This window comes from Chinchilla lanigera, unplaced genomic scaffold (genome assembly GCF_000276665.1).
Source record: "Chinchilla lanigera isolate Chin_1 unplaced genomic scaffold, ChiLan1.0 scaffold00080, whole genome shotgun sequence".
In the NCBI taxonomy this organism is placed as follows: domain Eukaryota; kingdom Metazoa; phylum Chordata; class Mammalia; order Rodentia; family Chinchillidae; genus Chinchilla; species Chinchilla lanigera.
This window is the reverse complement of record NW_004955481.1, coordinates 9,239,645-9,382,359: the sequence shown is the minus strand read 5'-3', so window position 1 is coordinate 9,382,359 and position 142,715 is coordinate 9,239,645. Positions and strand designations below refer to the sequence as shown.

At 50.7% G+C, this 142,715-nt stretch overlaps 1 protein-coding gene across 1 annotated transcript; it reads right to left on the bottom strand.

Moving 5' to 3' along the window:
* Window positions 1–45,321: 45,321 nt before the first annotated feature.
* On the bottom strand, window positions 45,322–97,907 carry Tmem132e (transmembrane protein 132E). Its single transcript, XM_005402843.2, has 9 exons — window positions 96,294–97,907; window positions 56,526–57,456; window positions 55,027–55,173; window positions 54,603–54,795; window positions 53,795–53,938; window positions 51,434–51,639; window positions 49,319–49,607; window positions 48,285–48,476; window positions 45,322–47,420 (listed from the first exon to the last, which is right to left on the bottom strand). The coding sequence occupies exons 1-9, from the start codon at window positions 96,358–96,360 to the stop codon at window positions 46,365–46,367; spliced, it is 3,225 nt and encodes a 1,074-aa protein (XP_005402900.1). The 5' UTR covers window positions 96,361–97,907; the 3' UTR covers window positions 45,322–46,364.
* Between the last annotated feature and the right edge of the window lie 44,808 nt (window positions 97,908–142,715).

Here is a 142,715-nt window from a genome sequence, read left to right as displayed (position 1 = left end):
TATGGATACAAGGATCTGTTATCCTTCATTCCATTTGTTGATGTCTTTGCTTCTTCCACTGATTCCACAAAGTCCTTGAGGGCAGAAACAACGTCTCTTCAAGTTTAAATTCTAAGTATTTGTGCACTGTAAGTGCTCAGGATGTTTGCTGACTGAATGCATACCATCTCCACTTAATGAAGACCAGAGTTTCTCTGTGAAACTTCTCAACTCTTCTTCAGTCAGTCTCTTCTTCTACTGTTCCTCCTTCTCTAAAAGCATGGAGTCACTGATGGTTTCCCACCCTTCTCTGTAGTTGCCAACTTCTCTGCCAGGTCTTCCATAAGGTTGCCTGCATTTCTTTTTCTTCAGCCTCCACTGCCTTTACTACATTATTTGTTTGTTTTGAGACAGGGTCTCATTATGTGGCCCAGGCTTCAGCCTCCTGCATGGTGGGATTACAGGTGTGCACTAACATACCTGGTGACAGTACTAAATTTTGAAGCAGGTTGCCTAACGCATGAGTCACTATCTCTAAAGTGATTTCTTGTCCCTTCTCCTTGTCGTACTCCAATTCATCCTTTCTACCTTTCAGTGACTCATTTCCCTGAAATATATCAAGAAAAAGCTTCCCTGGGCTGTTCACTGCTCACAGACAGATGATAGCTGCCATGTATTCAGTATCTACTACATGCCAGGTTCTACATCAACCTTAGCTGATAGTTATGTTTTTGGTTTTTAAAATTAAGTTTACTGGTACATTTTATGTATACATAATGATCACATTCATCATAGGGAATTTGTACTTGTACATGGTACAACTTGATCTTTTTTTCCATTCCCCTCCCGTCCCTTCAATCCCTCTACCCCTCCTTATTTACAAAAGCTTTGTTTCTGTTGCTTCTTTTTCTCTTTTCCTCCCTTCTCCCCCTCCCTAGGTCCCCTTCCATTTAAGCATTTTCTTTCTATTTCACAAGATCTCTTGTACATTTTAGTCCTTGTTTACACTTTTGGTTTCTCATGCCAAAGGAACAATGTGGTATTTACACATGTGTGTCTGCTCTGATCTTTATAATTTCCTTCCTCATATGAGCTTTGGGCTTGACTTGCTCTTCTTTTTCAAGGAATTTGATGTTCAGCATTAAGTTGTTTATTTGAGCTTGCTTTGTTTTTCTGATATGGGAACTCACCTCTATAAATTTCCCTTGTAGGACTGCTTTCACTGAATCCCTGAAATTCTGGTATGTTGTGATGACATTGTTTAATTGTTGAGACTGTCTAATTTATTCTTTAATTTCATCTGTGATTCATTGGTTGTTCAGGAGGGTGCTATTTAATGTCACATGTTTATGAAGTTCTTGTGGTTTCTCTTGTCATTGATTTCCAATTTCATTGAACTATGGTCTGATAATATGCATGGGATAATGTCAATTCTTTTGCATTTATTTAAGCAAAATATTGTGTATTCTGGTGTTGTAGATACCTACTAATTCCATTTGTTCAAAAGTTTGGTTCAGTTCTAATATTTTATTCTTGATTTTTGGTCTAGTTGATCTATTTGTGTCAGTGGAGTATTGAGGTTCCCCATTACAATTGTATTTGTAATACAATTTGATTTGAACTTACTTGATTTTTCATATCTGTTAATATTTGTTTTATATAGTTGTATGCACTGATATTTGGTGTATACATATTTATGATTGTCATCTCTTCCTCTTGGATTGTTCCCTTTACAAGGATGTAGTGATCTTCTTTGTCTCTCTTAATCAAGCTTGGCTTGAAATCCCCTTTGTCTGCAAATATGATAACTACCTTTGCTTTTTTCCTGTTGCATGGAGTTTTCCATACTTTGACTTTAAGTCTATAAGTTTCTTTTTCAATTAAATGTGTTTCTTGTATGTAGCATATTGTTGGATCTTGCTTTTTGATCCATTCTATCAGTCTGTTTCTTTTGACTGGTGAATTGAGACCATTAACATTGATGGTTATAATTAATGTGTATTGACATATACTTGCCATGATATTTTGCTGTTGGTTTCATTTTCCCCCCTCCGTTTAATTGTTTGCCTTGCCTGATGGATTCATTCTGTTGAGGTTTCTGGAGTGGTAATCCTTGTTATCTTTTCCTAGAATGTCCTTCAGAACATTTTGGAGTGCTGGCTTGGTGTTCATGAATTTCTTCAGCTATTCTTTGTCATGGAAGTATCTTATTTTTCCATCAATTTTGAAAGATAGTTTTGTGGGGTACCTCAATCTGGGTTAGAGATTGTTTACTTTTAGAGCTTAAAATACATCACTCCAAGCTCTCCTTGACTTGAATGTTTGTGTTGAAAAGTCTACTGTGATTCTGATGGGCTTTCCTTTATAGGTGATTTGTTTCTTTTCTCTAACAGTTTTCTGTTCTTGTGCTGAATTTCTGGAATCTTTGCTATTATGTGCCTTGCTGTAGATCTTTTTTTGCTCATGGATAATTGGAATTCTATATGCCTCACTTATGCGCATGTGTCACATTCTTTTTCCCTGACAGGGAAGTTTTCTGCCATGATATCTGTGAACAGACATGCAAAAGTATGTCATTTGTGCTATCTCCTGATTTTTCACTGACTCTGATCAATCTTATGTTATTCTTCTTTGAATCATCTAACAGCCTCTGGATTGATTTTTCATGGTCTCTTGCTATTTTAAAGAAATCTCTCTTTTTCATAATTGCTAACTACAATTCTGTCTTCTATATCTGATATTCTATCCTCCTCTAGCTCTCTTGGTCCCTTTCATCAGGGCACTAATCCTGCTTTTAGGGTTCCATTTTCATGACATAATTACCATCCCAAAGCCCTAGCTCTTAACACCGTAACATAGAGGGCTCATTCTTTTGCATATACTTTCAGTGGAATTTTTAGTCTTCTGGATATCTGTTTAAATCTCCTTCATGGATTCCTTTTCCTTCCTATGTTAGGCATTCACGATTTCCATCATTTTTGTAAGCTTCTCCATTTTTAAAAAATCCATTTCTGCTCTAGATTCACTAAGTATGTCTTTTGTTATGATCACCATCTCTGTACTTATTTGGGAAATTATTTCTGGCTTGATTTTTTTCTAGAGCCTTGTTAATTTGCTTTGTTACTTCTGCTTTTACCACTTCAAAGAGAAAAGGTGAGTGGCTTTCAGGTTATTTCACCTCACTGGCCCCAGGTTTATATCAGCCACTGCTCCATTCCAGTGATGCATCTTTCCATGGAGGCTTCTGAGGTTGCCAGTAGTCACCACGTATCTGCAGGTTCAAGCCACACCTCCTATGTGGTGAGTCTTGGCTCTGGGAGAAAGTTCCCCTTGCCACCTCCTTCTTCTTCATTGAAGTTCTGCTCTTCCTTTTTCCTGAGGGCTTTAATTCTTGCTTCAGATCCTTCTTGGGTCCTGGTGACCCACTTTCCTCTTTCTTCTCTTCCTCATTTTGTTACAGTCTAGTATCTGGACACCAAATCCCTGAGAGGCTCTTTCCCTGCTGTTAATCACTCAAACATCTTCCTGAAAGTTTATAATCATATTTTTATGGGGGCGTATACTCACTACCTTATAAGAGTAAGGAAACTGAAGCTGAAATATTAAGTAACTTGTTCTGAGTCACTCAATTAAGAGGTAGAAATAGAATCCAAATCTCTATCATCTATATGAAGCTCTCCACCTTGTTTTCTAATGCCCTTCTCACCCCATATGCAGGTACATCTGTCATGATAGGGGACCATCTTCATCCTCCCACAAGACCATGCGCACTGCTACCCTGGGTCTCCTCCTCAATATTCACTTATGTAGTATACTACCTATCTTTCCTTTCCATGCCTGACACTCGCCAACCCCACCCTTCCTTCAAGCCTTCTGCAACTCTCCTTTCTTCTAGGAAGTCTATCTGGTTGTGTGACCAGGGACACAAGAACTTGTCTTTGATGCTTTGTACAACTTATTGCTATTTGTGTTTCTCACTGAAGTTGCTAGTTGCTTGAACTCAGCGCAAGCTTCTTCACCTGCTGTGGGCTAGGCCAGAGCTACAAGCACAGCAGAACTTCTCCATTGTTTATTGTTGATGCGTTTCCCATTCATTTCATATGTGGCTCATTTGTTTGCTTGATTTTTGAAGATATCCTAACAGCTACCAGGCACTGGAGGTGTGACCCAAAGATGAGGATGGGGATGATGACAGCAGTGTGATAAAAAAGAAGAAGCTGCCTGTCTTTGTCACTTCTGATTCCTATAACAAAGTACTACTGAATGAGTGACTTATTGTGACAGTTAAACTGGCTTGTCAATTTAATTGGCTGTGAGCCACCTTGGAGGTTAGTAAAGCACACTTTTAAGTATGTCTAGGTAGGTCTGAAGAGGTGACCTGAGACGTTGTATCTGTGCCCTGGCCCCTTTCTTTTAGGTGCTATTTATCTGCTCTATTACCTGGTGGTTTTGAACTAAACAGCTTTGGTCCACCACATCCTTCCACCATGATGTTCCTGTCTTTCAGCCTTGAACCATGGACTGAATTCAATGAAAGGGTGAACCAAATTAAACCTTTCTCCTTTAAATTATAAGTATTGGATATTGTGTCCCAGAAACAGGAAAGGTAACTAACATTAATCAAAAGTGGACATTTTTTTAATTTTTAGGGTTTTAAAAAAAATTTATTTAACATGGTACTGGTGGCTGGAATTTGAAGATCTGGATTCCAGTGTGGTAGACTCTGGTGAAGGTCCTTTCATTGTACATCCTCACATGGTGAAAAGAGAGCAAGAGAGCTCTCTTTGTCCTTTTCATCAGGGCACTAATCCTGTTTTTAGGGTTCCATCTTCATGACATAATTACCATCCCAAAGCCCTAGCTCTTAATACCTTAACATGGAGGAGGGTAAAAATATCAAGATATGAAATTGAGGGCATTAAACATTCAGCTAATTGCAAAAGCACACAGCTATTGGGTGCTAGGTTGTATTCTTTGAATAGATTATAGGATATCATCCTTGAAATAACCCTATGAGGTAAACACTATTACTGTCCTTGTTTTACAGAGGAGGAAACTGAGGCACAGAGAAACTGAAAAAATTAACAAGGTCACACAATAAATGGCAGATCACTTAGAGAGCTCCTATTCCTGTGTGTGTTTTACTAATTACAAGGTAATAATAACCACCACTTATTGAGTATTTAATACCTACAAATTTCTGTGCCAAGCACTTGAGATACACTGTTTCACTTTCTAAAAAATCTTTATATAGCTAGCATTATGATTCACTTTTTACAAATGAAGAAATAGAGGCTCAGAATAAGTTAACTTACCCAAGGTCAAGAGCAAGTCACATGTAGAGCTGGGACCTGTGCCTAGGTCTAACTCAAAAGTGTCTACTAATTACCACTGCATTCTACTGTCTCTGCCATCACAAGAGCTCAGATCAGTGGCACCATCTTTAGAGCTTTCCAGGCTCAATCCCAGGCTTGATCAATGTCAGGGTCGATGGCAAAAGCCATTCTGAGAATCTCTGATAGAAGATACTTCCCATCCAGCATGAATCCTTCTGGGAATGAGGTGCTTACTCCTTCCCGGGGTAGCCTGCCTGTGGTTGGACTCTTTCCTAATGAGCCCAAGAAATCTGTCCCCAGCAAGTCTAGAGATGCATATATCCCCTCCTGAAGAACTCCAGCTTTGCCTGGGGGAGAGTTAAGTCACAGTGGAAAGCAGGTTGACCAGCCCAAGGTTGTACAGTGGAGGTAGGGAGCTGGGAAGTTGCAGGCAGTCCCAGGGAGACATGCACAAATGTTCCAGGCCTTTCGTTTTAAGTGGTTTCTGATCTGTCTGGCTGAATGATTGCTTGGAGCCACCCCTGTTTAACATTCATGTAGATTCCAGGCTGGGCTATTGCAGAAGTAAATCACTCTGCTTGCTTTTACCCCCACCCAATCTTCAGCCCCCAGGACAAGTAGCTCTTCTGTACCCATGGCAACAGAGCCATCTGTTTCACATGGCATTCCAAGCCAGGAGAAGTTCATGCTGTCCCAACTCTGCTAAGTTGGGGGGAAAGCAGGGAAAAGTATGAGGAGGGTGATGGGAGAGGAGGTGGGCCAGTGTACTTTCTTCTGATTCCACTGCTGACTGAGTAAGACAGCCGGTCAGAGTCAGGTCTGCAGATCCAACACCCTCACTTTTTGCATGAAGAATTGGGTTCCAAGAGGGAAAATGGATGCACACAGCACATTAGCATCAGAGCTGGGTCTAGCGGGCAGCTGATAAACATTCACTGGATGAATCATAAAGAGTTAGAGGCAGCCAACACATTATGCAAAATTGCCACGTAGAGCAGGAAAGTGTCCAAAAATTGTACTCTATAACAGATGGTCATCCAAAGTATGCTTGGATGCTTCTGGTGACAGGGAGATCACTATCTCAATTGCTTCCATTGCATACAGAAACTTCTTTTGCATACTTCTACATCTTTCCCAGCCTGCCTCCCTGCAATATTATCAATCAGTCCTGTTCCTGCCCTTTGTAGCCACAAAGGTTCAAGCTCTTTATGGGTGTTGTCTTGCTGAGTGCCCCTGGGGGAAGTCTGAGAAGAGAAGATTCCCTGTCTTATAGGTGTCTTTAGAGGTGATGTGATTGACCAGAGGTCCAGAGCTAAGTTAAGAGCCCAGCTCCCCAGAGATCCTGACTTTACTTGAGACTGGGGAGGGGCGATGTCCTGTAGCTCATCTGGATACTTTCCTCTCTCTTTCCATCAGTCATGCTCCTCTGGACTGGCCAAGGCCCCTTCTTGCTTGATGCCATCTGGGCAGGTAGTCCCCGAGTGGCCACTTTCACCTGTCCACCTCCCCCACCTCGTCTTATGGGAGGGAGGGAAAGTTCCCAGCCCCTCCCACACACCATCATTGCCTCTCAGCTTCTCCATCCTTGTGGAAACAGCCTCCATGTGCCAGCGTGGTGTGAAGCCTGGAGGAATGAAGAAGGTGAAACCTGAGATACCGGCTGGCAGAAACTTGGTGCTACAAATTCTGGGAAAGTACTAAGCTTCTACAAAACATTTCCCCTGTCTTTCTTCCCAGTAGTGCCTTGAATTTCTGCAAGAAGTCCCAAGCAGGAAAGGGTTTATAGAGGAGGGATGTGGCACAGGAGCTAAAGTGTGGCTGTGTTGGGGTACAGGGGTGGGATACAGGGGGAAAGGAGTAAGAAGTGCTCAGCCAGGGAGCAGAGTTAGGGCTAAGAAGGGTCAGTAGACGGTGGGCTTTGGCAAAACTTTCTTCTGTTCTTTTCCTGTGTTTCTTGCTGTTCCTTGCTCCTGCTCTAGTTAGGTTGAGAAGCTCAGAATCATTTTGCTCCACTCTGTATACCATACTTCTTAGCCCTCCAAAGGAGTCATCCATTGCATGGATGGCCATCTGGTTTCCTCTCCCCTAACTGGGAGCTTGCTTTGTACCACAGGGGTCAGTGATGCAGCCAATCAGTGCTGGCATGCAAATGAGAACCATGAGTTATCTTTCCCTGGTCACAGTCATCAGCAGTTATAATCTTGACTCCCTAATTGGTCTATCAGAAGACAGCTTGGGAGTTTAGGCTCAGTTATCTTCTTTAATAGGCCAGTTTGCAGGGGAAGGAACAGGAGCAGGTAATTAGGAGGAAACAACAACATACTTTTCATTTGCTTTGGAATGCATTGTGTCAGAATTTTACATTAGACTTCAACTTATATAACGATTAAGTTGCGTTGAATCAGGTGGTAAGGAGAGTGGAAGAGATAAAAGGTGGATACATAGGGTAGCTCCCACCTTTCCATCCGACATGTTCCTGCCTTATAGTTTGTCTCCATGTTGATTAGTGTCAGAGCCCTCTCTGTTGCTCCCTGCCTCAGTATGTTTACCAAGACCTTTCCAACATTTAGCAGCAAGACCCTTGGGTGTGCCCAGAGCATAGTTCTGTGTGCACAGACCAGACATGAAGATGGATTGTTCCCTGCAATAACTATCGACTGATTCATAAATCTGGTTGCCAGATTTGATCAAAGTTGCTGCCTGCATAATCCAAGAGCAGGAAGACGCCAGCTAATTCTGTGCTGGGCCAGCTGATTCCCAGTGGAGCATGTATAAATATCAGTGTCTCAGTTTCCTGCAATTTGGGGGCTGTGTGATGAGTTTCAGGGAAAGCAAACTCTCCCAGCCCCAGGGCTGGGTCTCCAAAAGGTGCAGACCAGTAGGAGCCAGGGAGAGAAGATTCTACAGGGCAGACTGCTGCCCCTTCTCTCTCTCTATCCCTTAGCTTCCTCAGTTTGAACCCCAGCTTCCCAGCCCTCAGCTGTCAGCAATCCCATTCAACCTGACTCTAGACAATGCTGAACATCTGGAGGGAAAGCAGAATGAGCCCCCACCTCCCAGATGTTTCCAAGTATATAGAGCTTTGTACAGGGAAAAAATCCTGACAGTGATGATTCTCATTTTTCATCCAGATGTTGGGAGTCAGGTAAATATAGCTTTGGGGGCCCTTAATTGCTCTTCCCCAGAACACCATCTTATTTATTCAAGGTCCCACAAGCTCCTGTTGAAGAAGCTTCATAGAAGGGAGAAGGCAGTTGTCCTCCCTGTCATATCAGCATTGAATGCTTCGGGAAGGAATCATCTTACATGTGGCTGGAGCATTTAGGGTTTTGTTTAAGGCAGAAGGGCCCCTCTTGCTTTTCCCATTTTCTCCCTTCTGTCTTTACAGCATTTCTATTCACCCTCTCTCTCACTCACACAACCCTCCTTCCATTTACCTAAGGAGGAAGAGGCAGATGAGAACCCACTAAGGATCTACCTTGGACAGCACCCTCTCCCTGACTTGTAGGCGTCTTTCCTAGGCCAGGCTCAAGATCAACCATCCACATTACCCACTTCTGTGAGCCTCACCCCAGGAAACCAGCCCTGCCCATCCCAACCCTGGACAAGGGCTAGTCTCCTTGTGCATCTTGTCTGAAGATAAGTAGGGCTTGGGGTGCCCAGGAGCCAAGCATGGACAAGCAGGGGTATCGGGAAGGTTCTCGGGACTTGTAGGAGTGGAAGGCGTGGCTCTGACGGCTGCTGGGTTGTCTATTGTGCTGCTACGAGCTCTGTTGCATTGGGCAGGTCCTCAGGCCTCAGTATCCTTGTCTGTACCATTGGGGTGGGAAGAAACAGTACCTGCCTCATTGGAATGTTGGGGAATGAAATAAATTAACGCCCATAACAGCTTGATGAGTTTTGCCTGCAGCTAACCAAATCCTTGATTTTCTGACACCAATTGAGTATCCCATAATGCAGTATCAATCTGATCTTTACCCTAGGCTAGATCAGATGGCATGGGTTTAAGGGCTCAGTCCTATGCATCTGCCCTCACTTCAGATGCCACTCACAAGTTTTGAGTCCCTGGTTTCTCTGCACTTCTCGTTTATGTGACAAAGTTTGGGATTCCTACAGCCCCTTATCCAAGACTTGATCATTTGCTACAGGGACTCATAGAACTCAGGAAATGCTCTGCTTACTCTGACAGGTTATTCTAAGGGCGCAAATGCACAGCTAGATGCAGAGGTAGGTAGGGTGAAGCCCCGAGCATAGGAGCCTCTGTTCCATGGAACTGGGGTGCACTGACTTCCTAACCACCTAGATGTTCACTCATTTGAATGCTGCAAGGACCCTGCCTGTTATTTAGGAGATTTTATGGAGGTTTCATTTCATGGACATGACTGTGGCCTTTGGTGATTGATTCACTCCCTCTCCCCAGAGGGTTAGATGTGGGACTGGAAGTTCCCAAACCCTCTAATCACTTGATTGGTTCCTTGACTCCCAGTCCCTTTCCTGAAGCTCCTAGGGTTAGAGGGAGGTGTTATAGTTTGGGGTTCTTGCAAGGAAAACCACAATATAATACAGGACACATATTTTATAAAATTATTTATAATAGTCACCCAAAGAATCATATACAAGAGAGTGCAGGAAATCTGTCCACACACTAAGGACCAAAGAATCCAGCTGAGGCCCTGGATCCCACAATAATGTCCTGCATGAGTTCAGCTGAAGACCTAGAGCGCATAGCAGTGCCTCTCATGAATCCAGCTGGAAGCCTAGAGCCCATGACAATATCTCATGCAGGCCTGTTTCATGGATCTGTGCTGGGAAGGCCCAAAGGTCAGTGGTGGAATCTGGAAATTCTGTGCCAGGGGGATGAAGGATCTGTGCTAGCAGGCTGAGGGATCTGCACTGGAGCCAGGAAGTGATGCTCAAAGCAAGAACCAGAGTTTCCCTGAAAAGTACCACAGCCATCCTCAGCACAGTGAGGCCCCTCCGATGATGAGAAAAACCAAGTTCCATCAGGAAAGCCAATGTAACAAGCTTCTCTAGGAGACTGACCAGTGCAACATCTTCCCCTTCAGAGCCGGGAATTGATGCTCAAAGTGAGGACCAGAGCTCCCTGAAAGCGAACTATAGTCATTCTTAGTGACAACAAGGTCTGGAGCTCCTTGGACGATGGGAATAGCTGAGTTCATCAGGAAACCCAGCATGACAAGGTCCTCCAAGAGAACCAACAGCTCCTTACAGCTTCTTTCAGCTTCCAACAGGCTCCCAACAGCTTCTACCAGCTTCCCAACAGCCTTTTATCTTCTTCTCCCCCAGTTCTGCCTCTTACGCTGTTGGCAACAATTCCCAGGTGGGCCTCCTACATCCAGCACCACACTCACTCAGTTCGGCTGGGTGTTATAAGTTGACCACCAGTTGTCAATCTAACACAGGAGAGTACCACCAAGAGTCTCCTCCTTAGTAAGAACTCAGGGGTGATTGAAAGGGGTTCATTATAAGTAACAAATATCCTGTCACTCAGGAACTTTCAACGATTCTAAGAACTCTGTGCCAGAGATGGGGGACAGAGACCAGATATAATTTTTATTATACCATGAAGGAGAACGGTGTCGGGCATAGGGCTCTCCCTCCAGTGTTGGTGGTTATTTCCACCTTGGCTTGGCATCCTTGACATCTTATTCTGACAAGTATGGAAAGCATTTAGAATGTGTGGGTCCCTGGCTCATATGGGAGGGGTACACAGGTCAGCCAGAGGGAGTCCCTGACATACTGCTACAGTTGCCCACAACAAATCCAGAGGGCAGGGGCAGGGCTGGGTCAAGTGCTCCACTGTCAGGTAAGGCCTAGTGTGGGGTTGGGTGGCTCTGACTGGGCATTTGCAGAAGAATTGCTCCTGGACTGGGAAGGCTTCCCAGGAGGGGGCACTGTCCTGAGCCAAGGCACAGAGGTGAGAGAGCACAGGGTAAAGAGAAGAATGATGAGAAGGGAGAGGGAAGTTGATGGCATGTTGAAGAGGGCCTTGAATGCCGGGTGAGACTGTGCCCTGTCTTGTAGCCCATGGGGGCCATTAAAGAACCTGCAGGAGGAGAGGCACAATCAAACTTGAGCTCTACTGTGGTCTCCCTGGTGGCAGTATGACTGAAGAATGTGACTGGGGCAGGAGAGTCTTGGACGAATGGACAATGAGGTAAAGGGTGGATCCCAGGAAGCTGGGTACTATACCAGGAGCAAGGGGCTGACCCTGGTGTATGAAATGAAACTGGAGAATCCTATAGCTCTGCTGGCCCCTCAGTTTCCCTCTGGGCAAGGGCAGCAAATGCCTCCACTGGGGACGTAGTTCATGGAACTTGGAACATTAGTGTCAGAAACATTGTGAATGCTCCTCTAGTAAAATGGCTTATTTCACAGGTGCCAAGAGGAGTGCAAAGAGCACAGGACCAGTGCCATGTCTGGGGAGGGGCAGAGCTCAGGCAGCCTGCTATGGTCCCTGAGGGACCTCCCGGGTCAGCCTCACCAGTGCAGTTCGAGGCACCTGCGCATCACAGATGTACTAAACACCTGCCACACCCAGTTAGACACCCAGCTAATCAAATGAGGAACATTGCTCATACCCTCAAAGAGCCAGTACTGTAGGAGGGGAAGGAGTGAGGGGAGAGAGACAGAGCAAGACACAGACAGACAGAGAGGACACACCCATAACCACATCCCTATGACAGTGCAGGGGGACTCTCAGCAGCACGAGGTACCATGGTCATGCAGCTTTGCAAGATATTCCGGGCAGCTCTTGCTGCCCCCATCTCACTTTCTGTCTGTTTGTTAGCTCTGATGATCTTTTTCTAATTTTTTCCTACACACACACATGCACATGCAGTGTGAGCCTGGACCCACCTGCTTGAGTAGAAGCATATGCTGCTGTGGAGAGAAATGTGGGACTGTAATTACCATCATAATCGAGTAATCGCAATTTCCTCCCCGGCCTGGCCTTGCGTGCCAGCTCTCACTGCCCTCGCTCACATACTCATTCACAGTTGGGTGATTTTTCAGGTGCCTCTATGTGACATCTTCTAGCTGCTTCCAGCCACCAACCCGGACTCTGGCCCAGGTGGTGCTGGCTCTTGCCTGCTGAAAACCAAAGGATGGTGATGCGCTTGCATGCTAGGAACTGTCAGGCGCTCAGGGCAGAGCAGTGAACACCACAGACAAACTCTCCACGCGTGTGCAGCTTATGTGCAGACAAGTGAGAGCAACATACGTTAGGACAGGATCGGTCAGGCTGATGGCTAAGACACATGGCAGAGAAAAAGCAAGGCAGTAGAGACTGTAAAATGGTGCAGTGGATTAGCAAGTCCAGGTAGAGTTGCTGGGTCATCTTGGAAGAAAGGGAGCCAATCTCGTGTTATCGGGGGGAAGTGCAGGCACAGGGAGCTGCAGCTGCAGAAGTCTGGGATGGGGGTTTTGAGAAGCAGCAAAGTGGATATTGTGACTGGAGGGGCTTGTGCATCGGGGAAAAAGGCCAGTGAGATCCCGGGGCCTGGGAATTGCAGGGCCCTGACAGTCACTGCAGAAGTGCCGTGCTCTCTCTGGGTGGGCTCGAATCTCTCCTTCTGAGATCCAAGCTAAAAGGAAAGAGCCATTTCATTTGTCTCCAGTCAGAGCTGCCACTACCTCTTCCTGCTTGACTTCTCTCTCCTCCCCTCACTCATGATCACGTCTGGGATCAGAGCAAGTTTTCCCAATGGCCTTGGCACAGTCTGCTTCTGTGTAGTTCTACTTTGATGTTCCACGAGGGGCAGAGCCACGCCCTCTGTTCTGGGGCTTCTCTGCAGGGGCAGGGGCAGCCTGGGCCCGGATGGTGAGGAAAGACCTGACCCCTGCTGAGCATCTGACTTCTGCCACCGGGCTGGCAGCGAGAAGGCAGGCTACCTGCTGACTTGCATGGTCCTGGTACTCATGACAAGCTCAGCTTTTTCAGTGTATGGAATGGCTCCTACGTCCTACTTGGTCTCCCTCATCCTGGCTCCTTCCCAGCCTCTGGATTTAAAAATATCAGATCTGAAGACAGTATTGGGAAGAGCTTGGGCTCTAGAGCTACACAGCTTCCAATCCTAGATCTACCAAATTCCTGCTGTGCAATTGGGGCAAGTAGCCTAGCTCTCTGAGCCTCAGTCTCCTCATCCATAGAGTAGGCAGAGTGATCCTGATGCTTAACTCACAGAGTTAGAGAAGGCCAGATGTGACACATGCCTGGCATGGAGCAAGCCCTGCATGGACCTGGTTTTCTGCTAGGGAGCAGCCAGAATCATGGGTGAATCCCTCTGCCCTACTCTAAGCGTCAGCGGGGACAGAAGCCCCAGAGCCACCACTTCTAAAGGCTTAAGACTCTGCCCAGGGCCCAGGGGGCTCTGCATAATTATGCCATCTGTGTCTGAACCACTTAGGCCTCAATCCTTTCCAAGGCGATGCTAGTTGGTTCAATCACTTCCTCGTTTTCTCTCTGTCTCTCTGTCTCTGTCTCTGTCTCTGTCTCTGTTTGCAGTGCAGGAGATGGAAGCCAGGGCCTCACACAAGGAAGCACTGTACCACGGAGCCACATCCTAGCCCTGCTTTTTCTCTTTAAGTGTATAGTTTCTGCAAATTATAAAAAAAGATCATGAAACAGAGTGAGAAGAATCCAAGCAAGGGGAGGCAGGATATCTGTCTGGGTCTTTATCCTGTAGAGCCCAGGGACCTTGGGCAGGTCACCTTTCCTTCTGGGTTGGAGCAATCATTGCGGTCAGAACTCAAGCTTGGCTGGGAGGATCAGTGGGTCCCTCTGGCCAAGAAAAATATATTCTAAGGATCAAAAAATAAATAAAAGCCAAGTTCTGGTATTAAAGTTGAAAGCTTTTCATCTGTGAAAATAGGGTTTAAATTGCCCTGTGTTTAAAAAGGAAGAGGGAAAATATTCACAGGGCTTAGAATGGGAAGGCCAGGTGAGCTCTAGCTCCTCATACCAAGCGAGTGAGAGCGTCATCTTCAGCTGCTAAATGTTTTTTTTCTCTGTAATTGCAAATTTAAAAGGTTTGCAGATGTGAGAGGAAGTGACGAATACACATATAACCCTGTGCTCTACAAAGATGTGGGATATTTCCATCACCCAGAAAGTCTGTTCCTGCCCCGTTCCAATCACCCCACTCATGGTGCAAAATCATCGTAGTTCTCAATAAAAAAATAAAAACCAAACCCTCAACTCATCTCTCAAATACAAACTTTTCTGGTATTTCTCACAAACGGGATCATACAGTACATACTCCTCGCAGTTTTGAGATTCTTACAAGTTATTTCACATCTCAATTCTTCATTCTTTTTGTAACCTTGAACAGTGGTCATAATTCATTTATCTACCCTCTCGTTCATAGACAGATTGCTTTGGGTTGTTTGCAGTTGGGCGCTACTGTGAAGAAGGCAGCTGTGAACATTCTCATAGAAGTCTTTTTGTGGACATATGTTTTCCATTTGTGTTGGGTAAACATCTAGAAGTGGGACTGCTGGGCCGTAGGGCAGGGTGAGTGTGAGTCTAGCGCATTTGCCCTTGCCTTACGGTGAAATGTCTGTTGAAATATTTTCTCTTTTTCTTTATTGGGTTATGTTTTCATGATTGTGTTGTAGGAGTTCTTTCATATAGTCTCAATTCCAGTCCTTTAACAGATATATTTTGCAAATATTTCCTCCTCAATTCTGACTTGCCATTTTTTAACTGTGGTTCTTAACTTAGATTGGGTGCCAGGAAGGGAAGGAAATGAGTTCTTGAGTAGGGATGTGGGGAAGATGGAGAAGAGCCTGGGGACATGGCCAAGCGTGGATCTGGCTAAGTAGTCTGTGCTGGTGGTGGTGCTGCAGTTTTCTTGGCTGGGGAAGAGTCAGAAGGAACAGGAGGAATGTTCTCAACCTATGGAAGGAGTCAGCTTGGTCCTACAAAAGCCTGGCAAATGTTTTTTTCTTCCCCAACATGATGGCATTTGGTTTCCCATAGTTTTGCATTTGATTTGTTGGATTACCAGTGTTGGCCATGGGATGGGGGTTGAGGAGTGAAGTATAGTGTGCCAGTGCCAACTGGGGTGGGGCAGGAGCTGGTCAGGGTGTGTAAGGAAAGAGCCTGGGCAGGGGAGTGTGTCGCTGAATGTGGTCATGGAGCAGGAAGTGGGGAGGGGTATAAACGTGTTTGTTGTGGGGGGATTTGAGAAATCAAATAGTTTGGACCACAGAGGCCAGAGAATTGTGGGTAGGTGCTTCAGGCAGAGGAAACAGCACAAATCCAAGCCCAGAGACTTACAGGTACCAATCTGCTTGAAGACCGGTAGGTGGGCAAGTCTCAACTGCTGCTTCTGGGCCGCTGCCCATTTTTAGAGACCCAGGCCACTTAGCAAGGGAAGCCCTATGTCCAAGAGATGCCATTCCTCAAGGGAAGAGCTGAGGGAGCATAGGAGGACCTATGACATGTACTGAGCCCAGCAGAACCCTGCATCTTGGAATTTAAAGTGTGAATCCCGAGAACAAGTCAGATGGGTAGTGGTGAGCCGGTGAGCGGACAGGAAGCATGGGGTGGGGTGATCATTAGTGCCAGACAAAGCAGAGCCACATGCCAGCCTTGGTGATGGGGCTGTACACAGGAAAACCTGGCAGGAGCAGGAGAAGGAAGCAGGGCACAGACGGGAGGAGCGAATACAGCTCTTGGGAACCACATGTGCTGGATCCTGTCGGGTCTTTTGTTGCCACCAAAGGCCCCCAGGCAAAGAGGTCTGGTTGCTGGAGGGGGATCTTGAAGCAAGGCAGCTGTGGGGTGTTAAAGAATGAACCTGAGGAACTTGGGGCCAGACTGGGCCCCAAGTGTAAATGAGTAGTAGGGGTTGGGTCACTGAAACCCAGCCAGCCCTGGAAACCCCAGTGCAGTGGAGAGAAAAGGGTGCCACTCTGAAGCTGAGGCCCTGTGAGTCCCCAGCAAGAGTCCTGAGGGCTGGGAGACCATGGCTGCATGCCCTGCTCGAGGTGTGACCTCAATTCCTGTGGGTGAAGGAGGCACCTCTTTCAGATTCCCATACACCCCTCTAGTCTTACCAGCCTTGGTTGGTGTTCCCCACCTTGTACCCCTCTCCACACCCGGTAACCCCAGTCATCCACAGGTTCATCTCTGCCCAGCCCAGGAGATCAAGACCTCTCTTTAGCTCCCAGTATGGGCGCTGAAGAGCCCAGGATCTGGATTCTGGAAGATCTGGGATCAAATTCTGGCTCCCACTGATACCTGTGTGACTTTGAACAAATCCCTCAGCCTTTCCATGTCCCAGACCCTCGCCTCTAAACCAGGGATAATAGTCCTTCCCCAGAGCTGTTGTGAGGATTAACGTCACGGGCAACGTCAGACTCAGCACAGGCCCACATAGTGTGCAGCTCTGACAAGTTACTTACTTCCCCATGGAGGTAGATCTGCTCAACTCTACACTGTTCTAAGGCCCAGGGGGGCCAGATCCAAGTCCGTCATGGTCACTCTTCCATTCCCAGTGATTAGGACATTGATGGGACTTTGCCGTTGTTTATTACACGCTCACTGAATAGATGAATGACTGCATACGGGTTTCTGAGTGGTATGGTTCTTGGATTCCAGAGGCTGTAGTTTCTACCTAATTCTTCCCCTCCAGGTGACATGTGTGGAAAGTGGAGGGTCTGCCTTGCATCACACAGACCTGATTTCTGTCTCCCAGCATGCTGGCTCTGTGGCCAAGGGCAAGTTCCCTGAGAGCTTCTGTTACCTCAGCTGAAATATCAACGGCTCCCACTTACAGGGTGCTGAGAGTGTGGATGTTGTGTTCAGGGCCCTGCTCAGCTGGCCCCGGGCATGAGCTCCACAGAACAGGCCTTTAATGGCCTGTGTCCCCAAATAGGCCTGGGACCTATACGTCAGGAGACTCTGCTCCCCACCCATCTTCCTCCTCTGTATGGTGACAGGTGGGAAGGCGACCCCAGGGTCTAGGTGGGAAGCTAGACAGCCCTGAGCAATCAGCCTGGCCCACTCTTCAGCACTCACCCCTTTTCTGAGAAAGAAAAGAACAAAAATAAACCTCACTGTCATCAAGCAATTAAGTGGAAATCAAATAATCCCAAGGACAGAAAAGCCAATTAATAAAAGAGCAATGAAAACTAACAGAACCACAGGGTGGTGAGTCAGTGCTAAGCAAAGGCACATAGGGAGCAGCGCTGGAGGCCATGCGGTGAGGGCTGGCCTTAGGGCTACAGGCTCAGCCTGGGCTGAGGGGCATTCCAAGGGAGCCCCTAGCTGGACTGCAGAGACCTGGCTTCTGCCCTGGAGCATTTGGGATTTAAATGGATTAAGCCACTGCTCTGTGTCAGACCTCGTGCTTGGTGGTTTTTTTTTTTTTTTTTAAACCTACATTAACGTTCAAGAAGTCATTTTCAACTTGAACATTTCACTGGATATAACTCCCAAGTCCTTCCATGGCTCACAAGGCCCTACGGAATGCTGGCTTTCTTCCACCACCTCTCTCTCTTCTGCCTCTCAAACACTCCAAGCATACTCTTGCCTCAGGACCTTTGCACTTACTGGTTGTGCCTGCCTGCAGGATCCTTCCCCTATCTATTCACAGACTTTGATCCTCTGCTTCATTTGGCTCAATGTTCCCTCCTCAGACCGGCTTTTCTTGTCCTAAACATCAACTTACCCTGCCTGCTTGGTCCCCCTACCTTTCCTTTGCTTATTTTTCTCCATGACAATTATCCCCACTACCTGACATTTCATACGTTGATTTGTTTTTTCCATCTCCTTCCTAATGCCCATGAGAAAAAGAATCTTTTGCTTTATGCCCATACTTAGCATATGAGCACCTAGCAGGTTTGTTGAAAGAATGAAACAACTGAGCACAGAGAAGTTAAGTCACTTGCTTAAAATAATCCCAGCTTTCAACCTCATCTCCCCACTTCTCTGGTATCTGAGGTCTCTGCCAAAATGTGCCAGTAGCACAATGGTCTCCCAAAGATATGCAAGTCCCAATGTCTGGGACCTATGAATATGCTAAATTACCTGGAAAAGGCAAATTAAGGTTGCAGACTATAATAACTACATGTGTTAGTCGACTGACCATAACCTAGGGAGATTGGCCTCTCCTTCCTAACGGACCCAAGGTAATCAGGTCCTTAAATACAAGCAAGAGAGACAGAAGCGTCACAAAAGATGTGACAGCAGAAACAGGGTTGGAAGGCTGCACCATGAGGACTGGAGGCCTTCCTGGCTTGGAAGATGGAGTGGAAAGGGACCACAAGCCAAGGAGCACGGGCGACTTCCAGGAGCAGGGAAATGTAAGGACAGATTGTCCCCTGAGCCTCCAGGAGAAACACAGCCCTGCTGAGACCTCAACTTCAGCCCTCTGACACCCTCCCCTGGTTCCGCTCTTCAGAACTGAAGGGTTGATAATTTGGATTGTTAGCCACTGGGTTTGTGATAATTTTATTACAGCAGCAACAGGAAACTAAAACCCATCATGCTTGGGGGTTGCCTGGCCTTGGAGTGGAAACCCTGGCCTGGGACATCCTCAGAGCACATGATTATTAATTTGGGGACAGTACAGTTGAGGCCTCCGGTACATGTAGCTCAGACTCCTGACACTCAGAGGAGGCAGCTGGGGGAGAGAGACCTGTGCAGGGGAAGGACAAGTGTGAGGCACACAGCAGGAGGTCCCAAAATGCACTGGGAGATGTTTCCCCTACAGAGGTGGTGGCTCCCTTCTAGGGAGGGATGGGGAGATTTCTCCAGAGCACCATGGAGCTATACCTCTGACCCCCAGTGCCTTGCTCGCTACAGACCCTCACTACACTTCCATCTTGCCTAAGGCTCACGGCTAAGCTCCTCCCCACGCTGGGTACCCAAGTGCTCCCTCTCAGCTCCAACTGCAGTGCATCGTGGGTGAGGCTGGGGTGGGGGATGAACAGTGTCCATGAGAAGGACCTGGCTTGACAGAGGCTAGCAGGAAGCAAGGTGAGGAATCCTGAGGCTTCGTTCTTGTGCCCAGAGGAAGTCACTCTTCCAGCTGGGACTGGGGACCTCCTATGCACAGGTTCTACCTACTGAGTTTGCCCCTCAGTGTACAAGGACAGAAGCTGGAACTGGACAGGATGCAGTGGATAGAAGGCAAAGTCCCATACTGAATTTTTTGAACAGAAGATGGTCAGGGATGGGCTCAGCCCTGGATGCAGACAGCCAGGCAGGCAGGCAGGCATGCCAGCAGGCAGACCCACCTTGGTCCCTGCTCTGGCCTGCTGGAACTTGCTGAGGGCACTTGGCTGGTGGCATACGCTCTGTTGGCTCCCACGACCTCATCTATAGTACGGGAACAGCAGCACAGGTCCACGTCTCTCATCTGCCATCCAGAAAACCAATGATCCCTAAAACCACAACTTTTTTTCCAAAACTCATTTGGCAACAGAAGACAGACCTCCCGTGAATGGACGCAAGGGTGTAAACATGTAGTAGTCTGCAGTTGATTGCATGTTTCACTGAGCTATGTTCATGCCTTCAGTGACAGGGTGCAGCCCCAGAGGAGCTGTGAAATCAACTTAGTTATCTTTCCAGAGTCTGGATACCAGGGCTTTTGAAAATGGATTTGGGTCCCTAACACCTACTCTATGGGGCTGAAATGAAGCGGTCTTCCATGCTCCCTACTCATGGTGGATGCTCAATACATGTCCAAAAGACCTTGGGAGGAAGCAGTAGTGTTTCCATTCTACCCATCTGAAAATGGAGATTCAGAAAGGTTGAGTAAGTGTCCCAGTATCACTCAGCAGCTAAGTGGCAGTGCTGCATTCAGCCAAGTCCCAGTCTTAGGTACTATCAGCTCACTAAATTGAAACATCCATTGTCAGGCATTTCTTTTTTCCAGAACCAATCCAGGACGAATTCTGCCCAGTGACGTCTGCCCTTCTCACTCTGCCTTGACCCTCAACACTGCTCAACTCAGGATCCAGGGAAAGCCTGGCTGCAGTCCTAGCTCTTTCTTTCTGTGCAGGGATACAATACAGGTAGAGTTTGGGAAGCCACAACTAGCTCATCTTTGGGCAACTGTGGCTTTGTGCAGAGAGCTGGGAAAGGGAACCTCTACACTCTTCCCTCCCATGACCTCTTGGTATAGAGAGCAGCTCCTGCTTAATCCCACTGGAAGTAGGCTGGGGGTGCAGCCCCCTTTCTACTACCTGGGGCCTGTGCAATTGGATTTAGCACAAGTTCATAGATTCAGGGAATGTCTCAGGCCAGAGAGGGTTGGAGGGGGCTCCAGCATTCTTGCACCACCTGGAGCCATGTAGGGTCATGGCAGTGAGGTTGGGGGCTGGGCTGGGACTCTCTGGCAGGGTTGGGCAGCTGTGCACAGCATGAAGGAAAGTTTGATGTCAGCCGCAGTTCAGAAACCAGGGCAGCCCAAGGAAAGGGGAACAGACTCTCCTGTCCCTAGTCACATCAGAGTGTTCCCACAAATAATCTGGAGGCTAGCCCTCAGAGGCTGCAGGAAGCCCTCAGATATTGTGACTGGCTGGGTGACAGAACCAGGGTCTGAGAGGATCTCTCAGATAGATCTCTCTGATAGATCCAAGTCCACAACAGGACTGAATGCAGTTTCACAGAGACACAGGGCAAGTCTTGCTCTGGGGGTCCTGAGGAGTCAGAAGCGGGGCCAGCAGGAAGGACATGTAACTAGGGACTCTGGCAAATGGTCACACAGCTGTACCCAGGCAGTGATTCCATCTTGGGGGGGTATAGCTGCCCACACAGCCAATATCTGGGGCTCTGGGAAGGCAGACGCCCAAATCAGGAGCAAGATGCTTCTTTTCTGGGCAAGCCCAGTGCCTAATGTAAGGTTTAGGAGGAAACTGACCAAACAGAATGCGTCCAGGGAGGCCTGGAGGGACCCTGAATCCTACCACACTGCACACTGGGGCCTAGACTCAGGGCCGGGAAAGCCTTACTTGGAAGGTTTCTCTGTCTTTACACAGCTAAGACCATGAAATGCCAGGTCTAAAGGCTGGAGGGCTTGGAAAAGTGCGAGCAACTCAGGCTAGACACAAAGAAGTTCTCGAATCCTTAGGCTACCGCTTCCCTTGGGTGTGGGCTAAGAAGCTCCCCTCCATGCGTGGCTGAACTGATCAGGGTAGGGCAGTGGCTGAGAAACCCACAATGTGTGCCTGCCAGGGCCATTAGCCCCAGAAGAGAGGAATAAAGTGGGAGTGGGTGAAGAGCCAGGGGACCTGCCCCGTCTGACCAGCCCCGCCCCGAAGCCTCAGCTGGCTCTTCTGCCCCGGAGGGAGGAGGCAGGTGTGTGGACTGGGGCCACTGGCATGCAATCCTTTTAATTACCCCCTCAGTCTAATTGGTCGTCCATCCCCTCTCTCGGCAGGGAGAGGCCTTTGTTTGCTGCCCGCATGTTTACCAAGCAAATGGGTTTTAAAAGCTTTCATAGACACAGAGAACCCATTTAGGAGGCTAGGCGGATAAAATTATTTATAGAGATTAATGGTTATCGTCCTCATGCCTTTAGGAAATCAGAAGCCATATGCCACTGCGCAGTGACGGGCGGGGGTGCCGGGAAGAGGTCGGGCTGCCTCTGCTTGCTCCTCTGAGCCTTCAGTTCCTCCTGCCTCTGCCTCCTCTGTCCTTTCTCTTTCGCACCTGGGTTCTGCCTTTATCCTGGAATTTGGCTTTACTGTCTCCCTGCCATACCCTTCCCTCCTTCTTCCCTTTTCCTGTCTGCCCTCCTCAAGGAAGGCATAATCCCTATGAGGATTATAGATTTGTCTGTCTCTGTGTTGAGCTTCACCTCTGTGACTCTCCCTGATGCATTCTTTGTACCTGTGTCTCTGATTTGACCTTGATAAGTCTCCAGCTCTCAGCCTTTCCCTCTGTGGTTGTCTCACTGTTACCTTCTTTTCTGCCTCTCGGCCATTTGTCTCTCCACTGTCTCTGCATCTCTGTTCCTCTCTACTGCCCCTGTGCCTGCCCCATGTGCGGTGTCCAGATGGCACAATGGGTTATGGTGGTGGGGGTTGGGTGAGAGGAGGAGATGGAGGCTCTTCCTCTTCTGGGCTATGACCTCTCTCTGCTGAAGTGCCAGGCCATGTGGATGGCCATGAGGTGGGTTCCCGGATGTCTGGATGGGCTCTTGCTCTCCTGACCTCTTGTGTGTGTAGGTGGGAGGTGGCCGGAGGCTTGAGGAGGGGATCCTCTGCTTCTGCACAAAAGCTGGGCCGGGTGGAAGAGCCTGCTGCCTGGGCTTCCCAGAGTTGGAACATGGGAGCCGGGGAGGAGGCTAGAAGTCCCTGTCCCCCAGGCTTGCTTGTCCCAGACTGAGAGCCCCAGGCAGAGGTAGATCCCAAGGGGCCAGTGTGGCCTCAGCAGTCTGGACCTCCAGAGAGACTCTTAGGAGCTGGGTAGAATTTAAACTTTCTCTGAGATCAGGTGACCCACAGCCACTCAGAAACAGGCCCTTCCCAGCAGCCGATGTGTTGTGCATTCCCTCCCGGTCCAGGGCTTGCAGTCTCTGATACAGACTTTTACTACCTGCATGTGTTCTGAGATAGCTGTGCCCCAGAAGCACCCTTTCTGGGCTGAGCAGAGCCTCCAGACTGAAGTGCTGGAAGGAAGAGCTGCATCTTGGAGTGCTCAGGATGTGCTGATGGGGAGGAGGAGCCTCCAGGGTGTGGGAGTGAGTTCACCAGGTGGAACTTCTGTCCTGGTTGAGGCAGCCCTGATTATGAGCCACGAGTGCTATTGGAGCCTTGGTTTTTTCCCTCTGGAAAATGGATTGGTGATTATGCACCTTCATTTCAGGGTTGATGGTAATGTGACATGGTGGTCATGAGCCCAGGCTTGGGGTAGGGTAGCTGAACACTCCTGTGTTCTAATTTATGCTGCCCTCTTCCTAGCTATGTGGCCTTGTGCAAGTTCCTTAATTTCTTTGAGCTTCAATTTATCTATAAAACTGTGATAAAATAGTTTCTTTCACCACTGAACTGTTGAGAGAATAATTCAGTGAGATTTTGTAGGCACGGCACTCAGCTTGGACAAGTCACAACCTCTCTGTCCTTCAGTTTCTTGTTCCATAAACTGGGGAGCATAACAGTGCTTCCCTACAGGGGTGGTTGTGGGGACAAATAGCACATGGAAAGCACCTGGTCCAGTACCTGTACAAAGTAAGCATCACAGGAAGGTCATCTGTTATGATTGGCCATGATAGGATGTGATTCTAAGTCTCTCCCCAGATTTCTGACCTCTTCTTTCCTTTGTGAGTCTTTTTACCTCAGTCCCTGCTGTGTCTACCATGCCACAATAAATGTCTTGGTTGTGATCAGAGATGCTGTTATTGTTTGTGTCTGTCTGTCCCCCCAAAGCCTCATGCAGTCATGGGGCAGGCTTCTAGAGTTTATGATTGACTCATGGTCCAATGCTGGGATTATGGGTGTGAGTGCTACACCTACCTTGGGGTGGGAAGCCTGCATACAATATAAGGGAGGGCAAGAGGCTTGTTCTCCCTTGCTCCTCCCTTTTGCTTTTGTTGCTTTTGTTGTTTTCCATGGCCATGAACAGTTGCCTGAGCCATGTGCCACTCTGCCTTGAAGCCAGCCAAGTATGCACTGAAACCTCCACAACTGTGAGCTAAATAAACCTTTCCTTCCTTAATTTTGGGCATTGGGTATTTTGTCTTAGCAAAGAGAGAAAAGTAACCAAGACAGCTGCCTTGTGGCTCTTTCTCTTTTCCAAAACTAACTGGGGAGAGGTGAAGGGAGAGAGTGGGCCACGGTAGGGAGATGGGCTCTGAGCTCACTTGCTCATGAATCCATCTTCAGGTTGTATCTTCAGGGAGTCTCAGTCACTATTTAATGAGCTTCCATGGAACTTTCCAGTTCACCCACTTCCTGGGGGATCTGCTTGCTGCTTCCTCTTGGCAGGTGCAGCCCAGAGATGGTGGGGTGGGGCTGGGGCAGAGCATCCTGGATGGTAGGTCTTGGGTGCAGGGCTCTCTCACACCTGTTCATCACTCCCCCTAGAGGCCTGGATCTCCAGCCACAGTTCTAGGAGCACTGTGCTGCCTCTATATTCCCTTCACCACTCTAAGGTAGACACAGCAAACTGGCCCAGGTCTCTCAGGTTTCAGAGAGCAGAGGCCTTTGAGGCCAGCCTTATCCTTCTGCCCCATCTGCTTATTACGTGACCCTGCCCTTTTACCTTCCTAGGAATTAGTGAGGGGAATTCAAATCATAGGGGGGTGATGGGGATCCCTTGGTTCTTGTTTTCTGGCTTTGTACTTGACCTTACATTTACACACATTTTGAATCTCCTTATCACCAAGACCTCAATTTGCCAGTTGATAGGATGAAATTAACAACCCTGACCTCACTTAGCCTTTGTGAGGGGGCAGATTATTAATTAATAACCACATTAATAACAGCCAATATTTATTCAGTGCTTATGGTGTGCTGAGCTGTGTTAAGGCTTTGTCCATGCTCCCGTTTGACACCTCATGGGTAGGGGCTGTTATGGTCCCCATCTTCCAGGTGAGTGAAAATGGACAGGCAAAGTTCCTGCTGTGAGGTCCTCCAGTGCATGACTGGTGCAAGAGCCAGGATTCCAACTTGGCTCTGACTCGCTACCCAGTGTTCCTTCCTTGAATCACAGTGGGAGCAAGGGGGTGGTTCTGAGGACCCAGGAGCTTTGGTGTGGAAAAGGTGATAATTTCTCCCCAGGAAAGGAGCTTCCACAGAAGTTCCTATGCCAGGCAAGCCTCTAGCCTGGAGTTCTATGGGAACCATGTTCCCATTGGAGGACTTTCAGCCAGGTTTGCTGGAAGGGCTGGGTGTTGGAACAGAGGACCTCTCTGGATCCTTAAGGCTCCGCTCAAAACAAGGTTGAACAAAGATGTGAGTGACTGCAGGGTGAAAGTCAAGGGACAGTGAGGGACACCAGAGGGGGAGCATTTCTGGTTGCTCTCTATTCTTCCAGAACCTGACACATAGTAGGTGTTATGTTAATCTTGCTGAGGAAACTGCAGAAAACCCTGAGCTTCCACTTCCGGCCCCCAGAGCCCTCCCTTTGCTCTGAATGAATGTGTGGAATAGGTCCCTTCAAGAGAAAACCATAAATTTTTTTACATGTTATAAGAAAAATTCACACAAATGTTGGGAGGGACCAGCAGGGTCCCACACTGCCTTAGTCATGCATGATGGCAAGAGAACAGTTGTCCAGGGGCAGCAGTGCCAGGGCCAGTCAGATACTGGGATATAGCCCCTGCCCCTGGGTGTCCTGCCCCTAGATCCACTATCTTAGTTTCCAGATTAAAGCTGGCCACCACCTAGGGAATGTTAAAGATAATTTAATTTGAAGAAGTACAATCATGCCTCTTATACAGATATAAAATGAACATGTGTCAAAGATTGTATTTCACTCATTAATTAGTGAGGGATCCCCGTGAGATGTCACAACATGTTTGAAGGAGAATTCCAAGCACCTCGCATGTACCGGCAAATACGATTTCCTGAAATGAGATGGGAGAAGGTGCAAATGGTGGCCATCTGGTCGGTAGCCATAGGACGCTGACAATTGCCTTCCTCTGAGATCATGCTGCGTTTCTAGGGACAGGGTTCTGTGGATGAGTGTTAGTTGGGATATAAATAACAGCAGAGTAAGGGTCTAGGAAAAGAAGAGAGGGCAGGAGGGACCTTGTCCTTTCATCCATGCACTGGGCATCATCTGTCCATCTATGCAGCAGTGGCCTGCCCACTCCCAGTGACTGCCTGTGCTGTCTGCTTACTGCCCACCTGGGCTCAAGCTTGGAGCAAGTGGCACTGAGCGGCCGAGCCAATCCCTGTGTTGTAGGGGCTGGGTCTTGTGCTTTTCACACAGAAAAGCCCTCACTCTGGTGAAGACGGATCGTCTGTGAACTGACAAAGTGCCCACTAGAGGTGGGGGCTGTGAGTGGAAGGCAGATGCAGGAACCTAGGGGCTCCAGTGCCAGGTGAGAAAGCGATAAGGGAGGTTAAGATTCACATGAAGAGGAGAGATGGGAGGAAAGGAGGAAGTGAAAGAGAGACTTGTCAGAAGAACAAAAGTCCCAGCATGGGGACCCTGGGGCTGGGGTCTGAGACGAGTGCTGGCTGCCCGGCCTGGGTGGGCAGAGCCCTTCTGGGCTTGGCGTCTGTCTTGTAGAGGGGGTAACACAGAAGATCTGCGCAGTCTTCGTGAGGTTTGTATGTCAACCCAGGCTGAGGGGCTCACGGTACCTGGAACCCACCAGTTACTCCCATACCCTTTGCCTTTGCATGTGCCGTTCTCTGGTTCAGAGCACCTTTCTTTCCTGCGCATCCATAAAAGCCCATCTGTGTCCCAAAGTCACCTCCCCTTAGTATCCCCGGCCTCCTGGCCACCACTGAGGGCTCCCACCACTCCGTGGTGGTCATGGTACAATGTAACAGGTGAAGGCAGATTGGGATCAAACTACCCATGCCACCACCTGCATCCCTGTCCCTAACATGATGCGCTTATTCTACTAATGGTGCCCCACTCACACAGTGCCATGTTGATTCTAAGAGATGGGGCCGTAACCGCCACCAGCAATCCCTGCCCCTAGAGCTGGTGGGCACTTGATGAATGTTAGCTCTTCTTACGCACCTCCTAGGGTGCTGCATCCAGAGGTCGGTTCTGCCCTTTAAGCCTTGTGGTGCAAGACTGGCTCCCTCAAACCTTAGCAGTCTCAAAGGGGGTGCTAATTAGAGGTAATTCTTCTGGAAAGAAGAGGACAGGAGTAGAAGAACAGCAAAGGGATGGTTAGAGAATTGACTCATCTGGGTAAGGTGCAGAGGGCTGGGCTGCTGGGAGGAGCTGCCAGAGCAGCAGTGATCAGCTTGGAAGGAGGCGAGGGGCCCAGCCAACCTGGCTGCGGGAGCAGAGGTGGCACCTGGCTGGAGACTTACTTTCAGCACAGGAGCCCTCTGGACTCCCTCCAGACATGGGAACTCTCTCTGGACACCCCTGGTAACGGATGGAGGTGAGGGGAAGAATCGGTGGTGGGGCACTTGCTCGAAGGGGAAACAGGAATCTTGGTGCTGCCCCGAGAAGCTCCTGCTGGGGATGCGGCCTCTGTCTCTCTGAGACGCGGATAGGCCGGGGAGAGGTGGGTGCTGTATTATCACCTGTCCTTATGCTTCATCGTCTTCCTGGGCACAGAGAAGGACAACAACTTGGCTGAGGTCTCACAATAATTTGGCTTGTGTGTCAACTGCATTCCTTTGTGTGGCCTCATTTTACAGTCACGGGGTTGTGGGAGATAGGAGGATGAAGTTTATTATTTTCATTTTATAAATGAGAAAGAAGATCCTTTGGGAAAGGAAGCACCGGTCCGGGTGGAAGCACAAGGCAGGGGTGAAGCAGTGGTTCAACATTAATACTCCTTGTGACGGCCTTCTCGGGTCAGGCCGGATGGGGGATGCTGCCCAGGTCTTGGGCTGAGGATTTTGTTCCAGGACAGGTTGTAAGTAAACTTCAGAGCCCAGCATGTAGCGATGGTATGGATAAGGGGCCTTGCTCCCTGGGCTCACGCAGGGGCACCTCAGCCTGTCCCCGGCTGGCTGGGCAATGACCCAGCTCTGGAAATGGAGGGCCCAGATGCCGCCAGACTTGTTGGCAGTGTGGCAGCCCCCGTTTGAGAATGAGGAGAGGATAGGATTTGGGAAGCAGCACAGGGCACTGATCCAGTATCCTGGGTCTGTTCTGGCAGTGCTCACCTGGTTCTGCCACCACATAGTGTCCACCCTGGCAGCTGACTCCAAGGCTGGATGCTATCTAGAGTGGCCACCTCTTTCTCACCCTTAGCCACACTGCAGATGGGAGCCATTCTCCCTGCAGCTCTGCCTACCAGGGAACTCAGGGTCCCATGCCCCCCAGCTGGCCTCTACCTCTCTCGCTCCCTGTCCCAGCTGCGTGTCAGTGCTGAGCCCTGGAGCAGAGGCCATAAGGCCGGAGGTAGGGTGGCCAGCTCCTCTTTCAAGGAGGGAAGGACAAGAGTGAGGGCTAACCTTCACTCCATGTCTCTGTGTGACCACAGGCATCATTAAAACCCTCACAAAAATTATGGGAAGTGACTGTCATTGTTCCCATGTGCAGAACACAAAGTGGAGACACAGACATGGTAACTCACCTGCACAAAGCCAGGACATTTTGTGTGATTGAGCCAGGACTCCATCGCAGACCCAAGCACCTCAGCCCTTTCTTCACTGTCCCCCTCCTACTGTCCTCACTAAAGACCTCCCCAGAGGAAGGTGCAATACAGAGGCAAAGCTGTCCACCCAGCATGATGCAGATGGGAACCACGAAGCAGGTGGGAGCAGAAGTGAGAGAAGTAGCCACAGGGATTCAGGGGAACAGGCAGCAGGTCCAGATGTGAGACACCAGGGAAGGACTGGCAAAGGTGGGGGAATTCACGAACAAGTAGGAACCCCTATAGATAAAAGAGTGAGCCAGAAAGGATTCTGCAGCAGAGAGGGCAGAGAAAAGACTGGAGATCCATCAAGAACATTTTGGACTGGATCCTGTAGATCTTATCCCTTGTGGGTTGGCTGTTGATTAGTACTGCTCCTATCTATCAATTAGGAAGCTCCATGAGGCCAGGGAGGATATCTTTTTATTTACTTTTTCCCATTATAAGTAGAACTTAGTATACCACTGTTGAATACTAGGTACTCAATAAGAATTTGTCAGTCAAGCAGCCAGTGCCTGCCTCAGTCAGCTTTGCCCCTCCCTTTCCACCCAGCCCTCCTTGACCGTTCCATCTTTACTTCCTCAGTAAGGGTTTTTCTCAGCTGGTTGGAAGATCCCAGGCGCAACTGCTGGGCTGGGAGGTGGAGGCTCTTGTGTGGCTCCAGGCTCTGTTTTCTTGCCCTCCCTGGCCAACTCACGACTACCTGCCATCTGTGGGACCCAGGGCAAGAGTGCAAAAGGGAGACTCACATACCATATGTCTAAATACCTAAAAGACATTCATCCAACAAACAGGCTGGTAAACAAAATATGTTGTATCATATGCCCTTGGCAAGTATACTTTCATCATGACAAAACTGAAAGGGATGTATAAAGCTACGGCAGCAAAATGGAAGACAATTGAATTGCATTTTTACTGTGTGTATCTTAGTGTTCTGGCATGAGCTGTTGATGTGTAGATGAGTTGTATTGTAAAGACTGTGAGAGAAGACAGACCCTAAAGAGGACCAAATGTACAAAGCTGTTTATATAGAGTCCAAGAACCCACCAAATCAATCTGTAGTGATTGACATCAGAAAAGTAGTTGCTTCTGGGAGGTAGGTTTGACTGCAAAGAGGTACAAGGACCTTTCCAGGATGATGGGTTATCAAATTTAGATGAAGATGTTGTAGAATGGGGGTTTAGGTGGATCCAAGCTCCTCCAGTTGTATACATAAAAAGAGGGTATTTTGTTTTATGTAAATTATACCATAAATACAGTAACTAGAACCTTACTAACATCAAAAGCACAAGAAATTTAGAACAAATTAGTATTAAAAATGATACAATAGATGTACATAAATTAAATTACTACATACTTTCTCCATCAAATTTATTTTTCTTGCCATTACGCTAGCAATATTACCAGTTTTGGTGCTAACCTTGTGATTTTCACATAATTCAGATTCACTGATAGTCATGAGCTGAAGCAGACCTGTTCAATAGAAATCTGACTCACAAATGTGGCTAGTCACCACATTAAAAAAATAAGTAAAAAGAAATATGTAAACTTAAGTTTAATAATATATTTTATTCAACTGAAGGCATCCAAAATGTTATTTTGAGAGTAACGACTGTAAAAATTATTAATGAGCCATTTTATGTCCCCTTTTTGATAAGTCTCTGGAATTTGATGTGCATTTTATACATACAGCACATCTTGGTACAAACAACTGTATTTCAGGTGCTCAGCAGCCACATGTAGACAATGACTACCATACTGAATCCCTCAGATAATAAAGGATTATCAGTGTCCAAAATTGGAATGTATTTTTATTAAACACTTAAGTTCAAGTAATGATAAAAAAATGGAAAGATTATGCGTGTGTTCAAAAAAATATTCAAATGATACATTAAAATGAAAAGGTGTAATTTACATTACAATGAATATCAGAAAATTTAAATAACTTAAAGATAGCTGATATTTTATTTAAAATTTTTGAGAGATATTTAAATATTCAGTTTTTTATAAAGATAAAACTGTTCATTTCCAATTTTTGTTTAATGTAATGAATGTGTTACATTTTGCTCTTATTTTTCCAGTGTTGGGATTAAACCCAAGGCCAGTGAGCTGCACCTACAGCCCAATGTGTCATACGCTTTACGTCTAGACCATATGATTATGTGAGATGCTAATGCCGCCAAAGTGTTCCTTAGCTGCCATGCCAACCGTAGCAAATGCTACAAATAATTCATTTGATAACCTGTGGATACTTCCAGAACCGTTAATTGGGATAGTAAGACAGCTAGAAAAGGGGCACTTGGCATGACTTGGAAACAATACTTTATTTTTCAAGAATCTGTTACATTCACGCTATTGGTGAGTTAAAATTTGAAAAGCTAATTAATTCATCTTCTTTCTTACCTAAGGGCTTCTTCTGTTCAGGTCCTCTCCATTTCCTCAAGTGGAGCCAATGTCATCAGCGACATATCCCAGCAACCTTCCTGGCATTTGGGCTCTGCTGTCTTTCATTTTGAGAACCTAGAGCACAGGACATGGAGTAGCTTTTCCCTGGGGCTGAACAGTGCTAATCACAAGAGCAGACACAGGATTCTGGGCTACACCATGACAGTGCTGAACCTAATAATCTTGAGTGACAAGAGGGCCCATGTGGTCTTCAGGGGTGTGCGTGAGCTCCGCCAGATGGCTGCTTGTGTTTATAATGAAGTTGTGTTGGAGTACAGCCATGCCTGCTTGTTCAGATAGTGCCTGTGGCTGCTTTGGAGCTGCACGGACAGTTGTTTGAACAGAGACTGTGTGTCCCATAAGCCTCACATTATCAGCTGGTCCTTTAAGCGTCTGGTGACCCTGACCTGGAGTCTTTTTGCCTGGGTCTGGGTGGCTGTCCTCCTTGGGGTCCCTTGAGCTGAGACCTCATATGCAGTGAGGACTCCGTGGAGCTTCTGCTAAGATTGCTGGGAAGGTCTGGGAAGGGTGCTGGGAAGCTGTCCTGAGGCTAGTCCTCCAAATTCAGTTCTGAGGACTTCAGGCACTCTCTGTGATACATTTGCTATCCCCATGGCATTTGCAACAGTACTCTCTCATCAGTGAAACCGAAGTGAGCCAGTGATCAGGATAGACCAAGAGAATGGTTCTTTCCATTTCTAGCTTTTTGCAAGCTCCTCCCCTTCCTCACAAGAACAGCTAAGAGGGAATTTCCATCAGTCCTCCACTCGCCTCTCAGGAAACTGAGTTAACACTGAGCTTTCTCTTTCTTCTGGCCCTATTGTTCTGGAGAGTGTGGTAATGGCCAAAGATCTAGATGAACTGAGCCCCTTGTGGGTCCTGGGGAAGCTGATCCTTGTGCCCAAGGTGGGGTAAGGAGCACAGTGTTGGGAAGGGATGGTCGTGCTACTGTGGCAATGGTCAGGGTAGGATTTTGTCTGCGTCTACATCTATCTTCTCCCCTAGATGCATCTTTCTTGGTCAGCTCTTTTGTGCTTGAGCCACAGCTTTTACTTGCAATCAGATTTCTTTGGCGCATGCTATATGCCAGGTCCAGGTAGGGGCTACACAAGGGAATTCAAAGGTCAGTGCCCTCAAGTAGCTTATAGCCCAGGGGGAGAGACAGAGACCAGTGGCTGACCCTATCCTTGAGCATAGGAGCCTCAAGGAAACAGGGCACCATAATTCAGCTCGGAGGGACCCAAAGGTTTCAGCGAAGAGGTGACAAATTGAACTACTTGTTGAAAAGAAGTGTGAACAAATATGTCTAATGCAAGGGCTGTGAGCTTTAAAAATGTGGAAAGTGATTGCCTCTGAAGCTTTCAACTGAATTCGTGTAAAAAATATATTTGGGCTGGATGTGGGTAAGGAGAGGGCTGGAGAGAGGGACTAAGCAGGGAGGGGCTGCTGAGAGCATGAGGACCAAGGCCAATGCCCTGGGCTGGTCCTGGGGCTCCCGTCCTGGCTCTAACCTGCAGTCCCTGTCTAGAGAGCTGGAGTCACCAGCCTAGGAAAGTAGCTGCCACTGCAGCAGGGGAGACGAGCTGTTGCTGCTGGAGGACAAATCTGTTTTAATTTTGTTTGCAGGAGGAAGGGGTGGAGTTGGGCAGGCATCAGAGCGAGAGATTGGCTCAGTGAGCAATGGCCTGCCAGCTCCGCTAACACCCTAAGTGAGGGATGAGGGGAGAAACGCCTGCTCCTCTTGCTGCTTCCAGGGCTGCTCTCTGGCTTGCCTGGCCGGGGATGCAGAAGCTGGAAAGGCTCTTAGGAACCACCCCACGAGGAGAAAGTGGTCTCCATGGAGTTTTAAGGGGAGTTCCTGTGGGGGTCCTCAGTGGGCCAACCACCGCTACTAAGTAGTATGTAAAATGTGATATAAATCTGAATTTTTAAAGAAAGTAGTATGCATGGTAGGGTGGTTTTGTGGTTTTCCTCACCTTCTCCAAAAGGTCCATGACCCTGCCCAAGTTCAGATCTCCTGGACTCTTTCCTCTTGCTTTACAGATGGAGAGGGGAGGGAGCCTACCCAGTATCACATAGGGTAGGGCTGGGTCCTGGGGGGTGGGCTGGGTATGGTCATCTTCATTCATCCTGCTACAGTCTCTGCAGACTCTGGCTGAAAAGGAGCACTAAATAAAGGGACTAGAACCCGAGGCTCCTGATTATCCCCTGCATGCCTATTTTCCTTGTGAACAAAGGGACAGAAGATGAAAGGTGAAGATGAAGCGAGGAGTTCAGGCAAAGTCTGATATATGTGGTCATGTGGCTGAGCTGTCCTTTCCACTCCCCCAGGGGGTGGAGAGGTGCCCTGGTATTCAAGGAGGCAGAGCAGTAACACCTGTAGGGACCGCTGGGCTGGCATGAACCAGAAGACACTTGGAAAGTCGAGAGTGTGGGAAGGCAGCCCCTCACTAAGGGTGACAGCCTCAGACACAGGTACAAAGGCTCAGTGGGGAGGACCAGGGAGGAAGGCCAGGTGGTAGTGTGTCATGGCCGTCTTGGGGAGTGTCAGGGGTGAGGAGACAGAATATCCAAGTGGGTCTTGTTCTTGCTGGTGACAAAGGAACCCCCGGCAGCCTCATGCAGGTGTTGAGAACTCTAACACTGTGGAAAGACTGTTCCCAAAGTTTTGGGGTGAAGCCAGCCCTAGTTTCTTCTTTTACTTCTTGTCTCTCTGGGCAGATTCGTCTGTGCATTGGCCACACTTTCCCCCTCTGTTAAATGGGAAGGCATCATAGTAGCAACTGCTTGAGCACATGGAGCCTGAAGACAAGGAAGAGGACATGAAAGCACTTGGATCCTCCTAGAGAGCAGGCGGAAGGATTGTTGGCAAGGACTGGAGAGAGGTTCTAGAAGGCAGAAGTGGTATTGGGAACAGGGAGGAAGTGAAGGGAGGGCCATAAGAAGGAGAAATCAGGTAAATAAAATTTGTAGGAGGCCACTGATTTGGACTATGCTCCTGTATTGGGTTCAACCAATGGAACAAATATGGAGCCGCTCATGCTAAATCAAACTAATAAATTTAGGAGTACACTCATGCAACTAATGGCTGAGACTGTCAATGGGAGCAGCTGAGCGTTAGTCAGTGGGAAGTAGCCAACTCAAATAAAGCAAATGTCAACCAATTAAGGTCTCTACCTCACCGTGTCTCCACTGTCATTTCCATTTTCTATCCACAGATACTGCCTGACTGCTGCAGCCTCACAGTTCTTTGAACTATCTCTGGTTTGAGGGCTGCTCAATTCCGGAATCATGAAAAAAAAAAAAAGACAATTAAGATTGTTAAACTAAATTTGTTGTCATTTCAACTTTTGACAAGTCAAACCACATTGGACATGTCCACCGCCCACAACTTAACACAGTTCGACATATAATTTTCATTTTTACAATGATTCAAAAGTGATATGCATTCAGTAGAAGCTGTACTTTGAACTGAGTTTGCTCTTCTGGATCAGTGGTGTGCAATAACATACACTCGTAAGAGGCTGGGCAGCTTCAGCAAGCAGTGGCTCCCAGAGAGTGACACGATCACTAGGGAAAACAAGCAACACTGCAGTGTGCTGGGTCCCTAAGCTATGGTGTTTGGCGGGCTAGGTGTATTACATGCATTTTCAACTCAAGTGTTCAACTTGGGATGGGTTTATCAGGATAGAACCCCATTATGGTGGAGAAACATCTGTTGCTAGGTGCTTTTTTGGAGGCACAAAGTACTCGACAAGAGTATTCAGAGCTAGGCATTGGGTCACAGACCTGAAGTTCCAGCAATCTAGGAGGCTGAGGCAAGAGGATCCAAAGTACAAGCCCATTCTGAGCGCTATAGCAACTCAAAATAAATAATAAGAAATGGAGCTGAGGGTGTAGCTCAGTGTGGAGGCCCCGGGTTTAATCCCCAGTAAGCACCCTCTCCCCGAGAATATTTTACAGAGCCTTCTGCAATTGGCCTCTGATTTGGGAAGGAAATGGTAAATTTTTGTTTTATGCATGATCCATCCAGTCCTGACAGCACAGATTTTGCAAATAATTCCCCACAGGTGAGGTTGGGAGATGTAGAAGTGATACGACTGTGGGGTTGGACATGGGATAACAACAGTTATTCAGCTATCTAAAGCTGAATCGATGGGAGGATAACTACAAGAGCACTGGGAGGGTCTGGGCAGCCTCCTTGGAGGAAGTGACTTGTGTGCTGGACATGGGTAAGAGTCCAGGAGTGACCCGGAGAGAGGAACAGCCTGTGGAGGGAACAGCAGCTGCAGGGGACAGCAGGGGCAAAGCAGGGCTTCAGGGACATCAGGGGAGGGCAGCCATTTTTCCCTCTGAGGTGAGAATCACTGTGACACGGGATCATGTTCCATCTGATTTTGTAATGCTTGCTGCTCAAAGCTGCAAGTCGCTGCCCCAAGGATCCCATCCAGGGGGCCTGCCCTAGGAGTCCTGCAGTTGCAGACAGCCAAGAAAACGAGTCCTGGTGCTGCTTCCCCGCCCATGGTAAGATTGCTGAACTGGGCCGGCTCAGGCTGCTCTCTGCAAGGCTTGCCTGTTTGCCACTTCGCTGCAGAGCAGATGGATGACACGAAGGCCCCATTTTTCTCCCCTAGCAGCAGGAAAATGAATCTCGCCAAGTGTTGCCGACACCATTCTACCAGGTTCCGCATCCATCGTGGACTGGGGCTGCTGACAGAGCACAGGCCATCCCTCAGCCTGTGCCAGGGCCCAAGGGAGAGAGTGACGAACATTTAGCATTTCTTCCTGTGTTGCTTCAGCCACTCTCTCCCCAGAGCTACTCACTGCTCTGGTAACCCTGGGCCACTGCTGCATGCTGGCTTTGGAAGAATAGATGCTTCTCCATAAGAAGCAGGCAGAGCTGGGGTGTGGGGACCGGGGGAGGCACTGAACACAGACAGCCCAGCTCACTCAGTCTTAACGCATGTGTCAGGACAATGTTCTGCTGAAATTCCTGAAGGCTGAGTCCACTTGGGAGTGAGACAGTTGGGAAGATGGAACCTGAGGCTGAATCTCAGCCCCTTCACCGATGAAATGCTAGACAAGTCACTTTATTGCTCTGGGCCTTGGTTTCTTCCAAAATTGGAATGATTCCTTCCAGGGCTAGGAATTGGTAATTCTAGGCAAATAAATATATTCTTGGACTCAAAGATATGGTACTATTGTTCACCACTTATTGAGCATCTACCGTGTACCATGGAGTGTATGAAAAAGATCACTGGTCTCCACAACCACCTTGGAGAAAAGCCAACTTCAGCCTCATTTTACATAAGAAGTACCTTATGTGCCTCTTATGTGGTTTATATCTAGATGTCCCCACAAAGCCTCACACACTGACACAGCAGGTGGGGCTTTTGGTAGGTGATTGGATCATAGGGGTGGTACACTCATCAGTGAATTAGTGCACTGTTTATAGCTAAATGTGATGCTGGGAAGTGAAGCCAGTTCAAGGAGGTGGGTCACTGGGGGCATGGCCTCTCTGTTCTCTCGATCTCTCTCTGTTTCCTGCTATCATACCATGAACTCTTTCTCCATTGTGTGTCCCTCTGCCATGCCACCCTGCCTTGGATTCAGCCAGCTATACACTGAAACCCCTGCAAACTGTGAGCCAAAATAAACCTTTTCTCTTTAGAGCTGTGGGTGTTGAGCATTATGCCTAAGCAACAAGAAAGTAACTAAGGCACTGAGATATTGATTTGAATTGACAGGCAAGAAGAAAGCAGCATAACCAAGATTCCAACCCAACCCTGATGAACTCCTAAGTCCTTTCTTCTTGATGTCACTATCCCAGGGCACAAAGGTTTGAGGGGGAATGGGCCTAAAGGGAGCCTTATAAAAGAGTGTATTTGCCGGGTTTTCCATTGCTGGTACAAAATACCTGGCATCTACAATTTAAAGGAGGAGATTTATATTTTGGCTCACAGTTTTGGTGGGTTCAGTCCAAGGTCATATGGCTCTGAGGCAGAAGCTGCATGGTAGAAGGGTCTGGCAGTAGAAAGTTGCTCACCTCATGGCAGCCAGGAAGCAGAGAGAGAAGGGAGCAGGCAGAGAGGTAGACCCTCCAAAGGCACACACTCAGTGGCATACCTCTTCCAACCAGGCCCCACTTCTTTACAGTACTTTCAGCCATGAACTCATCCATGGATAAACCCATGTCTAAGTATAGGGCTATCCATAATCCAATCATCCCCCAAAGCCCCACCACTGAATACATGAGACTTTTGGAGGACATTCTAGATGTAAACCATAACAGGGAGTAAATAATCAAAATGAAGGGTTTGAGAGATTGAGAGCACCATTTGGGAAGATGTTCCATTCCCAGATTCACTAAACATCCTGTGCGGTTTCATCTATTGTTCATGCCCCTCCCCTCTCTTGCATCTATCAGTCTAAACTACTTGGCCACTGTCTCCTTAAAAGTCTCTACTGTTTCACACTGGGTCAGGATACGATCAAAAGTCTTGGTACTGCCTTGCTGACCTGTCCTATCATGCTGTTCCTGCCTATCCCAGCTGATACACCCAACTGAATGGGAAAGCCCTTGGGAGTTTCCAAAAATTTCCAGGTCCTTTCTTGCTCCTGGGTCCTTTCTTGCTTCTGTCCCAAAGAAAGTTGTGGGATTTTTGTGATACTGGGGATTGAACCCAGGGATACTCTGCACTAACTATATTCCCAGCCCTTTTATTTTTTTATTTTGGGACAGGGTCTCACAAAGTTGCACAAGCTGGCCTCAAACTTGTTATCCTCTTGCCTCTGCCTCCTGAGTAGCTAGGATTATATTGCGCACTACTACACCTACCTGAAGAAAACTTTTAACCTCACAAATGACTTCCCTATGTACTTGGCCATCGGATCCCCCTATCCTTAGCTCTGAAAGCTGTCCAGGTGAGAAGGATGAGCCTCTTTCCAGGAGGAGGTGAGCCTGAGCAACCAAGGGGAAGGATCCCCCTAATCTGCTCTTTGCACTCAGCTGCTGTTATGCCTGCCTGGTGGCTATAAGCCATGAGTAGGGCTAGGAGAGCAGAAGTCCTCACTGGCCAGCAGGATGGGACGGCTGTAAGAGCCCCTCTCAGGCCCCAGGGAACTTAGGGGAGGAGAAATAGAGTAGGTGCACTTTCATTCCCTGCTCTGGTCCATAGCCATCTTGATTGGAAATATGTTATGTGACTTCTACTCTTGGCTGAGATGAGTGAGTAGCCTTGTTTACTGGAGCCCTCTTCAGGTGAGGCCCAGAGCCCTACAAGGTGAGGGGGACAAGAAGACACTGGGTGGGGCTGAAACACTCCCAGACTTCTTGTAGTCTCAAAACCACTTTTTACACCATTTCAGGAGGCTATGGACTCTCTGAAGCCCTATAAACCAGGAGTGAAGCTGGGGTGCTGGGCAGGTGATGGTGTGGGCCTCTGGAACTTGCTACATTGGGTTCCTTTTCCACTTGGTGAGGGAGATGTTCCCTGGTGGTGAACATCAGCCTGAGACAGGGCTCACTAACCATCACCCTGGCTGTGTGTGAAGGAGAAAAAGGAAACTCCTGCCCTGCCATGCTCACCCCAGCCAACCCAGGTGGCTCTCATTACTAACATTAGTAGAAGTCCCTGTGTACCAGCCCCTGAGCCAGTGTGAGGGTACAGAACTGAATAAAACAAGGTCCCTACCCTCACTGGGGCTTCATCCTAGTGACAAGATCCAGGACACTAGCTAAATATAAGGTCAGGAGCTGGCAGGTGCCCTGAAGGACAAGGGGGCCAGCTGGAGGATGGAGAGGGTCCCAGGGCTGCTGCTTTGAGTAGGAGGGCCAAGGAGGGATTTCCAAAGAGGGGAAGCTGGGTGAAGGTCCCATCTTGGCTTTTCCCACCGGTTCTCAGGTCGTCGGACAACTCTTTAGGAATAGGACTCTCACAAAACTGACTTTATTGGCCAGTAGCCTTTTCTGGATCTGGGAGGAGAGAAATAGCGGATAGCTTTCTGGACTGGGTTTGCAGACCTGGAGGACTGGAACAAAATCTGTACATCTTCCTGGACATGTGAGTGGATACTGGAGGACCAGGGGGCCACCACTCACCAGGATACTCAGGCCTAGGAGAGAGCATTTATAGATGAAACCTAACCCTGGTCACATCCTGCCTTGGAAATGGTATCTTTGCCATCAGAAACCAAATAGCTACTGAAGGTTGCTGATTCTTCACCCAACTGCCCTGACTGCAGAAACCCCTCCATCTAGAAGGGGCCAGGCGGGTGTACTAGAAGCCCTGTCCCAGTGTGCAGACCCACCGGGGGTCTGTAATGCAAGCCTTGGATGAGGAAATGGAAGGGTGGAGTGGGGAGAGGTGGCAGTTGGCCAGTTGGCTGTGTCCTCACCAGCCTGGAAGCAGAGACCAGAGAAAGGCCAGTGTGAGATAAGCTCTCTGCTGCAGGCTGGACCTTATCTGCACCCTGCAGATAGACATCTCCACCTGGCTGGATGTGGACACCTGGGATGGCCCTTGGAGCTCTGTGCCAGGCCGAGGAGTAGGAGGGGGCTGCCAGAGGCCTGATCTGGTAAATAGCTTCTCGGCCTTTCTTAGTTGAGGGTCTAGGGACCTGCCCTCTATAAGAATTACTGTCCCCCATGATGTCACCTGGATGGAGAAGATCAACTGACTGCCCCAAACCACAAGCACGAGATATTCAGTTAAGACGTCTCATTTTAGAGTAATTCCAGGGAATAGAGGCCATCAGCAAAGAGAAGGTCTTGAAGAATGCTTTAAAAATAGCTATCTTGACAGCAGCTCACTGTCAGACCTCCTCTGAGTTGACACACTAAGTGTTCCAACTCCTGCTCCAACTTAGCAAATCATCAGTATCCTTCATTTGGGGATTTCCCGCGTCTCCTTGAAATTGTTGAAGTCCCCCTGAGAGATGACTCGGTTCCAGAGGAAGCCTTATATCTAAACACCAAGCCCAAACAAACCAACAAGAAAATTGAGTATCAGAGTGAAGATTGGATCAGATCTCCACACCACATCACTTTAGGAAATTTATCTTTCTCTTGGAAAATGATAAAATAATAGCTTGCCTTTGCTGAGGCAAGCTGTGGGTTAGACATTTCCTGTTATTCATGTGCAATAACTCATTTAATCCCCACAAGCACCCAGGAGTTAGGTGATGCTTTATCCACATTTTGTAGACAGGGAACTAAAGCTCAGAGGAATCAATTGTGCTTCTTTCATGGCCTGAGCCAGAGTCCCGTGGTGCCCCTTCCTCCCAACCAGCCGGAGGTAGCACTCTCTCCACCCACAGAATCTCTGCCCCTTTCCTCTAGAAGCTTTCCTGGCTGCCACGCACAGAATACCCACCCAGGCTACCCCCTGCATAAGGGCTTCTGGCTCCACCTCATCAGACACCAGCCCCAAATAAATCATTTCATAGTCTTTTTTGCTGCAAAGTATGTCCAAATAGAGGGCCCTCTAGCCTGCTTTAATTAACTCAGTGATGGCTTGCATGTAAGTGGGCATTCTTCTGCAGGCTGTGAGAGTATTGTTTTAAGGATGGGATAGCTTTGCTCCTGGCCACACTTCCCTCTGACAAGCTCCTGTGTACACAAAGACCCTTGAAAGTTATTTATGCAGTTGGGCAGCAGTCCCCCTCTGCAGAGACCCCTTGGATACGTGAGAGCTTAGGGGGCGGCCTGGCCTTTCTGGGACCCTCTCCATGGGACCCACCCCTCCTTTACTCAGTGTTGTCCGGGTCAAGCTGCTGCCCCGTGACCTGTGCCTTCCCATCAGCTCTGCCCTGGTAATGTGGTTCAGCATCAGCTGCTTGAGGTTGTTACTGCACTGGAGCTGGAGTTCCCACGGAGGGCTGCATTCCTGGGATGATCTTCTTTCCTCTCCTCTCCCACCCACCCAGGGGATGCTGGCTAACCACAGTCCATCCTGCTCTCTGGGCAGCGAGCTCCCCAGAGGCCCTTCCAGGCCACCCCAATCCTCCTCCAGGCTGCCCTCCCGGATGAACTACCTGCCCTCCACATTTGCTTTGTCCTCCACTCTGTGCCCTCACAGATCACTGGGCACATGCGTGGGTTCTTCTCTGCACGCATGATGTCATTTCTCCTGGGTGGTCCGTTCCCCCTTTCAGACTGAGTACTGCAGGCAGGGGTCTGATTTCCCCTGAAGAGTGGCAGACTCTGGAGGAAGGGGCCTGTTCCTCTCCCATCAGGAACCCCAGCTCCCCAGCTTGGTGTCTGCCCAAGAAACCTGCCTGCCTGACACATACAGGGGGACAGTCCCCATCCCCATCCCTCTTTGCGCCTTCGTGGTGTCCCTTTCAGCACTGTGACCTCAAACCCAAGGCGGCACTGAGTAGAGACTGGCACAGCTGATGGAGCCCAGGGACAGCAGAGGGCCACTGAAGCCTGTTTCCTCACCTGTGTCCTCCCCACAGCAGCTGCCCAGCCAGATGGAGGAGGGACAGAGCAGGGTGGGCAGCAGCAGGACGGATGGGATGAGAGCTTTACACCTGAGGCTGGAAGCCTGTCAAGCTAGAAGGCACTAGAAGGATCATCAGGCCCTGGGTCCTAGTGGAGGATCATTATCCCTCTGCATACATGGGCTTACAGCCACTCAGCCAGTCACTGAAAGAGTAGGAGCTCCCACCAAGTCCCCAAAGTCCCAGATGGGTGCTCCTGCCCCTAGATCAGAGTGAGTTTCTGAGCTCCTGGTCACCCTGAGGAGGGCAGTGTGGGGCAGTGGGAAGATGTGGAACTTGGAGCCCAGGAACTTTGAATCCTGACTCTGCTATGTAGCATGACGCAAATCACACAACTCTCCTGAAACTTGGTTTTGCCATCTGTAAAATGGGTACAATAGTAGTACTCACCTTACTTGGGTGTTATGATTGTCACTGAAATGATGGCCATAAAGTGCTTGGTAGTTAGTGAGCTCTCAGTAAGTAAACGTGAGTGATCATTAAATACTACTTGGTCTGTGCTTGGCACTCTGCTGGATCTGTGCCAAGGTGTAATAAGTGCTCATGGATCCATTGTAGCAAGGATAAGGATGTTCCCTGCTTCCCAGTTTCTCTGGCTTGGCCCCAGAGGCTGAGGGCACAGCCAGAGCTTAGGACAAGGGAAGCCTCACTGCTAGCTCCACGCACGAGGCATCTCCACTTGAGCCACCAGCTCCCGAAGCAGGCCAGCTTGGCACATGGTTAGGAAAGACTGCTGCTTCTATGCTCTGGTCAGGGGATGGCTGTCTCCTACTGCAGTTGCCTGGGGATGAAGAGCACGGTGGAGAGGGGGGTCCTCAGCCATGTGGCCCCCCAGCCATGATGGCGAGCTCATGTATCTACGGTGAAGTCACAGTCCTCCATCTACCCCAACAGCATCCACGATTGCTGCCTTCAGTGAGGACTGCAGCCTTGCCCCCAGCACAGCGACCCTTAGGACACTCTTCCCTACTCCCTGCCAGTGTCCATCTCTCCAGCCTTGTCCCCCTCCCCCTGGCCAATGTCATCAGTTGCCTCTGGACACAGCAAAGAGTGGCTGGGATTGGGGCTGCCTCCAGGTCACTTCTAAACTTGAGAAGTGAGGCAATTCCTTGCCTTCTCTGTGCACGTATCTTCGTATACAACATGGGAGTAGGAGTTCTTACCTCCAAAACTCTTGGTAGAAATACAAGTGGTGAGCTAGGGGCCTCTTTGGGGGACCAGCAGATATTACCTAGTCATGGTAATTTCCATAGTGTTTACCAATGGGGAGCTGAGGGCTCAGAGCTCATGCTATACCGGCTGAAGGTCACCCAGCAAACACACTATCAGACCCTGTAAGTCCCTGCCAAGTTGTCTTGGGGTGCTCAGTTCCTTCAAGTAAGTGTCCTTCTCCAGCACATTGACTGTATTTGTGATTTTCTCGGTTTGGTTCCAAACTGCCCTTGCCCCAGGAGCTTTCTCTTTCAGGGAGCGCCGTACGTGGTGCATAGTAAGTGCTCAGTCAGTATCTGTTGAAGACCAGCGTTGGGGAGCAGCCAGGTCTGGTGTGGGGAGGGATGTACAGCGTAGAGCTGGCCCAGGTGAGGACAAGCTGCAGCGGGTTCTCCACGGCTTCCCATATCTCTGCCCTGCCTTCCCTGGGTGGCTGTCTGAGAAAACTCATTTTGCTCACGAGCTGATTCATGGGCCCAGTTCCCCGGGGCTCCCTGAGCAGCTCTCTTCAATAACTATTCTTTACAAGGTCCTGCGATTCATTTTCAGGGTTGAAGACAAATTTTTAAAGAGGAGTTCAGTGCCAGGGCCATTCCAGAAGGGCTGTCAGCTTCATCCGCCTAGTTCCTGCAAAGCCTGCTCCTGCTGGCTTGGACTCTGAGAGGGTCAGGCATTGCTGCTGTAGCAACTGCTTCTGGGCTGTTGTGAGCGGACAGAGTTGTGAGAGCTGGGGACAAAGGGGCACAGCCCAGGGCAGCTCATGTGGCTCTGGCTTTGTTCTGAGGTCTGTCGTGTGACTTTCAGCCAACGGTGCCTCTTCTCTGGGTCTTCATCTCTAGGTTGGTGAAAGCAGACAGGGCCAATGCCATTCCCGTGGTGTCCACTTTCCTCCGTGCAAGGCAGGTCCCTGCAGGTCTCAGCAGTGAAGCAGCAGCTCATGTCCCCTCCTATAGCCTCCACAGGGGATGAGGCAGTTGGCGAATCTGGCACTGAACCACTGCGTGCACTAGCTCTGTGCAGACTGCCCCTCAGTCAGCCTCTCTGCTGCTGCATCCTCCCAATCCTTCTCCCAGCCCCTTCCCTCCTATCTTCCACCTGGGGACAGGGGATGAGTTGGACCTCAAATATGAACCTGAGCCCACCACACTCGCTGTCCTCCCCACCTTTGTATGGATGCCATTTGTCTTTCTCTATTGCCAAAGATTCACGCTCTGCTCTGCACACCCACTCTCTACCTTCCTTGACCATTCTTGGCCATGTTCTCAACAAACATAGCCCAAGTATTTCTTCCCGTCTTCTGTGCCCCAGCAAGGGCAAAGCTGTATGGCCATCTCAGATGGCGGGAAATTGGCCTGTCTGATCTTCCCTGGGGGCTCTGGAGGCTCCTGGAAGACAGGCTCGTAATGTTTGTCAGGAACCCGCCAACTCCAGGCACCATGTTAGGCACAATGGGTTATGAGTCACCGAGACCTCCGTGCCCCTCTGGGGTCCTCCAGGAGCTCAGGGTGAGGGCGGACTCATAGCATGTGTTTGTTGCACTAGGAGCCCAGTGGCTGGGCACTGTGCACAGCTTTTCAGCAGCTGACCCCTTGCAGCTCAGCTAACGCATGGTGGGCAGAGATGGCCAGCCTCTGGTGTCTCAGAACTCACCTAACTCGCAAACTAATCCACGGTGGGGCAAAGTCCATTTACTGAGACCCTCTTTGAGCAGTAGTCTATGCCAGGTTCCCTGTCTGCTACCGGCCACTGCGTTGTGTATTTTACACACATGATCTCATTTAAATCTCAGGACACCCACAGAGCTGCTGAGATGGGTGGATCAGATAGTCTCAGAAACCAGGCTTCTTTCAGTTCAGGCAGTGGCGTGTTCTAGTGGTGCCAGAACAGCTCCTACATGCCGTAGATCTCTTCCCAGAGAGATGAGCTGCAATTTCTCCACTCCAAGATGGTTGCTGTCCAGAGCCCTGAAGGCTGACTAGACATCCTGGCAGCTCCTGCCTGCTCTGGTCTGGAGCTCCTGAGCCTGCCACTTTCCCTGTGTTGTTGCTTGTGCTGAGACCACTGAGGCCCAGTGTATGCTTCGTACAGCCTCTCTCAGCTGTGGGAGGGGCACTACACCCAACCATCTTCTCCGCCATGGAACCCCAGGCTCTCCCCTCGAGACTTAGGGGAGAGAAGAAGGCTTCCTTCAGAGTGTGGGAGGCAGGTTATAGTGCAGGAAATGAGCATGCTCAGACTGACACAGTAAGCCTCTCCCCACATTTTGGCGCCCTCCCATCCTTGCAGCTTCTCTGCAGGTCCCAGGGTTTGACCTTCCCTCTCTCCTCTGAGCCAAGCACACCAGACTCCCAGAGGAGCCACATCTTCTCAAGGGCATGTTTCCAGGTTGCTGCATTCGTCATCCCTGGATGTGGGCATCCCCATGGCTCCAGAAAGTCTCACTGGGCCTGCTTGTAGGGGAAGGAGTGCAGGACCAGTGTCTGTGCGTGCGTGTGTGTATGCACACGTGCATGCATATACGTGCATGTGTGTGTACATGCTCATGCACACAAGGAAGAGACAGAGCCAGCCACGTGTACTGTCTGTTTGCTGGGAGCTGCTGCCCCCACCCCCAGTCTGATGGCCTCCCTTTATTTATGAAAAAATCTGACACAGTGGTGGGTAGAACCCAGAGAAAGTGGCCAGGGGATGGGGAAGAGGAGGTGCCAGCTCCCTCCGGCCTTAGTGCTCCCCAGGTCCCTCACACCCTCCCAGGTGCCCTCTCCTCCCAGCCAAGGACTCTGCGCTGGGGAGATGGTGGCTGCCCACCTTGTGGCACAGAGGGAAGCAGAGTGAGCACAGCCAGGCGGTTAAGGCGTGCTAGTGTCGATCTTGCTGTGGAGGAGGGGCACCCAGTTTCCTTGGGCCCTGAGGACCACAGTGTGGGGGTGAGGTGTGATCAGAGAGAGATGAGGACTCTTTCTGCCTGAGGCCCTGTCACAGCCCTGGAAGAACCCAGGAAGGTGCCTAGACACCTCTGTAGAGTCAGCCCCAGGGCCTGGGAGGCATCTGGATGCTGGCAGTTCCCACAACTGTCCCCAAACCCCCAAACGTTTTGTCCAAAGTAAGATCCTTGGCAAGGTGGGCAGCTGCCACCTCCCCACCCTGCAGGATGGAAATCCCTGAATATTGGTTTGAGAAAAGTCTTTGTGCAGCCTGTGACACAACACCCCCCAGGTCGCCCCGCATAGTGGGGAAAGACAGGGTGCTTGGGAGGCAGGGCCGGGCACAGTGTGGGCTCCCCTCGCGCAGGAGCCAGTGGCCTCCAAGCCTCACTCTTGGGGCTGGCGATGCTGGAGACAGGGCAGAGGTTTGGAAAGGGTAGAGCTAGGCTGAGATCACTTTCCTCCTGCAAGCCTGGGAGGAAGGAGACCTCCACCTGCAGGGGGCAGGAGAGGGCAGAGGTGGGCGACTGGCAGGGCCACACAGGGAGGTGGCTGCTGGCTCAGAGCAAAGCTGCAAGGGCAAGGGCTAGAAAACCAATCAGCTGGCCCTGCATCAGTGTGAGCTGGGGGTCCTGGCTGAGTCCCACCCGGAGCAGACCGCACGGAGGATGTCCCAGCCACCCCGGGTGGTGCTTTTATGCAATCTCTTTGATTCTGCGCATGTAATTGTGCAGGTCTGGAGGTGGAGTAGGCCTTGTGGTGCCCGCCACATCCGGGCAGCTCCAACCCAGTTCCTCTTCATCCTCCTCCTCCTCCTCACCCGCGGGCACTGAGTCATAGGCCAGCTCCTCCGAGGGCAGTGTGGTGAAGGTGGTAAACTTCACCCTCTTGCGCTTGGACGTGGGAGAGCTGGCAGGGTCCTCGGCCTGGTCCCGCGCTGAACCACCAGAGGAGCCATCGCCCCGGCCATGCACCTGGCTCTGGACGCTGGTCTGCGAGCTGCCGCTGCTGTGGTGGTCACCGTGGCAGCAGGCGGGCACAGTCTCCAGTGCATTGCCCGCCGGCGGGGAGAGCTCGCCCTGTACCCTCAGGGGCTGCCCGTTGCCCAGGAACACCCAGTGGTGGGAGTGGTCCATGCTGGTCTGGCCCTCAGGCGGGATGCGCTTGTGCCGGTATCGCAACACAAAGACGATGCAGTTGATGAGGAAGACGAGGATGGCGAGGCAGAAGACACCCAGCAGTGCGTACATGCCAATCTCCAGGTCGGTCAGACCCCGCGGCATCTGCAGGAAGCCAGTGGGCAGCGGCAGGAAGTCTTCTGTGGGTGGCACGGCTGGGTTGGATGTGCCTAGGCCCGGACCCTCCAGGGCAGGGACTGCCGTGCCTGGTGGACCAGCTCCTCGAGCTTCCTCCTCACCTCCACCAGGTCCCGGATGGCTGGGGCCCGGGTAGTCGTAAGTGGGGTCCTCCTCGTCACGCCCGAAGTGTACCCGCAGGCCCACAGGGGTTGTGGCCAGCACACTCTTGCGCTTGGTTTTCTGGCAGCTCTCAGCAATGGTGAGCTCGGCACGGAGCAACTCCCCTGACCCCTCAGCCTCGGCCACCACCAGCGGAAAGGCCCGGTCCTGGGTCACTGTGGCCACCCGCTCATCCAGGCTGCTCACCAGCAGCCCATAGTCCCGGGGGCTGTAGAGGGAGAGTGGGGCTGTGGTGCCATCACTGTAGGAGAGCCACAGGCTCAGAAGGGCTTCCTGGAGGAAGAGGAGGAGGGGACAGGAGTCAGAGCCTGCTCTGGGGCTGTCTGGCTAGATCCCACCCTGAGCTTTCGAGGCCAAGGCCCAAGGGCTTCTGGCCCCTGCTGTGCCCCCGTGATGAAATGGAACCTGGCATGGGGCAGGCACTAAGGAACCCTCCCATGGATAGAAGTGCTCCCTTCCCACAGGTATGCAGAGGGTGAAGAGCAGGTTGTGGGTGGCATCTGGACCTCACACAATCCTGAAATTCTCCTTTTTTGATAAACTGAAGATAAGTTCTGCAGAGGCAGCCCCATATGTCCGTGCTTGACTTTGGAAACTCAACCAGCCTCAAGCTAATGAGAGAACCTGTCCCCAGCCTCCTCCTCCTTCAGCCAAGATCATCTGGGGCTCACTCTCCCTGCAGATTTGGGGGCTGAGCCCAGAGAGAAATGATGGCCTGGGCACACAGTGTTAGGGCAGAGACTTCTGTGTCCTGGCTCCTGGCCCACTGCTGACACCCACTTCCTCACTCCTTTGTCCTCTCACCTGCCACCTCCCCACCTTGATCTTGTAGCCAGTGCCCATGGTGTGTGGCTGGGTGGGTTTGGGGACTTCCTGGGGGGTGAGGCAGAGATGATTGCTTTCTGGGAATCCAGGATGGACCCTCTGGAGAACTGTCTCAGGGTGGCAAGTGGAGCAAGTGAGACCACACCCAGATTCTGCAGGGAGCAGTGGCTGGGGCAGGTGAGTAGGGAGCTGAGGGCAGACAGATCACCCATTACCTGAAGTCCTAAGGCAGCGAGTCATGGCGCAAGAGTAAGACAGAGTCCCCCAATGTACACTCCATATTATCCGGCTGGTTACCTGGGAACCAGTTACCTGCTTGAGGAAGCTGAGGGTCTGTTGTGCAGCTGTGGTGGCCAGGATGGTGTGGCTGCTCCCAGGACTGGGCCGCAGGGAGAGGGCCAGGCTGGTTACCACTTGGGCCTGCAGCTGCGTGATGCTGACCTTCTCTTCTGTCACTGTCAGCAGCGTCTCTCCCAGCACAGCCTCTGTCAGCGGGGACACCACCTGAGGCAGACAGGGTAGGGGTGGGACAGAGTCCTGGGTGGGGGGACAGCAGCATCCCCTACCCAGGGCTCCTGCCTCGGGTCTCCAGCACTCCTGGAAGAGAGCCCCATGTGGTGGGTGTGGCAGGGAGGCAGGACTCCAAGTCCTGCAAGTGGGAACAGGAGAGTCAGAGGCTCAGGTGGGAACACAAGTAAGATAGGTGAGCTGATTTTAAGGAAAGAAGCCACCCCCAGTGATAAATGACAACTGATGTTCACCCTCATATCAGGGGGACAAAAGGGAGTGGTGGGGACTGTGGCGAATGGGAGACCCCATGCTCAATTAAAGGGGGCACTCAGGATGGGGCTAGCTAATTTACTGGCTGAGACTGCAAGTCTGATGTTGCCAGATTCACTTTCTAGTAAACCCAAAAATCTAGATCATCTTTTATAATGAGAAATCTCTCAATTTTGAAATGTTGGATCACTGTTTTTGATACCAAATATGTCTGCAGGCAGACTATTTACAATCTCTTAGGTAAAAGACTTCTACCCAGATACCCAATTGTGTGAAAGGAAAGTCGAAGTTAGGTTCCTATGTCCCCAAACTTGCCTTCCTGTTGTTTCCTCACCTCCCCATACCTGTTCTAGGGGCCAGGTACATGGAGAGTGCTCAGCGAGGAAAGGTGGATACACGGTGCTATAGCTTGGAGTGAGAACCTGGCCAAGAGGACACTAAAAGAGTTTGATCTTGGTTGCTGCCATTTTGGGTAGAGGACAGGTGGGAAGGAACTGAACCTGGGGCCAGCTGGGGTTGGTGAGAGGCTGAGGCCCTTGACAGTGTTCAGACACACCCAAGCCTACCTTAAAAGGGGTGGTGCCTGGCTCCAGGCCAGCCAGGGTGCTGCTGTCCACCATGTGTGCCACACGGGGGTCGCCCACCCGCATGAAGTCACTGACCAGGTCCGTGACCTCCACCAGCCAGTCTGGGCCCAGCATGGTGACCACCTGGTCGGTGCCCTCGGATGACGTCGTGTGGAACTGGGTGAAGACCTGCAGGGTGGAGTGCTGGTACTGCAGGGTGCAGCCCCTGCTGGCACTCTGGCGCCGCTCCTCCTCCTCTTCATCCTCGTCCTCGCTCTCCCGGGCTGACCTGGGGCGGGCATGTGCCAACGTCAAGGCTGGTGGGGTGAAGGGCCCCCTGCCTGGCTGTGACCCCTGCCCTGCTGGCTCCTCTCCAGCTCCCTGTGGGGTGGAGAAGCTCTACAAAGAGCAAGCCAATTCCCCAGCTCGTGCCTTTCCTCTCTGTGTGCGCCAGGAGTCCCAGCTCTCTCCTTCTGGAAAGCGGGCTTCTCTGAGTTTGTTTTCAGTGCTGGGAATGAAATCCAGGGCCTTGCACACGCTAAGCACACTTTCTGTCATTGAGTCCCATCTCCAGCTCCTTTGACCCCTGTCATCCGTGTCTGGGAATAGCTGCCGAATAATCCCAACAGTAACTGCTTCTCTCCTGTGTGCCTGGCATTGTGTGGACACTAAACTGGAGTGGGTAAGCAGCTCCTTGCCATGCAGTGCCACAGACTTAGCTGAATTGGGTCCCGGAGATGTATGGGAAGTAGAATTTGTAAGTGACAAACTTGGATGTCACTTAACAAACTTGGATGACAAACTTAGGAGATTTCCAAGCCCAGCATGGAAGGTTCCAGTAAAATGTGAGAGGAAGAGAAAAACTGTCATGCAAAAAGGAAACCTGGACTTGAGTAGGGAAATCCTTAACCCAGGAAAACTGGCAAAGATGCTAAAATCAGACTTGTGGCCACGAAGGCATGTTTTGGAGATAAACCATCTGGTGCTTGGTTAGTATCAACCAAGCAGAATATTCATCCACACAGGGGGCTCTTTTCCTCGTGTTAACCAATTCAATCCTCACAAAAATCTTAGGAGGTATTGCCTTGCCCATTATACAGGTAAGAAAATAAGACACAGAGAAGTTCTGTAAGTAGCTCAAGATCACGCAGCTGGTAAATAATAGGATTTAAAGGACGCTGTTGGCTTCAGAGTTCACTACATCCTTACTACTTAGAGTGGCATCCCCATCATCACAGGGGTCCACACTGCAGACTCACAGGCTTTACTCCAAACCAGCAGGCTCTAAAGCTGCATTCTACCAGGATGCCCAGGTGGCTGTGAGCACATTTGAGCTAGAGTGGCTGTGGCTGACACTGGCTTGCTCTTGCAAATCACCATGGAACTGCACTCAACCCAGCACCCCATGGCTGCCTGTTTCTCTCTCCCGCCCTGTCTCCCAGCTGCCCGACTCTTTCCTTTGCTTCTGTCTTCTGCTGGGCTTTCGCTCTGCAGCACAGAGTGGGTGAGTGGAGCATGCGAGGCACACAGGAACATGCCCCCAAGATAAGCCACAGGTGTGTGAACTGCACTTCAGCCGGGCAGTAGGGTGCATCACGGTGTGCCAGTGTTTATGGACTTAGGATCTGGCCGCTGGTGTGCTCAGGCTGGGGTGCACGCAGACAGGTGTCTGTGCCCGTCCTGTGACTGCTAGGTTTTGTCAGCCTGATTGTTTTCTTTCTCTGTCCCCCTGGCCTCTCCTTCCACCTGTCCATGAAGACATAGCTCAAGAGTGAACTCTTCCAAGATGCCTCCCTTGATTTCTGCTGGGGAGAGTGGAGGTCTTCTTTTTGTGCATTTGACTCTGCACACAAGGCATCCTATCACCAGTGTGCCCTGTGGCATGTGCATGACTGGGTTCCCTCCTGGGGAGAGCTGGGCTGAGTCAGGCACTTGGCCACGGTCACCCTGCATCTCAAATACCTGTCAGTGCCCCGTGCCTAGTAGCTGTTCAGTCAAAGTTTGTTGCATGCACAACTGACTCATAGACTGTGTGCCTAGGGCCTTATACACATATACAGATCAGACTATGCTGAGGCTGTGTCCCCCCGAGGGTGTCCTGAGAGGGCACTGTACCTCCGGTCGGGGAGGATAGGTACCCTCCAGCCTTTCACTTGGCTGAGGCGGGCATCTGAGAGCTCAATGTGCAGAGGCAGCTTTGGGACCCAGACGGTCATTTCCAGGGGGGCACTGAGGACATCGTAGCGGAAGGTGACCCTCGCGTTCATGGACCCCCGAGACTCCTTTCCACTCACAAATACATAGTCGCAGCTGCTGGATACCTAGGGAGAAGGAGGAGCAAGATGACCATCTTACCCTGCAGGTCTTCCAAGCATGGGAAGGAGGCTGTGAGAGGGAGGATGAGAGAGCGAAAGCAAGAAAGGAAAAGAGAGGGAGAGAGAGAGAGGGAGACAAGGACAGGCAGAGACAGAGACAGAGATAGAGACAGAGACGGAGACAGAGACAGACAGTCAAGACTGCAGGGGAGGGGCCAAGTAGAGAAGGCACTGACACCTGTATCTCTGTCTCTCCTTGCTCTCCAGAGATCATTCCTCTGGGTCCAAGGCAGGAGATGTTTTGCCCCTGCCAAGGGGTCAACGGGCAAACATGTTTACTAGGGGCTGTTTCTGACTTGTGGGAGCTACAAGTGGAGGGTGGTCAGTGTCAGATGGGAGGCTGCTTAGCCAGGGGTGGAGCTGAAGAATTGGGGAGGAAAGCCTCGATCTAAGAGCATGGATTTGGCCTGGGGGAAGCTTCCAGCATGTTCCCACTTGGGTAGCAAGCTGCATTCCTCGAGGTTCTCTGGGTGGAACCACATGTCACTGGGCACATGTTGGTGGAGACCAGTGCCTACTCACAGAGGGGCACTGCCAGAGCTCCAGGGCAAGTGTAGATGGCTGTGTGTGAAAGCGTGCCCACGCATACACCTGGCACCCTGGAGCAGATCCTGCACGCACATGTGTCTTGGGTGCTTGCCTATAAATGCTCATGGACCAGGGCCTTCAGACTGTGGGAAGATCCTTCATGCAGCCAGTGGGCTGGTAGCACCTGGAAGGCCCTGTGGGGGTGGGTGCTAGGATGGTGGCTTATCATGAGATGAGCCCCTGGACCACCCCAACTCCTGCCAGCTCCCTGAAGCATCTCACAGGTAGGTAGAAGGAAGTGTGGACAGCAGCCCTGCCAACAATGTTCATTTCCCACCTGGGAAGGCAGAGAGTTCCATCTGCAGGCTGGTGAGTTCCATTTAGAATGCTGACAAACCCTGCACAGAACCTGAGTGTGTTTCATTGAGTTTCATAACAAATTCCATTTAGAATCCTCCTTAATTCCCTTCTGTAGGTGAGCCATCACTGGGCTGGGACAGTCTGGGTAGAGAGGAGGCGCTGGATGAGGGCTCGTGGGAGCAGGTGCATTTGGTGTTGTCCCAGCCTGCAGCAGCAGATGGCCCCATGGTCTGGAGCAGCAAAACCCCCATGCCAATGGAGGGGTGCCGTGTGCTGAGCCTCTGCTCTGACTCACTGGAGGTCAGAAGTGGACGTGGAGCCCCAAGCTCCCAGACCTAGAGGGCCCCAGAGGCAGTGCACGGAGAAAGAGTATGTGAGAAAGTCCAGAGATGTCCTGCTGGAGCCTGGCACAGCACACAGCTCACCCACCCTGTGGGGATTGGGGCTGGGCGCACTCTCCCATGGCTGCCTTCTCCGCTAACTCCAGCCCCATCTCACCTCTGACCACCATCCAAAGCTAGAGTAGAAGCAAGTCTAGAGGCCTTCTGGGGAGCTGGCAAACTGTCATCCCGTTGGATAAATGTCCTGTGTACTGGGCTGTGGAGGACCTGGGGGAGGGCAGGAGCTGTGGGCAGGAGCTGCTGGAGGAGGGAGCTGTGGCCTGGGAGTTGGAAGATCTGGGGTGTGCGGTGGGAGCGGAGCCTCAGTTCACAGCCTTCAGTCCTGGCCTGACTCACAGGAGGCTTCCTCCCTGAGCTCCATCTCCCCCACCGGTTTCCATCACCCTGTGTTCAGACCAAGTCTCTGAGGGTTCCTCTCCCTCTCTGATCCCCCTTATCCAGGGTCTGTCACATATCAGGGCTCAGTAATGACTTTTGGGGCTGAGTTCAAGTTGTCACCACTGCCTTCCCCGAGACCTACCATGTGCCTACTAGAAGCCCACCAGGAGTGGCTGTAGGGCTGGGAGGCAGAACCCATGCGGTCAGAAGACATGAAAGAGGCTGATTGTGCTAAGTGCAGTGAGCTTTGGATTTGTAAACTTGGTACAGGGTGGGGGAGAGGAGATCTGCTGCATGAGGGGAGTCCAGGGCAGGTAGGTGAGTGTCATCTTTAAGGGTAGGTGACAGGAGCCACCTGGACTCTGATTGGGATTCCGCTTCCCTGAAAGGCCTGAGGTCTTCCTCCCCAGAAGCCCCACAGCTAGCAGGCTTACCTTGATGATGTCCTCATTGTCGGACTCGCATTCCACTAAGGCAGAGACATCAAGGACCAGGCCGGTCACTTCGATGGCAATGACCTTGACAGGGATGGCCACAGTCCGGCCTGTCAGGATGGCTGTATTGATGATCTCTGTGTCCTACATGGAGGAGAGAGGAAGGAGCCTCTGCTTCTTGTCCCCTTCTCTCCTGGAACAAGTCCACGAAGGCCAGGGTTCCTGGCTGCTGCCACTCCTCAGATGCGTGTTTTTCTCATGGGGACAGCGTGTGAAGGGATAGGCATCCACCTGACCTCAGGCCCTTCCTCAGATGGTCTGCTTCCTTGGACTGCTGCGGCGGCCTCAGGGTCCCGTACTCTGCTGCCAATAAGTACGTCTTTCCAGCCCCTACCTCTTCTTCACAGCATCTTCCAGCCTCCTTGGCTTGGGCAGTGACACCGAGCACATACCCCTGGCCACTCCAGGTGCCCAGGAATGGTCCCAGCAGCACTGCAGCCTGTCAGCCCCACACTCTTTCTAAACCCATTGCTCCTTTGTGCAAACCACACACATCCTTACTGCTGCTCCTTTGCCCCTGAGACCCCCTCTACCTGCAACATCCTCCTCATCTCTGACAATTAGGAGTCTTTCCTCCAACATGGCCTTCGACACTCAAGTGCATGGCCCTCCACAAGGACTTCTCTCACTGCTGTCCTCAGCGTGGGCACAGATACAGAGTACACCCCCCCTCCCGAAGTACACACACGCACCTTCCCACAGGCACACGGACACAGACATCCGCCGGCCTGCTCACCCTCCTGCTCACCATGGCCAGGGGCAGAATGGCCTGCACGTCCCGCTGGATGACTGTCAGCTCTGTCACTGCCCTCTCCAGGTCAGGCAGGGCGCCGTGGCCGCGGTAGTCAATGTGCCACATGATCCTGCGCTTTACTGACTGGCTGGTGAAGTTCTCCATCTCAAAGTCCAGCTGTAGGATCTCCAGGGGACCCTGGCCTTCCCTGCCAGAAGGGGCAGGAGAAGGACAGAGGATGAGGGCAGTGAGCATCCCAGAGGCTCCAGCACCCTTAATGGGGACCCTTTCCCTCCTTGGTGGGTGTCCTCTGAGCCCTGTGAGCCTGTCCCAGTCCATTCAGGTGCCCCGGCCTCAGGCCTGGACCTCAGATCACACACAAGACTGCCTTCTCCACTGAGGATCCCCCTAGATACCTGCTGCATAGAAGCAGACTCACCATGGGGGCAGGGGTGTGCCCTGGGCCCAAGCCACGTCCACAGTAGCTGTGGAGTGCTTTGCCCCAGTCAGCAGCTCCGACGTCACGTGCCATTGGCCACTCCGAGATTTGGTGCCTAGAAGGGTCACACCCTTCTTGGCCTTCACTCTGCAACAAACAGGAGGAAGTGGAGACAGTGGGTCAGGGTGGGAGTCACAGGCTGCCTGCCTGCTCACTACCCGTAGCTGCAGTTGGGGTAGAGGGAGCAGGTGAGTTATCTTAGACTTAATGCTTGGGGAGTCTGGTATCACATGGCTGAGCACGCTGCTGCTCAGTGCGGCAGCAATCACTTCTCCCACGCACTTGGCGTGCTCTTGTGGCACTACTTCTACACATACCCCGGGCCTTTTTCAGAAAGCCCATAAGGACTAGGAGTCTCTTCCTTCTATAGAGCTGAGCTATAACAGCTGCGGGGTTAGAAGAAAAGAACAACTCCCCTCCGTCTCAGTGGTGATAGCTTTTCAAACAGCTAAAGAAAGGAGGAAGCATTCTCTGAGTCTTATTTCCTTTTCCTCCAGCTGTTGCTTTTTGACAATTTTGAGTGACCTCATCACCTAGTCACCCTTCTCCAGACACACTGAACACATTCGAGTAGTGCCCTATTGCAAATGCAGCACTTTAGCTGTGCTATGACTAATGTATAGTTGTTGCCTTCTCCCTTATTCTCTCTGTTCTACTATTAATGTAGTCTGAGACCTTTGATGACTAATCTAACTCATTCATATTTAGATATCAGTCACTGACTCGGAGAAGCCTCTTTCCAGGAATATGTGGTTCTTAATGTAGCGTGCTCAGAAGACAAGGCAACACTCAGAGAAGCTGGAGGCCAGCGCTGCTTGTTTGGGGCAGCATTTTTATGGGGCCTTTTTATGTCTTCAGAACCCCCTAACATGATTCAGACCATGGATCCCCACCGTGAAACATCGTTACATGTTGTGGAGAAGGCACAGGACTTAAGACATCTTTGAATTCATGAACTGTGTTAGTCTCAAGATCTAGAAAGAACTAGGATTCCTGGAAAATTTTCTCCCAACTCTAGAATCAGGGCCAGAGGCCAACAGGAGCATATTCCTGCTCATTTTTGAGGAGCACTGCTCTCTGGTCTCTAAGCCATCTCCTGGGCCCCTGTCCCATCTCTACAAGGGGAGAAGTGCACCAGCTGAGATCTAAGTGCCCTTGCAGCCCCAATCCCATCATTCTGCATATTAGACACATGAAAACCGACTTCCCTTTACCTTGAGTCCATTTCCACAACAGCAACCCCACAGGTATGAACACAGGCAGAGCCTCAAGAAAGCGCAGTGTCTCCTGAGGTTTCTCCAGTGATACACAGAAGAGCTGGGATTAGGCTGTTGGACGGGGATCCAGTTGGGAGCCAGGGAAGGGGTCAGGGACGCCTCTGACTTTGGAAGGAAAGCCAGCCGCGCTCCCGGCCGCTGACCCACAGAGTCCCCCCCTACCTGAGTGTGAAGTGCTCCACGCTGGGGGTGGAGGGCGAGGAGGAGTTGGGGGCCAGGTAGAGGAGGATGCTGAGCACCTCCCCGGGCTTGAGCGGACGGTCGGGTAGGCGGATCATCAGGTTGCCGTCCAGCCGATGCTCCTGCAGCGTCCTCTGCGGCGGCGGGCGGAACAGACTGATGCTGCCTATGCGCAGCAGCGGATGCTGTGTGGGGCTTTCCGCGCGCGCCCCCACTCCCTGTCCGGGGCCCCGCCTCGAGCCCCCACAACCGCCTGCGGCGTCTGGGGCGTGCAGGGTGTAATACAGCTCAGCCTGCTGGGCCTCCCCTGCCACCTCCGGCTCCAGCCCGTCGGGGGACTTGCGGCGAGCGCTGGGCGGCACGGCGGGCGCCGGGGGCCCGAACCAAGCCAGGGGCAGCTCGGCGCGAACGAGGCAGGTGGCCAGGCCCCCGCTGAGACGGCAGGAGCTCTTGACTTCGCGGGCATCGCGGAAGGCATGCAGGCGGACGCAGGGTAGCCGCTCAGTGACGCCGAAGTCGTCCCAGTCTCGGCCGGCCACGTAGAACAGCACCTGTGCCACGGGCTGCGAGGCGGGCACGCGTGCGCGCACGATGAAGGCCCGCACCTTCCAGTTGACTGTCAGGCGCTCTGGGATGTCCAGGGTGCTGGATGGCTGCAGGAGCTCACGCGCCACCACCTGGCTGGTGCTGAAGGGTCCCAGGGACACGTTGAGGACGGGCAGCTCCTTGGTCTGGAACACTACGAAGGGCTCAGAGCGTTGGAGGGAGCCATTGGTGACCGCTGGAGACGGGGGCCGCACCTCCCGCAGGAAGAAGGCCAGCCGCGTGTGCGACAGGCGGTAGCTGACCGGCAGCACCGGGCTGGGGTGCGGCCCCCTCGGGGTGGGGCTGGCTGTGTGGGAGCGGCTGGAAGCTGGAGACAAAGAAGCTTGCAGTTAGGAGAGGCTGAGCTATGCCTGCAGAGCCCCCAGCCACCATGACTCCCACCCCAACAGACAGCATCTGCTCCCCAAGCCCGGCAGGTTGCCTATGACTCTGGGTACCAAGCTTAGTAGGTACCAAGCCTAGTACTTCTTCTTGCCGTGTTAATTACCCTCTTGCCTTTCCATCACTTCTGCTCTGCAACCTGGGGGTGAAGCTTTACTGAGATTCTGTACGCTGGTGTCCACAGGCTCACCTAAGGAGTATGAAGACTGTTTTTGCCTCCTGCTGCCCTTGGGAGAGCTTTCTGAAGTCTCCTGCATAATGGGCTGAGCGGGACTCCAACACAAGAAAGCGATAACTCTCACTGTGACCTGCACCTGCTGTGTGATGTGCGCAGGGCTTGATCAATGCCTGCTGGTGTGAGCCTGTGGTCCATCCTTGGAGTTAGGACTGTTATGGTCTCCATCAATGCATTTGCTCTCCTATCAAGAGCTTTGTTTTTGAGTATCCATTGTTACACTTTACAGATAAAAGCACTAAGGTGTAAGGCACATACACAAGGAGTGTACCCAAAACACCTGGGCAAAAGGGCCAGCAGCATGATTTGAACCTGGGGCCATTCAATTCTCAAATCCTATCCCTTTACTGTACCTGCTGTCTCAGATGGTGCAGTGATGGTAAATTTCTTAGAGATGAATGCCCAAACTACAACACAAAACCCACTTATTTATGGCAAAGTGCCAACACTGCAATTAAACCTAAATACTGAGGTTTTAGTTTAGAAAAAACAACTCATACATTAACATCTTTTGTTTTAAAAACAAATTATATGCATGCCATAGGTTTGCTACCTCTGATGTAGGGTCTCCAGAGACCCCCACCTCTTCCCCTTCCCTCTCACCACACTCTATGTGAACAGGAAATTTTGTCCTCAGTTTCCTAGATGTAAAAGTGGGGCTTGTATTTGAATCTCCTTCCTTCCGGCCCCTTCCCACCCCCACCTAGGAAGCTGCCAAATCCTAGCAATTCTGCCTTGTGGCTTGCTCCTCCGGCCTCTACCTGCAGGACTGTGTCTCTGTTCTGGCCTTGTTCTTGTTGAGATGACGATGTAACACTGCCTAACTGGGTCTCTCCTGACCCTATCTCACCCTCTGTTTGATATTCCTGTCTCCATGGTGACCACAATGGTCCATCCTGCACACACTTGGTGCTCCTCACTCCGAGCTGAACACCTGGTGGCCCTGTCAAGGACCAGGAAAGATCCACAACCGAGGCCTGAAGCAGGAGATGCTTTTGCAGGTCTTCCCAGGAACTTTCTGAGTCATGTCCCTTGAATTTAAAATGAAAGTGATGATAATATTGGTCTTGCAGTGTGCTGTGTTGCCATTTGCTTTGAGAATCAAATAGGAAAACACTATAAATTGCACAACAAGTGCAAATGTATATAGGTTTCATTAAAGAATTTCTCCTGCCTGTGTATACAATAAAATCCAAACCCAGCTCATGCCTGAGTGTGGATCCTCTACCTCTGGCCCCAGGCTTCTCCTTTCTGTGGGCTCTTCCTGAGGCCCCACTGGCAGAATAACCAGACAGCTCACTGTCATCACCCTCCTTTGTCTTCCCTCCTTTGCTCTCCCCTCTGCATCCAACTCTCTTTGTATGAATCTGAACTTCCTCCAAGGTCCAGCTCCAATGCCACCTTCTCTAGGAAGCCCTTCAGGATATCCCTTCAGCTCCTGGGAATTCTCCTAAACTTTGTTATTCTCAGAGGGTCCTCTCACCTCCTGAGACTGGGAGCTACTTGTCCACCAGGCCTTGCCCCAGGCAACCCTTCAACAGGTCACAGTTGATCCACATGGGTTGAATGGCAGACATCTCAGTCTCAAACAGGAGACCCTGAGTCAGTACTAAATACTGCATGCAGTCCTTGCATAGTCATTGTGCTACCGCTGTCACTTGAACGTTGACAGTTTCCAAACATTCAGTTCCTCACCACAGCAGTGAACTGGGAGTTCCGTTCTCAAGGACCCAGGGTCTCCACCTTGTTTTAAAAATCTGCAGGTTAATTTCCTTATTCAAAAATAAGGCATTTGGTTTGAGGTGCTGCAAAGGGCCGACAGGTCAGCTGTGAGAGAAGTGGTACTCCGTCTCACCGCTTCTCCTTAGGGCTCCTCCTGACCAGCCCAGCCCACTGGACTCACTGAGTCCCTGCTCCTCAGGGTGACCCATCACCCCTGGCAGCCCCCACTGCTGCTCAGGAGGTGCGGCTGCAGCCAGATTCTGCAGCCTGCAAGAAGCCTTGCTGCTGCTGGAGCAGAGGTGGACGATGGAGTGTGAGATGAAGTGAGGAAGATATCTGTAGAGAGGAGAGACTCCTGCCCGGTGCCTGGAATCTCCGCTGCATGGCTAGCTCTGTTCCCTAGGCCGTGTCCCTGCAGCCTGCTGATAGGCCCAAGGCATGCCTGTGGGAATCCAGGTGATGTCCTGAGCCAGGGAGTCAGCAGGAAGCAGGAAGCAGGAAGCAGGAAGAAGACAAACAGAGGCTTCACACTCTAAGTCAAGGCCTCTTTCTGCCACAAGCTCCCTGGGAAAGTTGCTTCCCATTTGGAGCCTCAGTTTCCACCTTTAAAATGACATCAGCTCCACCTACCTTAGAGGGATGTTGACAGTGGCTGACAGACTAAGGGATGGAACATGCTCTATGAGCTGCAGAGCAGCCTGCAGGAGAGGGAGTTCTGCTCACGTCGTGGGGATGTCTGGGGCCTATGGGTGCTGGGTCTGGGCTGACTGGTCATCGTGCTTGTCCCTTGGGCTTGGAGAAGGGCAACTAAGCCTGGGGAAGGCTGTGAGTGCTCAAGATGCAGGGTGGAGCGAAGGAGGTCAGAACACTGACCCTGCCCTCCACAGCCATCCCAAGAGCCCCCAGAGGCTGCTAAGTGGCACTTAGGCCCATTTGCCCCCTCTCACCATTCTAACCTGACAGCTGACCATCTGGACCCCTCGGAGGCACGGTGGGGGTGGAGGCCACCAGATCAGCACTGGACTCAGAGGAGCGTGAAGGAAGGGACTGGGGAAATCTGTTTGCATACCCTCTCTGGTTCCTGGGGTGGAGAGTTGGTCTGGAAAATCCAAAGTCCTAGATCAAACTGATCTTGCTGCTCTCTGAATCTGCTGAGCCAGTGTTTCTGCCTTGGGCCTCAGTTGTCTGCTGTTCCCTTCACCTGGAATTTTCTCCTCTTGATGATCACACATCCCTCTCTGTGTTCTCAGTCCATTCAGGGACATCTACCTTGGTCGTCCTGTCTACAGCGTCATGTCACAGCCCCCTTGATCTCTCTCCAGCCCCTTCCCTGCTTCATTTCCTTCATGGCAATCACGTGTCTGCTGCTTGTGCCCACTGGGAATTGATCTTCCTGCTGACACAATCATTGCTTTGCTCCCTCTTGAACTCTGCTGCTTAGAATATGGCCCAGCGCAAAGTAGGTCCTCTATCAGTGCTTGCTGCAAGAAAGAAATTCTCTGAATGAGCTGCCTGTAAGTGACTGGCACATATGGGAGCGATGAATTCACCAACAAGGCATCCAAGAGGACACTGGATGGCCACTGGGGGAGGGTTCCTGGCCCTGGGCCTAGTGGCTCTTGTCCCCTTTCAACAACCTTGCAGAAGAAGACAATGAGTTTCTGATGGGGAAGTCCTCCTATTAAGAAAACAGCTGCTATTCAGAAAGGGGAGCCAGGGAAGACGGTGGAATATTAGCTTTTGTATTTATGTCACTGGAACACAGCATCATGCTCCTGGCCCCCTTGTGCATCATTCCATCCTTCTGGGGTCCAGAGGTCCCTCTATGGGTGGGGCAGGGTGGGTCCCTGAGGTCCTAGCACTAATTAATCTCTGCTCTCCCACTTGTTTGTTCTGCAGTCAGAAAGAAGGTGCAGGTTTTCAGGGACACTGTGTACCTGTATATCGAAGTGTGTGCCTGGGTTTGTGTTAATTCACACACTGGCCTGCATTTCAGCACTGAGCTCTGGCCGCTGAGCATCAAGGAGCATGCACAAGCTTGGGGAGAAGAAGGTGCCTGAAGCCTTCTTGAAGGCAGACTTGGTGGGTTGGGGGTGGAAGACGAACACGGAGACTGGACAGAGATCAGGCCAGGCCCAGAGGCAGGAGAGAGGACAGAACTGCTTTACAAAGGAGTCAGGTGGAAATGGTTACTTGGACCCACCTTGGATATGCTCAACGCAAAGGAGTTGCCTGTAATCTTACACTGATAGGGGAGTGGGTACATGCAAACACACACATGCACAGGGGCTGGCATGTGTGCCTATTCCTTGGCCAGGCAGGGTGCCCACTGCAATCCTTGGCATGGTTCTGAACCCATCCTGACTCTGCTCGCAGACCTGAGCCCTCCCCCACCCAGCCCTCTGTGCTTCTGTTTGGGCCCCAGCTTGCCCCAAAGCAGTGCAGGCTTGGTCCTGTCTTCTGTGGGTGGCTCTGCTCTGCCTCAGGCTGCAGGAAGCACCTGGGTCCCTCTGGCCCTTGGCCCCTGTTGCCATCTTCTATAGAAAGGACTTCTCTGTGTCGTCTCTGGCTCAGGATCAGGTGTGATGGGCTGAACTTTGTCCCCTCAGTTCATATGTTGAAACTCTAATGCCCAGAGTCTCAGAATGTGACTGTTTGGAGCTAGGGTCTCCACGGGGAGAATGAAGTTAAAATGAGGCTGTAAGGGCCCTTAACCCAGGGTGATTGGTGTCCTTGTATGGAGACAGCAGGGCAGAGATTTGCACAGAGAATGGTGTGAAAAAGAGGAGACAAATAGCAGGAAGGAAGCCCTCCCCAGGAATGACACTGCCATATCAGGACCTTAGGTTTCCGGCCTCCAGAATTGTGAGAGATGCATTTCAACTGCCTAAGCCACCCCACTGCGGCACTCAGCTATGGCAGCTCTCTCAAACTAATACACGGAGATTGGCTATTTTAACCCCTCACTGCCTCAATTCCCGAGGAAGATGTGGGAGTACCATATAAGGGAGATGCAGAGATCATCCAGCTTTTGCAGATGGGATAGTAATGGTGATGGAGGTGTTCCCTGCTCTACCCACACCCCTAACCCCTGCTGAACTATGCCTAGCAAGTGACCCTTCCCACAGGCAAAAGACCAGCTCCATCCATCCTACAAATGAAAGAGATATGAAAGAGACATGAATAGCCTGGGCCCTCAAAAGGGCACCCAAACCACCAGGACCTAAGAGAAGATTTGCATATGAAGGTGGGGCCTAGGGAGTCCCTGTATCCTTTGACACCAACTCAGGCCTTGCCTCATCCCTGCAGCTACTCCAAGAGCACCTCCCCAGACAGGCCCCACTCCAATCCTTTCCTCCCTGCTGCTGCTCTGCTCTGTGCAGCTCTGGTGTTAGTGAGGTACCAATGACCAAAAAGCCCCTCCCACTAGGGCAGGCATGAGCTTGCTTTTTTCCATGCTTGCCTTTTTAAAAGCATCCTGGGCTATGGGTCGACACCAGAGATGGGCCAGCTGTGCATAGTACAAGGTGCAACACACAGAAGGTGCTCAACAATGTCAATTCTACCTCTTTATGAGGCTCAGGTACCTGGTCAGGGCCAGTGGATGGACACAGTCTCATCCTCTTTCATCTCAGGTCAGCCCTAGGTATCTGGAGGCCACCCTCAGATGGCTTTTCCCAGGTTCAGAGGTCACCACCCCATTTTATGGAGTGCATAAATGAATCTCGGGGAGACTAGGGCCAGGTCAGTGTGTGTGTCGGGGGGTGTTTCTAGCTATCTCCCTGGCTCTAATCAAAATCAGATGCCTCCTGCTTATGTCTCTAATTGTCCCCAAATTAAAACTAATCACTTGCAAATCAGAAAAAAAAATGTCATTAGCTTTGGTGCATTTGAGGCTGAGGGGCTCAGCAGGGCATGCCAGCAAGGCTCAAGGGTGCTAGGCTGCGTTGTGAGAGAGCTTAGCCTGCTCACCTGTGTGTGTGTGCACGTGTGCACACATGTGTGTGTATACATGCACATGAACAACAGGTATCAGTGTTTGGGGATCTTTCAACACTTACTCCTGAACTTGCTCGAGCACAAGAATCAGCTGGAACAAACAAAACAACAGCAAAGAAAGGCTAGGGACCGATCCAGGCTGACACGTCAGAATTTCCAGGGGACAGTCCTGGCAATCTGTGTGTTTATGTCAGGCACTGTTTTCATCATAGAAGGTTGGGAAACAGTGCTAAGTAGGAAGGGTTGGTGAAGGCGCTGGAGAGGTTGTGACTCACACAGTGTAAAGGCAGCACTGTTGACAGTTAATGATAAGCACCCAGAGCTTAGGACAGTATCTGGGCCACCTAGATGCCAGAAAAGTCTACTGTGTCAAGTCTGTGAATGAATGAATAAAGGAAGGAAGGAAGGAAGGAAGGAAGGAAGAAAGGAAGGAAAGAAGGAAGAAAGGAAGGAAAGAAGGAATGGCAGGAAGGAAGGAATGGAAGGAGCAAAAGCCATGATAATTCAGGTGTGAGGGGTTTAGGGGCCATGTAGTCTATGATCAGGAGGCCAGATAGTTATGCCCAGTGAATTTCTTCAAGCCAGACTTGGAGGACCACTGGAGTGGTATGACCTCAGGCTGCAGGATGGATTGGCCCTGGGGACACACTCCTTCCCCCACAGATCCACAGTGGAGGAAGCGGAAGCCGAAGATGCATGCAAGAGGGCTGTGACCCAGAAGGAGGGAGGCCTGCTCTTCCTTGGCTGGCTGGTAGGTCTGACCTGGAGTGCCATTTCTGTTTTCTACTCCCCCAGAGGCAATGGCATCAAGTTCTGTTCCTAGGAGCAGAGTGCTACCATGGGGAAAACCTAGTTCTAGAAAAAAATGGTATGTGGGACTAGCAAAGGCTTAAAGAAATGAGGCACTGCCTTGTCTCACTGGTAAAGGGTCAACTGGGTGAGCATTCTAAAAGCAATGTACAAATATTCATGAAAGGCCTTGAAAATGACCATGCTCCTTAACCCAGCAAACCCCCCTTTGGAAATCCAGTGAGCAGAAACCTGCTCAAGGATTTACATAGAAAGATGTTTGCTACGATGTTATGCCTAATAGTGAAAAATTCGAAACAACCTAAAATGTCTAAAAGTAGGGTCGGGTTAAGTAAATGCAAACACACAAGAATGGATACAGGCATCCATTATAGATCAAATTTTTCAAAAAATCTTATTTAGTCAGATGGGAAATGCTCACCAAATAGTGTGAGTCAATAGGAAGGTGCAGAAGTGGCCGTGGGCACAATGCTCGTTTTATATAAAGAGGTGTGGACCCTGGAAAGAAATGCATCAAAATGCTAATGGTAGTTCTCTCTAGGCAGTGGGGATTAGGGGTGATTGTTATTTTTTATTTTATGCTTTTCTGTATTTTTCACTTGTCTGCAATGAACATGCATTGCTTTTAAAAGTAGAAGAAAGACAATAAATACTTTCAAAAGTGAAGGACTGTGTTTGAAACTGTTCCAAGAGTAAAAATAAAGGGAAAAAAGGAAACAAGAACTTGTGTGGCTTTGGAGTCATTCAAGCTCATATTCAAATCCTAGCTCTGTGGTACCTTCTAGCTGTGTGATCTTGGGCAAGTTACTTAATCTCTCTGAGCCTTGGTTTCCATCACTGTAAAGTGAGGATCGCAGAACCTAGCATATAAAGCTGTCAGGCTTAATTAAATAAGTAAACTGCTTGGTGCCATCCCTGCTACAGGTGGTGCTAAGTGTTCATTTGTTCCTTCTCTAACTCATTCATTCAACACTTGTTGGTTATTCGGTTCTGAGAGGAGAAAAGTGCTGACCTGCTTTTCTCCAGGACTTGATGCACTGTTTGGCTGGTGGTAGGTCCTTTTGTCAACATGTTATGGCCAGTAGGACAAGTAAGAGATGACAAGCACACAAAGCAGTGTCCCAAGGGCCTTGGAAGAGTTATAGAGGCTGGAAGAAGCCCTAGAAGTTGGGCCTAGAAGCCAGCTCTGGAGGCTTGGCCACTGGCCTGCTATATGAGCTAGGTCAGGTCCCCTCCCCTCTCTGGGCCTCAGGCTCCTCACCTGGGGAAAGAGTGCCTGCCCTGATACCACAAGGGTGACCTAGGGGTGAGTTGGGGGTCATGTCTTCCGGCAGTCCTGGGGCTTCTGGGCAGGCAGAGGTGGCTGGATAAAAGCAGGTGGTAGCTGGGCGCCCCCTCCCCACTAAAACAAGGTCTCTGTACTTCAGAACAGTGTCTTGAACAGAACTGTCCAGCTGGGAGAGCAAGGAGGGCTCAGACCCAGCTCAGCGCTGCCCAGCACTCCTTGTCCAGCATGGGGCTGCTTCTGGGTCTGTCTAAATTGCAGAGATGTGGTCCCTGCAGGCATGTCCCCACTCAAGGCTGGAGCGCAGTGAGCCATCCTAGGATGGGGGTGGAGGGCTCAGTGCAGAGGGAGAGGAGTGGATGCCTCCCAGAGGTCTGGCGCCAGAGAGAGAGAGAGAGAGAGGATGAATGTCTGCCTCACCATGGAGCTGTAGATCCCATCTCTAGCACCGGCACTGGTACTCCTCGGGGCAGGCCGCCTTCTACAACAGACCAGCGGTGCCACTCTCCGCTGACCTCGGTAGCCCCAACATGATGTGTGTACCTGTGGCTGGGCTGGGGGAGGACCTGTGGCCATGAATACTCACTAGCTGACTGCCTGGGGCTACTCTCATGGTAACAGTGATGGGTGGGAGGAAGAGCCACCATGCTCCAGCCATCCAGAGCCCTTAGATGGCCCTGGCTCGCCTTCCTGACAGACTGTAAATCCTGGAGAGGCAGCTTTCCTGGGCTATCCTCTGCCCCACCCCCATGCTGGCTGGGACCCAAGGCAGAAATAAGTCAGCTGGGAGGAGGGGTCCCTCCCTGAGACCTCCAACCTGCTCCCTAGCCGCTCTCCTTCCTGCCATCTGCCCTGGAACGCCCACCTCATAGCTGAAAAGACCTCAGCATCCCTCATCTGAATTTTAGAGGAGAAAATAGGTCGGGAAGGTAGGAGTCAGACTGGCTCTGCCATTTACCAGCTGTGTGATCATGGGCAGGGGCCTAAAATCATTCTACCTTAGTTTCCTAGACTGTAAAATGGAGTGAAAGAGCACCTCTTTCTGTAGGTTGCTTTCGGAATGAAAGGCCTGTGTTACAAGATGACCCTGTGCCTAGCTCCCTGTAAAGTTAGCTATTGCTAGAGTGTTTTTGTCATAATCATTAATGGGGCCCCACAATGCCTCTGGAGTCAGGGCCCGAAGACCCTCAAGACTGATGGCCAGCTCCCCTCTCTCCAAATGGAGCCCCAATCCTAATCTTCTGGCACCTGCTGAGGGCAGGGACTCTGAGGCTTTCTTTGTCCCTGGCACCTTGCACAGATCCTTTGTCCATGGTCCTTACTAACTAGAGCTGCAGAGAAAATAGATGAAAGAATGATGGGGTGGCCCTGGGAGGTTATGCCTGCTAATACACACACACACACACACACACACACACACACACACACGCCCTTCCTTGCAGGCACCCTTGCCATACCTGTCTCTAGGGCCTTAGCTGTCACTACTTTGTTCCCCCAGCCTACAACTTCCCACCTGATCAGAAGCCCCTGCTAGGCTGACGGGAATGGGTGAGAGCTAGCCAGGGAACAGAACAGAGGTGGAGGCAGGATGTCTCCAGGAACAAGCCAGCTCAAATAGCATAAGGGCCATCACTGCTTCCTGAGTGCCCCAAGGAAGGTCAAGGACAGGTGGTTCTTGGACTCCTTGTCCTGCTTCTGGGCAAACCAGAAGATTGGGAAGGAAGATTTTCTCAAAATTCTCAGCGATGTCATATCAGAACCAGGCTTTTTCCCCAGCTCCCTGCTGGTCCCAGTGGCATCTGTCTGCTGACCTAGAGTCAGCCACCCGGCAGAAAGCAATCCCAGGAGGGCCCAAGGAAGGCTCCCCTGTTCCGGGAGACCAGCTGGGCAGGGCCTTTTCCTACAGTCTCTACTCTATAGGGCTCTGTAAGCAGCAGGTGCGGACAGGGAGGAGTGTGGAAAAGGATGAGGTGATGTGGCCTTCTTGGGGCCAGGGCCTATAAGGTGTACAACTCCAGATGTCCCCGGACTGCAGGGCCCCAGGGCAGGAGAGACCTAGAGACGGGAGGCCTGTACTTCAAGGAGAGGGGCAGGCAGACGTGGGTATCAGTGGGTTGGGGGGGGCACAGAAGCCTGCTCTTCAGGTGCACCATCCCTGGCCTCCCAGCGCCTACTCTGTGAGGCTCCCTGGGATGTGCAGTCAGTGTCAGTGCATGTGTCTGTGTCTGTGACCTCAGGCTCAGGGCAGGGGCTCCCGCAGCCCCCTGAAGACCAGAGGGTTTATATCTCCAGTCCAGCAGTCCTCATCCCCGGAACAGCTCTTTTATTTCTGGAAATTGGGACACTCTCTCCCCTTTAACCCAGCAACAGCCTTTCAGGGAACACCTTTGGTCCTAGCCTTCCGTCTGCCCGGTAGTAATGGATCTGACCCCAGATGCCTTTGGGAGGGGCAGGGTAGGGGTGGGGAGAGGAGACTCAGAGGTTCATGGGTCCTCAGGTCTCTCCTGCCCTGGGGCCCTGCAGTCCAGGGACATCTGGAGTTGGCCAGTTTGTGGGTCTGGAGAAATAAGAGATCTGTGGGAATAGCCCTTTGTTCCTTAATGTCCCCAGCAGCCTTTGCCCCTGCCAAGCCAGGCTTCTCAAGATCGGGGTCCCTATCTAGCTAGCATATAGGGTACTGCATCTCTACCCCCTATACCTTGTATCTTGCAGCCCAGTTGGGTTTCAGGACATCCATGGGAACTCTGGGAAGAGCACAATGAAGCCAGAGGAGTTGCTCCTGGAAGGCCTTGTGGTGACAGTGGCCTTGGCCAGTCCAGTCTTCAGCGTATAAATACCAGGAACTTGGGGCAGGAAAGAGGGTGGGAAGTGGCTGGGAGGTGATATCCACAGGACAAGTAGCAGGAGCAGGTCTGGTTCCTCCCATGGTCACATTAGACTGTCACCCACACCCCTTCTGCCCAGAGAGCCTGGAGCCCTGAACTACTCTGCACCCAACCTAACAGTGCTTCTCTGGTTCAGGCCTGAGGCTCTGCGGGAGGGAGGGAGAGAGGGAAATAAGCAAGGATGAGAGCTGGAGGGAGGGATGAAGGGCAGGCAGAGGCAGAGAAAAGGCATCCTGACAAAGAACACAGGAGGTGAGTTAGGAGAGAGTGGGGAGAGGTGGGAAACCCATCCTGGGGTTGGCCAGCCCAGGGGAGGCAGGATAGGAAGGAGAGGGGAGCAGGCAGGGCCAGGAGGCTGGAAGGGCCAGGCAGCAGGAGCACGGGGGAGGGGCGCTGGAGTTACACTAAATGACTAATGTGCATTATCCTAATTATAGCGGAGCAAGCTGAGCCTTCCCACTGGTGCAGCCGCCTGCATCTCCTAATAAACAATTAGCCCGCAAACAACAGAAAAGGAAAGTGTGTGTGTGTGTGTGTGTGTGTGTGTGTGTGTGAGAGAGAGAGAGAGAGAGAGAGAGAGAGAGAGAGAGAGAGAGAGGGAGAGCGAGCATGCCTGCATTGAATGGGGGTGGGTTGGAGCTGGGCCTTGGAGGAGACAGTTTGGGAAAAGCTGACAGTCATGAGCAGCAGGCACCAGGACTCTAGCAGTGTATGGTGGGGCAGGTGGCACTGAAAGGTGCCTCCTGAATGCCAGGCACTGAGCTGAGTGTGTTGCCCACCTTCACAATAACCCCCAGGAAAGAGCATCCTTGTTTTTGCCAGTGAAGGAACCAAAGTTCAGAGAGGCAAAGAGGCTTGCCCAAGGACACACAGCTGGGGATAGTCCCCATTGACCATCCTGATTTCCTGCCTTGGCCTCATTTCCTGGGAGTACTGGAGCCTGAAAGTGGGGCTAGGCATATGGATTCCTTGAACTGTGTTCCTAGCCCCAGCTGGAGTGGGGATGATTCTGAAGGTGCTGGAGGCGGGCTTTCTTCCTGGTCCACAGAGCCCTTGTATATGGATGATCTCAGGTGTGCTGACTGCGGTTCCCCTTGTTAAATGGAGCCTTAAGAGGGGAAGATAATTGTTCAGGGACCCAGCAGTTTAGGGGCAGGTAGGGGTTGGGACTCCCAGCCCTAGGTGTGGCTTTGCCAGGCTCCATAGCTGAGCACATCGCCATAGCCCTGCCAGGAGTTTCCAGGAGGGAGGTGGAGTAATCCTTGCCTCTCCAGGGCAGAGTGAAGGCACAGTCTGAGCCTCTGGGGACTTACGTCTGAGGGAGAAGCCACTGTCCTCACCCTTAATTGTCCCCCAGTACAGTGCTCAGAGCCATAGCCTGGGCTTCCTGACTCAGTTCCAGGCTCTCCGCCTTCTTAGTATCTGCAGCTGGAGTCGGCTCACAGGAAGCCAGGAAAACTCAGTGCCTAGGAGCACAGCAGCCTCCTGAGCTGCCCCAGGCTGCTCTCCTTGCACCTCCATTGGGAGAACTTGGAACTTAGTTTGCACCCATAGAATGAATAAGGTGACTAACTTGTCCTTGGTTTTCTGGGACTGTGAAAATTCCTCAGTCCCAGGCAAGCAAGGACAGTTGGTCAACTTAAGGATGAGGTAACTGTCCCTCCCTCTGTCTCACAATGTAAGGACAAGGCCTAAAAAGGACTGCAGTGTGCGGGGGTCGCTGAGCCTGGGGGATGTCCCATGCAGGGCCAGGGTTGTGCATCCCTGGAGGACCTGCCAGTCTGCAGGATAGGAGAGGCTCAAGTAAAACCCACTGAAGTCTTGGTGAGCCCCAACTTCACAATGGGGCCAAGAAACCCACATATACCTGGTTGTTGTGGAGAGTAAGGATGGGGTCCAGGCACAGCACTTCTCTCAGACCCTCCCCACATCCTACCCTGGAACCCTTTCTACTGGCTCTGCCCTGCCCTGACCAGTCCTCTGACCCCAGGCTCTGTAGCCCCTGGCTGATGCGTCTACGGCATTTCTAACTCACTGATGGGTGGTCTCCAACCACCAGCTTTAGATGCAAAAATGAAGATCCAGGGAGGAGAAAAACCGCCTGCTGGTGGGAAGGTGGGAAGTGCTGAGCGCCTTCCCCAAGTGCGCAGCTCCCTGGTGCTCTAAGAGGAGCTCCTGCCCACGCAAGGTGCCCGTGTGTTCAGAGGGAGGAGGGTCTCAGTCCCCCCACATCCCCTGCCGCCTCCTTGTAGCCCTTTCTTCTTCCTCGAGAGTTGCTTACCACCCTGCTTCCGTGCTTGTCTCACATGAGGTGCATTTTCTGCACCTACCTGCTCTTGGGTCCACTCCCATTCCCCATCTTGAACCCCTGAGCATCTCCAGCCAAATGCTCTTTTCCCCTATACTTTTGTACATGCTGTTCCCCCTCTGCTGATCCCCACACATTCTGCCTGGTTGGTGCCACCTCTCCCTGACTGCTCCCAGATGCCTCCTCCAGTATGAGGCCTTCCCTGGCTACCCTCAAAGCTAGATTAGCCACCAGCATCTCACATTAGCTGCTCACACCCATCCCTTTGAGCTTCTGGTCTGCAACGGGCGCCCTGCTGAGGGCAGGAACTGACCAGGCCTGTCCCCATGCAATATGAGTGCATGTAACTGATGCTCAAAGACATTCAGCAAATAAATATTTATTCAATCCTCTCCTCAAAGCCCCTGCTGGGAACTGCCAGGGAGACAAAGATAAAGAAGATAGTTTTTGCCCTTAAGGAATTTGCCGGCTAACAGGGAGACCAGACAAGTACATAAATAACCACTAAAAGGTGGGAAGTGCTGAGCGCCTTCCCAAAGTGCGCAGCTCCCTGGTGCTCTAAGAGGAGCCGCTGCCCACGCAAGATGCCCGTGTGTTCAGAGGGAGGAGGCATTGGGTACAAGGTCTGGCAGGATGGGTGGAAACCCCCCACCAGCCTGGGCGTTGTGGGGACCAGTGGCGGTGCAGGTGGAGAGAACAGGGCGGTGAGTGGGGCCTGAGATAACAGCTTTGGCCTGAATGGCTTGTAACGGGGAAACTGAGCAATGAGACAGGACAAGCAGGCAGGGTGGCACCGAAAGGGCAAAGGCTCTGAATGCCAGCCTGAGCAGTCTGCGTTTATTCCAAAAAGTCTGTACTATTCCTTGGAGCCTTGAGGCTCTATGGGGGGACCCCAGGTCCCAGGGCAGTTTTGTTGTCATGGATTTTCACATAGGCTGTTGCCTAATTACTAGATTCTCTATCTACAAAAGTTTGCCCATTGTTCCATGGCAGTGAGGAGCCACTGGGGTTCTGAGTGGTGGCACAGCACCTCGAGCAGGTGCTTGTCCTTGTCCTTTCCCCCTATACCACATGCACTTCAACAGCAGGGCAAAAGCAGGGGAGACAACAAAGCTACTGCTCCAAGGGGCTGGCACAGAGCTTGAGAAGCAAGTGCTATAATTAATTTCCTGAGCTACATTATCGCAGCAACCTGTCAGGTTGGCTAGCCTCTCTGAGGAGGAGGAAAAGCTCCCTGCCCAAGGCTCTGCTCCACATCCGTAGGTAAAGGCACACCTCCTTGCTCACCAACAGCTTTGCTGCTTACAGGCGCATCCTACACCCTCTTCTTCCTCCATCCAATCCTCCTTCTCCTATCCTGGTGCCTCCCACAGCCTTACCCCAGCTCCTACTGTGAGGGACGTGCAGAGCACAGGTGGCCACATGCACAACCCTCCAAATTCCCACAAAATGCTTCTTCACTTTCAATGCAAGTCACCCACTGTTTTATTAAAGGATTCTGAAATTTCACCTCCTGGAAGCCTGTCCTGACTGCATAGAGGCGGGCTGGTTATGAGACTTTTCTCTCTCATGCCAGGGATTCTCTGGTGAGCGTGATTTGTGATTTGAGCCCCAACTCCAAGGAAGAAGAGAGCTAGAACTGATTCAGGACATCAGCTGTGAGGGCTGGATGGGAAGTAGGGGCTCCTGTGTCCTGCCCTTGCCATCCTCACAGTGCTGACTCCAAACAAGAGAGGGAGTACTCAAGGAGACATGTTTGAGATTCCTTATAGCCCTCAGGTTCTGGAAGAAGCCACAGAAAATAAGATGACTTCCTCTTCAATGCTAAGGCCACCTGCTCCCCTGACAGGATAACTATGATATGCTCTGCAATGCTCAGCTGGTCTTGCTGCCAAACACCTCTGGCTCTCCATCCTGAGGGGAAGAGACAGGAACTCAGAGAGCAGTGTTGTTCCCAGGGATTTTCTGTGCACTCCTGCTTGGGGTCAGGTCAGAAGCTACTGCCCTGAATGAGATGCGTTAAGTGGTAATTCTACCAGGGACAGCCTAGTATCAGCACCATCAAGGCATCAGGAGCTTCTCCTGAGCATGGGTGGTGCCAAGGGCTCTGCGTTCTCCACCTTCCTTTCTTCCACCCAGGATGCATCCCTAATCTCAACTTTACACAGAAGGGCACTGCCCCTCTGTATGTTGGAGAATTCAAACCCAGCTCTAACACTAAGTCCTGTCCCAGGGAACAGGAAAGATGTGATAAGATAAGGTACATATATTTGGTCTCTGTCCTCAGCTCCTGACACAATTCCTAAAACCCTTGGAATTTCTGAATGATGGAGGTGAGCAGAGGATCCGTTGAGATTCATAATTAACCCCTTCTAAACACATCTGATATTTTGCTAATGAGGTGACTGAGAGGATGGCCTGGTTGATGGCCTGGGGAAATCAACCTTGGGAGAGTCAGGGGCAGAGTCAGGGGCTGGAGACTGTGGATTGCCAATGACCAATGATTCAACCACCCATGCCTATGTAAAGGAACTTATATAAAATTCCTTAACGGCAGCACAGGTAGAGCTGCTCTGCTGGTGATCACATGCAAGACAGTGGTGCACCTCAAACTCCTTGGGAACAGAAACTCGTGTACTTGGGACCCTTTTTGAGTCTCAACTTTTGTACCTCTTCATCAGTTTCATGTATAATATCCTTTACAGTGAATGAGTTTTCTGTTGTTTTCTGTTCCTGTGGCTTCTGGCATCTTTTCCAGTTCTGATCTCTGGATGGTCCTGTTCCTGGGCAGTACATGGACCCTTGGTCCCAATTCTTCAGTCCTTGGACTAGGATGGCTCTGCCACAGCCTGGTGAAAGTCATTGGCTTTAGTCCACAGGGCCCACACAGCAGTTGGCAAGGTGCACACACACACTTGGGCCTTTTCTCCAAGGGAAAAATGCATCTCCAATAGGGCCCACTGCAGAAAGGATGGGAGAAAGATGGACATACCAGGTCTGTCCAGCAAATGGAGCCCTGGATCATCCAAATCCAATTTTTCAGGCCTTGGAATTGGGGCATATGTGGCAATAGCTAGTAAATATTTCTTAGATGCATGGAACTTAGGTGCAGATAGGAACTTCTAAAGTGCCACCCAGCCCTTTTTCTGCCTGAAGGCAAGGCCACAGCTCCAGAGCACCTCAGACAGCCCTCTATATCTACAGTACCTGCTTCAAGGCTGGGGTACCTGGGGCGGCAGCTCCACAGGCCTGCTCTCAATGCCAAGGGAAGACTTCCACAGGAGCTGGCTTCAACAGGGGTACCCTACCCACCAGGGTGAGGTGCTGAGTGCACTTGACCCTCCTCCAAAGGAGACACCTCGCCTGGGCCCAGCTGTGAAGCACATGTGGTTCTGAAGTAGGCTTAGCCCCACTCATCACATGGTTCATGCTCTGAGAGCCCCAAGTGCCTGTGTGACAGTTGGGACCTGAGTCTGCTCACTTAGGACTTCATGGCTGGTTACATAAGGAAATACTAGCGGCTCTTCAGACATCAGAGGACGGTTATATCCCTCTCAGCATGGCCATGAGTCTGCAGGCTCTGTATGGTCCAGTTTCCTCCACAGCCCTGCACCAGCTGGGTTTCTGCAGTTTGGGCCTGTGGTTTGGCTTCTGGATTCACATGAGTCTGCTTTCAAATCCCAGTACTGCCTCTTTTCAGCTGTGTGACCTTGAGCACGTCACTAAACCTTGCTGAGCCTCGGCCGTCTGTCCTTTAAAGTGCTGACCACAGTTTCATCCACCTCTTGGGGTGGGGTGTGAGGGTGAAATGGGAGTGCTTCACACGGAGCCTGGCACAGAAAAGCATTCAGTAATACACACAGTGGTTAATAATACATCATTCTCATTAGGCTTTGGCTTTCTCTCCTCAAAGTGCGCTCATTCTGTTATTCTTTCCTTTAAGGGCTGTGTGCCTGGTGGGGCACTGAGAGCACTAGTGACCCTGAAAGGAAACAGGTCTTCAAGAAGCTCATAGCAATGCCAAGAGTGGGCAGAGGAGGGTGATGATCCCACCTGGGAATCAGCAGATCCTCAGTGGGGACTGGGAGCAGGAACTGACTAAGGAGAGTCGGGGGCATTTGGGCAATCATCTGGGTCCCCAGGACTCAGTGAGTTCCAGCGCAGAGATCACCTTCAGGAGGTGGAGCATGGTGTTTGGGGAAAGGGTGGAGGAGTGGTGGTGACACAGGTGAACATGCAGACTTTTTGAGAGCTGGGATCTCCCTCTGCATGCACAAGACTCCACCTGTGTGCCTGAGCTTGGTCTGGCTCCACGCTGACCAGCACTGTGTGGCCTTGGCCAAGTCACCGGCCTCTTGGGGACTGCAAAGTGTTGCTGTCATGAGGATTATGTGAGTTAAATGTGCAGAGCCCTACAGCAAGGCCAGAACTGGGTGTGAGATCACTGTGCAGTGGATACTGTAGCTGTCACTTCCCAGCGGCACACCTCAGCATCCAGGATATTGGGCCAGGTGTGCAGAGGAAGGGGCACAGGATGATGGGCAGGTTTCTGTTTGGCTTCCAGATGGAAGGAGAGCAGCTCCACTGCGTGAGTCAGGGGTATAGGGGGACAGGGAGACCAGACCTGGTGGGGGAGGGACAGGGACTGAGGCTCTGGCTGGTGACCGCAGTGGGAAACTTGTGGGTGGGTGGCCAGCTGGAGCTTTGGGCTCTGAGTTTAGCTGAGAAAGCCAAGGGAGGGGACCCCAGGACACATCACTGAGAGTGGTAGGCACTGCAGGGTGCTGCAGTGAGGCTGGGAAGGCAGGGAAGGGGCCTAGGACACCCAAAGGAAGAGCCGGCTGGAGGAAGACCCTGCCACAGATCACACACAGGTCAGGAGTAGCCCTGAGGGTCCAGACCAAGGTCCAGATCAAGCTGGGCCTCACTGTACCCTGTGGGCTTGATTGCTGTACAGAAGCAGCTGCCTCCCCTTCCTGGTACCTGACTGCATGGGGCTTTATTCAAGGAAGACCAGGAAGGTGTGTCAGCTGAGCCTGGGGCTCGTCAGCTATGACCATAGAACATTCTGCGCTGTACGCTGGACGGGGGAGCCCTCTCTGCCTCAGCATCCCTCCCTCAGGCGAGAGGGACAGCCTGTGCTCCAGGTTCTGGGTGGCCTGTGAGTGCCAGCTCCAGCCTCCTGCCCTGCAACTCTGACGCCCATGGCCAGGCCATGTGAGGTTATGGGCATCTAGGGTGGAACACTGGCTTACCCTTCCAGAGAGGAACTTGCAGGTGAGGCTCTCTCACTGTCACCATTCTGCAGCCTGATGTTTGCTCATTCTACTTTCAGTCAGCCTGGAGGCAGCCACCAAGATGTCCATACCTGACACCCAACCCAGGGAGACCACCCAACCCATGCAGTGGAGCTTAGGCTGGGGACTCTGCTTACAGGAAAGTCTCCCCGGGAGTCCATGCCACTGCCAGTCAAGTGCAGCTGGCTCTGGTGTTTGGCATTTCCAGGAAGACCTCCAAGAGGTGACTCACATCGCGCTGCACAGTGACAGTCCATTGGCTTCCGCCCCATTTGGACTCACTTCCCTACCTTCTGCCTCCGGTCACAGGTCAGGCTAAGGAAGCCCCAGTCCTGTGGGGTTCAAAGGGCAGTTCAACTCATTCTATGCATGATGAGTGGTGACCCCTCTGTGCAATGATCTTAGACTTTCTCCCCAGAAACCACACACACCTTCTCCCTTTGACTCACCACACTGGGAGAGGCCCTCCCTCTGCCAGACTGGCTCCTTGGGATGACAGCATGGGCACTGGGAAATAGAAGGGTGCTTTATGTCCTAGGCACTGCCCCTAGGGCAACTCTTCAAATGTGACAGATGTGGGATCACATGCCATCCTTCCTCTTAGCTCCTGCAGCACTAAAGACAGGTAAACTGAGGCCCAGAGAAGTGCAGGGGCCTGCTTGTGAGCTCACTAGAGTGGACGGGGCCATGTGTCAGTCTGGCCTCTCATCTGTGTTTGCCCAACCCTTCTGTGAGCTAGGCCAAGGCAGGAGTATTCTCACTGTGCTCCCACAGTCCAGGAGACACTAGAGCTCTGTCCCTTCTTCTCTTTCTTTGGTGCAAGGTGAATCCTGATAGGCTAGGGAAGTGGTTTTCAAACTGCCCTTTCTGGAACTCCCAGAGGGCTGTGGCAGACCACAGGAAACTGTAGAGGCCAAATGGTACTGACCAAGAAGCACTGGAACCCGAGTCCAAATGCTGGACTCAGATCTCTTTTCTCCTGTTACCTTGGGGAGCAGCCTACCCCCCAGGAGCCCTAATCGCTCATCTAAGGAATGAGATCAACCTGGGCAGCTGCAGGAGAAGACTATGGAGGCCGTGGGACAATGGAGGGGTCATACGGTTCAGGAAAGTCCCTGAGCCTGGGGCTTTGGGGTAGGGGGAGGAAAGAGAGCCTTCCAGCCAGGGGACAGCTTCTTTCCCTCTCTCCCTCACAGGCCCCAAAGGGGCCAGAGCCATTACAGAGAAGGGACTTCCAGACAACAAAGACAAATTGGCTTAATTGACCCAAATTAGCAGCAGGGAAGGCCTAGTGGCCCAACTGCTAGGACATTTAATCACTGTCATCTTGTGTGGCCACGGACAACCCCCCTCCCCCAAGGCCATCAGGGTCATCTCCCGTGAATGGCCAACTCTTCGGACTCCTCATCAGCAGGAAACAGGGCTGGAACTTTGGGGACAAAGACAGCCTTTGGCCAGGGGCCAGAGCTCCCTACAGAGATGACAGCCTGGCTTCAGCAGAGACAGCCTGGGCCGGGACCTGAAGCTCCTCATTCAGAGTTCAAAGGCAGCCATGGGAGATAGAGGGATTCTGGGGGCTGACCACAGGACCTGCTTTCCAGAGGCAGGTTTCCAAGCAGGGTCTACCCAGCCTCCAGGAGCAGTCTGCCCCCTTCTTTCAGCTCCTCTGCACTGCTAAGGCAAGGTCAATGGGAACTTCCTGCAGCGCACCTTAATGCTCAGAGTACTTCACAGCTCCACGCAGGCCCCCAGCTCTTCCAGGGCCACACTACAGCTCTGTTTCTCCCAGCCCATGGCGTCACCTGCCCTAGACCCACAAGCCCTTCTGTGGCCTCTCCTGGCTGCTTCTCTGTCAGGCCCTCCTCCCTGACAAATTTCTCCTTTGTCAGCTCTGTGAAGATGTCACTGGATTCCACCCAGGTGCCACAGGACACCTCAGGGCAGACCCAAGGGAGGACCCTGCTAGGTTCCATAAAAGCAGACCCCACACACTTACACACACACATACAGACACACACACACACAGAACTATGTTCCACATAAAAACATACATGCTCCAATTCACAAATGGGTTACTTATAAAAAGTTCACTAAGAATTAGCTCTTAGATCCTGGAAACACATTTCAACATATGTCCCTACAAAGACAATATTATCAGGAGTTACCAGTGGTATGTGTTGAATATCCCTGTCAGAGATGTTTGTGATCAGAAGTATTTGGAGATTTTTAAAGATTTTGGAATACGTGCACACATCCAAAGAGCTATTTGGGGGATGGGACACAAGACTAAGCATGAAATTCATTCATGTCTCATACATACCTGATACAGTACACATAACCTGAAGACAATGCTACACAATATTTATAATGCACTTGCATTTTGACTGTGACCCCTTCCATGAGGTCAGGTGTGGAATTTTCTATTTGTGGTACGGTATCCATGCTCAAGAAATTTCAGGGTTTGGAGCATTTTAGATTTCAGATGTTCAGATCAGGAATGCTCAGCCTCTAGTAGTTGAGAGTACTTACATTCCCAGGCTAGCCCACCAAACAGACTTTGCCCCTCACTTGTTCAATCAGTATTTATTCAGCCTGTACTATGTATACAAGGTGACTGAACAGTGGTTCGAGGGATGCTTGAATTCTGGGTTCTAGAACAAGACAAAAAGTTTCCCTTTAAATCACTTAAGAATAGGACAGGCCCATTTTCAACTTTCTTTATTCCTCTTCCTCCCCAAGCCCTATCCTCTGGTCCTCAGGTCTCCAAGTCCTCTCCCCGTCTGGCCCAGTATTGGAGAACCTCCCACCTCAGTGTCATGGAGCTCTGTAGAGCTCCCACCCCAGCCATTGTAGCTTAGAAGGTCTGGGGGTGTCCTGTCACACCCTCTGCCAGTGTGGCAGCCCTGCTCTGGCAGGGGGGCTGTATCTCCATTTTCCATGGGAATGACTTGGAAGCAAAGTCAGAGTCTCAGTGGGAGCTCAGACCCCAGTGTTTTAAAATTATGCTGCAGTGTGCCGCTAAGGCTGAGAACCGCCATTGAGTTACTCCTCACAAGTGTTCCCTGTTCCTGTGGCTGGATCCACTTATCACTGAAATTCACATCCTCTCCAGACTGCAAGGTAGCAGCAGCAGCAGCTCCCTCCATTCCCTCCGTTCATTTTGCGTGTGTCACTAATGATGTTTTCATGCCCTAGAAGCTCAGTGTAGAGATCACCATCACATAAGCCCACTGCCATGTGAGGACAGGATGGACTCCGTAATGATACCACTGACCACTGGCAGGGGATGGTCAGGGGCTCAGCTGCCTCTGTGGTGCCCTGAGGCAGGGCCAGGGCTTCCTTACGCAGGTTCCCGGGACACACAATCACCGAGCAATCCATCATCCTTGCTCTGATTCTCCCAACCCGCTCTTGCTGTGAGGAAGCCCACCCCTGCCTCCCCAGCAGGGGCTGTCTCGGGACAGCCACAGGACCCCCTCTCTCCCATCAGAAAGTTTTTGCCTAAGACTTCCAATGTTCTGGTTGGGTCCTTCTCTGTTTCTCCCAGGGACCTCTGTCCATGCCACAACTTATTTAGTAAATGTGCCACTTATTCCCAACTGCCTAGGCTGGGCCGTGCTCCTGACAGCAGGTGGCTGGGAGCTCTGGGCTGGTGCGGACCCTCCGGGGCCAGGGAGCTGTGGCAGAATGTGGGTAGCTGAGAGAGGCTGGAGGCTGAGGCCCTGTGCAGAGAGGATGGGTCTGCGGCTCTGCAGCTCCCTATCTTCCCACCCTGGGGGAACCTAACCTGTGGCCAGGGCCAGCCCACCTGGGTCCACAGCTCACGCTGCTGCAGGCCCGCATCCCAAGTTGGTGGAAGGAAGGTAACGTCACATTTGTAACAATTATTCACTTAATTGGGTTGCAATTAAATCAGAGAGAGCGCAGAGGGCTGTGTCTGTGTTTGCTCTCCTCCTCCTTCGTTGGCACATCAAAGGGAGGGCACAGAGGATGACAGGCAGGCTCATCTCATCTGGCACCTTCCCGCCTGCCTGCAGCATGGCCCACCTGCTGCCTCCAGAGCTTCACTCCGGCCTCTGGCTCTAATCAGGGGCTGGACTCAATGCTAGGACCTAAGGGTGGTGGTGTCCAGGCAGGAGCCAGTTCTACTCTGCATGGTTCCAGGGAACCAGAGGCAACAAAGTGTGGGACTACCCCTGTCAACAGTGCCACCCAGCCCGGCCATGGCACAGTGCCAGGGGTCTTGGGAGGAAACACCCAGACCAAGCACTTGCCAGCTGTGCTGGGTGGCACTGTTGAAAGGGGTAGTCCCACACTTTGTTGCCTCTGGTTCCTGGGGGCATCTCAAGGGCTTCCTTATGCGGGTTCCCAGGGTCTCTGGGGGCATCTCGAGGGCTGCCAGGGGCCCTAGGGAAAGTTCAAATTAGTGAGGCCTAAGGGAAGCACTTTCATTCTCCTTCAACCAGTAGCTCTGCTTTGATCCGTTTCATATATTATCCATATATATGTATTATAGAAATGTAATATATTATATATGATATATATTATATATTTCTCTGGCTAAAAATATTCTTTCTTCTTTTTAGTACTGAGGATTGAATCTAGGGCCTTGCACATGTGAGGCAAAGGGCTCTACTGCAGAGTTACTTCCCTGCCCTTTTTATTTTATTTTGAGACAGGGTCTTGCTAGGTTCCGTGGGCTGGCTTCAAACTTGCAATCCTCCTGCCTCAGCCTCTGAGTAGCTGGGATTATAGGCATGCATCCCCATGCCTAGCCAAAATTATTTTAGAAAATCATCAATTTCATTCAAGTCTGTCAGAGTTCATTCAGGGAAATAGGTCCAGAAGGGCGAACAGACTTGCTCTAGGCCACACTGTTACTTCAGGGCTGGGTTTCTGGGATGGAGATGGCCTCATCTCAGCCTTGGTGGCCAGACAATGGAAGCATTCCAGGGACAAGAGGTGTGGAGGGGAGTATGATAGAGATTGTAGAGGACACAGTAGGCCAGGACAGGATCTCCTGCGGACACCTCTGTCCCTAGACCTGTAGAGCCCGCACCTCTGGCCCACACTGAAACAATGTCCATGGTCACGATGGTCACAGTGATGAGGGCGAGGCTGGGCTCCTGTCCTCAGGTATACTACAAAAATAAAATACAGTAAAATGAAATATTCCCGCAGGAGAACCCCCAGGGCCACATATTGTGGTGCTGGACCTAGGAGCTCCTCAGAGGGGCCAAATCTCCAGAAAAACACATATCCAGTTGGTGTCTGATTTACAGTGGGTATTCAGGACAATCTGCAGAGTGAACAAATGATTCGGAATGCTTCACTGAACCAATGACTAAGATTTCAGTCTAAGATCAGAACCTAGATTTCTAAGCTGGAGTGAAAGAACTGAGGCTTGGTAAGAGAGCTGGAAGCAGAATAAGGAAAGCTAGAACTAGAGGCTCCACTGAGTGTCCCCCGGCCCTGCCCAGAGGGAGCCCCAGTCTGGAGGGGCAGGCACAGCTCTCCCGAGGAAGCTCCGAGCCTAATGAGACAGGCAGTGCTTTCTGGAGGACCCACGGACTGGTGAGGAAGGCAGGCTCTCTTCTGGGAGAGTCCCCAGTGTGAGCGGGCGCTGCTGCCCTGGGAAGCTCCCAGTCTCACAGGGTCTTGGCCTTGACCTGGGAAACCTCCTGCCTGAGGGTGGGGGCAAAGCTCAGGCTTGGAGGCACCACCCGCCCTCTCTGGCCTTGGAACAGAGGGGCTGTGGGTCTGGATACCCCGCGGGAAGGAACCAGGAGCTGCGGCCTCGGGAGGTGGGCCATCGACATTCCGGTCAGGCAGCCAGCCTCTGAGTTATTATTATTTCTTCTTCTTTTTTTTTTTTTTTGAGCTACTTAGAGCAATTTACAGAAATCATTTAGGGGCCATTTAGGGAGAAGAGAAAAGATGAAGACTTTTAAAGGCAGGGCCCGGGGATGGTTTTATGCAAATCAGCTTTGCAGGGACATGAAGGAGGAGAGTCTGGTTTCCAAGGGAGGAGGGCTGCAGGCCTCTGAGATCAGGGCAATGGCTAGGGGCCGAGGAAAGGCCTGGCATAGGGAGCATATGCTGGGCAGTGGGCTGACGCAGAGGGAAGCCAGGTCTAGTGGATAAGCCACTCCATAACTCAGTGACGCTTTTGTGTCTGGAGCACCTACCCAAGCAAAGTGGATGGCCCTGGACCAAGCAGAATGGCTATGACATTAAAGGCTGGAGGAGAGGCCCAGGGACCTAGCACCTGAGAGGAAGAAGCCATTTTCTAGAGCTGGGGTCCCGTTCTGCCACTTGCTGTCTCTATGAGCTGGATCGTCGCTGTGTGTCAGTTTGCTCATCTAGACGGGGATGGTGGGTACCAGTTTCATGGGTGAGGCTTGTGTACGTGCACTGTTAAGTTGCCAAGGCTCCATATTCGTTGGTCACAGAGGGAGAAAAGGGAGGGTTTCAGAGCCAGAACCTGACCTTCAAATATATATTCCTCCCAACTACATCCCAGACAGGGAAGGGGAAAGATCTCTTCCAAGGCTGGACAAGGACCTAGATGGCCTTCACTAAGCTGAGAGCAGAGGTCTGAACTTGACGTGCAGGGAGTACAGCCTACGTGTGTGTGTGTGTGTGTGTGTGTGTGTGTGTGTGTGTGTGAGAGAGAGAGAGAGAGAGAGAGAGAGAGAGAGAGAGAGAGAAAGAAGTGAAAAGGATGAGGTAAGGATTATATTGCAGAGAAGGGAGCAGAGGGAAAACTACTCACACACTTAGCAAAGCCTTCCTCATAGTTCACACCTCATGCTATTTGTGATGTGATTATCGGAGATGGAATCTGGTTACCTCTTATAAACACCAAGCCTGCTGAGACCCGTCTTCCAGATATGGCCCCGGAAGCTGGAGTTGGGGGTCCCAACCTGTGATCAACCAGCTTCCACCAGGGATTCTTTGCTATGCTGTGCCCACACCCAACACCAGTGCTGGAAATCAGCGGTTGGTCTAGGAGTCAGGCATGATGTGGGTCTCAGCCCTGACTTTGCAATTCTCGACTGCCATGCAAACGGGGCCAATCTTTTTCCTCTCTGGACTTTCGCCTTCTCACCTTTAAAACAAGGATGGTTCCAAGTGAGAGGAAACCCCAGTCCCCTTCTAGTTCTCCTGGTGTACGTTTCTTTAACTTTAGGGATCTCACCTCAGTGAGGGCCCGGCTGAGCCACAGTCTCGAGTGGACAGCAGAGTGCAGATGGTTTGCGGGGTTGTTCCCCAGCACTGATGGGGTGCCAACTCCATGCAGGGCACATGGCAAGGAGGTTCAGGCTGGTCTTCTTCTCATGGGCTAGTCCTGATGATGCGGGCAACAGCAGTGAATCCTACTTGCTAATATTTAGTAGTACAGTATCTCTTGTTGGCTAAGATGCAGGGACATGCATCAGCTCATTGAATACCCATGATCTAGGATGCAGGCAATGGTGGCACTTAGCCCACTTCACAGATAAGACTGAAGCTTAGGGAGTAGAGGTGATTCCCCTCGGATGGGGGCAGAGCTGAGGTCCCCAACTCCTTGGCTCTTCCCTTTCTAGTACACTGTAGTAGCCAGGTGGGAGAGCTCTGGGTAAAATGGTCACCCCATGTTGCTGCTGAAATTCAACTGGCTAGTTCACAAAGACTTCCACAGTGATTGCAGGAAAATGACAGGAAGCCACACCTGTTCTCTCCCAGACTCCAGGTGAGTCCAGGTGTTCTCGGGTACCTCCGCCACCCTGGGATAGATTACGTTACATAACACTGAGCTTCTCTTCATTCTTGCTCCAGATCAGCTGGTCACTGTGTCTCCATTATCCCATGCCTGGTATTTGCCATGGTGTCTGGCATACAGGAAGCATTCAAAGGCATATGCTGAATAAAACAATAGCTTTTACTGAGCACGTACTAGAAGCCAGGCATGACTCCAAGCCCTTTACCTGCTTTAACTCATTTATCCATGATAACAACTCCACGCAGATTGTTATATCTTAGTATCTTGCTTAAGTGTGGAAACTGAGCCACTGACAGGGTAAGTAATTTCCCCCAAGAGCACATAGCTAGGATTTGGCAGACGAATGTGTTGAGTGAATGAAGGAATATATTTTCCACCTCAGGTCCCTGTCACCCATATAGCTACCAATCTGTCTTCCTAGGGGCCCCTTGATGGAGAGGGTGAGAGGATGGGAAGGAGCCGCCTCTGTGACTGATTCCTCATCTCTCAAGTACATGCTGAGCTTCTCTGTGCTGGGCCCTGGTCCCAGTGCTGGGGGTACAGCAGCAAACAAAAAGATGTGGGCCTTGTTCACAGGGGCTCCCATTCCAGTGTGTAGGTGTGTGGGAGGGGCGTCAGTCTCTGGACAAGCAGACGCACAACTCTGCAATATGTGTAGAAAAAAAGAGCAGAGTGAGGGGATAGAGGTGGCTGGAGAGGGCCATTCTGGTGAGATGCATTTGGGGGACACCTGAAAGAGCTAGAAGAGATGAAAACAACAGGCCAAGGGACAGCAAGGCCAGGTCTCCAAGGCTCCCTGCCTGACGTGTTGGGGACAGGAAAGAAGCCGCCAGTGTGACTGGCACCAAGCAGGTCAGGGAGGCAATGTCGGGAACAGAGACAACCTCAGCGGCCTTGTGAGTTGCTGTAAGGACTTTGGCTTCCACTCCCGGTGAGGTGGAGGCTTCCGAGCAGAAGGGTGACATGATCTGACTTGGGTGTACAGAACCTCCTGGCAGGGGAGGACAGTGGTCTCCCTGGGCACAGCTTCTTGGATACAGTGGGAGTGTCGATGGCCAGCGGGAATCACGCCAGGGCTGGGATAGCTCTGAGTGGGGCAGGGGACTTCCAAGAAGAACTGCGGGAAGCAGGAGGGTGGGCCCAGTTCACAGTGCCAACATCCCGACCTGAGTGCCCTGGAAACAGTCCCCAGGGGGAGCATGTGGTGGGGACCTCAGGCTGCATCCAGCCCAACACTGTCAGGCATGCCGCTGCCCACCATGAGTAGCTGCGAGGCCACTGAGCTGGGGCTAGCTAGGACTGAGTACGCTTTGCGAAGTATGTAATGCACACGGGCATTTTGAAGATTCAGTACAAAAGAAAGAAAACGAGAACTCAAAATCTCTCATTCATAACTTCTCATATGGATTACACGTTGAAATGACGGTCTTGTGGATATCTTGGTTAAATACACTATTTAAATTAATTTCATCTGTTTCTCTTTGTTCTTATTCATGCGATAACTAGAAAAATATACATCAGACACACAGCTCCTGTTGTAATTCTACTAGATAGTGCTGATCCAGCTCAACAGCCTGGATTTCAAAGACAGGGCTCCCAAACCCCATTGGGAGGAAGGACTCGTCTCCCATGCACAGTGGGCTGGAAGGACAGGCCACAGGAAGCCAATAGCAGAAGCAGAGGAAGAATATGGCAGGAGAATGGGGTTGGAGTCTCTGGGTTGGCAGTAACTAGGGCTCCCTGATACTCAGGACACCATCAAGAAATCAACAGTTACTGCTAGGTGTGGTGGCACATACCTGTAATCTCAGCACTCTGGAAGGCTGAGGCAGAAAGATCTCAGTTTGAATCTCACCTGAGTGACTTAGTGACTTAGTAAGACCCTGTCTCAAAATATAAAATAAAAAGAGCTGCGTATGTAGCTCTTTGGGAAGACCTTGGGATCAATCCCCTGCACTGCCAAAAAAAGGACTCAGCAGTTATAGTAACTGCTTCCTGAGAGCTGATTAGACCAGGTGAGGGGCACAGCCCTATCACCCACCCCCAGTGCCCCTGCAGGATGGGTAGGGCTTTTAGCCATTGTTGGAAAGTGAGGAAACTGAGGCTGAAGAGAGTGAAATGCTTGTGGTCACCTGCTAAGCGCAGAGGAGATACTCTAGGACCAGGATCCTAGGGACACAGTGCAGGATCAGGGAGGCCCAGGCTCCATGTCAGAAACTTCCTGGCTCTGGCATGAGTTGCCTGCTCTGTAGCATGTAGAGACCTCTGTGCCCACCTTGGGGGGTGCTACAACAGGGACGCAAATTTTGGGAAGCAGTGGCCTCATCAGCCAGGCAAAAGCCTGACATCATGGCAGGGTACCAGCTGTGGCCAGGGAAGGCCTCCTCCACCCTGCTGGGCTGTAGCGGCGCTGGGAATGTGGGCTGAGGCCTGTGGTCCGTTCTCTGGAGAGAGGATGAGGGAGGCAGGAGCAGGGGCCAGCAGCTGGCCACCCCTGTTTCAAACACTAGCAGCATGTCGCTAGCAGGCACCAAGGGATTAAAAAAAAAGACCCCAAACAAAACAAAACGAAAAACCCAACCACCAGAAAACAGCTCTCTGGGAAGCCTTTGGCACTGTGTAAACGTGCTTCCCAGCAGGCTGTAGGCAAAAAAGGGAGGAAAGAAACCAGTGTTTACTGAGCCCCTGCGGCAGGCGCGGCATTTGTTCAGGGAGCTTCCATGGTGGGCTCTCATCCTTGCAGTGACAGCTTGAGAAGTGCCGCTGTCAGATGGGGACACTGAGTCTCAGAGAGAAGGTCAGGCAGGTCCTCTGCCCCTGGTCACACAGCTGTGCTGGGGCAGGCAGGAACTGGAACTTGTCAGTGTGATTCTGAACCCACTCCCATTCTCCGACTTCTGAGGCCTTCCTGGATCCACGATGATAAAACCCTTGGGCAGATCTGGCCCTTTGGCATCCTGATTGACAGTTGGATGTGGAACCAGAAGGGAGGCTGGGTCTCCATTCAAAAGAGCGAGGGGATCCTGTCACTCTGGACCCTCTTACTGGGCTATTTTCTGCATCCCTCACACAGGATGGTAAAGACACTTCTGCACTGCCAGGGGTCAGAAATGGCTGTGAGTGACAGGCGAGTCCCTTCTACTCTCCTAGCTCAGGCTGTTAAGATCATATTGGCAGTTCCAAACACTGAGCTTCCCATCTACCCGCCATCCACCCTTACAAAGGTAGAAACCAAGACCCAGGAAAGTGGCAGAGCTGGCACTCACACTGGGGCCCCTCCTTCTGGTCCTAAAATTGGGTTCTTTGCCAGGTGGTGGTACCGTGGATGACTACTGCTGGTCATTTCCTGTTCTAAGACCTCTGCTCCCTCATCAGCTGCAGTAACAACTTGCAAATTCCTCCCTACTGAGCAATTAAGAATTTCTCTTTGAACGGGTCATGCTCATCCTCCATAACTCTCAACGATCCTCTAGCATTCCAGGGAGCACAGGGTCACAATGCTGAGAGGTCTTAACAGATCATTTGGCTAAAAAAATGTACCCAGGTTTCAGCCTCAGGTCCTGTACTCTTCACAGGCGGCCTGTCCCCCTTCCCTTCACCCCAGACTCTGAGCGCTAGAAGCCCTGCAACTGATTTTGCCCTGTGTTTCTGTCTTTCCCAGGATATCAGACACAGGAAATATCGAGTGACTCGTCTTCCGAAGCAGATTCTAGAACCGGTCAAGGTCTGCTGATGTCACACTCCTCCATGAAGCCTCCAGGATCCCTCTAGCAGTTACAGAATTTCTCTCTCTCCTTCCATAACACTCTGTCCTCCTAAGTATCTGTGACTCTGCATTTGATCACCGTCTGTGCAGACATGGCTCATCTCCCTGGGACACTGCATCAGAAACTCCTCATGGGGCAGACATTGTATTCCTTTATCTTTATACTGAACACAGCAGTTGGCACGTGCTAATAAAGTTAACAGCAAGAGTATTGACAGCGGTCACTTTTATACCCTTGTATGGGCTAGGCGTGACTCCCAATGTTTGTAATAACTCACTGAATCATCTCAATGGCCCTGTAAGTGGAGTATTTCGGTAATCACTTGAAAACGAGCGATTAAGCAACTTGCCCCAAATCACATGGGAAGTGATAAAGCCAGGTAGCTTGATTTTAGAGGTGAGTGCAGGGAAAAAGGTGAGGGTAGAGAAGGAAAGCTATGAACATTGAGACCATGTTGAAACAGGACAGGATCTACTGCTGCTGGCTTCCTGGATGATGACCCTAGTGGTTAGCATGGTGTGGCACATAATAAGTGCTCAATAATATGCAACTACGAAGATAATTAAATAATACAAGGGGCTCAGACATAGGTGTGCATCTAGTGGGGGCTGAAGGAAGAGGAAAATGACCTGGCAGTGACCCCCACGGGCATTCAGAGCGCCCAACTGGATCAGCTCCACTGCCTCTCAGCCCACCCCCCAACCCAGCCCAGCCTCCTGTCCCAAGTATTTCAGACTTCTCATGCATGGGCTGGCTGCTGGCAGTTTTTCTCCTGCTGAGAACAGCCACGGAAAATTGAGATCATTTCTCTGCTGTGTTGGCAGCTGAGAAAATGGCAATTTTTCCTATTTCCAATTCAAGAGTTCTTTCCTATTGGACAAAGGCCCCATGAGCCTGTCTGTCCCCAGGAGTGCCAGGACAGCATAGGGCAGGAGTCATCCCTTGGCAGGTCATCTCCTTAGCCAAAGGATGTGACAATGGGGAGTGGCCGGTGGTGGCAGGAGAAGCCACCAACTAAGACACTTGCAGGCATAAAACAGGGACAGGTAGAGAGGTCAAAGCAGCAGGTAACCTGGAGTCACTGTGGGGTGTCTGTGGACTGAAAGAAAATGGGGCTTTGCAGTCCCTGAGAACTGCCCCCCCACCGCCCATCAGGATGGTATAAAATCAGGCCAGACATGTACATGTGATCCCCACTGCCCCTTGGGAGATCTTGTTGTTGTTGTTGTTAATGAAGGTAGATAATTAATTAAAAGAATTAGAAATGACGAAAGAAGCTAAAAGTTGCTTAGCATCCCAAACGCCCTGCAGAGATAGCAGCTGGCATTTGGCCTCCATTGTGTTGGCTCCCGTCTCACTCAGCCTGGAGTCCATGGTCTCACCCCAGCCCACAGAGCCCACCCCACCCTTCACAGTGCCCCAGGCCCTTTGACCTCCTTTCTGCTTCTTGAATGGCCAAGCCTGTGCCCCTGGACTCTGACAGGGGCTGTCCCCTCTGCCCGCCCAGAGGCTGTCACAACCTTGTGCAGATAAGGGGCTAGTTTGTTTCTCACTTCCTCCAATCTGCGCTAGCTGTCGTTTTCTCAAATGATCCTCTGTTTTAATGCTGCAGTCCCTCCACAACACACCCACACCCCTTAGGATTCCCATTTCCCCTCAGCCTTCTTTTTGCTTTCTAACATATCTAATTTACTTAATAAATATATTATTAACCGCCCCCTGCCAAAACAGAGACTCTGAGAGCACAGGGATGTTGTGTTATGTCCACTGATTGTGACTGAACACCCAGAATGGTGCCTGGGTGTATAGGGATACAGTAAGCACCCGTGAATACTCAGGGTGAATATGACAAGGTGTCTGTGTACAAGGGTTCATGAATTGATTCATTTGGCCAATCATCATATTACAGCAGAGAGGTCTGGGAGTGCAATAGTAGGGATACGGTCACACCACCCCAGTCCCTTTGAGCGCACTGTCAGCAGGGAAGCCAGGCCATACACAATTCAAAACATGGGAAATCTGAATGGTTTGCAGGGGGTAGCAGGTGCTCATTTATCTGAGGATGGAAGCAGTGGTGTACGCACTCCAGCTTGAAGGCAGCTTGGTTGATGAGGCGGGAGAGTGCTCTGGGGCAGAGGGAACAGCATGCATGAAGGTCCTGAACTGGAAAAAAGCCTGGAAGAAGCCAGAAGAGGAAAGACCAGAGGGTCCCGGGTGAGACTGGAGGGTCCCAATGGGGTGAGTTGGGTTCAGGCTCATGGGGCCCCTTGTGTCTCTCTGCCTGAGTCTCCACTTAGTCCCTACCCACCGGGACAGCAAGGTATGACAAGAAACCCTCTGTGTGCAATCAATGACTGACTTCAAGAGCCAGTGTGGCCGTAACTCCCCTGGGCCTCAGCTTTGTCCTCTGTGACAGGAGATCACAATGCTGCCTTCATGTAGCCACCGCTGTGAGAACTAAATGGGACCACGGATCTAACTGCAGAGAGCTGCTAGGACTCTGGAGCGTGACAGTGCGTGACTGTGACCTAGCGGGTGTGCACAGAGTGCCTGCACTCCTAGCTCTCTCCAGTACCTTTCCCCTCTCCACCACAAGTCTGCTGCTTCATGGAGCCAAGCTGCCAAAAATATGTTTGCCTCCAGGCTGGAGCCAGGCCCAACAGCTCTCAGGGAAGGAGGGCTGCCAGGTGGGTCCTACTTTAGGGAGATCATCTCCATCACGGTCAGACCCTCCCACGCAAGGGGGACACAGGCCATCAGTGAGGGTGGAGCTGTGCCTCTCTTATCAGATCTGGGGCTCTCTGAAGATGCCACTCAGTAATACTGGGTGCTTCTGAGGGCAGGAACGATGTCTCTTCCTCCTTGTTCTCCTTTAGAAAAATAGAGCCTGCCAATCAGCCTGCTGGTTTAAAAGACACCTCCAGGGCTGTATTCCTGGGAGAGCTTCAAGTTAAGGGCAGAGGTATTCCGGATACTTGTTCTCTCTCTGGGCCAGGAGCCTGCCCTGTGCGGTCAATGTCTAACAACGTGGGATTCTTAGAGACCCCTTGGAGAACCTAGATCATTTTAAGAGGCAGCCGTCCATCCTGATGACCCTGGTTACATCATTCTCTCAGCCCCAAGGAGGTTCAAGAGAGACAGGCCCAGGAAAAGTCAAACCGAAAAAGTCCACCAGCAAACATACATCCTGCCTTCTGTCCCACTTTGAATGGAATATGAAAAGTCGTTCAAGTGAGGAGAGTAACCAGATGCCCAGCTTCATAGGCAAAAAAAAGGGTGTCAATGAGAATGCAGCATGAAGGACAGAAGCTTGATAAAGAGGAGAACTTTCCAAAGGCAAATAATTATCTTGATAATTTAGGCAAAAAGAGATTTTCTTCAATTATCCTTCCTATCTTTTTTTTTTTTTTTTTTTTTTTTTGCACTGAATTATTCATTCTTGCATTCATTCGTGGAACCAGCACTGAATTATCTAGGTAATTGCTCCATTTTCCACTTCACCCTGCTGGGTTGTCTGCTAGCCAGAGGGGCCTGGGGTGAAGGTGTGTGGGGTGAGGGGCGGCCGGGAGGCAGGAGGAGCTGAAAGTGGCCAGCAAGACAGTGGAAAAGAGGTAATGACTTCTACAGTCTCAGCCCCGGGGTGCTGGGACGGCTCTGAGGGCCTTGTCTGTGTCACTACATTGGTATGTCCTGTGATCCTTGTTCCCCTCTCAGGGACTGCTGGAGATGGCAGAGCCAGCTGAATTGATAATAAAGAGGCCCACTTTTCTTTGCATTTAAAAAGACAGAGAAGGAAAATAGGAAAAGACATTTATTTTCTTAAAAAATACATGCACACACTGGTTCATTAATTTCTTATTAAAATTCTGTGTGAGCGCGGGCAGGGAAGGGCTAAGAAAGACCCTGGGGAGGGATGGGGAGGAGAAGATCCACTTGTTAGCATCTACTGAGGCCCCGAGGGAGGGGGCGAGGAGGATGTGAAGGAAGGCAGGGCCTTCTCCATCCCAGACCCTCATGGAGAGGTGGATGGGGCTGGGATAGCGCTTCTCCTTTCCTCTGGCAGAGGAGGAAAACAAAATCCAGGGAGGAGATGAAATGCCTGGGGCTATGCAGCAAATTGATGGTTGTCAGGGTTTGAACCCAGATGCCCTGCATTCTGAGGACTGTGATTTCAAACTGCTTTGGATGTCACAAATCTGGGGCCTTGCCTCTCCTAGCAAATGGGCATAGAGCTCTTGACAGGAAGCTGGGGAGGAGGCCTCGAGCCGAGCGGTCTGTCCCATATTTCTTTTGTAGTGCTTGCTTGGGTGTATTAACAAGCCTACTACTACTTGATTAGCTAGACTGCTAGGACCAGAGGCTAACCCAAGGCTAGAAGGATCTCTCTGCAGGAGGCTGCAGACAGAGGGGTGGTGGAGAGAGAACCTGCCTAGTGGTCCAGGGCAGGCTGCCACTCCAGGAACAAGCGTAGGCTCTGGGGCTAGCCCTGGTTCCAAAACTAACTTGTGGAGTTAGTTGGCCAGCCCCTTCCTCTGGGTATCCACTTCCTCATCCACACAGAGCTTGCACTGGGTGGTTTTGTGATCTTTTTTAGTGTTGTGGACATTGTGACACACAGAGCAACAAAGTGAGACCTTCCAAGGAAAGGAGCCAGACCCTGGTGGTGGGAGGTGGTACCTTGCAGGAGTTCAGTTTCTGTGGCAGCCTTGTACTCACACCCTACAGGTCCAGACAGGCCCCAGCAGGGCTGAGGAGACACAGGGCCCAGCCCTGATAGTCACAGTGCCCGCGCCTCCCGCTGCGCAGCACCTAGCCATCCTCAGAATGGATTCCAATAAAGCTCATTTTCTGCCACCAAGTTTATAACACATCCCCACCTACTGGTCTTAAACATTAACAAAGCTGTGTGGTGGCATACGGCTGTATGTGGCCAGACAGAAGACGATGCGGGAGAAGAAAGACAGGCACAATGCCAGCAGTGAAGGCACCAAGGCCCAGTGCATATCTGGTTCCCCTGGGTTTCCAAAGGGGCCCAAGCTGGGGTCATCAGGCGGGTGAGGAGGATGGACAAAATTGGAAGGAGAACTTCTGGGGAACAGGCTGGAGATCAAGCACGCAGCGCATCGTGGGACACTACGTTCATATTCTGGGAGACCACGTCTTAACATGTCAACTGAGACCATGCTCTTACATGAGCCGCTCAAGGGGATGGCAAGGGCCTGCTCCGCCCTCTTGCTCTCTTTTGGCATCTCTGCCTATCTCCTCCAGTCTCCCATCCCTCTCTGCCCTACACCCTGAGGCTCCATCCAGCCTTGTGAGCACCTACATGGGTGAAGCACTGGAGAATGAGGCAAAAACATAGCAGACACGGCTCTTGCCCCCAAAGCAAGTATGAGCAGATCTGAAGCATGGTTCAGCCAAGCACGCCTGCCCACACCCTGCCCAGGTGAGCATGCCAGTCTGGCAGCTATGCATGAAAGACAGCATCTAGTGCCAAGGTAGCAACAGAGAGTGTTGAAGTCCTCATGTGCGGGCAGAGGGCCCACTAAAGAGCCAGATAGAATCAAGGAAGGCTCCATGGAGGCGGTGAGGTTGGAGCTGGGCTTTGAAGCTAAACAAGAATTTGGGCTAAACAAGAATTTCTGGAGAAAGGGTGTTCCAGATGGAGGGGCTGGCAGGTGCTGAACAAAAAGGCAGGAGAGTGAGAAGAGGGGTGATTCATGAGGCACATAAGAGGATGTCCAAGGGCTGTCCTATGGGTAGGAAGATGCAGATGAGGACAAAATTGTAAAGGACCTTAGATGCCCAGGCAAAGACTGTGTCCTTGATCCAGTAAGCAGAAGGGAGCCAGCAAAATTACTGAGTAAGGGAACCGATCTAATCAGCTCCCCAACAGATTTAACCACTACCTTGCTCCCTTGAACTCCCATTCAAAAGTAAAAATGGAGGAGAGTCTCCCTCAAAACAGATACAAGAAGGAGACCATCATAGATGTTCTCCAGACAGAGCCCTGAGACTGGGAACACTATAGGGGACGCCCAGACACACCATACTGCAGGCCCACAGGCTGAGCAGGCCCTGAAAGGGAGCGGGGCTCTATCCACATGTGATCTCTGCTAGCAGTCCTGGCAGAAAGGGAGAAAGAATGGGCCAGAGACCACACTCCCTATGGAAGCTGGGGGATATGAGGCAGGCAGCCCAAGGTCACCCTGCCCAGTGGCGCCAGAGGCAGACAGAAACTCAGGCTACTTGGTCTCCTGGCTGGCTGTGTGGTCAGAATCCTGTGGTCTTAGCAGCCTGCCAGGCATGAAAAACTGCAGTTGCCCCCACCCTCAGCATCTTGGAATAGCCCAGAATACCCAGCAAGAGTTGGCTTGACTTGAGATTAAGGCCATGAACCTTTTTCTAACAGAGGAAGGAGCGGCAGGAAGCCGTGGAGGAGGATGGTCCAGGGGACATGAACTTTGTTTCGTGTTGTTTCTTGACGGAGTCGATTTCTGTTTTTTTGGCCTTACTCATTTAGGGGGGAATCTTCAAATTTTAAACATCTGCTGGCATCCTTCCCTGAGGAAGGGGAGACTGAGGCATGAGATCAAAAGGACTTCTGGTCTCTGCGAAGGAGCTTGGAAAGGAAGTCAGAGAGCCTGAATGGGGAACGCCTGCCTGCTCGGTGAGGTCGCAACCCCACTTCCTTGAGGACCCTTCTCCTGCTGTGGGGCCCTGAGCACTGCGTGCTGGCACGGTGCTGGCCCTCGCTGTGTGGACAGACAGAAGTGCAAGCCCATGGCTCTGACCTACTGCCCCAGGATTACCTGGCACAGAAAGCACTGGTGCCTCAGGAAAAAAGGGGCAGAGCTCACACTCACAGGGACCTGCAGGCAGGACACAAAGGCTGCCAGAATCAGGGCTTAGAGAGCAGACAGGGGGTGAAGAACCTTTAATGTCAGACTGAGGGAGGGGGCAGGGGCACCTCGAGACGTGACAGTGTTTGAGCAGCCCATGGCTGGCTTTGGGGACCAAGAACTCTGACAGCAACATGCAAGACGAGTGAGAACCATGCTTAGACCCAGGCCTGAGCTCCTGGCTTCCTCCTGCTGAACACTTTACTCCTTGGCTCCCAGGCCAAGTCACAAACCAGCCCCTGAAGCTCCAGTGTGCAGACAGGCGGCCCACCCAACCCCTCCTCATTCTCAGACTTGCACCCCGTGGGAGATTTCTACTTCCTGCTGCAGTCCTAGCACCCTGACCCTACTCCCTGCTGGGGCTCTGTCCGGCCCATTACTCCTTAAAGACCGGAGGTTAACTGTCTCTAGGGAACGGATCACAACAGCTCCCCTGGGGTCACCCCAGCCTCCAGCAGGTTGATCTCCAACCCGCCCATAGAAGGTCAGCTTGCTTCCACCACCCTCCTAGCCCCAGGTTCATACTATTCTAGAGTCCGTTCTTTGTCTTCTTCTTTCAACCTTGAGAATGCTCCCTGGCTGGCCCAGTTAGGCCCTGGTTAGAGACCTCCAGCGCTACTGGCATGTTTGGACAGGCTCCCAGGGCCCTGCATATCTGGGGAAAAGCTATGCACGAGGCACAGAGGGTCCTCCACCAGGCAGAGTGCTCACTGCCCGCTCTACGGAGGCCCTCTATCCTGTCTGCTGCTCACCCCTCAGCGTGGAACATCGAAGCACCCCTCACCCTATGGTTGGAGAAATGTTTTCCGGGTCTGCTGCTTACACACCAGGAGGGAACAGAGGGCCGCACTTCATCCTCCTCCTTCCAGCAGCTCTGGCCCTCCCTCTGGGTCAGCGCCCCTCGCCTCCTGGAGTGTCTCCAGCTTGCGGAAGGCCCGCTGCAGCCTCCTCGCGTCTGGTCTGAGTTCTCATTGGGGGAGGGAGGGTTGCTCAGAGATCCTCTGCCCCCACCTGTACCCCTGCTGTCCCACTGCCGACGCGTGCCAACCCTCGCCCCTCCTGGTCCCACCCCTTTAACGCGGAGCCCCGGGCGAGCCTGGGGAGCAGACGCAACAGATTGCAGACCGCGAGATCGCGGAGCCCGCTCCCTCCGCGCTGCCCGCCTGCGGCCCGGCCCGCGCCCGCTGCCCAGACCCCCGCCCTCGGGCTAGCTAAGCCGGCCATTTAGATGCAGCTCACAGGACCGCGGGCGGCGGGCGGCGGGCGGGCGGCAGGCGGGCGGGCAGCCACGGCTCCCGGCCACTGTCATTCCACTTCCCTTCCCGAGCATCGCCGCAGGAAGCCAGGCAGCGGGTGACGCGGCCCCGCACCGGCCTGCGTGTCAGGGCCGGCAAGACGCTATCCCAACAGCCCCCGGCCCGGCTGGCTGCAAGGAACACCACCGTTGGGGCGCCCCGGCGCGATCTAATAGATCTCTCTAGATTTCTGTAGGCAGACACGCCCCCACGTTCTGGGGTTTGGACCCTTCTTTCCAACCGGAGAAGATTGGAACGACCCCCTCCCCCACCCTGTTCTGGGGCCCGGCTTGGTCCCCTCGGCGGGCTCCAGCCCCAGTTCCCGCTGGAGGGCTCAAGGGCCGGGGTATCCGGAGCTGCAGAGCGAGCTGAGAGCCCGCGGGAGAATCCAGAAGGGGTGGGGATGGGGTTTCTTCTTTCTGCGGTCCTCCCCGTGCCCCCTCCAGGGGCGCCCGCCGCATCTTCACCCCGGAGTCTGCGCCGCGACACTTACCGTGGGCGAGCAGCGCCGAGAGGCAGAGCAGGGCGGCGCCACCGCGGCCCGACATCTCCCGGGCCATGGCGAGGTGGAGGGGGTAGGGTCCGAGGGGCAACAGTCGACGACGGCTTGGCCCCAAGCTGGGCTTGATTACATCTAGCTCAGCGTGGCCGTGGCGCCCAGCTGTCTCGGCCGAGACTTAGGGGTCCAGGGAGCACAATTCGGGGACACTTTGAGAGGTGGGGGCGTCCCAGGCGCCACGGGCTACACCCTCAGAGCTGGTGGGGGCGCAGCTCCGGGCGGGAGGAGCCTCCACCTCCCTGGGCTGGTGCCCCCTGCAGGATCTGTGAGGCGAGGGGGGAGCCGCACGTGCGGTCCCGGGGCCCGGTGGCCGCTGGCGTCCCGGGGGCTGCCTAGAGCGAAGTGTGGGATCTTCTGGCTTCCCGGCCCAGCTCGAATCCGAACTCGCTCAAGGGTGCAGGTTTCCAAAACAAGCCCCAATTCCTTGGTTTCGGCGGTAACCCCTCATGGAGAGCGCGCTTTCCTCTTCCAAGAGCCCTGCAGCAGCCCGACATAAAAATCCCAGGTCAGGTGCAAATGAACGATTTCTTTCGCAAAGAAAGAGAAAATCCAGACAACTTTAATCCATCTGGAGAAGGAAAAGTTTCCGTGCACTGCCGAGACGGGCGACGCCGGTCGCCACCACCCTAGGCGACGCCCAGTTGGAAAGCTCGAGGTGGGCGTCCAGATGTCTGTCCCCTCGCAGAGCTCGCTCTTGGACTCCAGCGCGCTCCCTCGTCTCTACCGGGGCCAGCGCTCAGCATAGGCCGGCTCCGCGCCGCCTGGCCCGGCAGCGGCTCCGCGACTGGTGCGAGGGTGGCGCGGCTGGAACCGGCTGCCCCATGGAGACTGAGCTTGGAGAAACGAGGGAGCGGGAAAACCAGCTAATGCGCGCGGACCCGGGCCCTTCCTGCTCCGGGCGTCGACTCCAGCCTCCAACCCATCACGCTGCAGGATGAAGAAGGGCTCAGCCAGCCCGCGACAGCTCCGGGCCACCCCTCTTTTCTCTCAGGTCTCGCGGTCTCAGCAGAGGGGCGCTCTGCCCCGCCTCGCTCCTCGCCTTCCCTGGGGGGACCTGCACAAACCTTGAACTTTTCCGGGGTTCAGCGTCTCCGACGCCTCCTCCTCCCTGCGCCCCCGCCCTGCCCCTGGACGCTGGCTCTCCCACCGTCTGGGTGGGTGCGGCAGGGCATCTGCTCAAGCTCTCTCCGAGTCAGTTTGGGCGAGCGGATCGCCACGCTAGTCCGGGCTGCGGGTGGCGACAGGCGGGCGCGCAGCCCGGGGCCAGGGCACCCAGCACCTGCTCAGCCCCCGGCTGGGGAGGCGGCAGCTGGTGCCTACGGGGCCGAGTGGAGAGGAGATGCCGGTAGGGGGGCCGGCTCCCCATGGACATGTGTGGGGGTAGAAAAATCAAGGAGCAAAAAGGAAGAGGAGGCGGGGGCGGGGGGGTGGCACAGTTGCACGAAGCAGTCGCCGCCGCCGCCGCCTCCTCCTCGGCGCTCGCGCCGGCTGCTCCGCCGTAAATGACTCGAGAGAGACACACACTCGCGTTCACCGCCTTCCTTTCGGGTCCGGGATTCAGCGCCCACCCGGGCAGGAGCGGGCTCTGAGCTTGGCGCGCTCGCTCCCCCCTCCCTTCTCTTTCCCTCCCCTCCCAGATTCCCCGTGGTCACGTGGCCCCAGAGCGCGCAGCCCACGGCTCGCGCGCCACGGAGACTCCCCCCGCCCCCAGCTCCCCCTAGTCTGTCCACGTGTCCATTCCGCATTCCCAGCCTGGGGGCGCGCTCGGCTCTTTAATGAGACTCGGGCAGGGGCACACCTCGCACTTCCTTTCTCCTCTGTTTTACGTTTATTTTTCCTCCCTAACGCAACCTAGCGCTGGAACCGAGAGGGGCCGACCGATTGCGGTGACTGCGTTTCTCCCGTGTAGATGCTACCGCAGTCGCCGACGTCCCTTTTCAAAGGATGCAAGCTCCCCGCCGGGAGCCGGAGGTGTTCTGCGGCCGTTCTGCCAGAGGCGCGGGTAGGGGGCACCTTACCCCCATCCCCAGAGTCTGCTTGGGGCTTTCCAGGGACCCAGGGTGGGAGTCAGCCTAGCTGCCGCGCCCAACTCCTCTCGGATCCGGCCGCGTGAGAGCTCTTGGGTTTTTGCGTCTTCGTGCGGTGCGGTGCGCGGAGGAGCGGAGGAGCTGGAGGCGCAGTCTGGGGCAGACCCAGCTGGCCGGCAGAAGAAGGGGGAGGAGAGGAGGGGTTGTCTGCTTACAGGTTGTTTTGCAAGGCCCTGCTTGGGGTGGGGGTGAATGGCCTCCTCTTGCACACTCGACCGGGCACCTGCTGACAAGGGAGAGGAGCAGCACCGCCAGGCCCCTTCCCTTAGAATGCAACCAAGATCAGACCCTACAAGTCAACCGTCTATCAGTCTTTGGATCAATGGCAATGATTTTATAGCACCCGGTGTCATGCCCCAATCCTCAAAGGCCTAGTTTCCAGCCAGCCCTTGGCAGCACAGGTCTTCAATCCTATGAACACAATCCTTCTTGGGAGGGGACATGGGTCTTTAGGTTCACCCCTCCCCACTTATCCATGCAGTCAGATTGAGGGTGGGACAAGGTAGCCACCAGTGATGCTGGACCCTGTGCTTAACCCTCAGGCCCTGTCTGCCTGACTCCTTTGTAGCCTTCCTGACTCTGTGAGTTCCCTTTCATCCAGAAAAGTGGCGTTTTGTTTATGGAAAATGGACTTGGATCGCTCTTGAAATCCTCCCTCCACTCTGGCTGCTGGCTGTGTCCCTGCTTCAGCTTGGCACTGGTACCCAGGGGAGCTGCTCTAGCCCTTCCCCCACCCCCACATCTGCCTGGAACTGGAGATGCAGCCCGGAGAGGGCTGGCCTGGCTCTTGCAGGTCCTGGGTATAGGAGGTGCTGGAGTAGTTAAAGAAGATGATTCTCATTAGGCCCGTAGTGCCTGGTGGCAATTCATGTCACCCAAGGGCTTATTAACCAGCCCACTGAGAGGCAAGCCAGCAATCCATTTGTGTGTGGGAGAAGGGGAAAGAGCAAGCCTCCCGAGGCAGAGAGGGCTCCAGGAAGAGGGGAAAGAGTTGGGGGGATAGTCCTTTCATTCTTGCCTGCCTGCCTCATTGGAAGGGACTCGAAACCTGGAAGCAGGGTTGCTTCCTCAGTGGAGACAACCAAAGATGTTCATTTTCATAGTTCTTTGCAGTTGCCCCAGAGCTTCAAGGTCCTCAGCTTCAGCTCATTTCCCTGGCCATCTCTGGAAACTGGCAGTCTTCTCAGCTCCGGTTATCCAATGACTCATAGTCTTCTCTCTGCCCTGACTCCATTCTCCTCCTTCCTCTCCTTCTTTTGCACCAGCACTGTATCTCCGGCATCTCAGCATTATGGGCGCAATAGTGAGCAAGGGAGAACTAGCTCTTGCCCCATGAACTCCCATTCTAGAGGAGAAGGCAGACACAAAGCTTACACCCAGAGACAGTTGTGACATCTGGTGTTACATGCTTTTTGCTCATCTTAAGAAGACCTGAGTCAGGAAGGGAGAGGGAACCATGATTTCTTTTCTGTGTTTTCTGTACCTGCTATGTGGAATTGCCCTTCATGGACTGGGCATCCCTGCTGGGTCAGTGTCTGATCACCTTCTGATCTTCCAAATGCCAGATTTTCTACCTCCCTAATGCAGAGAAGTGAAGGGTTGCCAACAGCTTACCTGGGGAGTAAATATCCAAACAACCTCAACTCCAGTGCCCTGTGACCTGTTTGTCTTGGCAGTCCACATCTTAGGGCTCAGAGAGAATTCAGTTGGCATAAGGAAGACACAGCCAGCTGCCCAGTGTTCTGGTCTAACATGTCATTTACCTGGAGAAGGATCATATATTCCCTCTGCCTTTCTTATCACCGAGTGGGCTGCCCTTGACCTAGTCCTGACTTCTCCTAGCCATGGATTCCTCACAGGCAATGCCACCAAAACCTGCATAGTGGAGGATGGTGGAGCAATGCCAAGTGGAGCCAAGGCTGGAGAGAAAGGCTGGCATGTGTGCATGCTTCTGTCCCAGTGAGCACATTACCAACTCAAGGTGGTATTATCTCCTTTCGGGGTTGGGGCTGAGTGTCTTTCTGAGCAAAGTGTTGGCAATGGAGCTGTCTCAGTTTCCAGCTCCTAGGTGATGCTTGGAGCATCCTTAGCTTCCTGCCAAGTAGAATGGCAGTGAGTGAGCACTCTATCAGGCCCCAGTGACACATGGATGCACACAAGGACCCATATAGAAACAAACATCCCCTTTCTTCTTAACTAGTGCAGGTGACACCAGCCCTTTAATATGTCCTTGGCTTTTTATTCTGCCTGCCAGCAGCAGAAGACAGGACAGGCCCCTTGGAGGTGTCATGAAAAGGCTGTTCCTGAGATCTCCCTGGATTCCTAGTCTGTCCAGGAAATCCAGGAGGGCTCTGGATTTCATAAGCTATCCTTCTCACTTTCCAGCCATAAAGAAAATCGAGGCCTGCTAATCCAGTCATTTTATTAAATACTTTGAATTTTTATTGAGCTCTAATTATGTGCGAAGTGCAATGCAAGGTACTAGAATACACAGGCTGAACGAGACAGGCAAGACCCAGATGGCAGAAGCTCAAGAGCTTCCACAAAGCCATATTGAGGACCTAGTAATACTAATAGCTGTCATTAGCGAGTGTTTTTATGTGCCAGGCACTGTGGTAGGCATTTTGCATACATTATTTGGGTCCTCACTACAACCCCGTTAGTAGATACTATAATGGCTGCCATTTCTGGTTGAGAAAACTGAGACTCAGAGACGGTAAGTTCCTTGCCTATGGTTACCTAGGAAGTAGCAGCACCATAATCTAGAAAAACATGTATGTGATTCTAAAGCTAAGCTATGGAACCCACGTAACCACTTCTACCATGATGTGTAAGGGCTCAGGATTGCGTAGATGACAACACTACCATCTCTTGCCGGACATGCTTCTGGTCAGTGGGGCTCTGGACATAAATGCTCCATTGAACCCAGGGAAGGTGGTGCAGGGCAGGAGGCCAGTTCAGGTCTCTAGGAGCAAGGAGCCTTTGACCACAGGGTAGTGTTTTCCTCTGAAGTGCTGTCTTGAGGGGATCAGCCTCTCACCTCCCCTTCCCCAGCACCCAGGTACATATACCTGTATGTGGTTAGATCTACATCCTGTTTTACACAGCTGTGTACACACAAGGCTGTCATAACCATTCCCAGCCTCTTCCCTGCAGCTGGATCTCTGTGTCTCCTCTGCACATTGAACTCCCAGCTTAGATTCCAGGACCCTGGTTGATGCATAGGTAAGGAGAATGTCAGTGGAAGGCCAGCTTGTGGCTTTCCAGGTAGAGACCTGGCTCTGGTTCTTATAAGGCGAGATGATTGGACTAGCCTGCTCAGGCTGCCTAAACAGCTCACCACAGACCAGGTGACTTAAAGAGTTCACTTGCCACTTCCCACTTTTGGAGGCTGGAAGTCCACAATCAAGGTGCTGGCAGGGCTGGTTTTCCCAAGGCCTCTTTCCTTGGCCGGCAGATGGTCACACTCCTATTGTGTGTTCATGGGGTCAGTTCTCTGTACATGAATTCCTGGTGTCTCTTCCTCTTTTCATAAGGACACCAGTAGTAATGGATTAGAGCCCCATACTAATGGCCTCATTTGAACATAATGACCTCTTTAAAGACATTATTTTAAATGTGCTTACATTCTGAGTTACTGAGTGTTGGGACTTCATTGTATCAATTTTAGGGGGACACAATTTAACTCATAACAGTGACTATAGCTTATCATCTGAAACAGATTTTTTTGAGAATAGAAAGGGCTGCCATTCATAATTTCCTTGGAACGGCTGTTAAGTGGGTATACTGGAGCATATCCACCTGACCTTCACACCTGCCACTCACTCTGCAGCCTTGCTTTAAACTGTCTTGTCTGCCTCCAGTCCTGAGCACATTACTTACTGCTGCTCGGTTTTCTTCTGCATCCTGAGCCCCGAGTCATCACTTCACAGTTCATTCCCTGCCCCCATCCTAGCAGGCCCTCAGAGGTGGGAGAGGCAGGAGGGCAGACCCACGGGGCTGCATTGCATGGTAGCCATGAGTGCCACGTAGAGGAAAATATGAGGGCAGGGGCTTCTCATCAGCCTAGGTCATGGGTGTGGCAGGACAAGGAAGGCTTCTTGGAGGAGGTGACCTCTGGGCTACACTGAAGGAGGGACAATTTAGTGTGGGCCTGGGAAGTGGCAAGAAGAGGGAGTGGAGAGGAGGCCGAGCTGCTTGCCATAGAGGGGTGGGTGTGTCAGGGACCCTGAGAGCTGGAGTGGAGCTAGAGAAGGAGGCTAGAGAGGCCAACGGGCCACTGTCCCCTGAGCAGAGGTCCCCCTACACAGAGATCTATTCTTGTGATGACCTGCACACTGTGGTTACTACACTTAATCATACAGCGCTTCACATGCAAGGACCAAAGACAGGAAGCTTATAAAGCATCTTGGCAGTGCAAGCATATACAGCACACACACACACACACACACACACACACACACACATACACACACACCCACTGACTGCAAAATGAGTTCCCTCTGGAGCACCTTTTAACTTTCATTTCTCTAGAATCTCCATTTTTGGCCCCTTTTCAGACGGCATACTCCTGCTCCTTCCTGCCCTGTACCCACGCCTGCTGACTCTAGCTATCTCCTCTCCCCTCCTCCCTCTGGCATACATGGACAGTAAGCTGGGACCACCCTGGGCAACCAGCCAACAGAGGATTTGGACTCTGGCCATACAGGCTGGATGCCACTTTCCCCTTATCCTCCCCACCCCCATGCAGCCTCCCTTAATTCCAGGACAAAGCATTGCCCAAGGCGAGGTGGGGGTGGGGTACAAGACTATTTCGGCCACAGCCCAGCAGTAGCTAAATGGCAGTAATCTTGATATTGCTATAATTTGCTTGACTTGGCCGCCAGGTGCAGGGGTGAGAGAAAGAGGGGCTAGGGTCGTCCTTGCTCCTCAGAGCCTCCTGAGATAAAGCCTGGGACCTCACATAGCTGAGGTGCCAGCTCTTCTGGGTCTTGGGATTGGCTTCACCTGCACTTCTGCCATTGGGTGGACAGGGCCAGTCTGGGCTGCTGGGAAAGGTGAGGGAGGAGTCAGGCATGCTGCGGACTGGGAGGAGGCTGGGCTCGCTGAAGAGAAGCCCTCTTGCCGTAGACCATATGTCTAGACAGCCATTAGAGGCCATCCGGGTAATGCAGGAACAATGGACATTTTGCTCAATTTTACACAGGGCTCATTTTGGAATTAGAATCAAAACTCAAGTTTTCCTTCCTGCTCCCCAAAGATGGAATACTGGCTTCAGATTCCCACCCTACCCCAAAAATGTAATTTGCAGATTACTATGTCTTATTCTTGCTGTAAAACCATCTGAGGACCCTCACTGCCTACATGTCTGATTCCAGGAGCCCAGGTTTGCATTTAGAGCTCGACACACCCTCCTCCAGCCTATCCACCCTTCAGCCACTCTCCACCTGTGAGCTGCAGCTTTCTCCACCAGGGAAGACCTGTTCCCCTCTCCATCTTTGGGTGGAGGTTTTCCTGCAAAGCCTGGTTTATTACCCGAGATAGGATTCATCACTGTCTGCCTCATGGTTAGAATTCACCCCACTCTGTCTTTGTTTCCTCTACTCTCTTATAAAATTGTTCAGGACAAAGACTGTATTTTGTTCATATTTAAATCTTCCACAATGTTGAACACAGTTCTGTACATGGAGTAAAGTTTTCTAAATCTTTACTGTGCCAATCAATGAATGAATTGAATGGATGAATGAATGAATGAATGACAAGGGAGGCAGCATTTTGGATGCCTCTGTCCTGCATGGTCTCAGGTACTTCCCATCTATTACTCCTTTGAAACTTCACTATAATTCTAAGTGGCTTGTAAATATTATCTCTATCTAGAGAAGAGGAAGGTGAGGTTCAGGGAGGTAGAGTAACTCGCTCAAGGCTGCACAGCTAGAAAGTGGCAGAGCTGAGGTTCCATCCATGCCTGTCTGCTCTGAAAGCTTACATTCATTTCACTTGCTCAGGGCGCATCCAATTTCACCTTCTGTGGCTGAGCACCCTGCGGCTTCTCATGCACACTCAAACTCCATCAGCAGGAGACGGCAGACAGTAGGTTTCCTCACTCTAGGCCTCACCTCTCCTCAGGCCAAGAAAAAACAATCACTGTCTTGGCTGGCAGAACAGAAAAGGGGGACCAGCGCTGGTCTCATAGGAGCCTAGTTTCCACCTTAGCACTTGTCTGTCATGTGGTTACCAGGGGCTGGCTAGTGAACGCTTCTGAGCCCAAGTCCTAGAGCCAGACTGCCTGAGTTCAAATCCAGCTCTACTACCTCCTAGCTGTGTGAGCTTGGACAACTGCCTTAACCTGTCAGTGCCCAGTTCCTCATCTGCGAAATGGGGCTATTGATAGTACTACAGGTCTTTGGAGCAGTGGCTAAAGGGTGGTAAGTGCCCTGCTCATGCTTGCTTATTCTCCTCTCAGACACAGACCCCCAAAGGCTTTGACTTCTTTCCCTGCAGCATCACCTCGGTGCCTTCCTACATCCTGGACAGGTCCCGAAACACTCTGGACCTCCCACGTAAGGCAGGCAGCAAAATTGAGTAGGGAAAACAGCTCCAAGGCAAGGCAAATCAAAGTGACTTTTGGGGCAACAAATGCTTAATAATAACTTTACAAACCCAGTTGAATAACTATGAATAACAACCCTGTTTTTGTGGTATGGATACCGCTGCCATCTCCCAGAGAGTGTGCAGCTACAACCCTGAAATCCACCCAAAAGAATCATTACTGGGAAAACAAACTAAAAATAACCTGAGGGAAGCAGCACCAGCTCAGAAGCAGCTCCTGGGAGGAGGGGGCATTCGAGGCAGCATTGCTCTTGCCCCCAGGGAAACAGAGGTCAATTTAAAAATCTGATGTGACTGTGGGAATGTCCTATCCTCCGCTATTACCGTCTGGGCTCCGGGTCATCTACAGCGCTCTTCCTGGACATCTGGCCCCTGTGCTATTTTCTGGTGGCTTAGAGAGGGGTTTGGCAGGTTGCGCCCCTCCCCCGGCCCCAGTGGCTGGTTTGGTTACTTCTCCTGTTCTTCTTGAGGACCCAAGAGGCCACCTCTCTACCTGGACCTCTGAATGTGCCTGTCCCAGAGTCCGCCACCCTTCCTGATGGTCTCTATGTACCAGATTCTCTCCTTGGCCTCTTTCTCCTCAAGGAAAGTCCCACTTTCCAGGTACAGAAAAAAGCTCAGAGAGGTTGAGTCACTGGTTTGAAGATACACAGGAATAAAAGCACACAGATGGATTTGAACTCAAGTGAGGTTAGTTCCCAGGGTTTCTCTAGGAAGCACTGTGTGGAGGGTCTCAGCTTCCCCAGGCCCTGTGTGTGGGTTCAGGAGGCAGAAACGATATCTCCTCTGCAGATGTCTCTGTGGCCCAGGAGGAGCTGTGTCTCTCAGCCATGGTGCTCCACAAGACAGGGCTATGTCTCCCTTCCAGACAGGCGGTCCCCAAGGACGAGACTCTCCACTCAGTCTGGGATAGGCCGCAGTCAAAGCTGTCTCCCATCAGTCTCCGGGCTGCCTCATGGCCAGCTGAATCTTCCCTCACCAGGCAAGGTCCCCTTCAACCCACCAGGGGCTGTCACCCTCATCTGACCAAGTGTCACCAGCTCCTGCCCTTGTCTCCCATCCCTTCATTTGCCACCTGAGTTCTCCAGTTTCTGGCTGGCAGGTGACAGCTGATAAATGGGAAGGCAGTGGGGTAAACACAGGGCTCCCCTTGGCAGGGACGAAGGCCACTTGTCTCCTCCTGCAGAGATGGATGCTTGCCCCAGGGAAGGCTGATGGCTGTGCTTCTGGAGAGTACTGTGTCTCCCTGTGATTGAAATGTGTCCCATGGGACTAAGGCCGGCTCCAGGGAAGGGTGGCTGCTAGTCCCCCTGCCTGACCTGCAGGCTGCATCCGTCCAGGGAAGATAGATGACGTTATTCCAAGCCAAGATGATGCAAGCAAGGTCAGAATGAAGTGTTTAATTGGAATGTCAGGGGCCAGGCTTGGCTTTCGTGGGAGTGATTGATTCCTGAGAGGTGCCAGTCAAAGTCACAGCCACAGCGGGGATGGAGGCACAGGGGAATCTGTGAGTGACCTTGGGGGTCAGATGTCAAGGTGGTCAGAGATTTCCAGGCCCTGCAAAATTTTACAGTGAGAACACCCAACAGGCTTCCATATCTACCAGGCTATATGCCTCCTGCAAATAGAAACTGAGGCACAATAGATGGGAGGTCTTACTGGGATGAGGATATTGGGGCTTTATATGTCAGTGTTCAGTTCTCCCTAACTGTGCTATTCCCTGCTAATCATCCCTTCTGAATCCCAAGCTAGTCTCAGTCTCCTCCCTGTGCTAAGCAGAGGGCTGTGGGGACAGGAGCCTTGCTCCTGTGGCACAGAGAAAATGCTGCTATCTGTGGATTCACTGTTCTGGCTCCAGCCCATTGAGGATTGGTAAGGTGGTGGTAAAATTTTGGAGCCTCTGACCCCCCTCTATGCATGGGGAAACTCTTCCCAGGCTTCGGAGACTTATAAGTCATACCTGTATGGGGAAACCAAAGCAGAGAGCTGGACTTCCTGTCATCCACGAGTAACCCTCTTATGTATCACAGTGGTCCTGCCCCAGGGGGCTGAGAAGAACTGAGTATGACAGCAGGCAGGACTCTGTCCATCCTGCCCCTCATCCTCAAAAGGTTGCTGCTGGGCAGGGGAAGCCACGGCACGGAGACACGAGGTGTCCTTGGTATAAGCAGCTGTGGGGAGTGTGCGCACTCTCCTTGACTGGGCACAGAGCTAAGCCAGGGAAAGGACAGCTGAAGAGGGGACCAGGGAAGCGGGGCTGAGGCTGCAGGAGGAAGGTGATGTGTGTGGGCTCAGCACGGAAGGGCACCTGCAGGGAGGGGAACATGGGGAGGCTGTGGAGTCTGGAGCCTAGATCTGAGGATTTGAGTGACACAAAAGGGACAGAGGCCTGAGTAAGGGCATGAGAGTTCCTAGATGCGAGCTGGAGAGGGCTTGCTGCCTCCAAAGCCTAATGTGTTTTACGTCTCAGTGCCAGAAGTTTGGATCTAGGGCATTACATTTGTGAACTTGATCACCACTGTCAGCAACACCCCTTTTGTTATCATCACCAGTGTCACCATCATCACCACTGTCACAATTACCAGTGACTTCACCACCATCACCACTGTCACCATTATCCTCCTCACCATTGTCCCTAACATCACCATTATTACCATCATGATCATCCTCCGGCTCATCACGGTTACCAGTCATCAGTCCTCGTCCCACCCTCCATTGCTGCACGATGCTTTACAGTTTACCCCAAAGCACCTGCATAGCCTTTCTCAGGTAAAACGTTAAGCAGAGGCTGTCAAGCAGGCAGGCTTGCTCCAGGTATCTCCACTCCCTGAAGAGGAATGCACTTCAGATGCTAAGATAAGCCCAAGAGTAAAGAGCGTGTGTGCAGACCGCCTGTCCCCAAAAGCAAGTTCTTACCTGCTGGCTCAGAGCTCTCCCTCCTGTACCTCACTGCAGTAGTCACCAGTGCCCTCCTTATCCTCCTCTTCCTCCATCTGCTTAGCACCATCACAGATGGCAAGGAGGAGTCCGGTTTGATAAAATGAGAAAAGCTTCAGCCAGAGGAGTACGAGATTAGATGTAAGCTTGTGAGCAAGTCCCTTCCCTTTTTGGGCCTCGGTGTCTTCATTTCTTCAGGGTAGGTTTGGGCCTTGTGAAGTCTAAAGACTCTCACTACTCTGATGGTCTGTAATGGTGCCATCAAAAAGAGTGGTAGAAATGGAGAAAGAGACAGAAAGACACAGACATAGACTCATAGAGACCAAGGCAGAGACCCAGAGAGACCTGGAAAGAGACCCAGACGAAAGACTCATTAAGATCCAGAAAGATACAGAGAGAAATAGAGACAGAGCTGGCGACAGAGAGCAGCAAAGTGACAGACTACATATCAGAGAAGAGGTTTAAGAGGCAGAAGGCCCAGAGAGGAAAAAGAAGTCTTTGAGCAGGGCCAAGGGCCTACTGCTCTGCACAGTGGCCTCTGCAGGCCCCCACCCTGCTTTCCAGAGGGAGAGAGGACCAGCTGAAAACAGACTACTGCGCGGCCCGGAAGCGCTTCTGAAGGGGTCTGGCTGCAGCAGCAGCTTCTATGTGTTCCTCTGTGTCTGTATGTTGGGCTTCTGTTCAGATGCCAGGGGGGACATTAAGACCCCTCTCAGGATTCCTGTCTGGCCCTTATGGCAGCGTGGTTGCTGATTTGGTTGCCTCTGTCCTTGATGCAGAAAATCCAGAAAAATGAGATGTGGAGGAAGTGGGGTTGCAGGTTTTAGCTGCATTCACAGGGCAAACTTAGAGATAGCGTCTTTCCTTCTGTAAGGGTTTCTCGTTTACTGTCAGCCTGGAGACTCTACAACATTAAAACAGAGACTGATCCAAGCTCAGCTCAGGCACTCAGTGGTGACCTTGAGCAAGACTCTTGCTCCTTGTCTCCAGGAAGAGGCAGAGATGGGTGAGCTCTGCCCTCTGCGAGTCTTCGAAATGGACTTTCTTCAGGGACTAGCTGCTATTAGCGTACTCTGTACCCTATTAGTGACTTTGTGGCTGCCTCCTCTCTGCTTATTCTGGCAGGCTGTATACCACCAAGCTCTCAGTGGATCTTCCCATCATCCGTTTGCTTCACAAATTTATCTGCATGACTGCCCCCTTTAAAGCCATTTATGGCTGCCCATTGCCCTTGGAAGAAAGTCTAGCTGCTTCCTCCAAGGCCTCATGGACCTACTGCAACATAAGATATGAGGATCGTCAGGCTTCTGTAACTCCCTCTGCTCCTCAGTCCCATCTGTGCCAACCCCCTCCACATGGGGCAGCCACAGGCTTCCGTGGGTTCCAGCTGGCCTCACCTGGGTTCACTTGGCTAAATGGCAGTCACACCAAGGCTCCAGAAGAGCTAGAGTTCATGGAAGAGTTCAAAACAATAAGGAAGAGTCAGGGCTTTAGGGTCTGATGTTGGCACAAGCTAAGAGAGAGCAGAAGTGCCAAGGTCAGGGACTGCCATAGCTGGGAAGCTTAGTAGGATCTGGCTTTGCTAGAGGAGTCTCAAGAGATGCTCCTATCCCTGATGAAACAACCTGCCAGTGATGCTCCCATTCACTGAGGGAGTCTGTTTTTGGAATCCAGCCTTGTGACACTGAAACCATTGTCTCCTGCTTACTTACACACCTAGTTTCACCCATTCTATTTCCCTCCAGCTTTGCACTCAAGACCTCAGCCCCAGAGGCATGTGTTATCTGAATGCATGGTGACAGTATCATCAACTTCTTGGTCCTTCATGTTCCCTTTATTGCAATGCCACCTCCCACTACTCCCAGGACTCTCTTCCTTCAGGTTACCTCCTTGGGGTGTTTTGTGACCAGCCCCTTCATCAACCACGGGATCCCTTGCTTCTTCCTCCATCTCTGCCATGTCCCTGCAGTGTAGGAGCCAGCCTTTCTAACCAGTCTTTGATGAGGACACACTACTTCTGTCTCAGCCACAGATGGAAGGGAAGGAGGAAGAGGAGGAGGAAGAGAAGGGGCCCAAGACTCTTCATCCTCATTTTTATCTTCTCTCATGGGTGCACTAGGTGTAGGATGCCCCCCTGCAGTTAAAGGACAAAGAACTGCATGGACCAAGCTCCATGTGGGGAAAGTTTCAGGGGGTATAACAGAGCCCTGAGCATAAGAATGCTCCAAACCCTCTCTCATTGGATCCCAACTCTCAACATCAAATGTACCCTTCTGAGGAAACCAAGGATTATATTTGGTAGCATCTTGCAACATATGAGATATCAACTGCATACTATCTTGAGCACCAGACTAGCACAACAGAATTTCCAACAAAGGAATATAACACTGTACTTCAGTAGATGAACTCTGCCCCATTATCCTGGCTGAAACTTTTCTGTGTGCACTCACATTCCTTTCAATTTTCCTTTCTCTTTTGTCAGCTGGCTCCTCTCTGCTGCCGAAGTCCCTGTCATGGATTCACTACACTTTTCCCCTCAGTGGACTTCCCCAGCTAGTGTCCTTGTTTGAGTACCACTTATAGGAGCTCGCCTACAAGTTTTGTAACTGACTGGCGGAAGAGTGAGGATGAAAAACAAAGAGACACAGGACTAGGTTAAATTGTGGTGACCAGGGAGCTCTTGTCTCCCTTCAACAAAGAGCCCCAAATGACCGGCTCACCCTGCCTGTAGTCACTCAGACATGGAAACAACCAATTAGAGTATCACAAGATTCATCTGCCTCCCACCCTCCATGGTGCATGTTTGGGTAAACAAGATCTCAAGTGTGTTAACTTTTTCCCTAGAACCTGCAATGTGTTAGCATGCTTGCAAGCTGCCTTTGTCCCTAGTGCTCACAGAGGAGGCCAATTAGGCCTCAGTCTTCCTATCTGGTATCCCACACTGCAGGGCTGGGTCGTCATCTGTCTTCCCCTTAAGACTAAGAACTTGCCTAGGGTGGAGATCACTTCTTCTTTATATCTTACCATCTTTAGGTCTAGGCACACTACCTGATACAGAGGGCACTGAAGCTGTGTTGACTTCAAATGTTCAGGATCCACCATCGAGAATGTGGAGAATGACCAGGTTGGGGTGGGCCAGGTGAGAAGGTGAATTAGGTTTTTGAATTTGTGGTATCTGTGCACTTGGGCGTGGAGTGCTCAGGAGGAAAGGGCCATGTTAGCCAAGAGCTCAGATCTGGACCAGGGAGAGAATTTCAGGCTGCACAATTTTGGGTGATAGTTGGAGCGTTGGGGCTGTGTGCATGTGCTCAGGGGAGCAAATAGAAGAGGTGAGGAGTCCAAAGGAAGGATAAACTTGAGGAGGTCAGACCCCTGTTCATCTCTAGCCTGAGCTGGAGGCTACCTACCCGTCACCCTAAAGCCTGTAGTTCCAGGAGAGGGAGATGTAAGGATAAGCAACTCACCCTGTGCTTTTTGGACCAGTTTGCTTGCCCTTGGTTCCAAAGTCTCAGCAGTTACCTATGGCCCTCCTTAATGAGCATACTGATACACCTCGAATGTTTTCTTTGGGTCACCCATCTACCAGGTAGCCAACACCCTACCTGCCCCTTCTTCCACAGGGTTGGGAAAACAGCATGGGATATTGCAGCTTCCCATGAGGTTTGACTGGACAGTAGAAACTCCATGGCAGCAAGATGCACACAGGGATCAATAGATCAAGGTGATGAGATGGACATGGCCAAACTTAAGGGTTGGGGCCAGGAAGCAGGGTGGTCTCCTTCATGCCTTTTGCCTCAGGGAACAGTTGCCCCCCTTTGTGCCAGGGCTAGCAGCAGGTACCATATAGATATTCTCTCCTCAAAGCCTTTTTGGTAGGGAGTTCACCTTGCTTTACAAATGAGGACACTGAGGCTCAGAGAAGATATAATTGCCTGACAGTACACATCATTCGGTTACAAAGCCAGCATGCAAATCTAGACCTCTAGGACCCCATGGTCCTTGTCCTTCCCTGGATATTGCCCAGGAAGGGAACATTTCACTGTGCTGAACACACTTGCTGGTTACAGTAGGCTGGCCTTACCCCAAAAGCCCTGGCCACAGGGCTCAGTGCTCACCTGGTGTTGGGCCATAGCCCCTGCTTCTTTCCTGCTGTGGTCATCATTGGTACTGATCATTTATTTCTAGTAGTCTTGCCGATCTCCCCTACCTGCATGGCTGCATTGCTTTGCCTGTGCCCTTGAGAGGGATTGTCTCTTAGCTCTGACTCCTAATGTGAGCAGAATTAGTACACGTCACTTCCAGGCCAAGCACTTCATTGACAGAGTGAGATCCCCTAAAGCTCTGTTTTCCTTCTGGTTGCCGGCCTGGCAGTGTGTAAGATAGTCTTTCCATCAGTCTGGGGCCCAGGGATGATGTGAGCAGAGGCCCTACTTACTGGTAATGGAAGTGTGATGTGAGTGAGAAATTATGTAGTTTTTCAGTCCCTGAAATTGGAGGGGGGTTGTTATTTGTTACTGCAGTGTAACATAGCCTATTCTGATGAGATGCATTTTTTTCCTTATGGCTAGATGAAGTCACAGGTCAGATTGCTTCCAAGGTTCTGCCACTGCTGGCCCTGGGACTTTTTCTTCTCTAAACACTTTCTTCAGAAGTACCCTGGGGATTACAGAAGCTACCAGGAAAGCCAGACAGAGATCCAAGTGCTGCTCTGAGCATAGAATCTGGGAACCAAGGCTTCCCAGCTCCCTGATGTTGCTGTCATTATCCATAGATGGTTTCATAGTGCATGCAAATCATCCTTGTTCACAAAGACCTAAATTCTAGACACAGCTTCTCTGAGGGAGAACCGTCATTCTCATTTCACAGATGGGAAGATGGAAGCCAGTATTCCAGTGTTTTGAAACTTGGCAAGACTTTGTGATTTATGGAATTACAGTCTGGGAGTGGAATCCAGGGTTCATGGCTCTTGTGTCCTTGGGTTCCCCATAGCTTGGCTCAAAAGGAAGACCTGGATTCCTAGAAACAAATACAGACCCAAGAAGAGGTCTTGACAGAATCAGTGAGAAGGTCCCCAGCAGACAGAGTAAGAGTCCCTCGAACAAGCTGCAGTGTAACTCCACGTTCCTTGAATTTATGGAGAGATGGGTGGAAGGAAGTAGGAGAGGGTAGGATGCCCAAGGCAGTGCCCGTGAAACTCTGCAGGACTCCAGAGACAACTTCTGCTTTTTCCTTATCCCCTGTGCAACTTAGGGCAAATGACTTAACATTTATGTGTCTCAGTTTCCTCAAGTCTAGGGAGAAGATGTGATATTCGTCTTGAATTACATTCAAGTGAATGTAATTGTAGTGCTTATCTCATGTGGTTGACATGGTGGTGAAATGAGACAGTATGTGATGAAAACACGTAGAACAGTGCCAGACTCATTAGTGAGCAGTTTCTACTATCAGAGATCATCATCATCATCACCCGTTAATCTTTTCCCATTCTTTTTTATTGGTTGTACAGATGAATGGGCTTCCTTTTGGCAGATCCATACATGCATGTGACATACTTTGATCATCTTCACTTTACCATCACCCTCTTAGCTCCACCCTCCCCTTAGTTTCACATTTCTTTGGGGGAGGTTTCAATGTGCATATTTTGCTTATATCCTTACCTCTGATTACCTTCCCTCCCCTCATACCTTTTCTTTTCCTCTTACTCCTTTCCTCTTGTCTTATAATATCCTCCCTTCTACTCACTTGTCATCTCTTTTAGATTCCACATATTAGGGACAAGATGTGATATTTGTCTTTTAGAGCCAGCTTATTAATGTTAAGACTCTGGACAAGTCATCCCCACTCTCTAGGCTTTAATTTCCTTGCTTGTAAAGTGAGAACAGTGAGTAGTTGTAAGTTGTGCAATAATTATAGAGTTTACTAAGTACTTACCATGTGCTTGGAATCATCCTGAGTACATTGTTTCATTTAATTCTACAAACCCCTCCAAGATCAGCTCACAAATGACATCACTGGGATTCTGACTGAGGCCATCTGACTCCAAAGTCTCTTAACCACTTCTTTATTAACTGTCTGCTCAAAGTCTGAAGCCTTATGGTGGGGACGAGCTGTTTGTGGAGGGCAGCCTGCGATGCTGCAGGATGCATCTGGGGCCTTTGACAAATAAACAGTGTTGATGCGTGAGCTATGCGAGCCTACAGGTGTTAAATGCCTGTGTGTACCTGTGTGTGTTTATGAGAGTGTGTAAACCACGTGCTGTTTAAAGTTTATATTTGGTCGCTACATGAGATCTTGCATACTTTCTGTATATATGCTACTCCATATGTAATATTGCTTAATCTCCACTTATTGGCTTCTCTGTACTTCAGTATAAATCATATGTACACATAGGAGTGTTATGTCATGGGATCAAGTGTGTGGGCCACTGTGGATGTATTTGCACTGACATGTGAGCCGCGGGGCCTGTTTGCATGGGATACAGTGTGACTGTGTGTATGTGTGTGCATGGGTGTAAGTTGGCATGCAAGGTGCTATCTTTGTGTGTCTGGATGTGCATCTGTGCATGTGTCTAATTATGTGTCTATACCCAGAGTGCTAGAATGTGCTAGCACGTGTACCAGTGGGCTGAGTGCCCCAAGCATCTTGGAGAGCCAGAAGGCTGGCATAGTGGGGACGGGGGGAGTGTGGGTTAGAAGGTTTAAACAGGCTTCCTGCTGGCCTGGGTCCAGCTCCGCAAACACTGCCTAGCAGATGCGCTAAGTTTTTACACACGTGGAAATAGCCCTCTAAATATTTACCCACCAGCCTGGTAGAATGGCCTGACTTCCTGCCCGTCTGCCCCCAGGCAGAGTCTGGGTGTGAGCACACAGCTGCCCTGTCACCTCCTGAGGCTTAACTTAATGGCCTCCACTTGCTCCTGCAACTTAGGAGACACTTGGAAGCCTGAGGCCAACCTGGTCCACTTTCTGGGTTGCACCATTGGCCCCCCTCACAGCTGCTTTCACATCACTCAAGTTACAGGCAAGTTCACATTTTGCTGCCCCTCACTTTTGTCCTCTGGCACAGCTGAACCCTTGCTCCAGGCCTTACTCTCACCTCTTTTCTAGGAAGCCCATTACTCTCACGGTCCTTTTACACCCATCTTTCTGCACCCTCCTCCTCTACTTTCACTGGTCTCAGGAGCTGGTTCCATACTTTTCCTTCATACACGTCTCTGGTCCCAGCCACACAATTAGTTGCCTTTCTTGCTTTAGGGCAGGATCTCAGCATCAGGATATGAAACTCTGTCCATGGTCCTGACCACACTCCTAGCAGACACTTCCTCCCTTAACCCTGGGCATTGGCAATAGCTCTTCTCCACAAGTGTTTAGAAATTTGAAGACAAAGAGAGATAAAGAGAGACACAGATGTAGACACAGAGGTAGAGCCAGACAGGCAGACAGACAGACAGGCAGACAGAGAGGTGAAGTCATTGGAGAGACAAAAATGCTCTGAGATTTCAGGGAGGAAAAAATGACTTGTTTTGACATCACTTTCAAATAACTGTAGTTGCTAAGAAGACATACTGTTTTCCCCCGGGAGGCTGGGCGAGTACGTGCCCTGATCCTCTGTTGTGGAACAACACTAATGAAGGCCAATTCTCAGATGTTACAGCTTCCTGCCGGGGCCAAGATTCACTCAAAGGAGAGGCTAAGAGTGCGATCTAGCATTTGGGATCATGACGGAGCTCAAATCTGCCTTGATCTAGGTCTGGCATCCTGGCAGGTAGCACTGCCTTCCTGTACCATCCTGGCCTGTTAATCCCTCACTGCCCCTATCTGTCCCCGGCTGAACAGGGCTTGAAGGTCAGCAGTCCCCAGGAGGAGGCAGCAGGAAGCAGGCAGGCCCTCTACTTGTCACGGACCGTGCTTGATGTCAAGGCCTGGGAGGCAGGAATGTGAAAACATGGTCCACTTGGTCACACCTCTTTCCCCTTTCCATCATGCTGGCTTCTGCGCTCACTCAGAAGGATCACTGTCCTGCCTCCCTTCTCCGGCATGTTGTATATACTGCACACTCTGTGAGGCACACAAGTCATGTTCTAGCCTTGCAGTCACTTTGGGAGGTCATTATTATTTATGTTTTACAGGTAAGACAGCTGAGGCACAGAGAAGGTAGGGAATCTACCTTCTCACATGTCAGTGCAAATACATCCACAGTGGCCCACACACTTGATCCCATGACATAACACTCCTATGTGTACATATGATTTATACTGAAGTACAGAGAAGCCAATAAGTGGAGATTAAGCAATATTACATATGGAGTAGCATATATACAGAAAGTATGCAAGATCTCATGTAGCGACCAAATATAAACTTTAAACAGCACGTGGTTTACACACTCTCATAAACACACACAGGTACACACAGGCATTTAACACCTGTAGGCTCGCATAGCTCACGCATCAACACTGTTTATTTGTCAAAGGCCCCAGATGCATCCACAGCTAGTACATAACCAGACTCAAATGCGCATACTCTGACCTCCTCTCTGGAAAGGGTCTCCTCAGGGGCTAGTTGCGCAAACTCACCCACTAGCAGCTCCCCGTGGGTTACACTGTGTGGTTATGGAGACCTCATAGTTTCACTGGTAATGTGACCCTCAGGGTTTCTATATGTTCTGGAAGGATCCAGTGGGGGACTCTTCAGCCTGGTAGCCCTACCTTGGGTCATGGGCAGGGGTACTGGGAAATGGCAGGAAAGGGAAGTGATGGCAACAGTCCAGCCAGGGAAGGCTGAGTGGGCTCAGCCACCCGTGAAATGCCATAGCCTCTGGCTGCAAGTGCCCCTGCCCATAGCGGCAGAACCCGCCTAGCAGGGTGGGAGCCCAGCTAATGGCCATGTTTATAGCTCAAAGCATTATTAGCTCTTAGGAGTGCTCAGCCCTCGCTTGTTGTTGACAGCTGAGCTTATTGATTGAGTGACTTGATGTTTTTGCTTATTAAGTGCCTGGAGTGCTGGCAGATTTGGGCCAGCCTTGGCCAGTAAACGGAGGGAGCAGTGAGTAGAGGGAGGCAGTCTGCGGTGGATGCATTCCAGTCTTGTTCATTTGCTCAGCCACACGTGTTGGGCTGATGGGTGTATGTGTGTGCCTCTTCCTGCTCGGGTCTCTGAGTGCAACTTGAAGAGGCTGAACCTTAATTTCTGCCCCACAGCAGCCGCACAGTGGCTCTAGGGAGAACTGAGATTTGGATTTGGGAAGCCTGGCTTTGAATTTTAGTCTTATCTTTCCAAGCTATGAGCTTGGGCAAATCCTTTACTGTCTCTGAACCTGGGCTTCCTTATCTGGAAAATGGGGATTAAAATAATGCCAGCTCTACCTACCTTTGAGACTGAGAGCTAATGAAGAACAGCAGTTGTAAACTGTAAAGTGTTCAGCACACACTGAGAGCATAACTGTGGTGAGCTGCGCTGTGCTGCTATAAGTAGCTTCATGTTAGGAGGCAGGTGGTGGAATGGGAGATGAACAAAGCAGGCTTTGGGGGGACCAGCTCCGAGGCACCTGTGCCTGCCTTTGCGGTTTGCATCTTAGGAGTCTCCTGAGACTGGGCATACGGAGATCTGGTTCTAGGTCTGGCTCTCGAATCAAGGTGCCTGTGTAGCCTCAAAACAACTTTTTTTTTTCCTCTGGGATTTTCCTTCTCTTTGTCACAAGACAGGGCTGGATGCAGTGCTCTGTAAGCCTGTTTTCAGGTCTGCTTTTAAGAAATTGAATATAGGTCTCACCGAGTCTTTTCCCTGTGCTGCGTGGACATTAGCAGAATTTATACTTAAACATCTTGGGCCTGAGTGTCTGTGTTCACGATATCCTGTGTTTAGGTGTCCCTGAATGTGTCTGCAGGGGGACACAGCTTGTGTGTGTCAGGGGGTGAGCAACCTCTGCTCCCTCAACACCCGAGCACACATGTGCCCACCCTGGTTAAAGCAGAGGGGCCAGGGAAGCAGTTGCCTCCCTAGGCTCCAATGGCTAATGGGAAAGCCCATTTTAGTAGCTGATAACGAGATGGGTCCATTAAAAGAACAAATTAACTGCAAACTCAGAGATTACTTTCTGTTCTGTGGGTGCTTGGTGAAGGGCTGTTGAATGTCGGGCTCCATTTGTTAAATGAGCCCCACACCCACCCCTTGCTTCCGAGACATGGCTGCTGCCAGGACAGCTGGGGGGCCGTCCCCACCCATCTTAGGAAGGCCTTTGTGCCCCTGTACAAAGCCACTCTAAGCTACCTCCTGGGGAAGTCTCTCTCATCTTTCCTTGGCTGCTGATGGGAGGTAGCCTAGAACCCCTTCCTCCTGCTCCAAATCATGAGAGCCCGATGGGAGGGAGGCTGGCCTCCTCAGTGCCTGCTATAGCTGTGTGTCTCCCCTTGACTCTGCTCTCCAGCAGAGCAGCAGCTTTGTTTTGATCACTGGGTTGTTTACCCACTCATTCACGCCTTGAACCAGTGTGTGAAGACCTGTGTGCCGCAGCATTTATGCTAGGACCAGTCTCTGCTTTAGAAGAAGAGACTGAGGGGTGAATCTCTCACATCACACAGACTGGGAGAGAAGCAGAGCAGAGAGAACAGATCCTGCTCAGGGAGGCTGGGTGGAGCCTTACAGAACAGCTCATCTGAGCAGCATCTCAAGCATCTGTGGAATTTTCCAAGTTAGAGGGGATTCTCCACGGAGGGACATAGTAGGCACTCAGTTCATGTTTATGAAAAAATGAAATGTACATAGAGTATCTGTCATAGGCCAAGAATTTCCAGGTGCTAGAATGGTGGCCTCAGTCTTCTCATCTGGGAAACAGGGATAATAATATAACCCACATTACAAGGAGAGAGAAGACAATGGATGTCCCCCACTCATAGGACTGTTAGAACGGAGACTCGGCCTCCACTTTCTACAGCTTCTCCTTTCCTGAGCAGGAGGGAAATTAATCCATCAAGGCAGGCAGGCTGTTCAGGGTGGGCAGGGGATCTATTTTTTCCTACCCTTCCCGCAGGCCTCCTAGGGGATGCCAGAGAGAGTGCCATACCCTACAGGCTGAGGTTTTAAAGCCAAATGGAAGCAGGGTCTAGTATCAAATGACCTGGATAATTGAGAGAAAAGAGAAAAAAGTCCATTTGGGATTCTGATGCTTGGATTGAGGACTTGGCCTTTTTTACTAAATCCATCAGGGTGCTTTTTTGTGTGGTCTGATATGAAGTGATATGGGAGGAAACAGGACTCAAAGCCTTCCATGGCTACCACTTGCTCCTGGAGCAAAGCCTGTATCCTGCAGGGTAGCTCTATCATTTTCTAAGCAGCTTTCTCCTGCCTCAGCATTAGCTGCTACCCCCAACATCTTCCTTGCAGCTGCTGCACATGTGGGAATCTTCTTGCAATAGACAGTCTCTGTTTCTGACCTCTGTGCATTTGCACATGCCGGTTCCCTTCTTGGAATGCTCCTTGCACAATCTCTCTGCACAAAATGCTTATTCATTCCTTAAAGTTCTGCAAAATGCTCTCTGCCTGGGGAAGTTTCCACCAAATCTCCTTGTGGAGGATGAGTCCCTGCCCTGTCTGGATTCTTGTGTGTTTCCTTACTTGTGAGAGGCCACCAATTGTGTGATGCCTCATTGATTTCATAATGGCTTTCATGGAAAAGAAACTGTGCTTTCAGTATGCATGTCTACCTTCAGGAATGTAGATGTTTTTGAAAGTGCATTTTAGGATTAGAGAGATGCAGCTAGTGCATCCTTCATGGCACAAAGGTTGTAAGTACTAATTTCATTCATTCATTCAATCACTTTCATTGAGCTCTGTTGTAGGCATTGAGGGGAGCAATAGAAAAAAACCAAGCCTCTGTCTCTGTTCTCAGCTCTACTGCTGACTCACGGGGCGTCTTTGGGTGAGTCTGAAGCTCCCCAGCCTCCAGTCTCCAAGCCCGTCAAACAAGTGGGTGGATCTAGATGCTTCCCTAGGTCCCTTCCAGCTTGGTGTTTAGGATCCAGGACAGTGTCTTGCAGGAGAGACCCACGGGTTGGAGATCTGTGCAAGTCTGTGCTCCTTTACAAGGGGCGGGTGGTGGGACAGGTGGCTGTGTCCACAGTGACATTGCCATCTGCCCACGAACCCAAGAAATCTGGGAGATTCAGGACACCCTCACTTCCCCCTCCACTCCCGTGTTCAGACCCAATAGCCCATTGCCCTTCCTGGGGGGCCCGTGGGTGCAGACATGTCCAGTCACGGCTCTTCCCTGGGCCAAGCCCTCACTCTGTGCAGAGATTCTGAGCAGCCTCTACTGTTCTGCCTGGCTTCCATTGTTCTCACCTCTAATCCTTGCCCCATGTTGTGGCCAGAGCCATCTGCCTGACTGACCTTCTGGGCATGTCGTCCTCCAGCTAAATCCTCAACAACATCCCTTTGCCCCAGCACAAAGTCACGGCCCACAAAGGTCTGTGTGATCTGGTTTTGCCAACAGCCTACCTGTATCCCTTCTCCCTTTCTCTCCTCTCCTCCTTTCTCCTCCCTGCCTTCCTCCATCCCTTCTCCATCCTTCCTTCCTTCTTCCTCTTCCCTGCTTGTCTTCAGCCCTAATTCTGCTCTCCAGGCGCACTGAACTCTGCTTAGTTCCTTGAACATCCCACACCTTGCTGCCCAGCTTTGTATATCCTGTCCCTTTGTTGGGAACTGTTCTCTTACCACCCACATCCTGGGGACCAGGCTTCTGCCAGTCTGGCTGTCACTTAATAGCCCTTTAGGACCCAGATTTAAGAATCCTCCTCCTGGAGCTCTTTGTGAATCCCTGTCCTGGCAGGGCTTCTTTGAATCTTTTTGAGCACATATCATAGAGAACAGAATCATCTCCTCACCTGCTCCTGGTTAGCGCACTCCTACAATGGGAGGGGTTTCATTCATGACTGTGTCCCCAGGTACTGTAGGTGCTCAACAAATACTTGAGAAGAAATGAAATGCTACTTAATGTATAAACGGATAAAGCATCATTCATTCACTCATTCATTCATTTGCTTATTTAACAGACATTTGCCAGTCATCCACTGCCAAGCAGGAGCTTTGGATACAAACGTGAGCACAGCATGCCAAGGAGGCCCTGCCCAGAGACAGACTGTGAGCATTGCTTCCTTTGCAGCTCAGGGTTTTGGAGCTTCAACATTTTTTCTGCCTGCACCACTGAGAAATCTCTCTGGGTTAAGAAAGTAAGGGCTGTGCTAGGGTCATGATTGAAGCTGGGGCCAGACTTGATCACCTGCCTGACTCTTCTGAGGGGTCCTGGCCTCCAAGAGAGGTTGCCCTCGCTGCTCCTGGCCCCACCTCGCTCCCCTCCCCTTCCTCTCCCTCAATTGCTCCATTTCCAACCAGGCAGCTTAACTTAGGCCTCCCAATTGGGCTTTTAATTTGGATTTATTGCCGGCTGTGACTATATGTTAAACAAACTCCAGGCGATTATTAAAAACATGATTATCTGGGTTTATTGTCTCTCTTGGTCCTCAGTGGGTGTTCTGGTGCTGAGAGCTGGCCAGGCCTTTGTGATACAGTGAGGGGGCAGAGACCCCAGAGAGGGTCCCCACCTTACCCGCTTGTTGCAACTCCCAGGAAGGATGAAGTGGCAGTGTGGACCAAGGGCACTTTTGAAGCAGGACAGTGGCCAGGTGAGCTGCAGTGACACAGTAGAAAGAGCACCAGCCTGGTACCTGGAGGCCTCGTGCCATCTGGGCATCCATTTCCTTGTCTGAAAACCAGAGCTGGGCTGGGATGGTCCAGTACTCTGTGAACTGAGAATTTGCTTTGTTCCCCAGAAAGACTTGAGCCAGGGGCCTGCACAAGGTATACACAAAGCAGAGCATTGCATCATGGGTATCTGATGAAGGTCTACCCACCCCCCCAACCTCCTTATATTGACCTTGGAGAGGGTCATTATTTGGCAAGCTCGCCTCTGGTTTGGGAGATCAGGGACACCCTCAAAAAAGGCACCAGCCCAGGGATTAGATGGAGATGAGGGCAGGCTTGGGCCTGGGGGCCAGAGCCTTGGGTTCTACCTGCTCTGTAACTGACTGGTTGAAGGGTCTTAGACAAGGAACTTTCCCCCCATCCAGGACCTCAGTTTCTTCTGTAAAATGCAGGGACAGACTTTCCGATGACTTACCAACTTAAGCCCTATTTGTCTAAAAAGAGGATGCTGATTGGACCAGGCACAGGGGGCTGGGCTGCACACTTCCCTGCTTGCTCCTGCACCAGCCCCGTCTGGAAACACCAGACTCTCCAACAGCTCTCAGCCGTCCAATCTCCTTTTCGGAGTTCAAATCTTTTTGCAGAGACAGCCCTTCACCCTGTTAGTTCCCTGAGGCCCCACAAGAGGGAGGGCAAATGACTTCATTGCCTGCCCAAGGCAGGTCAGCTCCATTGTCTTTAGGGGGGTACAGAGCCAGCCAGGGCAGAGCCACTTGAGATACCACTAGTGCCACTTGAGATGCCCACAGAGCCTGCCAGGCACCTTCCCTCAGCCCTCCTCCGCTGGGCTTCTCAGGCAGACACTTGGGCCAGTCCCAAGCTTGATGAATCTTTGATGGAGTCTGAGTAAAGGCTCTTTGAAAAACTCAGAAAGGTAGGGAGGTGTCAAGGGTGAGGGCAAGGCAACGCTTTCCCCATTCTGCCCATCTCCCCTCAGCAGTCCACTAATGAGGCCTCAGCCCAAGAGTGTGGGGAGCAGGAAAGAAAAGATACATCTGACCCCTAGACCACGAGCCTGCAGGTTGAGCCAACAGAGCCATTGCTATGGAAGCCGGTTAGAGAAGGAAAAGCTTAGAAATAGCATCTCACTCAGCTTCCTTGTACAGCAGCAGGGAAGAAGGCTGGGTCTCAGAGGGTGATGTGCCTCAAGTCAGACCCACAGTGACCAAGGAAGCACTAGGATTCAATGCTCTCCCTCCCCGCCTGGTGCTGATCAGCAGGCTGAAGGTGCATTTCAGCATTTCCCTCCTGCTGTCCCCTCAGAGCCCCGCAGGAGCATCTCCAGGATGCACAGGACCCAGGGAACAACTTGATCATTCATCAGGGGGACCAGGAAGGACAGAGAGAGACTCGGCAGTCTTCCTCCTGCTTGTTTTCAGTGACGCTAACCCCTACCCCAGATCTTGTCCCCTATGTCCTTAAGGTTTATCAGAACTGGGTCTCCTCTGCACTCTGTTCAGCCCCCAAATTCTTCAGGTTGCCTTTCTGTGGCTTAATGTTTTTTTTCCCTCTCAGCTGACAGCAGGATGGGGAATGGCTGGTGTTCAGCCACTGTTCTGTGTTGCAATTCTGGCTGTACCAACATTAGTTGTATAACCATGAGCAAGTTATTAGGGCTCTCTGAGCTTCTTGCTTATCATTGACGGTGAGATGCTAAGGATTCAATGAGACAAGAGGGGCAAAGGCCTACCATGGTGGAGGCACAAGGTGGCGGGGGGGCAGAGGGGGTCCCACATGTATTGACTGTATGCCTTTCTCCATGTATAATCTGGCCTCCAAGATTTAAGAAAGTTAGGAGAATTCCCACATTTCCTTCATCATCTTCCTTGACTTCTCAACATATTTGATCCCTCAGAAAATAAGAGGTAGACAATAGGGAACAGGGAGATAGATCTTTTGCAAATGGGAGGAAGACCAAGAGATGGAAGAAGGTGGGAGGGAAAGGAGAAGATGGAGATGAATAATAAAAAAGAATTAAGATATGTTACGTACATATGCCAATTCTCCATGATGAATGTATAATCATTAGGTATCACAAACATCTACTAAGTTTTTTTAAAAAGAAAAAAAGAAAAGAAAGCCTCGTAATATAGGGGGAAGGCAGGCTGGTCCACTGCGTGGCTTGAGGCCACTCGCGTTGCTGTACTTGTGAATGGCAGCTCAGGGGTCCCTTGCTTGGTGGCCCTGGCAGGAAGCCGGGAGTGGAAACTCTGATCCTTGATATCTGCAGACTCTGTTGGGTCCGTTTTCCTCCTGCTGAAGTTCCATTCCCTTCTCTTGGCAGTAATACCTGTTATCTTGTCTGGTTCTCTGTGTATTTGAACTTTACTCCGAGAACTGAGATTTCAACTTGATTCCCATAATTTAGATTTCAGCTCTTAGAACAGCGTCTCCCTTCACCAGGTGTCTTGCTTTGATTTCCAAGCATGTAAGATGCTAGAGACATATTGTTTGGGTCTTTTTCAGTTGCACATTCATGGGACTTGTAAATACAAAAGAGGCTCATAAACTGAGCAACACTGGGTAATGGCCTCAGAAGCAATACATTTTATATCAGAATCCAAAGAGTAGTCCCTAAATCGAGGACCTGGGTTTGTGACCTCCAAATCTTCAAACTCAAGGTGAGGCTCTGCATATGCAGTGGTATCTGGAGGATCTCAGAGCATGGAAAGCAGAGTCCAGCTGTATTCTCATTTTACATTTCTGTGTGAGCCCTGGCCCTTCCACTTCCTGGCTGTGTGAGTTTAGGCACATCACATGACCTCTCTGAGGCTCAACTTTCCCTTTAGGAAAACGAGGCTGAAAATTACTGTGGTGGATTGACAACTGGTGGTCAGCTTGTAACACTCAGCTGAACTGAATAAGCGTGGTGCTGGGTGTGGGAGGCCAACCTGAGGATTGTTGCCAGCAGCATACGAGGCAGAACTGGAGCAGAGGGAGAGAAGCTGTTGGGGAGCTGTTGGTTCTCCTGGAGGATCTTGTCAGGCTGGCTTTCCTGATATGAATGTGGCTAAAATATTTATTTCATCATTGAAGGAGCCCAGGACCTTGTTGGTGAGAATGGCTATGGTTCACTTTGGGGGAGCTCTGATCCTTACTTTAGTCATCTCTTCCTGGCTCCAGAAGGGGAAGATGGTGCAGTGTTCAGTGTCCTGGAGGAGCTTGTTGCACTAGTTTCCTCATATAGACTCGGCTGTTCTAGTCACTGGAGGAGGCTCAGAACCTCATTGTCACTGAGGATGGCTGTGGTACCTTTTGGGGGAGCTCTGGTTCGTTCTTTGAGCATTGCTCCAGAGCAGATCCCTCAGGCTGCTAGCACAGATTCTTCATCCCGCTGGCACTGACTTTCCAGCTTCTGCCACTGACCTTTGGGCCATCCCAGTGCAAATCTTTGAAACAGGCCAGTGTGAAACACTGTCATGGGCTCTTAGCCTCCAGTTGGACTTGTGGGGTGCATTGCTATGGACTCTAGGCCCTCAGCTGGGCTTGTGCAGGACATTACCATGGGATTCAGGTGCTCAGCTGGATTCGTTTGGTCTTCAGTGTGTGGACAGATTTCCTGCACTCTCTTTGTATATGACTTTTTGGGTGACTATTATAAAATGACCCTATAAATTGTGTGTCTGTATTGTTCCCCTTGCATACCCTGACTGCAACAATTACTCATCCACCTCAGAGGGTAGGGAGCCAGTTACCTGAGATGTCTGTAAAATGATTGCAGTCAGATGTGCCCCAAGATATTAGTTCTTGCCCTCACCTCATATCACAGAAGAGAAAATGGAAACTCAGAGAGGTCAAGTTGTACTTGCCAAAGAACACTGCTGGGATCCATGCCCAGACTTGCCTGACTCTCGAGTTCATGGTTCATTTCCTAGCCTAGCTTTGCTGTAAAGATTTTATCATGGTAAAATACACATAACGTAAAATATACCATCCTAACCATTTTAAGTGCACAGTTCAGCGGCATCTGGGACACTTACATCGTTGTGCAGCCATCACAACCACGCATCTCCAGAACTGTTCCATCTTCCCAACTGGGACTCTGTACCTACTAAACACGAACGCCCCATTCCTTCCTTCCACAGCCTAACCAACACAATCTCACTTTCTTTCTCTGTGAGTTGGCCATGGTAGCTCCTTCATATAAGCAGAATCAGTGTCTGCCCTTTTGTGACTGGCTTATTTCACTTTGCATAATGTCCTCAAGGTTCATCCATGTTGAACCATGTGCCTGAATTTCCTGTATTTTCAAGGCTGAGTTGATCTTTGCACTGACCCTGCTGTGCTCATGTAAAGATATATTGTAATGCGTATCATAGATCTGACATACAGCAGGTTAAAGTCATGTGTTATTATCATGTTAATCAACTATGATTGTTATAAACACTTGTTATGCAATCCAGTTCTTCAGAGATATTAGTACTGGCAATGGCAATAATCACAGTGTACCAGAGACATCTTTTCTTTGATCCCTGCTTAAAATTTCAAACCCTACATGCCTCCAAACCACCTGGGTAGCTTGGGAACCATGCAGATGCCCTACACCATCCCAGTTTTCAGCCAGCCCCTTGAATCCTTATGTACACGGAAGTATAAGTACCTGTCTCCCAGTCTTTGTATCTTCTTGTGACCTACTGTCTCTGACAGCTTTTGGCAAGATGCCACAAGCCTGAGGTGAGGAGGAAGCAAGGACAGAGGAGCGGAAGCCTGGGAATGTCTGGACAGTTTCTCCAAGACTACAGGCTCTGGCTTTGTGACTGGCATCTCTCTGACCCCTTCTATGTTGGACCAGCATTCCAGCCTTTTCTGCAGAAGTGCCTTGTGTGAGGGATGATCTCTTGGGACCTGCAGTTAGAAATCAGGTGGACAGCTATGTCCCCCTAACTGCTACCCTCTCAGGGGGTCAGGATAGGATTTGGGCACTGGGCCAGTATAATGAGGAGGTTTGGTGCACAGGTGCGAGTAGCGTGTCTTTGGTTATAACTCACCTAAAGAAGGTCCCAGTACCATCTTTCTCACAGAGTAGAGTGTGTATGTGTTTGTGTGTGTGTGTGGTGTGTGTATGTGTGTGTGTGTGTGTGTGTGCGTGCTAGAACCCTCATGTCCATCTTTCCCTAAAGTCCATCTTAGTTCTGCCTTAGCTGCCTTCCCCTGAGGCCATCATTGGAAGGGTGGGCAGAAAGTTAGTGCTGGCAGATGCGGGGAGAGCACCAGCCTTCTCAGCATCCTTTTGGACAAACTGATTGGGAAGCAGGGAGCCCCAGGGGAGTGTAAATAGAGTGGATAAGGAGTGGAAGGATGATATCTCCACCTTTCCATCTGCCTGGAAATGCTTCCGCCTGCATATACCTATCCTTGAGGAAATAGCCCAAAGTCACCTCCTCTGGGAAGCCTTTCCAGATTGATCTCTGTAGGCAGAGCTGGACACTCCCCAGCTGGGGAGTGCACTGGGGTACCAGCTGCACCAATGTGATGAGACGGTTGCTCACCAGGCTCATTACTCATGGTCTTTTTGCAGGGGAGGGGAGGCAGCTGGAAATGTCACCCGCAGTTTTTCATATACAAAGGTACAGCCCAACAGTACTCCACAGCATTTTTATAAAACGCTTGTATTTTCATCCTGAGAATCACGTCTTGAAGAAGCACTCTGTCACACATTTTGAGGGCCTTTCCAGATTTAGGTTAGGGTTTGCTGTATTGGTCTCGAGACCGACTAGGGATTTTGAATGTGACTGAAATAAGGTCGTCCATATGTGACCACATTCAGAATTCAGGGTGACATCTTTGCGATGCCATCAATAATTTCCTTCCCACTGTATGGTTTTCCTTGTAGCTTTAAATTCCCACGTCCTGGATACTGTTTTGATGATGAACAATTATATTTTTACTGAAAAAAATTTTCACGTCACTTTAAAGTTAATAGTTTTGAAAAAGAGAAGAAGAAAAAGTGCCAGCTAAAATCCAATTGCTTATTCAAAATAGCTCTCAAAAACCTTCTCCTGATCCTGCAAATCCTACTCTGAATTCTACTCTGTGACTTTATCACTGCTCATCCCTCACACATTGACAGAACCCAACAGCCACAGACAAAAATGTCAAATTGTTTCTGCCTATTGGTGCAGCTTAAAAATATCTTTAAATATATGGGTTATCTGCTGGTACTCCTTCAATTTTGGATCCATATCTTTTATATACTATGGACAGTCCTTTGTAGATGCTCTCCAAATGTCCATTTTCCATTTTGACCACTCCAGAGTTCTGTCTGCTGCTGTTGAGTGACAACCTACTGTGTGTTCGGTACTGCCTATTGCAGTAGCACTCTCTAAAGTTGCAAATGGGAATATCACAATCCATGTCCTCAGGCAATGTGGTCAGAATGCCTGGCTCAACAGTTGAACTTTAAATGGAGACTTAGAAAAAACTGACTTTGGACTACTATAAGAATACACTCCTCTGCTAGTTTTAGAGACTCTTCCTCAGAGTTGGTTGTGCAGGGTTCTCTCTTTTGGATCCAGCTTCAGGATTGCTGGTATATCTCCAGAGTTCCTCCCACGCTTTATTTTTAGGAACATTGTAAATTTTATAACTCGGAGACTTTCTCCTTTTGCATCACTTGCTAGGAAGTTCAGAGGCAGATTTGGAGTTGCAAGTCCAGCAGAAGTATAGGAGCTGTTGATAGATGTTAATTTGCTTCTGAGTTTCACTTCCCCTTCCTCCATTGTTTCCCTTTCCTCATTTATGTAATCCTCACATGGTGTTTCTGTCTTGAGCTCTGCTGGCCTCTTCAAAGTATTTTTGGAACAAGGTGGGGCACGTATAACTGGATAAACAAATAGATCACTTCCTCTGCATTCCCAAAGTGCCTGATGCATGCTTCTATTCTTGCATGTGTCACATTTTATTTTAATTTCTTGTTTATGTGTTTGACTCCCCCACTGGGCCACCTGGTTTCCCCGCAGCTGGACTCTGCTGCGTGACTGAACACCCCAAGATTGGCTGCCACCCTATGGCATTTCTCAGACCCTGATTTTACCACTGCCTTCCCACTCCCTGCCCCACCCCAGGCACTCCCAGGCTCAGAGCCTTAACATTTCTCACTGTCTTCCCCACGTAGGTGAATGTACCTACATATGCCACATTGGGTGTAGGCAGGAAGGAACGGTCAGCACCCAGAGGGAGAGAGCCAAGCAGCAGCCAGGTACACCCACATTCAGAAGAGGGACCCACATTCAGAAGAGGGAAGGTAGGGTGTGTGCTGTTCCTCTCCTGCTTACCTCTTCTGGTTCTGCTGCCTGTCCTTTCTAGGACTCTCCCCAGCATGGCCACTCTGGTGATGGTAAAGAGATTGTATGTATCCCTAGAATCACAAAAGGGTCAGCCCCCGACTGCTCATGTCTCACCCAGGAACTCCTGTTGGACAGTTCTCTTCCCCAACCTTTCCCTCCACTGCTCTCTCCATGTAGGCAGCCACCCCCAAGGGCTGGAGTGCTGGCTGATCATTCTAGATGTTATGGGTTACATGTAGGTGTCCTCTCAAAGCCTCATGTGCCCACAAGTGGGTGTTGGGGGAGGTGACTGGATCATAGGGGCATGCTATTCATTGCTGAATTCGTCCACTGGTGAGTTCATAGCTGGGTGTGGTGCTGGGAAATGCAGGTGGGTAGGTAGAGGTGGGTCACTGTGGGCATGGCTTTCCTCTGTTTTCTACCTGCCATTCCGTGCACTGTTTCTCCTTTTCCCTGCCTTGCGACCAGCCAACTATGGAGTGAAACTTCTACAAACTGTGAGCCAAAATAACCCTCTTTTCCTTTCCTGTGTGGGTGTCGGGTATTTTGCCCCAGCAGTGAGAAAGTCACTGAGACACTAGATAAACCTCTCCTCCTGCTGCTCCCACAGAGTTTTGTCTTGCCTTCTTTCCATTGTTTTCCTTTCCCCACTTAGGTAACTTTGTCCTCTTCGAGCCTGGTAGACTCTGAGAATTTACTTTGCAGGAGGGAAAAGCATGATAAAGGGGAAGCGCTGGGGTAGGGGCAGAGAAAGCTGAGCTAGGGAAGGACTTCCTGTGCCAGGTGGGCTGGAGGGAGAAGAATGTCGGGAGCGGGAATGGCAAACTCTAATAGCTTTGCCTTTGGTAGCCCCGGTGCAGGAGTGACGCTGTGGCGCGGCAGTGGGCAGGAGAATGCAGGCCATCGTGTGGAAGGTGTGCTGCTTGCTCAGTGCCACTGCTGCTGGGGGCTGAGGCTGCACAATTGCCAGCTCTTCCAGGTTTTATTTCAAGACAAGCTGAAAACCCGATGTTTATGTGAAATCCAGATATTCACATGTTGACAACTAATTCAAAAATTTAAAAGCTCTTGTGAATACCATGTGTAGATCTTGTTTGGATCTTGATTTAAGCAAACCACCTGTAAAAAGACATTTTGAGACAATTTGGGAAGTCTAAACCCATTGAAGGTACTAGACACTAATAAGGAATTATTCTTTGTTCAGTTCGAGTGGTAATGGTTTTGTGGCTCTGTCTTTTTTTTTTTTTCTTCTTTTTTTAAACAAGCCCTTATCCACTAGAGAGACATGATGAAGTATTTATGGGTGAAATAATGCAATGTCTGGATTTGCTTTAAAATATTTCAGCAACAAAAAGATGTGTGTGGGGGAGAGACGACATCAGTTTGATAAATGGTGATGGTTGTTGGGGGCTGAGTGATGGGTACCTGTGGGTTCATTATGTTAGTATCTGCTTTTGGATACATTTAAAAATCTCATTAAAAAAGTAAATGGTCTGTTTGAGCTGCACAAAACCTTTCAGTCAGGTGAATGGGGGCTTAGGCCACCATGTTTGAACCTCTAGTCACACATAAGCTGCACAGCATCAGGGTCTGAGGAAACCCTGGAGATACCATATAGGTTAGGAGTTGACAAACTTCAGCCTAGGGGCTTTGTCTGACTTACAACATGTTTTGGTCAATAAAGTTTTATTGGCACACAGTCTTATGCATGTTATTTATCAACATATTTACTGTGGTTGCATCAGTATTACAATAACAGAGTTAGTAAGTGTGACGGAGATCATATATCTTGCAATGCCTAAAATAATTACTGTCTTACCCTTTACAGAGGAAGTTTGCTGGCCCCAGATAGAGGTCAACAACTGCCCAATAGTGGCACAAAAATCCTTGTGCCACAAGTTCCAAGCCCAGAGATTACCTGGAGTTGGAGGGTCAGTGTGAGGAGGCTGCTGATGGTGGGATGGAGACATGGAAAACAGGTCTCAGGAATGGACAAAGGCTGGTTAGGTAGCATGTGACCCTCGAGTTCCTGCACTGGAGCCTGCTAGGCCTACAGAGAGTACCAAGGACACTCCCACTAGGAAGCAACATGGGTGCTGGCAGGCAGCTTTGGAGCCAGGCAGGTCTCACATCAATCATGACCAAATCTCTGCCTCAGTTTCTCCTTCTGAAATATGAGAATACAGTGTAATAAATGGTGCTTCTGGAGTGAATTGGCAGTGCTGATGTAAAGCATGTTACACACAGTTGGTACCTAATAAATGTTATATATTACTGTTACTATAGCCTTAGGCTATAGTCATTGAGTTTTTGGATCATAAAGACTCAATGTTACTCTTTGTTATTAACCTTAGCAAAATCCTCTTCAAAAAAGAAAATAGATGCTGATTATGGAGAATTCACATAACTTTTATTAAAGGCAAAATGAAATGTTTATTGATCTCTTAAGAGAAAACAAAGGAAAAAAGTGCATTTCTTGCACATATAAAAACGTTATGCTCTTTGTGAGTGAGAGACTGGAAGGTAACATCAGATGCCAGCCATAAATCAGGCTTCACAGGAAAGTATATTATGCCGCTATGTTCATTGTGTGATTCAGGTGAGATAGTAAGAGTTGGATTCTGGCAAGTTTCACATCTATCTAGATGGGGCATGGTTGGTGTGATCTTTCCATACCTTGTCTATGTAAGCATCAGTTACATTGAGAAGTGTTGCCTGCTGCCTAAGGCTGTTTTGGAGATAGTTGAAATAAACTATGTAGGGTTCACAGCATGGTGCTTGGCGTGCAGTGTGTTTAATAAATCTTAAATCCACTCATCTCTTCATTCTTCCACCATCCATTGTTAGCTGTCTTCTGTTCTCTCCATCCTCAGATACTTTACATTTGGCTTTCATGACTCATAGTTTAATGCTATGTCAGCACTGTTTTAAGACATACTCTTTGAAAGACGATATGAGTTCAGATTCTTATTTAGGGGGCCTGAGAAACAAACTTTCAGGTGACATGTGGCCTTGGTCACACTTCAGACATCAAGCATATAGATCAGCTTCCTCAGCCCCTGCACTAGTGACATTTTGAATGGGATCGTTGGTTGCTACAGGGCTTCAGGTGCATGAGACAGTGTTTAACCACATCCCCTACTCACTAGTTGTGACAGTCTCTCCGATGTGACTACACACAGTGCCTCTAGACATTGCCAGGTATCACCTGGGGGACAAAAATTACCCCCAATTGAGAACCATTGATGGAGAGAATAATTGTTCCACGGGCATTGGCTGGGATCACATAATTACTTTCAAGTAGAATCATGCAGGGTGTAATGACAATTTTGTCTATGAAGTACCACATATATGGCATCACATATACAATGGTGGTCCCATGAGATTCCATGGCCTAGTGACATCATAGCTCTCTTAGTTTGCACCAGTATACCCTGTGATATTGCGCAAGAAAATCATCTAACAGTGCATTTCTCCAATCCCTGCTGTTAAGTGACATGGGACTGAAGGCTTGTCAATTGCCATATGCAATAGAGCATTTAGTTCCAATGTTTTGATGTTCTGATGATGAGGATGGTAGTGAGAATGACAGTGATGACAACTTCCATCCCTCCCTGTGCCTTCAGCTTGATGTATCCTGATCTTAAATTTCCCTTCTCTGTAGGGCCCCAAAGGTCCAACTTGCCTTCTGTTGTAATCCATTTCCTGTTGCTGTAAAAAATACCTGAAACCAGGTAATTGATACAGAAATTTATTCGACTCATAGTTCTGGAGTCTGGAAAGTCTAAGAGCATAGCCCTGGCATCTGCTTGGCATCTGGAGAGAGTCTTCTTGTTGAACATCACAGAGCGAAGGGTATCACACAGCGATATCACACACAGCTCATGTGCTGGCTTTGCTCTCCCTTCCTCTTACAAAGCCAGTAAAGGAGAACATGGCATTCCATTCTCATGACCTCATCTAGTCCTAATTACTTCAATGACCCCACCTCCAAACATAATGAATTTGTAAACTAGGGACTCACATGTCTAAGGAAGGAACTTTTGGGGGATACATTTAACTCATAGAGTGTTCTCCCTGCATCCAGCCCATCCCGTATCATCCCAGGGCACTGGAAAGAATGGGAATTATCATTTAGAGTTTGCATGTTGCCCTCTGTGCTATAGCCTATATGGAAGGGCAAATGTCACTAGCTTTGTTTTGCAGATAAGAACCCTGAAGCTTTTCAGGTATTTGGAACCAGAGCTAGGTGACAGCTACAGTGTCCCAATTGTCCCTAAAAAGAGATGGATTTGTCATTCTCTCTGAGAGTACAAGGGGCTGCCATCCCTCCTCTTGCCTCTTCATCCCTTAGGTCAAGAGTGCCTAGAGACCCTAGAATAATGATGGCATTTATGTGGTGCCATTTAAAACATTTTGTAAGTATTATTCTACTAGTCCCTGTTGACATTGCCTGATGGTAATAATACAGATGAAGAAAGTAAGGCACAGAGAGGGTTCAGTAAGTTGTGTGAAGTTATAGAACTGGGAGAGAAGAGAATTAGGATTCAACCTCAGGCAGGCTGGAACCCACAGGCAACATCGTGCTGTGTTGCCTGCTGGGACATGGAAGTAAAGCCAGTGCCCCCAGGCTGTCATCCTGTCAGCTTGCAGCCTGAGGATCTGTCTCATACTCCCAGTATGACTCCATTCTGCTGGTGGCAGTGGTGGCTGTCGCTGTACCCAGGCAATGCCTAACATTTCCTGCCACCCTGGTTGGTGGGAGGCAGTCCCTCTGAGTGAGTTTTCAGAGCCATCTCAAGTGTGAGGACTGAATGACAGATGCTCGAGCTTGTTAGCCCTGTAATGGATGTCCCAGCCTCCTCTGGTGGGATCCAGCCTGCCCAAGGATGACAGGGAATGGAGAGAACAGAGGAGCCTCCTTCATAGCCTTCAGTCACTCTCAGGAAGCAGAGGGACACACCTGTGCAGGCAGCTAGAGTGTGGACGCCAGCTGGCTGAGGGTTCCCACCAAGGAGATGAAAGGAGGAGACATGACACACGATTCAGGTTTAGAGTTTGAGTCTCAGCTCAGTCACTTTCTAGCTTAGTGACTTTGGGCAACCCACGTGACCTCTCTGAATCCAGATTCTTCGTGAAATCCAGCACTTACCTCTACCTACCTGTGAAGATGTCTTAGTTACTTGCTGATTGCTGGAACAAAATTCTCAATATCCACAAGTTAAAGAAGCAGAAGTTTATTTTGGCTCACAATTTGGAGAGGTCTCAGTCCACAGGTGACTGGGTCCAATGCAGAGTGGCATGGTGGAGGGGCACGACAAAGGAGAAAGAGCGCATGGCATGGCAGATGGGAAGCTGAACCGTCCAGGGAGGAGTATAGGTATACAAATATCCTTCCTGGCCATGCCCACAGAAAACCCACCTCTCCACATCAGCTCACCTCCCAATATCACACCCAGCTATAAACCCATCTGTAGACTAATCCAGTATCACATATCCATGATCCAGTATCACATACCATTGATCTAGTATCACACACCCATGATCTGGTCACCTCTCACATCCCCACCTGTGAGGGCAGGAGGCTTTGGGAGGACATCTGGGGGAAGTCCATTTGTGAGTGGTCTTGGGCATTCAATAAAGTGACACTAAAAAGAGATGGAGCTTGCAAAACAACTTAAACTGGGCCCTGGGACACTGGTACTTGTTAGGAAGGTTAACAACTCACATAATGAAGCCTGTTGCAGCATCTGATCAGTAGAATCCTCTTCTTGGGGAAAAGGTTTCTCACTTGGGGAACTTCTCTCTAGCTCTATGTAGTACTGGTGGGACTGTCAATCCCAGGAGTATGACACTACTTCAAACTTGGAGTGAGGATATGGCCCCATTTTAGCCTCTCAGTATGCACCTTTGGGATTTTGTATATAAATGCTCAGGCAGAAAACTACCCTTTTCCTTTGAGGTGGCTAACTCCCTACTCTTCTGTCCCATTTACATGATGCCATGACAGTCTGTCTCCAGAAAGAAGAGACCACAGAGTGATAAGCATACATTTATACAAGAGAGAGGGCGCTTAAATGTGACCTAATTTGACATGTTTCTCCTTCCCTCCACCTAGGCTTCTCTCTTAAGTGAGCCAGTAAACCCCCCTTTACCTTCTGCTCTCCTGAGGCAGGTTTTTATAGCTTCTACCCAGTTAGAAAACTGGCTTCTACCTAGGAGGTCTTTTGAGAGACTCGAGTAACATATACAGAAGGCATCCAACTGAAGACACAGGGGTCCAGAGGTAGACAAAGACCGGCTTAGACTGAGCTTCCCAATCCCTGCTTCTCTTGCTGGTATTGATTTCTTGCATCTTGCATGTCCTTTGACCTCAGAGCATTTTACACCTTCCTGTTTGAAGGAGGCTTAGATACCCTGCACAGGAAAGTTAGACCAAGAGTTTTATTCTCACTTTGTTCAGTGCACCTTGCCTGTAGATCCTGGATGCTGGACAGAATGCACATAGCCTGAATTGTAGCCCTAGTGCCAAGACATCAGCATATTCTTTATGGGGATATGAGCTTCCAAGTGCTCTGGGACACTGTAGTGTAAAGATGCCAGGAATGTGAACAGGAGCCATAAAATGTAGCTGAGTCAAGAGTGACTAGTCAGTGGGTTGCTGTTTGATGCTCCGAGTTCTCCCTTGGTGCATAGGATTAATGTGGTTGGAGAAATCTCTATGCACACAAGGTAAGAAAGTAGGGAGACACTCTGCCCTGGGTTCAGAGTATGCTACACAGGTGGATTTGGGTTAAGCATTAGGAAAAGTTAGGGGTATTAAGGACACTGCTATGTGAACAAAAGAAAGGGTGAAGTGACACTATTCCTTATTTGACTACTCGTCAGAAACCACACTAGGTACTCTGTATCATTCAGTGAAACTTCACAAGAAAAACCCTGGGCCTCAACACCACTGGTAGGAATGCAAAATGGTACAGATACCTTGGTAAATGGCCCACCAGTTAGTGAAGTGGTCAAACATATGACCTAACAATTCCTTTCCTAGGAATATGTATGAGAAAGATTAAGACATATATTCGTGCAAAAACTCTGGTGCAAATGTTCATGCACTATTATTCATGAGAGGCACAAGTGGAAAGAACCCAAATATCTATCAACTGGTGAGGAAGTAAATCAAATGTGATAAATTCATTCAATGGCAAAAGACACGAAGTATTGCTATACGCTACAAAATGGTGAATCTTAGAAATAATATTCTAAATTAAAAAGCCAATTATAAAAGACCACATATTGTATGGTACCGTTTATATGAAAGCCCAGAACAGGCAAATCTATAGAGACAGAAAGTAGATTGGTGGTTGCTATGGACTAGGAGCTGGGGGACAGATGGGGAGACAGGGAACTGACAGCTAAGGGGCAGGAGGTTTTCATAGGAACAAGGAAAATGTTCTAAAATTAATGGTGGTGATGAATGTACAGCTTGGAAAATACACTAGAAGCCATTGAATTGTACACTTTCAGTGGGGGAGTTGGTATGTGTACTATATATCAATGAAGCTGTTAAAGTTGAAAGCATTTGCCATTGAGAAGTAAGAAAAAGGAAGTGGAAATGGAACAACTATTCTTCTGAACATGTACAATACAGAGTAAAACAAAGCTTAGACGAGCCATATACTAATCTCAAAAAATGAACAAACTAGCAAGTATTATTGTTTCTATTTTGCAGAGGAAGAAGCTGAGATTCAGAAAGAGATAAATAATTTACTCAAGGTCAAATTACCAATAAGTAGAGGAGTCAGAATTGAACTCATGTCAGTTTGATTCCTATTGTTTCACTGTTTTTAGGGGCTGATGCAAGGTTAATCCACAGAAGTCTTTGGGAAATCATACGCTTTGGGGGATTCTGCAAGAGCTGTAGATAAATGTAGTTGACTCTGTTCATCAGACAGACCAGCCAGTTACCCCTGGTGATCTGCAGAGTGACAGACATCTTCTCATTAGCCTATGTGCTGTAGGAAATGCCATGCATCTGGATGTGAGGCCCGTCCTTGAAAGTTGCTGTAAGACGTAGGAGCAGTAGGGGAGCAGGGCTGATGGGGGACTCTGTTTTACTTCTTTTCAAAGCTCTCTTTTCGGGTTCCTACTACTGTCATCTTGCTGGCCTCAAGGGGGACACTTGTCCTCAGGAGGACATTCAGTCCTCACCCTGGACAAATGATCCTTCCCTTTTTACTCCAAGGAGAGACCAGATGATCTTTAGTAAAGTACTGTAGTGGGCATTGAATCAAGGTTTAGGAAGCAGGGGCAAAGAGAACACAGGTTCAGCTGCTTGAACTTGAGTAAGTCTCTTCCATGTTCTGAGCCTTATTTCTCATCTGTGCAGGGGGAGAAGACTGCTCTGATTACAGCATCAGCAGCAGGAAGACTCACCGAAGTGTGAACATGGTGGTAGGACCTGATGTCCTTGTGTCCTTGTGGGGCTGGATCCTGGGCGTGAGAGATGGTGGTCAGGGCATTTCTACACTTTCATTCCTAAGGGTGTTCTCTTTATGTGTCCGATGCCACCTCTGGAGGAATAGCCCCTGTGTGCCATAGTTTGGGTATCATCTCCTTTGGAGTAGAAGGAGGGCCCTCAGAAACTGCCTCCTACTTCTGAGTACTTACCAGAAGATGCTTTTACTCGGTACACACACGAATGGCCACATGCTTCCTACCCTGAGGCGGTGAGTGAACCCGGAGGGCAAGGTTGGGGTTTGCCCACCAGTCCCTGCTTACCAGCCAGCACTGGGTCTGCCTTGCAGCAAAAAAGGAATTCAAGGACAAGAAAGTCAAAACTGAAAGAAGCCTCAAAGAATGTCCAATCCAGTCACTCTCAATCTATTTTTAACCTCAAAACCCTTTCTTCAAAGAGGACTATTATGCAGAGGCCTGGTCTATATTTAGATAAAAATTGAGCGGTGGTGATGGTGGGGGATGGGCCAGGACTGTCCCTACTTGGCTTCAAGGACCCTCCCATAATAACTGTGGAAGCAGAGTTTGGAACTCAGTGATCATATTCCCCGTTGCTCATTTTGCAGATGGGAAAACTAAGGCTTAGAGAGGAGTCATGGATCATGATTTGTTTGGAGCCTCAGAGGGCCTAGTGCTGGGTTCACCTCAGGGTTCCTAATGCCCCAAGGCCCATGTATCTCCAGGTAGTGCAGGACTTGAGAGCAGTTGAGAGCCTGGCTGTCTTGGAATGGCCTTTTCTATCCAACAGCGCCTACTGCCCTGGACTCCCGTGAGACAGCGTCAGCGTCACCATCACAGTCAGGTTCATCTTTGACTTGGGCAAGCCCTGGAGAGGAGGAGAGAGCCAGAGGTCTGCCACTTGCCAGTAAATCAGGTTCCATCATCACCATAACACAGGGCACAACTCCCAGCATCTCAACAGGGCAACCCCCGAAGATAGAAGGGATCTGTTCCTCTGCCATGCTCTTCCATTCCATTCCTTCCTCCTTCCATTCCTTTCTTTCCTGCACATCTTCTCTTTGGCCGTTGACCAAGGCAAGCTGTAGGGGGCCTTCTACTCCATAGTTGTTTAACTTTGAAAAACAACCTTTATGCTACCTCTGCAAATGGAATTTCTCCTGATAAGAGACACATAGGCACCCAGGGCTGGAGAAAGCCAGGAAAGTAGCCAATTATGTTGTATTGTGCTGAGTACTCTCTAAACTAAGGCAGCACCATCATCCGAGTGATGAGTGCATTTTCCTAGCCCCAAATTGGGACATGAGCTCTGGCAAGACTCATGCACCTAAGGAAACAACAGAACAGAATATTTGAAATTATGATGGCCACCAAAAATCTGGGATATTTGGATGTCTGACTTACAGCACTGATCTCAATTTGCTAACTCTAGAGTTAGGTGTGCAAACAGATGGAGCGGAAGGACTCAGTGGCCGTCTTTCAGGGGCATGCACAGCGGTCTTGAATACTATGATGTTTTCATCAGACGCCACACAGAATCTTTGTTTTTGTTTTCTTTGTTAATAAAAACTTGGGAAATTGCAATCCTGTTGCATGGCAGGTAGAATTGAGTTTTAGTCTTTATGATACCCCCAACTGAGTCCAGAATCCTGTGCCACCACTGTCCTCTTTCTCTGGAGAGGGGCCTTTGCACATGTATCTAGCTTCCTCCCGAGCAAAACAAGAAGTTCCTTGAGAACAGGCATGGAGTCTTATTTTATCTTTATTTTTTCCATTGCCTCCGGTGCCCCGTACAGCCCTTGGAATGAGGTAGGGCTTAAGCAGGGCTTGTTGAATTGAATTATTGAGTAGACAGGCTTGCAATGGGAAATAAACAAACAAAAGAACCAACCCCCTATGATTCAAAACTGCTCAACCTGTCACTTGCAGATTAAATCTTAGCTCCCTCAGATGGATGGGGAAGGAACTCACAGAGTAGGAAGGGGGGTGCCAAGCACTGCCCAGGGCACATAAGAACATACTCACCCCTCCCTGAATCTGAGCTGGGAGGGGCTCTTTCTGTCTGGTTAAGGAGGTTCAGGCTCCCCAGAGAGGACATGGAGAGCTAGGACTGGCCCTCCCAGATTTGTCTGGAGTGTGCTCTCTCCCCTTGGAAACAGGCAGCACCCATTGACCTCGGGTTAGTACAGTGGCTATGGAAACAGTGTCCACCATGACCCCTGCTGCAGCTTTGATTTCCTTACTGGTTGCAAGTTTATTAAAGATGCATTGTAAAGATCTGACCCAATGTACTGCAGCTGTCTCCACCGGCCTTTGGTTACAGGAGGAGCTGTGCTCCTTCAGCCTTCTTTCCTGGGGCAGCATTTGCCACACTCTGCACATTCAGTTCCTGCTTGTGAAAAGATGAAGACAGGAGAGGTGGGTTGAAGGATGGATTGCCCTCGCTCAGCTCATTCCTTAGACCCCAACTCTTTGGACAGTGAAGGCCTGGCCCGACAAAGCAAAGGCACTCTAAAGGCAAAAAGAAGGAAAAGAAAAGAAAAGAAAGAAAGAAAAAAGAAAAGAAAAGAAAAGAAAGAAAGACAGTCAAAAAAGGAAAGAAGGCAGAAAGGAAGGAGGGAGGCAGGGGTGAAAGAATGAAAAGAAGGAAGAAGGGAAGGGAAGAAGAAACAAAGACCAGGACCCCTCCACTTAAGTTCGCTCAGCACAAATGGCTACCCTGTGCCATAGTAATTACTATATTACCATCATTCAAGTTAAAAGCTTTGACTATGTGGTGAGCACTTGATGTTCAGGGTCTCATTTTATCCTCACAGCAACCTCATCCAGGATTTAGCACCATTATTCTCATCTCAGAGATGAGAAAGCTCAGGCTACCATGTTGAAGTAACTCGCCTGGACCACACAGAGGGATGTGCGCTCTGGCTCCAACCCTGGCTTCCCCTTGTTCCATGACCTTGGCCAAATCACTTTGACCTCCAGGCCAGGCTGCCTCCTACCTTCCCACCAGGTAGAATGCAGCCCAGACCCTCCTAGAAGCCTCCCAGGAGAGGAAAAGCAAGCACACAAGGCAAGCCTGTCGGGTCTTCAAGGGCCACAATGTCCTACCTCCAGCGTGACAGAATCATTTCAGTGATAAGCATGAAACCAATGCCAAGATGGCAAGAAATTGCCTTGCTATCAAGCCAGGCCTTTGTGCCATGTTCCAAAGACACTAATTAGAGAAATATTTCTTTAAAGTATGTTTGACCCAGACATTCCCAGTTCTGTCTAGGAAGTCAATCCAGTTTGAAAACTTGATGTGAAGCTTGAATAGCACACACATGAAAAATGATACTTCCTGTTTGTCTCGGAGCATTCTGGGGATATGCTAGGATTTACCATATCTCTCAAGGACCTCATAACCAATGCGTGAGGGTGGGGCAAAGCCAGAAAGGGCCATGTGTGCGTGTATCCTTGTCAAACCCGCATCATAAACAGGGTGGGTTCTCAGAACTCCACGTTCAGATAACTGAGACAAATTTTAAAGAGAAGTTTTCACGGCTAATGCATAAAACACGGTCCCTGCTGTCTCCCTTTTAAAACAGCTTTGTTAAACAGTCAGCCGAACGGCATCTCCCTTGCTGCAGTGAATCCATCAGGGAGGTATTTACATAGGGAATTTTACCTGATGCTCTTGAATGGCTGGGGAAATAGCAATTCGTTCAGCCTCCTAGCATCCTTGTGGGAGCTCTGTGAACACTCTGGATTTCTTTCTCCTCCCCTGGTGCTCAGACCATGGCTCCGTGGAAAATGGACTTGGCAGAGCCAGTGTTCCAGCTCATGCCTTCCTGGATCACAGGCACAGGGCTGCCTCTGAGTCCCAGTTGCCAGGACACAGCGATGCAGGAGAAGGGCACAGGCATGCGGCTGGTGCAGTGCTTGCCACCCTCACCATCCAAGTGCCCACCATGTTGATGCAGAAACTCCACCGAGGAAGGACTCTGGCGTCTACACGGTAATGGCACCTGTAACAGGCACTGCTTAATCTGTGTTGGGCTCCATGCTCAATGCTTGGCACAGGTGGCCCGGAAGGTCCTTGCAAGCATCCAGGTACTCTTGGTGTTGCCCCTACAGCACTGGATGAAGGTGCTGGGGCCTCAGGAGGTGAGATGCCAGGCTGGAGCCCCACCTTTGGGAGACAAGTACTGTACAGATCTCCTGAGTGTCTCAGGGCACAGGTCTGTCCACTGTCATTGCATTTCAAAGGAATTGGACATGAAGAGGGGTTTTAGGGAGAAAAAATATGGAGCACGAACCTATCTGAGGTATATGTACCATTGTGTGTCTTCAACAGACACTTCCAGTCTTTCTCTCTCCCCCCATCCCATCTGGAACGCGTAGCTGGAGTGACTTTCCTTTCCCCTACAATTGTCTAGGTTGGCATGTGTGAAGCAGCTTGCATGGAGGCTGAAGAAGCAGATGATCAATGGGACTTCCTTTCCCATCCATGGCACGCGCACACGCGTACACACACACACACACACACACACACACACACACCCTAATTTCATGATTTAATATAGTTCCTCAATCATGGAGAAGATAGATGGGGCAGAGCTATGGCAATCACCCATTTAAATGTGATTAGCCCCGTCAGCAGAATCCACTGGAAGTTTCAGTAAGGTATCAAAAAAGCAGAAGGGTCCAGTAGGTCAGGGAGACTGAACACAGTATTGGGTGGGCGGTGGGGTGGTGAGAGGTGAGGAGTGATCTGATGTTCTGCTGTGGAAAAGCTGCGACGGTTGATGCCCTCACACAAACCACTCATGGCCTCAGGGCCAGCAGCTATGACCACGCAGGCTGCTCACTGCATGGCTCCAGGGGGCACGATGACCACCTACCACCCCGGGGAATGGTGGAGGGCAGCCCGGCAGCAGGTTTGTAAGCACAGTTATATAGGTGGGTACAGGCATGTGTTGTGGGCAGTGAAGAGAGAACACAGGGTAGCTGGGGACTGGTTTGGAATGGGAGGTCTGGTGGGTCAGGGAGAATTTCCATACATGGAAAATGGGGAGGGAGAAAGCCTACACAGCTCACCCTTATCCTTTAGACCTGAACTCACACCTGAAGCCTGGTGCACAGCGGGTTCTGGCATACAGTAGGTGCTGAATGAACCAGGGACAGAAGTATGAATGAACTTGGCTGATGTGCCAGGGAGGATGAGGGGGG

Excerpts from the sequence above, each read along its gene's own strand:
- Tmem132e (XM_005402843.2), bottom strand. The coding sequence starts at position 96,360 with ATGGCCCGGGAGATGTCGGGCCGCGGTGGCGCCGCCCTGCTCTGCCTC. Across the intron at positions 53,939-54,602 it reads CCATTCTGCCCCTGGCCATG|GACACAGAGATCATCAATAC; the intron begins GTGAGCAGGAGG and ends TCCTCCATGTAG. Across the intron at positions 48,477-49,318 it reads CAGGCACCACCCCTTTTAAG|GTGGTGTCCCCGCTGACAGA; the intron begins GTAGGCTTGGGT and ends TGTCTGCCTCAG.